The sequence below is a fragment of the Phaseolus vulgaris genome, chromosome 7, assembly GCF_000499845.2.
Source record: "Phaseolus vulgaris cultivar G19833 chromosome 7, P. vulgaris v2.0, whole genome shotgun sequence".
In the NCBI taxonomy this organism is placed as follows: domain Eukaryota; kingdom Viridiplantae; phylum Streptophyta; class Magnoliopsida; order Fabales; family Fabaceae; genus Phaseolus; species Phaseolus vulgaris.
This window is the reverse complement of record NC_023753.2, coordinates 28,553,170-28,671,636: the sequence shown is the minus strand read 5'-3', so window position 1 is coordinate 28,671,636 and position 118,467 is coordinate 28,553,170. Positions and strand designations below refer to the sequence as shown.

At 32.2% G+C, this 118,467-nt stretch overlaps 12 protein-coding genes across 22 annotated transcripts; 6 read left to right on the top strand and 6 right to left on the bottom strand.

Moving 5' to 3' along the window:
- The first annotated feature begins 8,209 nt into the window (after positions 1-8,209).
- Positions 8,210-10,721, top strand: LOC137829694 (uncharacterized). Its single transcript, XM_068636576.1, has 8 exons — positions 8,210-8,342; positions 8,548-8,982; positions 9,141-9,224; positions 9,342-9,482; positions 9,581-9,646; positions 9,942-10,007; positions 10,148-10,207; positions 10,350-10,721. Exons 2-8 carry the CDS (start codon positions 8,548-8,550, stop codon positions 10,539-10,541), a joined length of 1,044 nt encoding a protein of 347 aa, XP_068492677.1. The 5' UTR covers positions 8,210-8,342; the 3' UTR covers positions 10,542-10,721.
- A 6,512-nt stretch (positions 10,722-17,233) lies between these two features.
- LOC137829693 (adenylate isopentenyltransferase 3, chloroplastic) lies at positions 17,234-18,631 on the top strand. Its single transcript, XM_068636575.1, has one exon. It carries the CDS (start codon positions 17,543-17,545, stop codon positions 18,509-18,511), a length of 969 nt encoding a protein of 322 aa, XP_068492676.1. The 5' UTR covers positions 17,234-17,542; the 3' UTR covers positions 18,512-18,631.
- A 9,419-nt stretch (positions 18,632-28,050) lies between these two features.
- LOC137829366 (uncharacterized) lies at positions 28,051-28,461 on the bottom strand. Its single transcript, XM_068636172.1, has one exon. It carries the CDS (start codon positions 28,459-28,461, stop codon positions 28,051-28,053), a length of 411 nt encoding a protein of 136 aa, XP_068492273.1.
- Positions 28,462-28,821: 360 nt separating this feature from the next.
- On the bottom strand, positions 28,822-31,036 carry LOC137829692 (protein WHAT'S THIS FACTOR 1 homolog, chloroplastic). The gene is made up of 2 exons (XM_068636574.1): positions 29,642-31,036; positions 28,822-29,268 (listed from the first exon to the last, which is right to left on the bottom strand). The coding sequence occupies exon 1, from the start codon at positions 30,879-30,881 to the stop codon at positions 29,727-29,729; it is 1,155 nt and encodes a 384-aa protein (XP_068492675.1). The 5' UTR covers positions 30,882-31,036; the 3' UTR covers positions 28,822-29,268; positions 29,642-29,726.
- Positions 31,037-36,773: 5,737 nt separating this feature from the next.
- Positions 36,774-41,246, top strand: LOC137829690 (uncharacterized). Of its 7 annotated transcripts, none has more exons than XM_068636573.1 (9): positions 36,774-36,852; positions 37,367-37,430; positions 37,954-38,116; positions 38,217-39,001; positions 39,241-39,414; positions 39,500-39,616; positions 39,889-40,068; positions 40,318-40,364; positions 40,729-41,246. In XM_068636573.1, exons 2-9 carry the CDS (start codon positions 37,383-37,385, stop codon positions 41,057-41,059), a joined length of 1,845 nt encoding a protein of 614 aa, XP_068492674.1. In that variant the 5' UTR covers positions 36,774-36,852; positions 37,367-37,382; the 3' UTR covers positions 41,060-41,246. The 7 variants fall into 7 exon arrangements, with proteins under 7 accessions (XP_068492674.1, XP_068492669.1, XP_068492667.1 ...); XM_068636568.1 differs by having other exon boundaries at positions 36,803-37,041; positions 37,359-37,430; XM_068636566.1 differs by having other exon boundaries at positions 36,812-37,041.
- Positions 41,247-46,271: 5,025 nt separating this feature from the next.
- LOC137829365 (protein HUA2-LIKE 2-like) lies at positions 46,272-67,663 on the bottom strand. The gene is made up of 17 exons (XM_068636171.1): positions 67,151-67,663; positions 65,014-65,090; positions 58,767-60,767; positions 57,929-58,385; positions 57,263-57,371; positions 57,047-57,159; positions 56,754-56,938; positions 56,211-56,673; positions 55,685-56,123; positions 55,392-55,559; positions 55,039-55,124; positions 49,353-49,418; positions 49,101-49,177; positions 48,913-48,974; positions 48,717-48,835; positions 46,691-46,858; positions 46,272-46,546 (listed from the first exon to the last, which is right to left on the bottom strand). The coding sequence occupies exons 1-17, from the start codon at positions 67,643-67,645 to the stop codon at positions 46,514-46,516; spliced, it is 5,118 nt and encodes a 1,705-aa protein (XP_068492272.1). The 5' UTR covers positions 67,646-67,663; the 3' UTR covers positions 46,272-46,513.
- Positions 67,664-69,429: 1,766 nt separating this feature from the next.
- Positions 69,430-70,011, bottom strand: LOC137829364 (uncharacterized). Its single transcript, XM_068636170.1, has one exon. It carries the CDS (start codon positions 70,009-70,011, stop codon positions 69,430-69,432), a length of 582 nt encoding a protein of 193 aa, XP_068492271.1.
- A 1,637-nt stretch (positions 70,012-71,648) lies between these two features.
- LOC137829689 (protein PALE CRESS, chloroplastic) lies at positions 71,649-78,484 on the bottom strand. 2 transcript variants are annotated; one of them, XM_068636565.1, is made up of 8 exons: positions 78,332-78,472; positions 78,105-78,242; positions 77,938-78,008; positions 76,857-77,051; positions 76,005-76,091; positions 74,830-74,880; positions 72,659-72,847; positions 71,649-72,189 (listed from the first exon to the last, which is right to left on the bottom strand). In XM_068636565.1, exons 2-8 carry the CDS (start codon positions 78,211-78,213, stop codon positions 71,956-71,958), a joined length of 936 nt encoding a protein of 311 aa, XP_068492666.1. In that variant the 5' UTR covers positions 78,214-78,242; positions 78,332-78,472; the 3' UTR covers positions 71,649-71,955. The 2 variants fall into 2 exon arrangements, with proteins under 2 accessions (XP_068492666.1, XP_068492665.1); XM_068636564.1 differs by having other exon boundaries at positions 78,105-78,484.
- A 1,210-nt stretch (positions 78,485-79,694) lies between these two features.
- On the bottom strand, positions 79,695-85,045 carry LOC137829686 (BTB/POZ and MATH domain-containing protein 2-like). Of its 4 annotated transcripts, XM_068636560.1 has the most exons (6): positions 84,180-84,895; positions 83,967-84,052; positions 83,613-83,833; positions 83,092-83,440; positions 81,136-81,412; positions 79,695-80,130 (listed from the first exon to the last, which is right to left on the bottom strand). In XM_068636560.1, the coding sequence occupies exons 3-6, from the start codon at positions 83,711-83,713 to the stop codon at positions 79,952-79,954; spliced, it is 906 nt and encodes a 301-aa protein (XP_068492661.1). In that variant the 5' UTR covers positions 83,714-83,833; positions 83,967-84,052; positions 84,180-84,895; the 3' UTR covers positions 79,695-79,951. The 4 variants fall into 4 exon arrangements, with proteins under 4 accessions (XP_068492661.1, XP_068492662.1, XP_068492658.1 ...); XM_068636561.1 differs by lacking the exon at positions 83,967-84,052 and having other exon boundaries at positions 84,180-84,920; XM_068636557.1 differs by lacking the exons at positions 83,613-83,833; positions 83,967-84,052 and having other exon boundaries at positions 84,180-85,045.
- Positions 85,046-99,008: 13,963 nt separating this feature from the next.
- On the top strand, positions 99,009-103,890 carry LOC137829688 (uncharacterized). Its single transcript, XM_068636563.1, has 5 exons — positions 99,009-99,398; positions 99,677-99,842; positions 101,014-101,407; positions 102,529-102,609; positions 103,041-103,890. Exons 1-5 carry the CDS (start codon positions 99,303-99,305, stop codon positions 103,537-103,539), a joined length of 1,236 nt encoding a protein of 411 aa, XP_068492664.1. The 5' UTR covers positions 99,009-99,302; the 3' UTR covers positions 103,540-103,890.
- Positions 103,891-105,793: 1,903 nt separating this feature from the next.
- Positions 105,794-110,449, top strand: LOC137829687 (E3 ubiquitin-protein ligase SP1). Its single transcript, XM_068636562.1, has 11 exons — positions 105,794-106,363; positions 106,457-106,509; positions 107,500-107,618; positions 107,755-107,850; positions 108,128-108,265; positions 108,384-108,449; positions 108,913-109,025; positions 109,104-109,214; positions 109,403-109,449; positions 109,528-109,630; positions 109,988-110,449. The coding sequence occupies exons 1-11, from the start codon at positions 106,284-106,286 to the stop codon at positions 110,088-110,090; spliced, it is 1,029 nt and encodes a 342-aa protein (XP_068492663.1). The 5' UTR covers positions 105,794-106,283; the 3' UTR covers positions 110,091-110,449.
- Positions 110,450-112,435: 1,986 nt separating this feature from the next.
- Positions 112,436-113,377, top strand: LOC137829685 (uncharacterized). The gene has a single exon (XM_068636556.1). The coding sequence runs from the start codon at positions 112,531-112,533 to the stop codon at positions 113,179-113,181; it is 651 nt and encodes a 216-aa protein (XP_068492657.1). The 5' UTR covers positions 112,436-112,530; the 3' UTR covers positions 113,182-113,377.
- Positions 113,378-118,467: the final 5,090 nt, after the last annotated feature.

Here is a 118,467-nt window from a genome sequence, read left to right as displayed (position 1 = left end):
ATATTTACATAAAACTTTTAAATTAATTTGATATCAAAAATATTTTTTTAAATATAAACTAGAGTTAAAATAAATTTTAGTAAATGAAAAATTTATATTTCAAAATAAGAACATATTAAAAGAAATTAGTTTACAAAATATGAAATTTTAAATTAATTAATTAATTAATTTTGTTTTGTTTTTTATTTTAATTATATATTTTATTATAATATAAAACAAAACTATTAATAAAATATTAAATTTAATTATTTTATTTTATTTTTAATCTTTTTTTTATTTTTTTATTTATTTCCATAATATAAAATACATATATATTAATAAATTATTTTATTTTTTATTCTAATATTTATATTTTATTATACTATAAAATATTTATGGTATAATTGATGATATAAAAAAGTATACTTATAGTTATTTTTTGAATTTTTTTTATTTTTCAAATTTCTGCAATTTCGTGTAGTTACATATTTTTATTTTATTACAATATAAAATACATATTACTAAAAATTAATAACATAATTATTTCAAAATTATTAATGTTTATAATTTATATGTAATCAGCATAATTATTATTGTTTTACCAATTAAATTATGTTATAAGTATATCATTATTAAAAGTATCAGTTCAACAAATCAAAATTTTATATAATATAAATTACAAATTGAACCTATTTTAAAAAAAAAAATGAGAGAGATTGGAAAAATATTTTATAAAATCTTTACATGCTGCTAAACACATTTTTAGAGTTGGTTTTTAATAAGCATTGGAAGATCATTACAATATCGTTTTCTTGTATTGAATATTATCACCTTTTCTAATGCAGTATACAAAAATTTGAACTTTTGACTTTTTGTCAAACACAATTCTTAATAGAATGAAACATCTGGTAGAATAATTCTCATTGTAGAATGGCACAGAAGAATTATTGAATCTAAATTATATAAAATAAATATGTCAAACTCTACATTTTAAAAGAGACAAACTTTTGTGAAATAATGGTTGAGTATTTTAGAATAAACATTCAGAAAGTGTATAAAATAAACATCATTTGTATAATTTTAGATAAGATATTTAGGTAAAAGTTAATTCTAAAACTGATAATCTCAAGTAATATTTCTACCATTCCAGGTAACAAAATGGATCACTCATTTCCTTTAGGCCCCGTTTGGATCCAGGGGTAGTACTGTTGTCGACGACAGAAGTCACAACACCACCCCGTTTGGATCCATGCATTGTTGCGGGTGAGAGTGGAAGGAAAGAGAAAGGTGAGTGAATTCTGCTTCTCCTCAAAGATGAAGAGAAAGTTGCACTGTAGAGTGGAAGTGCCAAATCATCTACATGAACTTACAATGTTGCCCTTGCTTTTGTGCTGGAATCAAGAAGAACAGTGGCCCTGCATGCATGCCACATGAAACCATGAGATTCCTGACTTGGCTCAGGAATCGTTTGACCGTGTGTGAAACTGTGAAAGGTGAGTGAATGCAGTGGGTGAGGTAGGTGGGTGTGGAATGAAGCTGGCTATATAACACGAAGCATGAAGGTGGTTCCTCCATTCACAGAAAAGCAAAGAAAACGAGCCATCAGAGAGTGTAGTGTAGTGTGGTTGGAGAGATTCGTAAGCCATCATAGTTTGTGTTAGGGGCTTGAGTTACGTATAGCTTGTTCATCTCACGTCCTGGGTTCATCTCTGTGATTCATCTAGGTTCATCTGTGGGTTCGTCTGAGGTGAGAGCGTGTCTTCGAATGGTGCATAATCGATTATGGCTGAATTAGAACTGGTTAGATAATCGATTATGGTGAAGATAATCGATTAAGCAAAGTTAATAATCGATTATCTGTAAAAATTTCAAGTCAAATTCGATTATCTGAAGTGTGGAAAAAGGGTCATAATCGATTATTTATTGTCATAATCGATTATGCTTGATTTTTGCTTACTAACATAATCGATTATCCATGGATAATCGATTATCCTATGTATATAACTGAATGCATAATCGATTATGTTCTAAATTTTTTGAAATTCTGTGTTTCTTATTTTTTTTTATGTGGTTTTCTGGCACTGGTGTTCTTCATCCTATCAGTCATCCTATTGTGATGTTCTTGCTTATCTTTAGGTTTTTAAATTTTTTATGTAAAGTTATTTTTTTTATTTTTGTTTTATATTTATGTTTGGATGATTATGGTTTTGTAATATAATTTGTTTAGAATTTAGTTTAGTTAATTATGTTAAGGAGTTAGTAAATTAATGTTGGTTGTAATATAATTTGTTTAGACTTTAGTTTTTAGTTTAGTTAATTATGTTAAGGAGTTAGTAAATTAATTCCTTTATTTGATTTATTGTTTATTTTTTTTAGATAGTTATAATTTTTGTAAGATTTAAAAACAATATTTATTTGTATGAAATGAATGATTTCCAGAATGGAAACAAAAAATTTGTAAAGTTTAGGTTTTTTATTATAGTAAACATAAATTATTAATGTTATAATTAAATCAAATAAAAAAATGATGTAGTGATTAAAGAAAACTGAAAAAGTTTAGTTAAATATTATTTATAAGAGAATAAATTTATTTATTTAAAATGATTGGAAAAAATTATTAATATTATCATTAAAACTATTAAAAAAAATGTTTTAGTTATTTTTGTTATAAGATTTAATTGTTTATAAGAAAAAAATTAATGTTTTTAAAATGAATATTTTTACAATTGAAAATAGAAATATTTGTAATTTGTAGGTTTTTTAAAAAGTAATTGATATTTTAGAAGTTGTATTTTTAATTGATATTTTAATAATAAATGTACAAAGTAATTATTTATTTAAAAATGAATTGTTTACAAAAAAAATTTACAAAATTTAATTTAGACAGAATGAAATTCAAAATTTTAAAAATATTTTTATAGGGTTTTCATTTTTTAGATTTAACATAATTTATTAATGTTATAATTAAAAACATTATAAAAATGTTGTAGTAATTAAAAAAAACAGTCAAAGTTTTGAGTAAAAATATGATTTTGACTTAATTTTTTTTAATTTGTATTTCACATTAATTATTGGTGTTAGAATTAAATGTTATAAAAAAAGTTATAGTAATTTAAAAAGTCAGAAAAACTTTATAGAAGACATAATAATGTTAATTAGAAAAAGAAAAGACATTCCCAGTAATAACATTTGAATCCTTCTTGTGGAGACCTTCAAACGATTTTCTAGAAGACTTATCTTATTCTGTTGTATGATAATAATTTCATCTTTTTCATCGCACCATTTGAAAAAATTACAGCCTAGAACCATGCCACTTCTAATCTGTTTTGAAGAAAACAATAAAATTGAACAATGAATAAATTTAAAATAACATTCTTAAGTTTGTTTGAAACCTAATTGAATAAATTTTACCTTGTAGTTGGGACAACCCCAAAAATTTTTTCCAGCATTTTTTTGTGTTGTCGCTATTCTCAAAACAACAAATTGTCCACAATCACAAATAGGATCAACGAAGGCACTTGTGCTCCCAGTAGCATGGGTAAAAGTACCATGTTTTTGCACACTACAACCAGTACAACTAGATGACGACGTGTTGTGATACGCAGATATTAATGACACTTAATCAATGTTGTCGAAGTAATAAGATAGTAAAAAAGTTGCATTAAAAACAATATGATTATGTAAATAAGTAGCATAAAACCTTAACAATAACAATGTCAACGTAAAAAATAACAAACACAATTCATCAATGTTCAACATGAAACTTAGAAATAAAAATAACAATGACAATAACATAATAATAACACACTCAATGGCCTTGATGACATCGAATGTCAGCCAGAGTAACCTCCATTCTGTCCATTCGGGTATTCATCTTTTCTATGTCGGACAAAAATTGATTTAACAATTCCCTTTGAGTGGGGTTTTCCTCCTCAGGTTGACCACCTTCAACATCTTGTGCTGGCAATTCATCCTCTTCATCATCTTCTTCGTTTGCATGTTGGGGTCTACCAAGTTGCCATATGCCATTGACCTGGAATATATTTAATTTTGTCATACTTTTTTGCCAAAGTAATGATTCCAGCCTAGCATTATTGCTTGTTCATTGGACAAGTCAAAGTCATACACCTGCAAGATCCTCGTTATCAAATTTGCATATGGGAGAGACATCTTGTTATCCCGGCATTTGATGATCTGTTGCATTATGTAATGAGGCCAATTAATGCGTACATTATTCTTGATTAACCACATCATGAAAATATCTTCATTCAGCAGTTGTGCATAGTTGCTTCCTTGAGGGCACAAGATATGCATCCATGTGTAATGCAACAGTCGGTCATTCATTTTCAGACTACCGACATTTTTCAGTTTTTGACCTTCAACATCTTCACGAATCATGGACGATAATGCTAGACCTCGATCAAAATTCAGTTCCTCAGGTATCGTCCCAGGGGTTAACAAGACGTAGATGAGCAATGGTCATCCAATTTATTTCTTTAATGTGTATCATTTTTTCATAAATCTCAATGGAAAGGTGACCAGCAGGTGTGAATTTTGCATTTGTATAAAATACTCTTACCAAATCCTCATAATACGAAAGATTAATTCCAAGGAAAGGTTGTAAACCTTGCCCATTTAGAAGATTTTGGAATTCAAATCCTGGACCAGCAAAAAAGGAGTATGCATCACTTTTGGTGGTAATACTGCTCTTGCGTGAAAGTTCTTTTCAAAAACCACCATTTGACGCCTGGTACTGAAGTATCTTGAATAATCAAGAACTTCTGGAATCCTCGTTGGTGGAGGAGGAACGTCAACATCTTCTGCTGGAGATTTACCCTTACGGGTTCTGTTTGTGGGATGATGATGTCATCTATAATGCAATTACTACAATAAATAACTAAACAGAAGTTAACATAATATCATAAAGCAATAATGCAAGTTCAAAAACCAAAATATTACATTGCTAATGAAAGTAGAAGTTCACAAAGCAAAATATTACATGTCCAATAACTAACACAGACAGTCAAATATTACATGCCCATGCGAATAATGTGACGAGATTGTTCAGTGTGAACCAAGTACTCCATCAATTCTTGTCTGCGACGCTCTTTTTGTGGTTGGGACTGACTGATACAGTTGCTTGTAGTAGGTATTGTGCGTAACAATTTCAATCCTAAAATAAACTTTTTCTGACTTTTTAAATTACTATAACATTTTTTTTTAACATTTAATTCTAACACCAATAATTTATGTGAAATACAAATTAAAAAAAAAAAACTCAAAATGATATTTCTACTTTAAACTTTTACTGTTATTTTTAATTAATACAACATTTTTATAATGTTTTTTATTATAACATTAATAAATTATGTTTAATCTAAAAAATAAAACCCTATCAAAATATTTTTAAAATTTTTAATTCCATTCTGTCAAAATAATTTTTTTAAAATCTGTTTAATAAACAATTCATTTTGAAATAAATAATTACTTTCTACATTTATAATTAAAATATCAATTAAAAATAGCACTTCTAAAATATCAATTACTTTTTAAAAAATCTACAAATTAAAAATTTCTATTTGTAAAAATATTCATTTTAAATACATTTATTTTTATCTTTGTAATAATTTATGTACAATCTAAAATAATATTAACTACAGATTATTAATTTTTATTTGGATTCTGTAAACTTATTTATCTTTGTAATAATTTATTATCAATCCTAAAATAAACTTTTCCTGACTTTTTAAATTACTATAACATTTTTTTTTAACATTTAATTATAACACCAATAATTTATGTGAAATACAAATTAAAAAAAATAACTCAAAATGATATTTCTACTTTAAACTTTTACTGTTATTTCTAATTAATACAACATTTTTATAATGTTTTTTATTATAACATTAATAAATTATGTTTAATCTACAAAAATAAAACCCTATCAAAATATTTTTAAAATTTTGAATTCCATTCTGTCAAAATATTTTTTTTTAAATCTGTTTCATAAACAATTCATTTTGAAATAAATAATTACTTTCTACATTTATAATTAAAATATCAATTAAAAATAACACTTCTAAAATATCAATTACTTTTTAAAAAACCTACAAATTACAAATTTCTATTTCCACTTGTAAAAATATTCATTTTAAATACATTTATTTTTTTCTTATAACAATTAAATCTTATAACAAAAATTACAAAAATATTTTTAAAATTTTGAATTTTATTCTGTCTAAAATAAATTTTGTAAATCTTTTTTATAAACAATTCATTTTTAAATAAATAATAACTTTGTACATTTCATACAAAAATTTAAAAATTCACTTCTCTTTAATCACCTAAACTTTAAAAAATTTTGTTTCCATTCTGAAAATCATTCATTTCATACAAATAAATATTTTTTTAAAATCTTACAAAAATTATAACTATCTACAAAAATTAAAACAATAAATCAAATAATAACATTAATTTACTAACTCCTTAACATAATTAACTAAACTAAAGTCTAAACAAATTATATTACAACCAACATTAATTTACCAACTCCTTAACATAATTAACTAAAATAAATTCTAAACAAATTATATTACAAAACCATAATCATCCAATCATAAATATAAAACAGAAATAAAAAAAATAACTTTACATAAAAAAAATTAAAAACATGAAGATAAGCAACAACAGCAGCACAATAGGATGACTTAGGATGAAGAACACTGCCTGAAAATCACATAAAAAAAATTAAGAAACATAGAATTCCAAAAAAATATAGAACATAATCGATTATGCTCTCAGTTATACACAGAGGATAATCGATTATCCAGGGATAATCGATTATGTTGGTAGGCAAAAATACAGCATAATCGATTATGGCACACAATAATCGATTATGGCCCTTTTTCAACACTCCAGATAATCGATTATGCCTGTAAATTTTTACAGATAATCGATTATGTTCTTTGAAAAATCGATTATCTGCCCCATTATCGATTATCTGACTGGTTCTAATTGAGGCATAATCGATTATGCACCCTTCCAGAAAAAACTCTCACCTCAGACGAACCCAGATGAACCCAGATGAATCACAAGAACAACCCCAGGACGTGAGATGAACAAGATATCCTAACAGAAACGAAGATGGCTTATAGGAATCTCTCCAACCACACTACAATGCACTCTCTGATGGCTCGGTTTCTTTGGTTTTCTGTGAATGGAGGAAGGAACTTCATGCTGTTATATAGCCAGCTTCACGCCCACCTACCTCACCCACTCACCCACTGCATTCACTCTCCTTTCACAGATTCACACAGAGTCAAACGATTCCTGAGCCAAGTCAGGAATCTCATGGCTTCATGTGACATGCATGCAGGGGGCACTGTTTCTCTTGATTCCAGCAAAAGCAAGGGTAACTTTGTAACTTGCTTCAGATGACTTGGCACTCCCACTCTACAGTGCAACTTTCTCTTCATCTTTGCGCAGATAAACAATTCACTCAACTTTCTCCTTCCTTCCACACTCACCCACAACCATGCATGGATCCAAACGGGGTGCTGTTGTGACTTCCGTCGTCGCCAACAGTGGCACCCCTGGATCCAAACGAAGCCTAAGAGTTGATCTTCGTGTTCCTCTTATTTTTCCTCCATTTCTACTCTTACAACAACTTTAGAATTTGTCTTATCTTATTCTAAGTGATTGTTAAAATGTCCCAGTCAAGTGTAAGACTCCTTAAACTAGACCATTCAACACAATAGATATAGTTTTATATAAAGTTTTAGGGAGTTATTTTGTATTTCTTTAAATGAGTTTGTTCTAGTTATCTATGTTTGTTTGATTTTTCTATCTTTGAATTTTTCATAAAATAACAAAATTATTGAAGTATGAAGTGTTAGATTGATATAACTAATATGAGTATTTCTTATTATGTTTATAATCTATCAATTATCTCTTGCATTAGAAATATTCTAAATTATGTTATTGTACTAAATGACAACTATCTTCTAGTAATTAAAATAAAGTATCCTAATCTTATTTTTTATATTTTTTTTTCATAAAGCATTATTATCCTAAATGACAACTCTCTTCTAGAAATATAATAAAACAAAATGACAACCTTCGGGAGATGTGTTTTTTCTTAGGGTACATAAAAATATTAGAAATCCGTAATTTCAAGTCAACAAATATTTAGGGGTACTTTCGGTATTTCTGTAACAAACACGGTCACCAGCAGAATCACAGTACTATTGGCAGCACTGCACAATGCACATTGCGTGAGTACGTACCTAGCCGGCAATAACAGAGCATCAGCATGCAGTGCAGAAACAGAGCACGCTCACTTTCTTACTGAAAACCCTACCGCGGTTACCCTTTCTCCTCTTCATTTCTAAAATATCTTCTTTTTTTTGTTAACAAAATCGAAACCACTATTGCTTTAGCTGTGAAAACATTGCAATATCGACACGTTCCTTGCAACCCTTTTTATTTACTGTGATCCTCTTCAGTTGGTAGTGTGAAAGTTCTTTCCTTTACCATTTTTTTTTAGTTACAGAACATGTTTACTAGCAGATGATAAAATTCTATTTCCCCCCTCTTTTGTCTAACTTGCTAGTTATGGAAGAGCAAAGTAATGAAGAGAGCCCTGTGCAACTAACATCCTGTGACACTGGGGGAACAACCAATGATGTCTCTCATTCAGCTGAGGATCATCTCATTCCCAACCCAAAATTTTTCATTGCAGCATCATCTGGAAGAAATGAGAGCCACTGGACTTGCTTTCCAAAACCATCTCATAACTATGTTGAGTATCTTTCAGAATCCTCAACTTATCTGCCAAACACTTCCACTGATTACATGATGGGAGGTAGTTATCTACCGGTTGGCAACATCAATGATGGCGACGTGGTTAATGGACCAGACAGAAATTTCTTTTACAATGATCCAGGAAAAGTCTGTGCCTTTAAGCCTATTGGTTCTTCAAGTAATGACCTTGACATTAAGAAGGTAAGCTCTTTCAATAAATATATATATATATATATATATATATATATGTGTGTGTGTGTGTGTGTGTGTATCAATTTAAGTAAATTAGTAAAGACGAATATCATAGCATAGTGGGTTTTATTTTATGTGTCCCTTGATTCCTTTATGTGCGTTTTCAGCAGGTGGGGTTTTGGAGAGCTGATGAAGGAGAGGAAGTGATTAAAGTCGAAACTGAAAGTAGTCAAAATTTTCTTTATGCTGAGGTCGGTTAATGTCTTTCCAGCATGCATGTATCACATGAAATGTGCCTACGGCATTTGTTAAAATATTTGAAAGATTCTGAAGTTTATGAAATGATTTATACTCTAATTTTGTGACAGAGTCATGCTTTATGGACAGCAGATTCTCTTGGAGAGAAGCATAATGCTTTGCATGATCCAATGGTAATGGTTGGTGCACCTGCTTTACTTCCCAAATCAGGATGCAGCTCCTCAAAAGAGAAAGCACGTGTCACTGACCGTGTAAGTAGAACCTGCCATTTGTCTCAGTAATGGCTCTTCATCTTATTCCATTCCTTTAATACAATTGGGGTTCCTCACACATGTGATTTTCAATTTAGAAACGCAGGCAACGTATCGCTGATAACCTGAAAGCCTTACACGAATTGCTTCCAAATCCAGCAGAGGTAATCTGTTGTTTATGAATAAACATTAGTCAATCAAAAGGATGTTTCTAATAGAAACTTTCTATACTATGTTGTCAATTTATCATTAGTGTGACCGAATCACCAGAAATGGTAATAAACTGTTTCTTAGTGTTTTAATTATGAATATCCCGAGACATTGTCATCATGCTTAAGTGGAAATAAAACATTCTCAGAAAGTTTTACTTTCTGTACTGTTTGGAGTTACACACTTGCATAGCGCATTCATGTAGACTGAATCTTACATTTACTTACTGAACTAAATTTTAATTTGTAGGGAAGTCAAGCGTACATACTGGACGATATTATTGACTATGTCAAATATTTACAGCTTCAAATAAAGGTACCTTTTAACTCCTAATATTCTGATTATTATTGTTGTATTACACTGTAATGTCATAAAGGACATGCATAATAGACGTTCTCCAATAAGTTGGGACTAGATAGATGATCTGCTATAACTAAGGAAGTTGTTCCTTGCAGGAACAAAGTGGAAGTAGATTGCAAGAGGAATCAACTGCTATACCACTAGTTTTTCATGAGGTATACAATTTATAGTTCATATCAGTAAATACACAGAATCACTGTGAATTCATGTGTTTGCCCAAATAGTGATGCAATCAAATAGTTCCTCATATCAGTGTCAAATGATTGAGTGCATACCCTTCTATGTTCAACATTGCAGGGTTACGGTCATTATATTGACCAACAGATGCTGAATGAACCCCTCGAAGAGATAATGGGGAAACTACTTGAAGAACATTCTGCAGCAGCTGGTCAGCTACTGGAGAGTAAGGGTCTTTTCCTGCTGCCTATGGCTTTGGTTGATGATTTGAGTGAGGCTATGCAAATGTTTGGCGAGAGTGCCCTGGTCTGATAGAAGCTTTCTTGTATTTATTTTAGTTTTCATTATGGATAATTTCTACTAGACAGTGGCAGTAGTATGGTTTTTATCTTTGTGTTACAATAACATCTATGACTTCTTCCAACGTTCAAAACTTCTGCCAACTGAATTTAGCATAGTATGATTATTGTATGAAAACCCTACTATGTTTAATGATTAAGGTAACTGCTTTCATGTCCACACAGATATCTATTTTAAGACACTGACTATATGTGGTTGAATATGGTTAAGTTCATTTGACTGTTAATTTATTGTGAGTGTAATATTCAATTCAAGGGGTATTAGAAAATGTGTTTTATGTGAAACACACACTAACTTCAACATATTAAAGCTGTAAAGAAATGGCTCATTATCCTTGAATTCAGTGCAAAATTGACTGAGTGCTGGCTATGTTTGCAGATGAACTTGCAACAATGGAAAAATCCATAAATTAACAAGTGAATAGAAACAAAAATTTCGTATATTCTTGTTAATCAAGTAGATCGCTATGGGTGACTTTAAAAGTATTATCAAATATGATATTTCATCATTTATTATATGTGATAATCTATCATTAGATGAGAATGTAAAAATAAGATATTTTAATTAAATTATTAAAATTGGTCACCATTTTACAACATTCATCAAATTGGTTCCTAAAGGGCAATTACTGCCAGCAGTTTGGTCCATGATTCATCTAGTGGAACTTTAGAGATTATACCACGTGTAATACATTGTTTTGAGAGTTTATAACAGTACTCTGTAGTCATGGTAATTTGGGAGCAAATAATTAATTCCTGTGGATATTTGTATTTATAATAGTAAGGTTTATAATGACAACTCTTAAGCTTATTTAAGATTTTGTATTATTAAACATCCCATTAAAACTTTGAGCTTGTGCCACTCCTTGCCCAAAGAGGTTCATTATATACCTGTTAAAAGTAATCTAACTTTATAAATAAATTATTATAATAAGGATTCATATTTTTCTTCACATGACCTGCATATTTACTGAAAACTTCAACCATTTTATCTTTGTTTAATCTTTCATCAAATAATAATAATAATAATAATAATAGTAACAACACACCATAAAAGTAATAGTAATGAGAATGATACCTTCTTATTCTAAATTTTTTTTATTAAAATAAAAAATAATATAGAAATTAAATAATATTTTCAATATTCAAAAGTTTAATTCAATTTTTTGATTCGTTGTTGTCGGAATAACAATTATAATAACATAACCTAGTGGATTAGAAGAAACCCATTGCATAAAAAAAGACAACATACTCTAATTTTAAAATACATATTTACTTTCATCTTGGCTCAAAATCATTAAATTTGATGCATTCAACCATCTCATGTCAAATGATTATGATTTTATTTGGTTGTTTGGTGTTATGTTTAAAGTTATAATCTTGTGTTTGGACAATCATACATATACAATATTTAAAAAGGTAATATCTATAATATACCTTTTGTTTTTTTATCTCTCTTCTCTTATCATATTGCATAAATATTTGAAAAGTAATATCTATAATACACTCTCTTTTTTTATATCTCTTCTCTTATCATATTACATATCTTATAAATCTTTTTTCTTTCTCTAGGCGTAGATAACAATTTTAGGTGCTCACGAAACATTTTCCTTTATGTTAAATTTTGTGTAAATGGTTTTAAGTCTTTAATCATGCAAGGTTATACAGAGAAATAATTTTGGATTGATTTGTTAAAGGTTAAGAGGGAAATGTTTTTAATGGATTAAAAATAATTTTAACTTATTAAAATGTTATTCTAATTGGAGGAAAAGCAAGAAGAGTTTTTTAGTTGATTAAAATCACATTTTAAGAGATTAATTTCATTAAAGTACAATTAATATACTTTAACATTTAAATTATTAGAACAATTTGTAATGAATTAAAATAAATTAACAACAATTGTTTGAATAATTTTAATGAATTTAAAATCCCAATGGATCCAGTCAAAGGTGGAGGAACATTTTAAAAGATTAAATTAAATTTTAATGAATTAATTTTGTTAGTTATATAAAAGAGTTATCTCAAACTACTTTGATCCACAAACAAATAAATTAAACATTCAAATCATTCAAACATTATTGGATAACATTCTAGTATGTAAAAATGTCAAATTATCAATCTAAATGAGTCAAACAGTTAATTGATCATTATGTTTTTGGACATTTGTTAAAATTTAAGAACATTGACTTCAACTACGTACTACTTACATCATTAGTGGAAAGGTGGAGAACAGAGACCCATACCTTTCATTTTTCTCTCAGTGAAACAATTGTTACTTTGGAAGATGTGGAATTGGTATTGGGTTTACCTGTTGATGGAGAGGTTGTCACTGGGATTACTAGTGGTGATTTAGTATCCTTGTGTGAGCAGTTGCTCAGATTTATACCACCCTCTACAACGATAAAAGGAAATGCAATTAATTTGTATTGGCTTAACAAGACTTTTCAGGAACTGCCACATCATGCAATCAATGATGTTATTGCTCAACATGCTCGAGCCCACATATTAACACTTATTGGGAGCCTATTGATTAATGATTCTTCAGGTAGTAAGGTACATTTAATGTATCTATTATTGTTGGCTGACTTGAACAACGTCAGGAATTATAGTTGGGGGTCAGATGTATTGGTTTCTCCGTATCGTGCGCTCGATCACGGAATAGACTTAATCAAGATAATATTGGAGGTTGCACAGTGCTTTTACAGTGTTGGGCATCGGAACGCCTAACATGCATTTCTCCACAACTTCAACCATTGATCGATGAAGAAGTTCAACAAGGGGTTGGTTTCCCACTCGGGAAAATGTATGTTTGAGACAAGAAAACAAAGTTCTTAGTATTCCTTTGCTTACGTTAGGTGGACTTGGAGGGTGCATAGGACGCACACAAGAGGAAAAATTGTTCCACAAATACGAACAATGTTTGATGGCGTTAAAGCTAAAGAGGTTGTGACCAATATATAAACTAACATATCATTTTAACTTAAAATTTCATATTACTGATGTTTCAAACATTTATTTACAGTTTCTTTGGACTCCATATTGATTGGATTATGTTAAGTGTTTGATCACTATTGAGGTTTCCTCAATTGCACGGGTGGTAGTTCCTCCCACATGTTTAGCTACAGTTGAATTTCATCAGGTTGATAGAGTTATGCGTCAATTTGGATTTCGACAAAGTATTCCAAGTGACTCATTCAACCTTGATCAACTTCACAAAGAGGATATGAGAGGGTGAACTAATCGATATTGGCCACAATATCATGTCACATGGATAACTATGTGGAATCACCGTCATAATCGTCTAATTCACGGAAATCAGTTTAACGAAAATGGTCATTTGCATGACAAGTCAACATACATGCAATGGTACATCAATCATACTATCCGCTACATCTCGCCTATACAATTACAAAATTATATATTATTCTTCATTCACTCATCCAAAATTAAAACATATTTTCAAAACATATGATATGCGACAGGAGACTACACAACCTCACTATCAACATCATGTCGGGTCTTCTTCTCAAGTTGAATCGTTTCAACAACAATCTTTTCGTCCACCAGGTGTTCAACCGACCCAATTGTTCCGATATACAGATCAATCTCACATGTCATTCCCGTCGTCATTCCATCACCACCTTTTAACTACTCAACATTTCCATCTCAACAACAATTTTTTGTTGGTCCATCAAATCCCTTTGCAACATCTACCATGACCGCCCCCCCCCCCCCCCCCCCCCCCCTCCATCTACCTACAATTCAATGTCATTCATGCAGTATTATCGACCAACAATGTCTTCACAGGTGTTCGGAAATCTGAGTGATGACAATGAAGTTGAAGGTGATGACATTCCACCTCCGCCCCCTCCTACCCTTCCATCCGAACAATAGCCACAAGGACACGAAGACAACGAAGAAGACCACCATATGGCACAACTTATCATAGATGACAACTTTTCATATATTTCTATTTTCTAATAATGTATAAATTGTACTTATTTATCATTTTATAAATATTGTTTAAACGTTACCCTTTTATTTATAATTGTATCAATTATAAATGTTACATCATGAATATAATTTTAATTTTTTAGAAACAACAAAAATATTTTTAGTTTTAATAATATTTAAAAAGCACTAAATATTTTACATTTATTACACAATCTATTTTTAATCCAATTTAATTTTAGGCAGCGACCTGATGCTAGCAGCGGAGGACAACGAGAGTGTTTTTTGGAGGGAACGATTGTGCAGAGAAATGAAGGAATAAAAATAAATTCACACTATATTACATCGATTCTATAAGTAACCGATGTAAATTTCACTGATAATATAAAAATATATATAATTCAAAAGCACTGCATAATTTATCTCCAGAAATCAATGTTAAAGCATACATATTAAGTTATCCTCTCGCAACAGTTCCCTCTCAACAGACATATAGTATCCTGACGTTGAAAATGTTCATTTCCTACTAGTGATAACAATAATATTTTAAATATAACTATGTAATGTTGGTAAAATGAATTCTATTTGATTTTCTTAACCATTATACTTTTAAAAAAATATTAAAGTGAAATATTTAATCAATACATCTATAGTAATTCCAAAAAAAAAAACATTTATTTACTACGGTATTTGAAGACAATGTCAATGAATATATACTTACATTCAATATTGGGAATGGAATATATACTATGCCTAAATTATGTACCGCACTAATAGACAAAGAACATCAACAACGACACACACGAAGCCAAACAATTCTCACTGGAACTAACTCATTTCTTGGCATTACTTGAAAATTTTAGAGTTTTGGCTATTTTCAACTTTTAATTTGAGAATATATAACACTTGCTTCAAATATTATTTCTGTTATATATGAAGTGTTTTTGTTATTGTTGTATAATAAATACTCGTTTGGAGTATTAAAAATATTATTCTTATTCCCAAAAATATACTTTGTCCTCCTTATTGCTTGATTTATGTGAATATTGATATCTGGAGCCAAAATAAGGCGTGCATTTATATAATTCGACCCTAAATCACTTGGGTGTAAAGGAATAAGAATCTGTTTTAGGGTTTTTGGATAGGAAAAAGTAGTGTATGAGTGTGTTGGAGAAAATAATAGGTGGATTTATGTGATCATGGATTCAGAAATTATATAAGGATATTGAGATGGAATTTGGAGAATAAAAGAGTGTGTTTGGAGGGGAAAATGACGCTTCATACTAATTTGTATGGATCAATTCGAACACTGATCCATGCAACTATCGTGTGGGAATCTGAACCCATATATTGCCATGGCCAACCTTCGTTTTCATGCATCAAAATTAACAGCAGAGTTTGCTTAGGTCATGCTCCCATTTCACTTCACCATTTCTATGTTATATATGCATGCAAGATTGCAAGATGAATATGGGGCACTAAACCATTTGGTCACTATGTGTGCAAGAACAAGACATTATCAACTAAACAAGTTTTTATGGCTACTAATAGAGAATATACTTGAAGAAATACGTTATGTTACTACACTCTTCTTATCCAATAATCAAATTTTACGACGGCTAATTATTGGAGGAGCCAAACAAATATTCATTAAAGAAAAAAAAAAAGTTGAAGCCACTAATTCAATTGAATCTTGTAATCTTCAGTAAAATATTCTTACCCACAGTGACATTTTGAAATATTGGTTCCAACACAAATAATTAAAGGGAGGAAATGTTCTCCCGTCCAACATGAAGGAGTACGAAACTCATTTTTTTTTTGTGGTCGTGCTATTTGATTTACCAGTGTGATCATCGTGCTAAGTAAAGTTAAGCTAGTTATTTGTATAGTGCCGACTTCAAAGGAATATTCACTAAACCCTAACAAAAGTTGAAGCGAATAAATATATTTTTTTATTGAATTTTTTTATACATTTGAACCATGTAACCATGTCTTGGTTGAATTCTTACACACCTTAACGTTTTAAATAATGCATCTTTTTATCACACGAATGTTTGAATGAAGAAAGGTTGTCGCATCGATCCGACATGAATGAACTCGAACCTTTTTTTATATTTTATTTTCAAGTTAAAGAACACCCGTGTTAAGTCAAGTTAGTGGAGTCGATATTTGTATAACTTGTACATAAAATTTCATTTATATATACTAATCCAAATGCCCCCATTTAAAATATAGTGAACCAAGAGTTGTGTAGAAATTCATTTATTAAAAGAACTTTGTTTTAATGTTATGATGCATGAAATATGGTCGGAAATTAAAATATTTGATCTTGATTGGAATTGGAAAGTAAGAGAAGAATAGTTTAGGCTATGATGTGAGAGAAGATGAGTGGAAAAGCTGCTCTAACCACTAAACGGTAGCTAGCTATTAGCAGAAAAGAGGCAGATACATGTAGAGACAAAATTGAAAAAAAAACAAAAATTAGGGAATAATAAGAAAGACCTTATCATAGAGATATATATTCTTTATGCAATTTGGCGCTCCTTGCCATATAACCCACTAAGAATAGAACCTACCGTGCCCATTGGTTTAGCAGAAACAAGATGACTTTGAAGAGCTTGGTTGAGCCTTCAGTGGACCATTAACATTTGTATATAAATATTAGCAGAATATTTGACGACACCAAGTTGACAATCAATAATTCCTGTACTACTTTATATTCACCAACACAACAGAAACACAGAAACATAGAAACAAACAGAGAAAAACAGAGAGAGAGTTTTGACATCTTCCCATTTTGTCTACGCTATAAATACTCCACACACACACTCTTTCATCCTCAACTCACTACTACTTGAGTTGTTGTGTAGGCTTAATTCGGAAAAACCCTTGTGTCATTCACCTTGTATAATCAATCCCATCTTGTCTTGTCTTAGCTGCCTCAGCTTTTTGTCTAAAGAAATATTCTTTCTTCATAAATCGAGTTGATCTTGTTAAGTCACGATGACCATCTCAATGCTCATGTGCAGATTAAGACAACCCATAATAAACATTCCTTGCAGTGGGAAAAGACTGAATGTGAGACAAATTGAGAAAGAGAAAGTAGTGGTGGTAATGGGAGCCACAGGGGCAGGGAAGTCAAGGCTGTCGATTGACCTAGCCAAATGTTTTCCATCAGAAATCATAAACTCCGACAAAATTCAAGTCTACCAAGGTCTCGACATAGTCACAAACAAAATCCCAAAGGAGGACCAACGTGGGGTGCACCACCACTTACTAGGAACAATAAACCCCGACACAGACTTCACACCCACTGATTTCATTGACACGTCATCATCGGCCATTGAGACCATCACCAGAGCCCAGAAGCTTCCAATAATCGTTGGCGGCTCCAACTCGTATCTCGAGGCCTTGATCGACGACGACGATTACAACTTCCGGTCACGCTACGATTTTATCTGCCTCTGGGTTGACGTCGCAATGCCCGTGCTTCAGTCCTACGTGGCGGAACGGGTTGACGACATGTTCCGTAACGGAATGGTTGATGAGCTGAGACCCTTTTACAGTCCCAACGGGGATTACTCTAGAGGGATTAGAAGAGCCATTGGGGTTCCTGAATTTGACGAGTACTTTCGGAGGGAGGAGTTTGTTGACGAGGAAACGAAGCAGAGGTTGTTGGAAGATGCGATTAAGGAAATCAAATTGAACACGTGGAAACTTGCGATGAAACAGTTGAGGAAAATTCACAGGCTGAGGAACGTTAAGAGATGGGAGATTCATCGGTTGGACGCCACGCCCGTGTTTCGAAGGCGTGGGGAAGAAGCCAACGAGGCGTGGAAGAAGGTGGTGGCGGAACCTAGTGCTATGGTCGTTGCTCGCTTTCTCTATGACTCCAAAAATAACCACAACGTTGTTTCTGGACTTAGACTGTTGCCACCTTCAGAGAATGTTATGGCTGCGGCAACGTGCTAGTTTTTTAGCTCTGCTTTTCTTCACCCAAGATTTTGTTCTTTTCTTCAGTTTTGGGGGAAAGCACCTGTAATCACTGTGCGGATAAAGAGTTTTATGAAACTAAATTCATACACAAACTAATCATTTTTCTTTCCTTTCATTTATCACACTCTCTGCTCACACTTCTTTTACTTAACGTCCCAACATAATTAATACTAAAAATTCATATAATAAAAATACAAAAGTCGAAATCATTTTTCATATAAAATAACTTGTCATTTATTAATTATACAAACGCATGTTTTAACTAAGAAACCTAAAATAAATATATTCCAAATTTTATTCATTAGGCTCGTGTGAGATAGGAAAATGAAGTAACAGAAAACAGATAATTGTAAAAAGTGTTATAATAATAATAATAATAAATACCGTTCAAAACTAATAAAAAACTATTACTTATTTTTTTGAAAGTAATTGTATAATTTGGAAGAAAAAAAATAATATCATTATTACTTTTAAGGGTGAATGTTGCCTTTTGTAAGTAAATGTTTTAAACATTATTTTTATGAACGAATGGATGGTAAACTCATCACACTTGTCATATTTTGATTAAATTTATTATTACTTGCTTCTTTTTATTTATAAATACAACTTATTCAACCTAGAAAATATAACAAGAAGCACAGCAATTCTCATAAAAAAATATTTAACTCTTTCTATTAAACTCTTATAGAGATATTTTACAGTGTTCTATTTTATGTTATTTTTCAAAGGCTGTTCATAAGTTTGATAAACTTGTTGAATTCCATTAATTCATGGTCTTTTTTGCTAACACTCTTTCTCTCTATATGTAGTTAATGGGAGTGGGAGAGGTGCAATCATCGAGTATGAGAATTAGTTAATATAGGGTGCTATAATTTATTTTATTAATTTAAAAATACCATAAATCACATATTTAAAAAAAGAAAAACTCCTTATACATATATTCTCCAAAAATTTTAATCCAAAATATACGTTTTCAATCTAAATATTTATATTTATAATTTTTTTAAAAATCTAAATAGTTTGTAAGGCTACTTCGATAATTAGAGACTAAATAAATTTTTGGTTTCTAAATTAGTTTTTATTATTGTTAAATGGTTTCTAAATTGGTATTTGATTAGCAACTAAGTTTTTTGCTACCAAATTTAGAATCTAAATAATTGGTAGTTAAAACCTTGGTTGCTAATTAGATACCAATTTAGAAACTATTTCACAATAATATAAACTAATTTAGAAACCAAAAATTTATTTAGTTTCTAAAATGGTCTCTAATTTAGTTACTATTGCAACTAATTATTTTGGTCTCTAAAAATTGGTTTCTATTTGATGATTTTCTTGTAGTGTTAGTGGTAAATTTGTTTAAAGCTTCAATGAAGAATGATATGTTAGATTTCAACGTGATTAAGTTTTTTGCTATTAATACTCGTAGTGGTAAAGTTCTCCGTCCTCTTCCTGTTAGATGGGAGTTTCCTTTACCATGTTGGGTTAAAATTAATACTGATGGGGCTGTTAGGAGTATCCTAGTCTTGTACTTGTATTTCGTTGGAGTATGAGGGAGTTTATTGATGTTTTCTCTGCGTTTCTTGAAGTTTAGACTGCTATTGTTGTTGAGTTATATGAAGTTATATATGCTATAGAGGAAGCTCAAAAGATGAGGCTTACTTACTAATGTTTAACTTGAATGTGATTTTGGTTTGTTTTGCGTTTATTGTTAGGACTAATGTTCTGTGGATGCTTCGTAATCGATGGAATACTTTTCTTAATTACTGTGCAAAAATCAGGTTTAGGGTTACTCATATTTTTTGTGAAAGAAATGTGTGTGTTGATAAGTTGGCTAATTTAGGATTTATTCATAGAGAATCATTTCATTGGTATAATAGGCTTCCATTTAGTCTGTTATTAAAATTCTTTATGAATAGGTATATACTTAAGTAGGAACTAATTGAAGGAACTAAGAGAAGGCAGAAGGTTGTAGAAAACTGATTGAAGGTAATTGCACAAGATTGTAAAACTGTTGATCTTATTCATTTTGATTTACTTCAATAATATATATAATAAAATTACTGGAAGCTATAAAATAGGAATACTAACAGGCCTGTAAACTGACCATTAATGCAATAATAACGGTAAAATAGTTTAAGAGTAATAAAATCAGAATTAATAACCAACATCCTCCCTTAATTCTGATTTGGAACAACCTTTCTGTCCCAACAGATCTCTTAACTTGATGAAAGCATGGATCTTCACTGGCTTAGTGAAAATATCTGCAATCTAATCTTCTGATCTGCAGTATTCCAATTTGATCATGTTCTTCCCAACTTGGTCTCGTAGGAAGTGATATCAAATATCAATGTGTTTACTTCTTTGATGAAAAACTGGAGTCTTTGCAAGATTATTTGCAGAGACATTGTCAACATAAATCTTAATTGGAACATCTAGATTAAAACCAATTTGAGTCATGATATTGTTTTTCTCAATTGCCATCAATTCTTCATTCATAGCCTCTTGCCATTTAGGGTGTTGAATGGCATCTGCAAGTCTCACGGGTTCTGATTCTGCAAAAAAAGCAAAGTGAACTAAATCTCCATTGTCATCAACTTCATCATCAAGATGAAGGTGTACAGGTTGTCGTTGCTGCCTTCTTGGTCGCTCCATCATAGTTGCAATTGGAGTTGCAACTTCAGGTTGAACTGCAGGTGCTTCAAGAGTGACTCCATCTTCCACATCATCGTTCAAAACGTAAATATATCATTTTTTTGAATCCATTTCAACTGTTGCATTCCATTGTCATTCCTCATCTTCGGCAAATGTAACATCACGACTAACAATCACCTTCTTTGTCATTGGATTGTACAACTTGTATCCCCCATGCTTATATCCAATGAAAATGGTCTTCACTACCTTATCATCCAACTTCGATCTTGCTGCCTTGGGGAATAACATAAGTAATTAACTCAAATACCTTCAAGTGTTGCACATTGGGTTTGAATCCACTCCATGCCTCAATCGGAGTTGTGTTAACAACATTCCGAGTGGGTGATCTGTTTATCAAATATACCACACATATTACGACCTCAGCCCAAAAATAATTTGGCATACCTTTCGCTTTAAGTATGCTCCTCGCCATGTCCATGATTGTTCTATTCTTTCTCTCGGCAACTCCGATGTGTTGAGGTGTGTAGGGACATGTTATGTTATGTTGCAACCCAAGTTCTTCACAGTTCCTCTTGAACTCATTAGACTTGTACTCACCTCCTCCATCACTACACACCATCTTAATTTGTCTATCACTCTGTCTTTCAACAAATGCTTTAAATATTTTAAAGCAGTGGAATACCTCGTCCTTGCTTTTCAATAGATAAATCCAGGTTTTCCTAGAAAAATCATCAATAAAGGTTAAAAAATACTTATTACCCCCAACTGATGATATGTTCATCGGGCCACGAACATCTGTATGAACAAGCTCCAAAGGAAATTTCGCACGCCAAGGCTCCTTAACAAAAGGTATCCTGTGATTTTTTCCAAAAATGCAAGCCTCACACAATTGATCAGGGTTATGAATATGGGGTAAACCATTTACTAAATTTCGTTTGGAGAGATTTTCCAAACTCTGAAAATTTAAGTGCCCAAAGCGTAAATGCCACAACCACGATTCATTATTCATTATTGCATTCAAGCACTTGAAATCACCCATATGAATATCTACTGGAAACATACGGTTTTTTGATAAAAAGGTTTTAAGAATCAAACTACCTTTTTTTATCAAAAATTGAGAATTTATTTTCAACTATGTGCATCACGTAACTCTTTTCGGCCAGTTGTCCCATACTCAATAGATTACTTTTCATATCAGGTACATAGAAAACATCATAGATGTACCTGTGATCATCGTTCTTCAATGTGATAAGAATTCGCCCTTTTCCAGTCACTGGAATGAACCTGCCATCACCAAATTTCACTTGTGTGCGAAATGAGTCATCCAAATCTGCAAACAGCTCCTTCTGACCACACATATGATTCGTGCAACCTGTATCCAAATACCAAGTCTGATTGTTTGGAGTTTCATTTGATGTGGCTGCCATTAGTACTGCATGATCCTCTTCATTTTGTTCGTGATTACTATCTTCTTGAGCACAATTGGCAGCATGATTATCACCTTTTGGTCTGCACTCATTTGCATGGTCGTGTTTATGGCAATTATAACACTCAACATTTGATTTATTATAAATTTCTTCTAGTCCTAATGGCAGAGTTCCCTGCGCCAAGTTCCCTGCGCCAAGAGTTATTTAAACTTGGATTGTGATTGGAACCAGTGTTGTTTTGCTCAACGCCCCATGATTCTGGCCACCACGACCTTTACTACAATAAGTACCATGTTTATGATAGGAGCTACCAATTGAGGCTTGTGTTTGTAAAGCCTGTTCAATTGGTTTTTCAATCTTATTGTCATTCATGCGCTCGTAGGGAACCAGACAATAACCTTACTGTCATTTTTGAAATGTCGTTGGCCTCTTCAATTGCGGCAACAACATGTTCAAATTTGGGAGTTAAAGATCTCAAAATCTTCTCCACCTTTGCCTGCTCCAAATGTGTTTCACCATTGATCTTAATGTGATTTGTTAAGACAAGAACTTTATTGATATAGACATCAACAGTCTTTGTGGTTTCATCTGCAGCAGTTCATATTGGCGTCTTAGGGTTTGAAGACGCACCCTCTTGATCTTGTCATCACCTTTATAATTGGTTGACAAAATTGTCCAAGCCTCACTGGCAGTTGTTGCTCTTTCTATTTGCTCAAACGTCTCGTCATTCATCCCTTGATGGATGAGATACAAAGTCTTATTGTCCTTCTTCTTCTGATCACGATGTGCTACTCGTTGCGTCTCAATTGCATTAGCCGCTAATGCAGACACTCCACTCTTGACGACATCCCATAACTCATGATAATCATACAAAACTCTCATTTGCACACACCATCGATTGTAATTTTTTCCATCAAGCATAAGGACTGATAATTGGGTAGAGTTCATGATAACATACTAGCTCTTGATACCAGTTGTAGGAACTAATTGAAGGAACTAAGAGAAGACAAAAGGTTGTAGAAAGCTGATTGAAGGTAATTGCACAAGATTGCAAAATTGTTGAGCTGATCTTATTCAATAATATATATAATGAAATTACAATTAATGGAAGCTATAAAATAGTAATACTAACAAGCTTTTAAACTAACCATTAATGATGCAATAATAACGGTAAAATAGTTTAAGGATAATAAAATCAGAATTAATAATAATAAAATCTGAATTAATAACCAACCACCTATGTATTTTTTTAACATATGAATTTTGATTTAGTCCTCCATATATTTTGTATTTTTGTTGAATAATACTTTTTTTTTTCTTGTGACGATAGATGATTGTTGTTACTTGATGAGTTAGCCTAAGTGATATGTCAAGTTGTATAATGATGTCTAACATTAAAGCTTGTATATATAAAATAAAATTAAAAATTATATCAATTATAGATAAAATCAAATTATAATATATAATTGGATACTAATTTCATTTTACACTCTAAGTACTAATATTGTATTTTCGTGTCCTTTGTTAAGAATTTTTCAAGTGGTTAATTGAAAATAATAAGAAAAATTGGTGTCATACCATAAAGTTCTGTGTGATGGCATAAGTTCATTTTTTGAGCAATCACACTTGAATTTTCCTGAATGATAAAAAACTATGCATGTGATCAAAGTAACGCACTAAAAACTATTTCATTAAATTTATTTTCAGTGAATTATCTTCCAAGTTTTAGGACTTGATGAAGTAAAATTTGAATGAAACAAACACAGTCTTAATATTTGATTTGTTGGTATTGGGATCCCTTATAGAAAAAGAACGAGAAAAAATGATTCGACCGTCTCTGACTTTGATAAGCACGACGCAAAGGAATAATTTGAGATATGAAACGCGATTGCATCTTCTTCTGGTTGTGGAGACTATGCACTGTTAAAAATGAAGAATAGTGTGCACTGCTCACACCCTTTGAATAGATTCCATCAAATAAAAAAGTGCTTTATCTCCAATCCAAACGCATCCTTACACTTTCTTAGCATCTTCCATTTCAGTGTCCTTCAAATCACACCAATCGCCGCTCTTTCCGTACCATTTTTATTTACATATATAAATTTTATGCATCATTATTAAATATTTCTTTTTTCAATTAAATTACTAAAATTAGAGCATCATTTTCAATCGTTGAAAACTCACGCTAATTTTTAAGATGCCACTTCAATAATGATTGCAAAGTGCACCCTTTTATAGTTACAAACAAACAAAAATAATAAAAAAAGTTAAAATAAAAACAAACAAAATGAAGCCTCAGTTTTTGGTTCAATCAAAACTTATTCTAATTGAATAAAAGGACCATGATATAATTTTCTTTTTCCAAATGGTCCAGAGATAGTTTATCCTTTGAAACAATATTGAATGAACATTTGGCTTTATGTTGTTCCTCCAAAATATTGGCTTTTGTTTCACTGTTGGGTTGGATTCTTAAATAGCTCAGCTTTTGGTCAAAACAGTGTCCCACTGTCATTCCAAACGTTTGTTAAACAAATAAAATTGAACGACACAGTGTCCCTACCTCAATCCTTAACTATGTTATTGCTCCTATACACCTACAAAATCACCTTATATGCCTCATCGATGGACATTTTTATTCCTTAAATATGTAATTAGACTTATGTGTGTGTGTGAATAAGAATATTTGTTCTGAAATATTAACTCTTTTAACAAATTTTAGTATCACAGAAAATTATTTGCAATCAAGATATATCTTCAATTAAAAGAATTGTCTATAGAATAAAAAAGAGAGGCTAAAGTCAAAATTCTTATACTCAAAAAATCTAGCATCTATTTCTCTCTCTTTCTCTCTCAATCATCATATACTCTGCATTCATACCATTCCTTTTTCTTTAATTTATCTGTTCTAAACAAAGTATGTAACTCATTTTTAATCATAAAATTTAAAAATGAAAAATAAAAAAAAGTTATTAGTAAATAAGAGTTAAATGCAATTTCTAAAAAATTATTATTATATGCAATTACTATGTTGAAATAAAGGTATACGAATGAAAATGAATAACCATGGTTTGGTATCCGTTATAAAAGAGACATTGAAATTTCTATCGAACGAGACAATACTAAGTATATAAGATATGAAAAAAAGAGTGATAAATAACTAACAAGATTGGTGATGCAAGATGATTAAAACAAAAAGTATATAAGCATTACGTTGAAAAAAAATATAAATAATAACTTAGATTATAAAGATATAGTTAGAATATATAGTAGAGATAAAAATGAAGAAAAAAAAATTAAAAAAATGGGGTTAAGGCAGAAAAGAACCTATTCTTAGAGCAAAAGTGTTTCCACTACATGATTATGCGTTCTTTTCCCATTATATATATATATATATATATATATATATATATATATATATATATATATATATAACAGATCAATGAAATGCAACCAAAATCAAAATTTTCGAAAGAGTATAAAAACAAGAAGATAATGTTTTTACAAAAAAAATATATTTTCTTTAAAACCTTATATTTATTTATAACAATAAAACTCAAATCCACTCCCTCCTTTTTCTACACTTCACCCATTCACATTCCTAAAAGAAAATTACCATCAAACATTTACCAACATTCCTCCACATAATTTAAAAATTAAAATATTAAATTTTAAAATATAATTTTATGTAAAAAGGTCTTATTCAAAAATAATAGTGTGATGTAGCATATAATAAAATACTCAGAATTTTTAAATTATAATGAATAATATAAAAAACAAATACTTTAAATTTTAAAATTATAATAAAATATTTAGCAACATATTATTGCATTCATTTTGTGGCTTAAAAACTATGCAACCTTAAATTTTCTTGCATGATATATAAGAGATTAGATGCTTATAATGTATATTATGGATTAGATGGTGGTGATAGGTTAAATAGTTATTATCTAGTTATGGATTATACCATTATTATATACTTTATATTAGACGATTATCGTCTATTATGTGAAATCTACTCTATATCTTCTAGCTTACATTCATGTTAATGAAATGATACAATTATTTTTTCTTATATGGTATCAAGAGCCTCTAATGGCTTCTTCTTTATCTGTCATGCTCAATTATGAAGTTTTTTCATCTTTTAAGTTTGTTGGATTGGTGGATCATGATTTTCTCATTCGCAAAAGTAAACACTTTTATATCCTTGACTTTAGTGATATTGATTGGGGTTCTAATGTTGATCATCGCAAGTCAACTACTAGGTATTGTAGTTACTTAGGTTCAACCTTGTCTTTTAGTCTTCCAACAAGTAGAAAGTGGTATCCCACAATAACACTGAGATATGAGTATTATTGTGACTCTTACTGAAATTAAATGGTTATCTTTTCTTCTCACATAAATTCGTGTTTCATCCTCTGTTCTAAAGATATACTTTGATAATTTGAGTCTTGTTTTGCTTACAACTAATCTCATTTTACACTCTAGGTTGAAATATTTTGAACTTGATTGAAACATTTTAAACTTGTCATTTACTTTGTTCGGGATAATGTTCAACAAAAACAAGTTTAGTCATCTTTTGTTATCAGGTTGCTAATTTACTTATTAAACCTATTTATGAGACCTCTTTCCTTATAATCATGATAAACTTATTGTTGCCATACTTTTTATTTTACTTTTCATGGATCAAAGTGAACATCGAATTTAGGATGTAACTGCCCAGCTAGGAACACTGTCATCGTAGAGTAAACACCATGTCATATAAGTATAATTTTGTAAGCACTTCACATTGTCTCTTTCACTCTCTGGCTAGACCTGCTACAAAGTTGTCTAAACAATGATTTATCCAATAGCCTCAAACTTTGGTTTAAAGCACTATCTAAATTTATACTAACCGTTTGGTTTATAGTGTGCCACGCTTAGGAAGATGGATCAGAGATTTCAAAAGGGTCGTGGCTTCTTCTGTTTTATTCTGTCCTTTCCAGTGTGAGGAAGGGTTAATATTGTTGTTCGGAATGTAAAAGTCTCTTTACAGATTTGTTTACAATAAGCAATACCTCCCTACAGTAAAGAAAAAGAGAAAGAACGATTCCTTTCTTCTACAGTTGCGTTTGATTTTGTCTGGGGAGGGAACTTTTCACGAGTTTAAATTTAAGACATGATCAGTAGTAATCAAACAATAGATCTACGTTTTTGTGAGCTGTTGGCAAATGTCCAATAGCCTTGTATCTTAGTAATATCTATCTTTATTAGAAAGGCAAATAGCAGTTCTTTTTGTGGCTCTTTATGAGAGTATTACAGTACACTTTGTTTCTAACACACGATGCACAGGGAACGAATCAGAGGCCATAACCATAAGTTCAACCCTTAAAACCGAAGACAAGATTTGATTCTTTTCCACTACTTAAATTTTCTGGCATCAAAACGTGAGTTTGTCAATTATATTGGCCCACCGCACGAGTAAGTGACGTTACACGATTCTCCAATCATGATTGAGTACTGATGCAAAGGTTTAGTAAGGAAGGGTGGCAGTCGAACTAGGACTTCACATACACATTGGGTGTCTATTTCCTTAGCCCACCGGCAACAGTTTTCTTGAAGAGTGTAGTGCTGATTACCCCTATGACCATGATTATCAGGGGATGGAGAGGGTGGAGGTGGTGGTGTTGCGGTGAGAGGCAACCTTGCACAAGCATAGCTTACTAATGCTAGTTGGGATAAACAAAGTGGATGAAGAGATGGTGATGTCAAAGGATGAATTGGTGGCGAAATTTGACTCTCCATCTTTGGCACAATTGCCAGAAATGTCATAGCAAGAGCTATTAAATTGAAAACCTTGACCCTCTTCATTTTGTATCTCTTCTCTCTATCTTCAGTTCAGTTAATAGGAACCCTTAAGTGTCTTAAGAATTAGAACTGCTTAAATACTTGCAGATTCATGAACTTGTTCCAAGTAGGTTGTTAATCAGATGAATCATGATTTTATAAAATGAAATTACCAAGAAGATGAGTGAAGATCCTGCTTGCTTAGTTACTATTTCTGTATTTCTCATCCATTTAGTGTGACGACTCTGTAGGTGACAACAAACTATTCTAAATGAGGGTTAGAATCACCAACCTTGTTCCTGAACAATGTTTAGAATAACTCATATCACAAAGGATGAGAAACGTGGGCAAAGGATGTATTAGATAATTCGCAAATTACTAACATGCAGAAGTGGTGGACCTTTCTAGCTGAAGGTCATATAAATTAGAATTTTTTTAATGTGAGAAATATATCTAATCCAGTGCATGAGTGAAACTATTCCTTGGACTTGAACCCGTAACCTACAAGCCACAAGGCAACAACTTTACCATTGCGTAACATGCATGATTGCTTAACAAATTTCATTTCTGTACGCTTTCCTCATGTGTTCCTTGAAACATGAAAAGATACTTCATTGCCGCTCTAAGCTAATTTGGTAACAGAATTTGATCATCATCCAACAATGCAACTTATTCTTTCCATCCTTAGCACATATATAATGTATTTTTTTCTCTTTGAAGGAACCTCCATAGGAAATACTGTGTTTTCCACATCTTGTTGCATCCAACTGATGTACTGCAGGTTTGATCTGATGCCAGAAGCACTATTTGGAGCACTGTGTTGGTAAATTCCTAAATTTTAAAGCACACTGAATTTAGATTAATTCACAACCTCCATCTACCAAGTCTAACATAGATATCATGCATCTCAAAGATTGATAAAGTTGATTGTTAAATAGGCCAAACACTCATCTTCCAACATTTTTAAGTTGAAATCAAAATATTTCAAGGAATATAATGTACACTCTGATTTCTGATATTATGTTAACTGAGAACCAACATCACAAGTAAAAGGGACATTATTTAAAGGGAAAAATGATCTATAGACATATTACTAAGCCAAAAACTGGTAACCGAAGCATCTTTCAATAAAAGAGTCATAAGAGGTAGCCATTAAATTTTTCTACAACAATTCATGCACCTTAAGACTAACTAACAATCATACCAAGTGAGAAGGCTTGTACCAGCCAGCAACGGTCCTCACAAAAATCTTCAAAAATTGAAAGCTCTTCATATCAACACATATACTTTCAATCACCAACTTTCGAGGCCAATAACTGCATACCTTCCTTAATCTTTTCTTGCTTCAACCTCAATTGCTCCTCTCTCTGCCGCCACCCTTCCTGCAACAACTCAACAAATTTGTCTTTTATCCGAAGCAACGGATCACGGTCAACCAACTCCTCACCTCTGTATGCTTCTCTCAACAATGCCGTTTCAATCCCACCTTTCAAGGACAAATAGAATATCCCCGAATGCCGGGTAAAAGTGCTGGAAAAAGCATTGGAAAACCTATACTCATCGCAAAACTTTCCAAGGATCGGGATAGGAATCCTCTTATACAAGGAAAGAGAAAGCAGTTCATGGAACACTCCAACGGATCTCTTCTCCATCTCTCTGGAAGCCTGGTCCAAATGGGACACATCCTCATAAGGGGATACATAATCAAGCTCCATCCAATCCCTAACCCACTCCCTCATCTCCTTCTTCATCACAAACCCTGGCGGAAGCTGCACATTGAAACTTGGCCTGACCCTAATCCCCATACGCTCACTCTCCTCCTCAGCCCTTTTCTCAATAACAGATTTTGCAAACTCGGGGTTCCAATCAACCAATTCAAGAAACGATTTCCCCTCCCCAGGAGACCCAGTTAACCTGAAATATTGCGGATACCGAGGAACCAAATCAACCAAAAAATCATTAGGGAACCCGAACTCCCTCTTCACGTGAAGCAACTTATCAGCACTAAGAAACTTGCTCTTGGACATCATTAACAGTTTACACAACTTGGAGACAATGAAGGGTTCGTTCTCGGAGAAAATCCGTTGCTCTTCCTGGAGAAAACGATGAAGGCGGTCGGTGGGGCGGATGAAGCGGACCGGTTCGGTTTTGGGTTTGATGCGGTCATAGTAGACATCGAACAAGCCGGGGTTTTGGTTGATAAAGGTTTCGGCTTTGACCTTTAGGCGCATCCTTTCGCGGCGCTTCTCGAGGTAGCGTAGAGAAATTACTTGGCCTGGTTCGTTGAGGACTTCTTTGACGACGCGGGCACATTGCTTGTAACGCTTGTCGTGCTCTATGGCTCGGTCCAGTGCTGGGTCCTTGCGCCACACTACTTTGAGACTTGATATACATCTTGTGTTGTTATGGTAGATAACAGTGCGGGTTTTGGTTTTGCAGAACATACCTTGAACTTCAACCAGCCGCACAGGCACAGTCAGAAGCACCACACTGCTATGTGATGAGAGCAATGCTGGAACTTGCGACTGTTGCAAATTGACACACCAAACTAGGGCCTGTTTACAGTAATGGTGTTTATGCCACTATTCACACCACTTTTTGCTTCTTCTCACTCCTATAAATTTTATTAAAGGCTTTTGATATATTGTTTTACCACCTCTACACTACAATTACAATAAATATTAATATTTATAATAATAATAAAAAATTAATAAAAGTATAAGCAAAATGTAAAATGTCAAAAAATAATTAAAATTAAAATTAAAAAAAATTAAAATTTCTATAAATAATTACATATTAATATTTATTGAATTGTAGATAAAGCACGACTCTCAAATAAACATTTTTGTTTTATTAAATAAGAAAATGTTTACAAGAAAATTGTACTATTTAATCACCACATAATTTTTTATAACAATTTTTTGCTATAAATTTTTTTAAAGCAGTTTTATATTGTTATAAATTGTTGACTGTTGTTAGTGTCAGTGGCTAAAGATTAATTATGCATGTGTAAGAACTAAAGCTTAAAATTTGTTCAAAAGAAAGATTATATAAGACCAAATGAATACTATAACCTTTTTTTTACTATTTACTATAAATCTAGTCCAATAGGGGTTTTATTATTTTTTATATATAAATTCCATATATCAGCCATAATAATGATGATTGGTTTTTACAATTTGCTATAAATCTAGTCCAGGGGTTTTATTATTTTTTATATATAAAATCCATATATCAGCCATAATAATGATGATTGGTCTTGACTTAATCATTCTTTTAAATGCATTTAAATGAGGATCATAATGAGAATATGAATCCTATGCATTTGTTATGGTTTATAACTAGGCATATTTTATGATTAAACTTTCCATATTGCCCAGAAAATGGGTGCAACTAGGTTTTTCTTTTGATTTTCTTCATTTTACATTATTTTTTTTTCTATGAATATATATACTTATTAAGTTGTTAAATGAAATGTGGTTCTTTAAAGAATGAAATCTTGAGATAGTTCAGTGATGTGAAACATGGTAGAAAATGTGTGGTAATCTATACTTCTTCACAATAGAACTTGATACAGGACCCAATTAGTCCATAAATTATAAATTTGGGCTTGGTTACAAATTTTAGTTTTTTGAAACCTTGTGAGCAACTCCATTTATAAATAGGATTTTCATTGTGTTGATTCCTGCGATAAAAAATGTACTTCAAATTTGATTTTAATGACATAGATTTGAGTTTTGGAGCATGTATTATTCCAGAACACCTTATACTATGTATTCAAGAAAAAAACGTAAGCATACTTAGTTTCAAAGGTGAAGTTTGTATGTTAGAATATATGACCTTAAACAAGAGGGGAGGGGAGGGTGAATTGTTTAAAAGGGATTTTTTAAAACTTTTTCAGGTTTAATGAAATTCTTTGTATAAATCCATAACAGGAATCAAGTTAGCCAATAACTCAAGCAGTTATACAACAATACACAGAAAAACAATTGGTTGTTTATATCAGTTAAGCTTAAAACATAATTTAAATGAGTTCAGGGTAAGAGAGAATAACACAAATAGTTTGTACTGGTTCACTCTTAAGTCAAGAGCTACATCCAGTCCCCAGAAAACCATTGGGTAATCCACTAAGCAATCAAACCAGATTACAAAACACAAATCACCAAAGTAGTGACATTGAAGCCTTCAAGAAACACACTACCTTTGGCAAACCACACCAAGAGTATTGATCTTGAACACCTCAAGAACACACAACACTCCTTGACAACACAACACCAGAAATACAGTAGGTTTAGAAAGGATTACACCTGATCACAGTACAATCTGAATTGAATACAATTGCAATCTTATTCCACTCTCACTTGAAAATCCAAAGCTTGAAGTGAATCTTGAAATCATAGAATCAAATCTGTCAAACTGAATTTCTCAAAAATGTTTCTTACTCGTTTGAAAACATAAACAAACCATTTATATTTTCCAAATATTGGTCAAAGTATTTAATGAAGGAGCGTATTCAATTAGAAAACATTTAAAACAGATTCACCATTCAAAACTGAATTCTGTTAGGATTTTCAAAGAAACAATCGGTTGAAACCACGAAACAACCGATTGTTTTGGTTTGACAGTTAAGTCAACCAAACCAAAACAGTTTCAACCTTTTTCAAAACTCCTAGGAGTAAAACAACCGGTTGATTTGACAAAACAACAGGTTGTTTTTCACTTAGTTGGAAAAACGCTTGATTTCGAAAAGGTTTTAATTCACATTAGTTTTAGATTCAACAAATGAGTGAATCACACTTTAATCTACCCAGATCCCACCCAAACATAGCAACAACACTAGTCTTTCATCAAACACCTTAGATTTGGATTTTTCAAAGCACTTGATCACACTTGATCAACATTGTATTCTATTACATGCTTAGTAATATCTATATTGTATTTTGAACAGTAATACATATAGTTTTTTTCATGATGAAAAACAGGTAGCCACTTTATGATTTGTTACAAGAGAAATATGGTAACTGATATTTGAAGTGTGTTTTTGTGTAAATTGTGTACTTTATTCTTTTGTTTTGAAATTTAAAGAACCACATTTACTATGGTGTCTGATTTTTGTTTTCATTGTGCAGGGTGCATGGTATGATGTCCATGATGTAATCTTATTTTGTTTTTTTTTTATACTTGTATAACAAATTTAATATAGATGTAGTTCTTTTTAGACTAAGAGGAAATGAATACTTGACAAGTGTAAGTTGAAAAAAAAAAGAATAGAAGACTAACATCATATTGTAATTACAAAATTTGGGGAACATTTTATTCATACTTAAGCATTTGTTAAGTTTATTTTTGGAATGTATTTGCTTTTTGGTGTTGTAAATCGATAATGATATTTGTTTACTTCACTATTGTTCGTGTTCAAATTTTATTCATATAACAATGTTTAAGCAATGATTCATCATTTTTCATATTTTTTTTATTTATGACATGTTTTTAATTATATTGCACATAATCCACCACCAATGAGATGAAAATTGTAAATAAACACCACTCGAAGGCAGATCATCTCTTTCTTTGTCGTGCTTGATCCTGAGGGTCACCTAGGTGGAGCGTATGAATGTGAGTTGGGGGAAACCATGTAGTGGTGGTGATAGGAGACCTTGTAGTTTAAGTGGTGACCTAAGTGTGTACAAATGGTGACCCATGACAAGGTTTTTGCATGGTCATGTGTTTCATGTTGGTTATTGGGATTCAATAATTGGCAGTGTATGATGTGTGTCAAGGCACCTAGGTGGAGCGTATGAATGTGAATTGGGTGAGGGAAACCATGTAGTGGTGGTGATAGGAGACCTTGTAGTGTAAGTGGTGATCTAAGTGTGTATAAGTGGTGACCCGTGACAAGGTTTCTACATGGTCATGTGTTTCATGTTGGTTATTGGGATTCAATAATTGGCAATGCATGATGTGATTCAAGGACCAACTGGTAATGTGCAAGTCGTTATTCTAACACCACTTACCTCGACTCACCACATTTCAACCCTCACAACACCAAAACACCACATCTAAACATTCACTTGGATGGTTCATGACAGTGAACAAAGTTGTTCATAAGTCACCACCAAAAAACGAATGGGTCACCACTTAGCTTGACATACCACATTTTAAGTTACCCTTAGAATATTCAATTGTCAAACCTCCAATGAGCTTACTAGGCTCCCATCTCAACCCTCACAACACAAAAAACACAAGATGCAAACATTCACTTTAATGATTACATGACAGTGCATAAAGTTATTCATAGGTCACCACATAACAAAGAATGGGTCACCACTTACCTCCACACACCACATTTTAGGTACCCTTACAATATCCAATTGCCTAACCTCTAATGAGCTCACTGGACTCCCATCTCAACCCTCACAACACCAAAAAATGACATGCAAACATTCACTTAGATGGTTACATCATAGTGCACAAAGTGCTTTATAGGTCACCACATAAAAAGAAAGGGGTCACTACTTAGCTAGACATACCACATTTCAAGCTACCCTTAGAATAATCAATTGTCTAACCTTCAATGAGCTCATTGGACTCCCTTTTGAACCCTCACAACACCAAAAAAAGACATGCAAACATTCATTTGTAAGACAACATGATAGTGCACAAAGTGCTTCATAGGTCACCTTATAAAAATGAATGGGTCACCACTTGCCCATGTTAGTGTGACTAATTGAGTACATTAACATTCACATTAAAATCTATCACCAGTAACTCAGAAGACACACAAAAAGTTCAAAACCAGTCCCAAAATCGTAGAGCACAAAACCCTAAACAATAAAATCCAAACTAATTCAAACTCCAAAACTCAAAAAGCACAACACCAAACAAACAAATGAAATAACACTACACTGAAAGCTAAAAAATGGAAATCAAACCAAAAGCAAAACAATAAAACAAATAACCCCAAAGCAAACAAACCAAGAAAACATACCTCAATCCAAATCGCACTCCCAATCCAAAACCCTAAACCCCTCAAAATGGCAACACACCTCTCCTATACTTCCTTCTCCCTTCAAAATGGTAACGCACCTCGCCTAAAATTGTAATAAGGAATGTACTGGAATTTGAATCCTCTCTCCAACTCACACTCCAACACTGCTCCAAATGTAGAGGAACCCCCAATTTAAATTCTCTCCAATTCACGTTGCAACAATGTTCCAAATGTATAAGAAGCCTCAATATTACGGTCATATTGAATTCTAAATTTTAAATTTGTCCACAATAAAATATGAGTACCACACTATAATAAAAAAATATTTGTTACGCCATATCAACAGTTGTATCCTGATGCAACAATATTGTGGTTGTCTAAATATCAGTACTCTATTAAATACCTGTTAAAAAGTACTCCACCAACAATTTATAAACAATAGATTTATTGGTATTTTTATATGACATTTAACTTTGATATTTTTATTGAATATGGAATTTAAACTCTAGGAAGGTAGGTATTAAGCTTTTTGGTATTTATCAAAGTCTCAATTTAGTTAGGTTATGGAAAAAATTAAACTCACAAAGACTTTTTTATTTTCCAAAAGGGGTAATCATAATCTATGTAGGACTACAATAGAAAAGATCTCGCAATAATCATGGGAATGTTAATTTCCAAGAAACTTCCATAGAAGGAAAGTACACAACTAATAGTTTAAAAATAAAATATTCAAGGTCTATCATCATCTTTGAGAATTCTCTTATTAATATTTATTATATTTTACTTGCAGTTTTAATTGATGGTATTTCTATTACTTCTTTAGATCCTCGCCATGTTAAACTTTTACTTATCTTAATGTATAGAAAATATTAATTATTAAAAGTCAAGTATATAAATAAATACAAATAAAATGAAAATTTGAAAGAATGGATATAATATTGAATGTTAAATATATAATATTAGGATACCATATTCGGTATAATAGTTTTTGTAAATAAATAAAAGAAATACTAAATCTTTAATAAGTATGAGATGATAATGGACAAGATAGAGAGGAGATAAATTAAACTTGGATAATTTGATGGAAAAAAATACAAAAAGTTTGGATTGTGTTGTATAAGAGGAAGGGTATAATGAGTATTATACTATTCAAATATTTTATTTCTTGTTAATTTATTTAAGTTGTATAATTTTAAAATTTTATTATTATTCATCTGCTTTTGTTACATCAAACAATAAAATATTTATTTGTTTCATGTTATAATATTTTTATTTTTATTCTCTTTATTTCTATTTTCAGACTAAATAAATATATAAATAATGAAATTTGGGTGTTTGGATTTGGATTTGGCCCTATTCTTTTGCATTTGATCTGAAAAACCCTTCATTTGGATGAAATTGACAATAATATCCAATAACTTAGCTTGGTGAGTTTTCATATTTCCAGAAAATAGGAAATTGCGTAATTTAGGTATGCTCCCCAATTCAATTCTACTTTCACACTGGACTGGTCAAGATCACTCATCTCTTCTCCCTCTTCTTCTCTTCCATCCTCAATTCTTCTCTCTCTTTCTATTTTTTCTCTTCCCAATTATCTTAACCCTATTCAAAATAAGGTATCTTGATGAAGCTTTTATTTTTATTTTTCGTATCGTGAGTGACAGGGTTTTTTCACTTTTAGCATTAGCAAGCCATTTTTGCTTGCCAAAGGGTTTAGCAAAAATAATGAAAAGCGGTGTGGGGGAGACGGAAGAAAGAGCCTTTAATTTTGCATATTCAAACAGCTGGCTTGGGGTTATTTGATGTCGTTTTTAGCACGAAATCTATTCATAATTTATGAACCCTAATTTCATTGCTTTGAGGTTTTAACCGTTTACGTGTTTTTTACTTTTACATAATTAAAATATTAATATTAAAAAAATCTCTTTTTTAGTTTTGCAGATTGTCCATCTTGATCATGGGTTTCAATTCTGTTTATAGAAGCTTGCAGGAGTTATTTCCGCAGGTACAATTATTTACTTTTTTCCCCAAAAGTGTTATTGCACATTAATACATTGTTATTTTGTTTGAAGTATAACTATTAGTTGCTTTGTGATCTAGTAGTGTTTTTTGGATTATAGTTCTGATTTGTGAAGTTGATTTGGAATTCCAATATTATACTAATAAAATAAAAATAAAGATTATTGGACTCTGTAGTTGAGCATTAAGTGCATGAACATGTATAATTTGAATGAATAGATATTGTTTCGATTGTTGCTATTAGTTTCTCTGTTTTTGGTATGGGAGACTGGATAGTGGTTGTATTTCGTACCAGTATTAAAAGTACAAATTATATTCAACTGTTAAGAAATTCCTTGTGGTAGTTGACATATGCTTGAGAATGAACTTACTGGTGCCAAGAATTATATAAATCATCAAACATTCTGTAATCTCAAGTATTTATATAGATGTACTAATCTGGGAATGTGTCTAACTTGTTATCCATACTAAGTCCCGACTGAAGTTGTTTATCAATTTTCTCCGAACAGGTTGATGGCAGGTTACTGAGAGCTGTGGCTATTGAACACCCAAAGGATGCTGATCTCGCTGCTGGAATTGTTCTTTCGGAAGTCATCCCGTTCATGTCCAAAAAATTACCCCATGCAACTCTTCCCCAGGACAATGCCCATTGGGCTACACTAAATGTTGAAGGTGGAGTTGCTTCTTTTGTACATTCATTTCTATATCACTGCACCTTGTTTGCATTGATCCGGTTTACTAATATATCTCTTCCGACATGTTTAAAATGTAGCTGAAAGTGAGGAGGAAGGCAGTAGTTTGAGGCACCGTCAGCTTGTTCAAGACATAGATGTGGGGCCTTCTTCTGCTCCACATTCTATATATACCAAAACAGCTGATTATTCTTTGGTACCAGATTTGAATGAAGCTCTGGACAAGTCTACATTGTTGAATGTCAGTAATTCAAATGATGTTACTGAAAAGTTTCTTGGAATGGATGATATGAAGGAGCTAGATGTTTTTCAGAATTTTGAAGATAACTTCACTGAAGAGATCTCAAACAAGATTGCTTTGGAGACATCAAATGGATTTAGTCAGGAAGATAATGAAATTTTTTATCAGAGACGACGTCATGTTGATGTTGAGTCTGAAAACTTTATTTCTTCTGGTATATGTCAAGAGATGGAACCTGAGCATAATTACCATATCAAGGAGGCTACTTCCACTAAAAACAATGGAAATGGGACTGGAAACCATTTAAATGAGGAGTGGGTAGATTTTGTAGGTGCTTCAGCTGATGATTATAATGCCACTACAAGTCACATACTGGAGGATTCTGAAGCGAACTTGATTGAGTTAAAAAGTTCTGAGGCTCAAGCAGTTTCCCTTGCCCAAGGGAATACACAAAATTCTATAGATAGTCTTCAATTAGAATTGGATGCTGGGTTTTCTAGTGTTGGTGACAAAACTAGTTATGTTGAAGATGATATTGGTGGGAAGAAGGAAGTTAGCCAATATAGTCAAGTATGCAGAATTGATCTGCTTGAGGAAATCATTGATGACGCCAAAAGTAACAAGGTATTAGTAGTCCTAGATTTCATTTTTGGATGTTAGGAATACTAGCTTTATAACAATATATCATATGTGACAGAGGTTATGGAGGCGACGTTAAAATCATTGTTGTTGTACTGAATGATTAAACAATAGAGTAGATATCATAGTGATGTATAAGCCTTGTTAATATAGAATGATATGCTTATAGTTTGGTGGTAACTTTAATACTTGTGACATCTTAAGATAATTTGACATTGATGCAGAAAACCTTGTTTTCATCAATGGAATCTCTTATCAACTTGATGAGGGATGTGGAACTTCAGGAGAAAGCTGCAGAGCAGGCCAGTATGGAAGCTGCTACTGGAGGGTCTAATATTCTAGCCATGGTAGAAGGATATAAAACAGTGCTGGAACAAGCTAAAGAAGCAAATGACATGGTTGTATCAAAGTCACAAAATCTTTTGCATTTATTGTTTTGTATGAGATGAGCAAAAAATATTTATTGTCAACTTGTTCTTGCAGCATGCAGGAGAAGTTTATGGAGAAAAAGCAATTCTGGCAACTGAACTGAAGGAACTTCAATCACGGTTACTCAGCTTGTCTGATGAACGGGATAAGTCTCTTGCAATTCTCGATGAGGTACTTTGCACTTTAGCTTTTTCTTAGAAATTTAATCATCATACCTTTGCTGCACATATTTCTGCATTTCAGAATACCTTGAACACCTTCCTAACTAGTGTAATAATCAGAGTCTTCTCTATTATAGCATAATAGCTAAGGAAGGCATGTGATTTAAAAAATTGGTTATGATGCAAAAATATTCCTCTGTGCAATTGGATTGCTTAACTAGACGATTAAGAAGTAAAATTGCTAGCATCTTATTTGGTTAATTTCTTTGTTCTGGCTTCCAGATGCGCCAAATTCTTGAAGCACGACTAGCTGCAGCAGAAGAATTGAGGAAAGCAGCTGAGAATGAAAAACTGGAAAAGGAGGAATCTGCACGAAAGGCTCTTGCTGAAGAGGAAAAATTGGTGGAGAAGGTACTACATGAATCAGGAAGACTACAGCAGGAGGCAGAAGAGAATTCGAAGGTTACTTGTCTTTCTCATCCTTCTGAACCAGTCCATTTATTCTACATGTAATATTTGGGACAAAGCTCCTATAAATGAGCTTGTTTTTAAAGTGAACCAGGGTTAATCTGCACTTAAATCTTGTGGTTTAAGATCATAATCCATCTTAAATTAAATTAAGGAATGGTACACCCTTATTTATTTTGGAGGCAAACTCAAGTTTTTCGTTGATATTTTATGATGTTTATTTCGACCTTTTAATCTCTGCAGTTACGGGAGTTCCTTATGGATCGAGGGCAGGTTGTTGATATGTTGCAGTAAGTTGTTTTTCAGTTTAAACATTGTTGCATTTTTCTGCCTGTTTCCGGTATTAATATTTTTTAATCCAATTCTCTTAGATGTTAATTATTAATTCCTTTTGAAAATTACTGTCGGTTCCAGATTATTAGATTATGACCAATACGTTATACTTTTAAATGGTCATTGTCGTACTAGAAGGCATTTTGTTTAACATCATTTCCCTGAAATTGTTGTTTCGATCTTTTACTAGGACTTGGAATATTTTTTCCTTTCTTCCCTCAACATGCATATCTGTGTATTATGTTATCAATTGACCGTTTGTAGTTGTAGTATTTTTGTACTTTCTAATCTAATATATTTACTTTTGATTTAACTTTGCAGAGGAGAAATTTCTGTTATTTGTCAGGATATTAGGCTCCTAAAAGAGAAATTTGATGCAAATCTTCCATTGAGTAGATCCTTCACCTCAAGCCAGACCACTTGCAAGTTAGCTTCATCAGGTACGTCCCACAAAACCATGGCATCTGACGTAGGTTCTGTGCATAGTGATTCATCTGAAAGAAGAAAGACAAGCCGGGTAACTTCAAGTGAAAGCCTTTCTTCCAAAAGTGGGCACGACGAGGAAAAATCCAAAGCTGATCACAATGCTCTTCTTGATGATGGATGGGATATTTTTGAGAAAGATGCAGAGCTGAATTCTGAAGTTTACTGACTGTTTGGTCTGCTGAGGGGGAAAAACACAGTAGTTCGTGCTATTGTTTATACAACAAAATAAACGTTAGAATCCATGGATGTCACTGATTAGTTGTGATCTGAATATTTTTGCTATATATATATATATATATATATATATTGTTATGCAATTTTTGTATATAAAAACGTCCTTGAGAATTACTTGATTTCTTCTGTCACCTGTAATGGTTATTGCTATATCTTTATGTTCATTTAATTACAGAGAGGGCTGTGCAGGCAAACTACATGAGCCCTGTGTTTGGATGTGTGGAAGAAAAAAAAGATATAGAAATTATGCAAGTTGATAAAAGAGAATAAAATTATATAAATTGAGTATTGAATTGTTTGATTGAAGAGAAATATTAAAGAAATTTGATTAATTGTTTTCTAGTAATTTGGTTTGATTATTTGAAAGGAAATAAATTAGTAAATTTATACTTTGGTAGAAGTTACAGAAGCCCAGGGGAGGAAATTGGACTCCCAAGGTGAAGCATTATTATCAAGTCTCATCAAGCTAAACATTTGAAGGATAAAAGGTAATTTGAAAACGAAGTTATGTGATTTTCACCATTTACTCAGCAAACAGATGAAACTCATAACTAACATTTTATTTCAATGTTTTTTTTCTTCTCCAAACCAATCACAGTATCAGAGTGTACATGAGTCAAATTCATCTAGAACGGTCAGTTTGGGTATATACACACGCAAGGGCTTCATTCAATAGACCAAAATTTTATAATTAAAACAGTGAAATTTAGGAGAAAAAAAATATAGATATCAAATTTATGAAATGATAAATAGTAAAGAATTTAAAAATTGCAATGAATCCAGTTTTTAACAAACTCCAACATTTGAAGCTAACAATTCATTGATTATATTATACATGTCCATTTGATTGTGCGGTGAAATGAAAAACAGAAAAAGACAGGAGGGAAGTAAATAATGTTCTCTTATTTTGCGCGTTAGGTTTTTCCACTACCAGTTCACGTGTCTCACCATAGAAAAGGTTTTCTTTTAAGAAACATTCTTGTTTTTCCAGCCTTTCTACTATTTGGCTCTTTACTACTTATGTCTTGTGTGCCATCATCTTCCATTCCATGACCAATTAATTTTGTATATATTTTATTGCAAACTAAAGTTATGGTTGCTACTGATATATGACAAAATCACTATGCTGCCCTTATCAACTGTTCTAGATTTTTAAATCACTAAGCTCAGTAACAACTAACACTTTACAAACAAATATTTAATATAAAAACCAAATAGTCTTACTAACTATACATTCTATAAGAATAAATAAGATTTAACTAGTATTTTAATATGGACATTATGCATAATAAATGTTTGTTTTTATGTAACTAAAATTTATAATAAGTTGATGCTTCTAAATATATAAATTATAATTAGAAATGTTATAATTTTAAACTGATAGTTTGCAAATAGAATTGGACAGAACTGTTTAATTATGTTGAGTTGAACATTTACCAGTATATAAATAGTTTTAATTAATTAATTAATAGTGTCAATGGTCTGTTAGAATGAAACACATTTTGGAATAAGAACCAACAAATTTGATTTCAAATTAGGGAGTAGTGATCCTTATTGAAAGAACTAGAAATTGGCACTAAACAAGTTAAATGTCCATCAAATCCATCTGGAATTGGAGTCCCATTTCAATTTAAAGAGAACACAACATTTCAGATTTATTCAATCCAGGAAAGATTAGTCAACATGAGGTTGTTTTCAGAAGTAACAGAACAGAAGAAATTACTATATCAATCAAGTTATTCTTGTGAGTAGAATTTTTTGTTGCAGACAAAGAGAGAAGTAATTTAGGATGAGATTTTCTACAACAGCAGGATCGTGAAGTGTGTCATCATGAATTGACAAAATGTAGTTATGGCCTCTTAAATAGGCCATATTATGAAGAAACTTCTGTAAATAAGTGTTGGTGAACTCTCTGAATAAGTCAACTAATCATTAATAATGGATTGGAACCTTTTACTCCAGAAAATTTAGCCTGGTTTGTATATGTTATTGTGTGTGTGATATCAAAAACACTTAAACATGAGACTGAGTTGTATCTTCATTTTGAATTATAAACAGGCTGGTTTGTAATTTACATGTTGAGAAGGAACTCCTGCTTCATATAGCCCCTTTAGTTACCTACTCTATCCCCTAAACTCTCCCCTTTTAACAATACAAGTCTCACTTCATCTCTTCACACTCAGTATGGTGTTCAGCAAAAATGGAAACCTAACTTCTACTTAAACATAGCTCTAGCTCTGCCATTTCTTCAACTTGTAGTGCCACCAAGATCAAACTTTGATGATATTTAATTTCACTCGTGCCAGCACAAGAGTAACACAGTGCATCTCCAGATTATGTAAAGTCGTGTCCTCTGCTGCCGAACTTGTTTGGAACACCTCTCCCATGATCGAATCTTTGAACCCCTAACTGAGAATACACTGGCTGCCATTTTTTCTCTACTTCAAATTTGATGCCAAGTTTTTCAGGACTTGATGAAAACCTGTGCTTGCTGTCTGAATACTGAAGGGGAAGACTGGACCAAATATATAGGGGAAGAATTTGAAGATATGAAGGAAGCAAATTTGCGGTGGATGATTTATGTTCTTCTGGCCTTTGATTGCAGCTTTGGGACATGTCCCACTATCCACCTAAGATGACAAAGTTACACCCATGAGCCTGTCTCCTTTGCCAAACACGCTTGAGAGGGACTACTCATCCACTATTACTGACCAAGGGTTAACCTTGTCGCCCCATTGTTAATGCCTATCTCTTTTGTAGGATGTGTCTGCATCTAATTTGCTACAATGTTTGTTATCTTCTGTTTTGTTTTATTTTCTTTTGCATATTTAAATAAGACATCAATGGAAACCCCTTGTATCTATAAAAAACAAATGGTGATAATGTAAAATAATGAAATACATTGGTTGTTGCAACTTGTCAGCAAATAAAGACATTCTTAATGACAGTTATAAATAGTAGGTCATAGGCCTAACCATTGTTAACCTGACTATTTATAGGTCAAATAAAATACTAAACCAGTCGGTGGATGAAGCATTGTAGTTCTAATCATGACTCAATAATAACGATGCTACAGTGTTTAAGTCCAAGTCATGGTTGACATGATTCATTGATCATCATGACAAAACCACTATTAATTATTCTGCTTCAACAAGCTGACTCATCTACACGATGCTTATACAATACGGACGACACTGTCTCTTGTCCCTTCTTTCTATGTTAGAATATTCCTTCTTCCCCTCAGAAGAGTTAAAATAACCTCAAATTCCATACCATGTTTTATGTACAGAAAATAACACTGTCATCACTCAGACTCTATAACCCGCAGTGAAAGACTAAAAGACACAAAAAAACTCTACCTTTTATTAGCATACCATCCACATTACCCTTCCCCCTGAAAAAAAAAGGTATAAAAAGGGAGATTTCACATAAATTTGTGGGGTGATAAGTAAATAGAATACACCTGGATACTACTAGTAATGCAGTTAATGTATTCCTCCTGGGTTTGATGTTGAATGCTCCTAAAATAGAACATGCCTTTCCGCACGAGGCCATAACACAATCATGTGTTCTGATTTTTCAAAGGGTTGTTGAAGGCAAAGTTGTGCCCTCTAGTAGTGGCCATGATCACGTGTACTGTGTTGCCTCAAAGCAAAACCAAGTCGTTGTCGTTGTCGACCTGACATGCCTTCCTCTTATCATTGCCGGCACCAGTAAACCACGTCAAATTCCTTCACATTCACTTCATGTTGAGGACCTTCCTTTCCTGCTGAATTTCATCTTCACAAATCGTGCTCTCACCCTCACATTTAAAAGATTAGTCCCACATCGCTATGTCCGCTATTCTAGAAGTGGACAGCGTCAACATAATTGGGCCACCCTCCATAATGTTATGCATTGGTTCAAGTACATTCACTCTTACACGTGTGTCTGCCTATCAATTCTCTGTCACTGGACCCGACCAACAACAAATTGAAATCTGAAGTTTGAAATTTTCATTGCCAAAAAGATAAGAAGATTCATTCTAGATAGAAGTGTAAAGCAAAATTATGAACTGTTGTCAAGATGTTTGAACAAATTACCAACAAACACTTCTTAGTTACTTTTACTATAAATTTTAAGCTTAAAAGGGTGAATTGTTTTTTCAAAACAAGAATACACTCTTTTATAAGAAAAACTGTGACAAACGAGTCCTTAGTTAATTTAGTTAGTGTAGTGAGATTAAGAATGCCAATAATTAGTATAATTTTACCATAAATGTCCTAAAAACTATTGAAATTTCATTCTTATGTCCCTATCTACTATTAGGAGGGGTTTTTTTATTGGAAGATTAGAAAGGAAGAGCCAAAAGTCTTAACTTGAAAAAATTGAAAGAGAATTTGTGTAAACATGGTTTGCTGTCCTTTTCCCAAAGACAAGGATGAGTAAAACAAACTGAAAGGATAAGATATTTGTGGTGCAGTGTGATAGTGTACCCCATTTGCTGCTCAAAACTATAACACAATAAAGTTTTAAATTTGAAAACTCATCTCTCTCTTACAATAAAGCTTCTCTTCATACAAGAATAAAGATTGTCTCAAGACTCAAGAAAAAAAAAACATAATAATAATTGAGGACACTAACTACAGAAATAAAACAAAATAAAGATGAGGGAGAAGGAATTTATCTGAAATAAAGATAACGATATATTGCATGTATGCTTAGACCATTACTTGCAATAGTATATGTTATACATGTTTCTCACAATTGATGACAAGGAAATCCTACCTACATCTTATAAACAATTCAATCATTTTCACAATCATCCCTTTCACTCCATTTCTCCATTTAAATAACATTATATTATAAATACTTTATGTATTCGAAGTTATTTATGCCTTCTTTAAACTTAATTAATCCACCATACTTCATAACAGTATAATTAAAAATATATATATTTACATCTTCAAATTGTAAAATAATCAAAGTTTTGAAAAAAAAAAAAAAGTTAAAATAACTAAGCTTCAAATGGGAATATAAAATTCATTGTAAATACTATAAAGGTTAAGTCAACGTTTGACCGGTATTAAATTTCCATATAAAGTGGAAATGAGGTGTTGTTTTTTAACCTTAAGTTTTTGTTGGACATAATGACATAGGTGTACTTGCCAAAAACAAATTGAATATATTTTCCTTGGAATAAAATTTAACAGAATAATATATATCGAAAGGCTGAAAATAAATTTCATACAATGATACAACATGAGAAATGAGAAGTAAAACCATGAACATAAATATAAGCTAAATAATCAATAGAATAAACATCAATCACATCATCTTTCTTTTCCTTTTTTTATCAGATATCTTGAACATGAGCACTAGTTTGAAATAATTGAAGAGGGGTCTTTCAATCCAAACGCAAGGCTTTCTTGATGTCATTCTGTCAAAGAAGAAGAAGAAAACACAAAAAAAAAACATGATTATGAGTAATTAAGTAAAAACTAACAAACATTTGTGTAAGACTATTTATTTGAAAAGAATATTAAAAGTTCTGGAAAAGTATGAGAAAGAAAAAGGTTATTACTTCAATGGCTAATGGCTGAGTGGTTGGGCTATAACGGTTAATGACATGGCCTTCTTCATCAACTAGAAACTTAGTGAAATTCCATTTGATTCTAGAACTCACAAACCCAGATTTATTTGCTTTCAGGTATTTGTACACTGGTGTACTATCTGATCCATTCACACGCACCTACATCTCATCATAAAACATCAATTTCTCATATAAACTATATTTCCATACACAACTTTTTATTAAGATTTATATAAATTATAACTAAAGTAATAAATATTAATTAATGATAAATAATATGTTTGAAAAAGTGTTTCAACATGCATGAGTGAAATTATTGACTTGCAAAATTTGTTCATTATTTGGATTATGCAAATGCAATTTAAGTGAGTCAAGAGTAGTCTATACCCATAGCAGCAAGCTCTATAAAACTTCACCAAAAATTACATAATTCATAAGAGTGATCAGCACCAAAACATAACAACTATTTGTTTACCTTCTCTTTAGTTTTAGGGAAAGATAGGACTATAGTTGGAAAGCTTTCCATGATAAGATTTTTTTTTTCTGTTTTACTCTAATAATATATTGTACTAAATAATTACTTAAATAATATTATTTATTGATATAATTTAAAATTTAATTTTTGAAAAATCAAATTTTGAACATAATCAAGTGAAATTTGAGCGAAATATCAATTGGAATTTGATTTTTGGAGAATTAAATTGTGATTTTTTTATTATTTTATTTAAAAGTAAAGAGAAGATAATTTTAAAATGAATATTATTTTAAAATAAACAGTTAAAATTTATTTTTAATAATATTATAGAATTTATATATATATATAAAAATTTAGAAAGATAATTATATTGAGGGGAAAATATGTTAATAAGAAAATTTAGTAGTAAAAATTAACATTTATAAATTTTGTAATAATTTTTTTTAATTTTGGTTTGAAAAATGTTATAGATAAAAGACGAAAGAAAGAATTTTTTAAAAAAGTGGGAAATCTTTATTGATCTCTGAATAATAAATATAATAATTAAAATATTTTCGTAAAATTATTCGAGATTTTTTTTTTTATAAAAGACAGTAGTTCCCGTCTCCTGTTGTTATTGTCACAATAATTTTAATAATTACGTGTATGATTAAAAATAAACTTAACATTTTATAAAGTAAAAGATTGAAACTTGGTTTGAAATATTTTTTAGCATAGGATTTAGTTTTACATTTACATCTATATTTTATTTATAAATAAATATTTATTAATATTACATTTTTTTTAATTTAATACAAAACTAAATCACTTTTAAATATTTAATTTTATAAAAAATTAAATTTTCACATTTTCAATTTTCAGTAATTAGTAAATGCTTACATTTTCTAAATATATAACATTTTTTAAATAATTATTTCTGAATATAATTAATTTTCACTTTTTATTATATTTATCTTTCTAAAATTTATTCTTCAATATAATCTTTCCAAACTTTTACTTTTTAAAAAATATATTTTTCTACAATTTTATTCAAAAGATTTAATTTTAAGGATAATACCTTTTATTTTCCTTCAGTTTTAAATAAGAAAACAAAAACATCCAGAATACAGTACACTGGAAATAAAATATTCTGATTCTACCTTATTTCACCTAATCACGATTTAGAATGCAGTTGACATCAGGTTAAAATAAATTAGCCTCTAATATTCAGGAAAATATTTCACTATAGTTACTTCACAGACAATATCATCTAATCTTCCGACAAAGACCCAACATTTTAGGCTCATTTTCCAATGTGTGTGTCGGTTTGCTCCATTTCAAATGCAAAATAAAAGAAAGAAGTGCCTTAGAACATGCAAAAGAAGTTCTTAGAATAAGAAAGCTCTCTAATTATCCTTTGCCAATGTAACATCCTCAACAATATCTGGATCAAATTGCATTTGGATTAGAAAAATAAAAAACCAACAAATATCTCTTATGTTTCATTCATGTTTCTCCAAATACCAAGTAATGTCAGTTCCACAGAAAGAAGAAGCAAAGTACCTTTCCAAAAATGGGATATTCAGCTTTATATCTTGTACATGCAAAGTCATGTGCCTCTTGGCTAGTTCCAGGCTCTTTCTTCAAAAATTGGTTGCAAGGAAATGCCAATATCTCAAGACCTAAACATCAGTAGAACAGTGATCACTTTCCTTTTAGGCCAACCAAAATCTGAATAACTTCAAAATGAATACCATACCTCTGCTTTTGTATGTGGAATAAAGCTGAGTTAACTGGGTGTAATTGGCATCAGCAAATCCACTGTTTGTTAAATGTGCATCACTTCAGTTAGCCACCAAAGGAGTAGAAAAAACTATTTTGTGCTTTCTTTTGCTCATTAAGAAAGAAAACAAAAGAATGTTGTGCTAAAAAGTAAGACCAACCAACCATTTTGAAGCAACATTAACCACAAGAAGAACTTTGCCCCTGTAGGCGTTCAGGTTCACATCTTTGCCTCTGGCATCCTGTACCAATCACAGTCAATAAACTTGTGTGAACATCTTCTATAACCCTCTTCTTTCTAAATTGATTTTTTTTCAGTATTGGTCAAAACTTACAAGATTTTGTACATTTTACTTTTTTTGACACATGATTTTAGACTTTTGTTTTGGCTGAGACATGGTAAGAAAAAAAGTGTACCTTGACAGTGAATTCATGAATAGAATTTTCTGAGATTGATTGAGAAGCACCCATTTTGTCTGTGTTCTAAGATGTGAATACTCTTGGTACCACTTCTTCTCTTTTCTTTTCTGATCTATAAGTAAGTCTGTTATATGTTCATGTCTTGCAGAATCAGAGTTCAAGCATTTATAGCAATCTGATTCAATAACTTGTTGGCACGAAAGCTCTTTCCCTTTCTCTTGATTCTAAATCTACTCTTACAAATATTATATTTTACTAGTATTTTCTTCTCATACGATTACAAAAGATTTGTTCTTCATGTGAATGAATTGGTGTTGCGCACCTCAATGTTTTTTAAAGTATTGAGTGGTCACCTTACACCCTGGAAACATAACATGGTTTGCATGACCTAAGAATGAGATTCAGTTCAAAAATAGTTCCTCTTATTGATTTGCACAGGATTTTATATACACTACAAAATTCAAAGCTAAAAAAGCACTACATATGATAGAATATTACACCAACTTATCTACTTGTTCACAGATGAAAAATGATAAAATCATGAAAGATGTATACACAATTTAAGTATGACCTAGATTAAAAGAGAAAAATATATTTCAAATGATAAAATGATGTATGTGAAATATCTTATCATCAAAATGTTCTAATTTATGATGGTTTGTTAGCTAAATGTGATATGAACTATTTTATTGATGTCAGTGAACCAATAATTTAATTGTTTTGTGACATGGTATATATATATATATATATATATATATATATATATATATATATATATATAATATGAACAAACTTTGAAGTAAAAAATTTAAACATATATATTACCATTTAAAGTATTGAATTAAAATAAAATCTTTTTGCGTAGTAACATACTATTTTATTTCTTAATTATAATTAAAAACATCATATTAAGATTTTTTTATATTATAATATCGTTTTAAATGCAATACATTTAAAATAAATTATATAAATCTTTATCACTATGATCTAAATATATTTTAATTTTATATTCGCATTAATTATTTCCATCCCTTGTTACATTTAAAAAAAATATACACTAAATTTAATTAATATAATATTAACTATATTTTTTATTTTATTATATATTATTTTTAGTAAATAAAATATTTAAAAATTTATGAATAGTAAAATTAATTTTTTTAAATATGTGGAATGTTTGGCTATATATTATATTTAATGAATATAATATTTGATGTTAGGGCGGTTAAATATAATATAAGATTAATAAATTGATAAGTATATCTGGGAAGGTCACTTCTACTTATAATAATTAATTATGATAATTATTAAATGTAATATATATTTATAAATAAATAATGCAAGTATTAAAAGCGTAAAACCATTTTACTTGTCATTTACTCATCATCAGATTTTCATGATAATTGTTTTTATTATAATCACGTACTTATTCTTTACTTCTTAAATTTTGAAAAATGCCATGTTTCCGTAGATTATTTTTTCTTTACTTTCATACCTAATATTTTTACTGTATTTTAATGTGTTTGAGTCTTTGATAAGTAATAATTTGAATGTTAATATATAAATACAAAATAATTTATCTCACATTTTATTCCTAAATAATCACTACAAATAATAATTAAACCTAAAAATAAAAAATAATTAATTATTATATTAATTAAATTAGATATTATTAACTAAAAAATTATTTGTAAATGATATCGTACACTGATACTTTCGATGTTCTTTTCAAATCTGTTAATATGCATTTGGTGACTGCGTCTCCTAGTGTTAGTAAAGCTACTAAGCTTTGGTGTTTGTCGATTCCTAATCTTGTCCAAAATTTCTTTGTCAATGATCAGTTTATTTCTGTAAATTGCCTTCTGCATGATAAATGTTTTAGCTTTACAGGTGTTTATGTTGTTAATACATACTTGGCTAGATGGTTTTTGTGGAGGGATATTAGGTTCTTCACAGGGCCTTGGTGTATTCTGGGAGATTTTAATGTTATGCTCTCGGCGGATGACTGTAAAGGGGGTTGCTCCTAATCAAGTTTCTTGTAATGAATTCCTTAATTGGATTAATATTAATGATCTTTCTTGTATGCCTTTTACTGTATCTTGTTATACTTGGTGTAATGGAAGGAGAGGATTGCATAGAATTCATAGAAGACTGGATAGAACTTTATGTAATGGAGTGTGTCTGGATGAATGAGATTCTTGTACTTATCAAGTTCTTGTTAAAAATTGTTCTGATCATTCCTCTATTTTTTCTATTCTTGCTAGTAATTTTTTGAGGAAGGTTAACAATTTTCGTTTCTTTTCTATGTGGCTTCAGGACACTTCATGTCTGAAGCTTATTCATGATTTCTTCAACCTTTGGCTGATAAAGTCAAATTGAAGCTAGCATCTTGAAAAGGTAATATCTTAGCATGATGGGTCAGATTCAGTTGGTTTTCATCTATTCCGCCTTCTAAAACTCTAGTACTCTTTCATGGACAACTTCCTAGAAATCAACATATTTAGGATAAAGGTTTGCATATATGTTCTATGTGTACGCTTTGTGAAAAACATGAGGAATCTATTCAACATTTGTTTTTTTTAATGTTCTAATGCTTTGCATATTTGGAGTTGGATTCGACAGATTTTTCTTATTTCTCATTTCTCTAATAAGGATGATCTTCTTTCTTTTTTATTAAGAGTGGTGGTAGTCCTTTGGTTAAATTGATTAAGCTTGTTGTGATAACTTTTTCAATTTGGATGATATGGCGTGTGAGGAATTATGTTAGATTTCAAGATAAGATTGAGGTTTTTAGGGCTATTTCGGTAATTAAATATTTAACTTGTTTAGTGGAAAATTCTTCTAAAGCTTCAATATAGAATGATATGTTGGAATTTAATGTGATTAAGTTTTTTAGTATTAATACTTATAGTGACAAAGTTCTTCGTCTTTTTCTGTTAGTTGGGAGTTTCCTTCACTAGATTGGGTTAAAATTAACATTGATGGGGCTAGCTATGGAGGAAGTTCAAAAGATGGGACTTACTAATGTCTGTGTGAATCGATCTTGGTTTGTGTTGTATTTACTACTAGGACTAAAACTCCATGGATGCTTCGTAATCGATGGAATATTGTCTTAATTACGGTGAGAAAATCAGGTTTAGGGTTACTCATATTTTTCGTGAAAGGAATGCGTGTGCTAAGTTTACTAATTTAGGATTTATTCATAGAGAATCATTTCATTGGTATAATAAGTTTCCATCCAGTTTGTTCTTAGAATTCTTTATGAATAAGTATAGTCTACTTATGTATCGTTTTTGTTAACATATGAATTTTGATCTAGTTTCTTATAATTTTGTATTATTTTTTTTTTGTTTTTTTTAATAATAATCTTTTTATATGATTATTATTACTCGAGGTGTAAACCTAGTCATAGGGATGTCTAACATGAAAGCTTTTATAAAAAAAATTATTAATAAATAATTTTTAAATTGGTAATTAATCTATCAACATTAAATTTTAGAGTAATTGATAACTAATTAGATATTAATTTAAAAATTATTTATTAATAATAAAAACTATTTTAAATATCAATAATTTTTTTAATCTCTAATTCAATATAGTAATTAATTATTTGTTATTTATAAAATTAATTTTTATTTAATATTTTTTTATAATTAATTGAATGGATATTATTAATGTCATTTTATAGCAAAAAATAAGTTTTAATATACTAATTATGATATTTCTTAGAAATTTAAAAAAAAAAAATTCTAATTCAACCTAAAATTTAAAATTTTCGTCTAATTATATAATATAATTTATTTTATTATAATATTCATTCAATTCAATATTCTTGAAATGTGGGATCCATTTAACTTTACAAAATTAATTTACAAATATATAAAGTTTGTACATACTTATAATATAATTTAATCATATTGAAGAATATTTTCCAACAACTGTGATATATTATTTTGATTATTGTTTATAAGAAATAGATTATTAACATTTTTAAGTAGAAGAAAAAATTTAAATATATGATAGTAATAATAACACTAATAATTTTTACAGCAAATAATTAATTACATATTATACTTAATGAAATAATATTTAATATTGTATGACAGTCAACACAATGAGAAATACGTAAACATATGAGTTATAATTTATTTTATTCTAATTTTTTATATTTATATTAAAATAATTTTATATATAATTATTATGTTTATGAATTATAATTTATTTTATTCTAATTTTTTATGAAATTTTTTTTTATTATTAATTATGTTATATTTTTGTTGTTATAGTATTTTTTTTATTTTTCATTTTTAGAGGATTTTTAATATAAAAAAATAATATCTCTTTATTTATATAAGATTTGATTTATTTTTTAATTTTATTACTTGAAGTTTTGTTTTTATTTAATTTGTTGAATACATATTTTTTTTCTATTATATTATACATATTTATATTTAACATATATTTTTTTAATTATAATTTTTAAATCTACGAAATATGTGAAAGTTTTTCATTTTTAAATAAAAACAACTCATTTTATTATTAATTTTTTTAATAGGCAAGGGTTAATCTGTAAAGTAACATTTCACACCCTTTTAAAAAGTTAAAATTCTTTCATAACCATCACATTACTCACAAACTCTCATAAACTTTCTTCACGCATCCACTCTAACATATCCCAATCCAAACACCTTCACTTTCTTCACACTTTCCTCACACATCTATTCCCTCAAATCCTCACACATCCCCTTCCTGATCCAAACAGAGCCTTAATTACAAAATTAAAGGAATATCACATATTTTTATAAAATGAGAATATAAACATTTAATTAAAAATATAGTAAAAAATAAAATATTCAATAAATACTTCTAGTGACTGTTGTGCTTTTTATATTTCATTTTTCAATTATAGTGCAACTAATAAAAGTTAGAAACGTGTTATTAATCTTAAAAAAATACACGTTCTTCTCGCTCACTTATTTTAACAAAATCATATAGATTAGGGTATTTACACATTCTCAAAGATTTCACATTCTCACGTTTACGTTTATTAGGGTATTTTCATTTTCTTTTGTTTGTTTTACTTTCCTAGTATGATCTTTCATTTCATTTTCACCAAACTAATTCAGCACTAGTTATAATTAAAATATTTACTATATCTTAATGTCTTATATTTACCTTAAAATAATTAAAAATTGATAGTATCTTCTTGAAAAACAATGGGAGTGGAGAATAGAAAGTAATCCAAACAAAGAGAAATTGCACGTTTAATTGGAAATTTAGAAATCAGAAGTTGATGATTCTCAACGGTGGCACTATTGCTGAATAAGCCAACTGTCCCTATACGACAGCACGTTTATGAAAGGGGGCCCAAACAACCCATTTTAAGTTGGCGGCCACTAAGAATAAGACCATATACATATGGCAGGGGAAGAATTTCAATATACTAAGAAGAACAATTTCAAGAAACATCCCTGAAATTTGTGTGTATATGTTATATATATATTGATCTAACTTCTGTAAGGGCTTCCCCATAAAATAAGTTATAAAATTTGGAGCAAAAAATTTGACACATGAGAAACCTAAATAGGCTACCCCTCTCCAACAACTCTACAATTTTACTCATCCTGCCCTGCATTCTGCAGAAGAGGCTAAAATACATATGTACAAAACCTAGCAGACACACGTCCTGTGCAGATTCCGCCGAACCCCCTCCAAGATTCATGCATGTACAGAATGGTAAATCACCTTTTCCTGAACAAGGCCTGATACCTAGCAATCAACAAGGGAAACATGAGTACCCACAAGAATACTAATGGTTGAAGGACAAGCACTACGGTACAGATGATAAATAGAAATATACCAGCCATGGTTTCTAGATATTTTCTAATCACCTAGGCTGCCAAAAGCTCGGACCTGAAACATAAATACTAAGCGTTTACTATTTTCTATCCCAGAATTCAATAGGAGCAAAAGACATTATGAAATAAAAAATTTGTAACTACAAAAGTAAAAATGTTTGGTAAAAAGGGAAAGCACCTCTGTTTGAAACTGGAATTGCATCTTCAAAGGGTGGTCTAAAGGGCATGGAGTTTCTCTGATTCATAGAGCGAGGAGGAAATCTCCACCCATGATCTGGTATTCTGGTTGATTCACAAGGATGACAACCATAAGGAGCGGGCACACCTTTTTCCTGATATCGAGCACCTACCAAAGAAAGACACTTGATTTCATTTCATATGAATACAGCAAACCATGGCATGATTTATTAAGGACTAAATATGACTATACATGACAAATATCACAAGAATCATCAGTTATCCTAATCTTACCGGGAAAAGGTGCAGGAACATTCCATCTCTCATGGTAATCATAAGGAGGTGGCCTTATTCTCTCATGATTATTATAGAAGTTCTCTCTCTCCATGTTCTGCACAAAGTGCTGCCTACTGGAGTAAGGAGGGGGTGGTGGAATCTCCCTTCGATGCTTCTCATGCCGCTCCCCATTAACAAAAGAAAACTGATTGGACGGCACATGTTGAGGTGGCCGAATAGAATACCCCTTATTACGCATAGCAACACCATCAGTATGTCCAAAATTGTCTGGAGGAGGAGGTACAGGAAAACTGTTGAAAGAACAAGTAGATTCTGGCATGTGCATGTCTCTATATTCAGGGACTTGATGGTGCACTGCATCACTGATAGGTTGGCTATGCCTACTAGGGGCGGTCATGGGCTGAACCATAGAGGGAAGTGGGTTGTCTTTCAAAGTCTGCAAACAAGCTCGATTAGTAACGACAAAGTAAGCTATGAGTTATTTATTGGTGGCCAAATCATATGCAGAAGTTGTGAAGCTTACCTGTGAGACAGTATAACCTTTTGAATTAACTACTGTGTTATATGGATCAGAGGTAGATGACATGTGGTGTAGCACAGGGGGTGGGGGTGGAGGAGGTGGTGGGGGAAGGAACGATGGTGGTGGTGGTGGTGGCGGGGAAGATGAAGACACATCCCAGCATAGAGGAGCAGAGGGCAGTGGCACATTCTTATCAAACTGCTTGGCGTTTTCTCCACCAACATCAGAAATTGAATTGATTTCAACTTCATTTGAGGGAGCTACATCTTCCATTTCAAGTTCACCATCAACATCTTCTAAGATATGCCTGTGTTTTTCAATTGCAGAAGTCATTTCATGTACTTCAGAAGTATGCTCCGGCGTGACAGCCTCAAAGTTCCCACCATCAGAATCACTCCATTCATCATCATCTTCATCTTTAAGCATTCGGGGCATGCAGAATCCAGGCAACTGAAAAGTCGAGTTGCTACAAGATCGAATGAACAATAAGTGAACAGTTCCAGCAGTATCCAAAATAAATGATAATCAATACTAGCAAACTCAAACCTTCCATATTCATCAAGCATGCCCTCCATTTCTCTAACCGGGTCATCCATTGCCCTCTCTGTTCTCATCGATCGCCGCAAAAAGACACCAGCTGCAGCTGAACTGCTATATAAATCCAGTTCCCGGATATGACGGCGAATTATGTGCTCTGGTAGGATTTTTCTCTCCAACCACAGCCTTAAAACCTATTGAAGTTCAAAGCAAAGGTTAACAAAATATGATGATGCAAAACAGATATGTAAGGAAAGAGCATTTTGTTTGACTTCATTAAACATGAAACTTAATTTACTTGCCTTGAGACACTGTCTCCGGTTTTCTTGTGCAGTATTTCCAGGAGGAGCAGCAGCAGATAATAGTCGTGGAAGGACTGCATGGATTGCAGACGAATATACTCCACAAAAATCACCTGCAAAGTCAGACATTTTATATTAGAATTAATTATTATTTGGCAGACATTTTCTTTCTTTTCTTTGCTAGAATCAAGATTAGCAAAGCATCAAACACGTCACCTTTTAAGCCACGAGAAAACTGTGCAATAGAGTCAACAAGAAAAAACAAATCCACCCTCCGATGCATGCTAGACTCCATTTCCAGACAATGAGCAAGAATTTCCATGACCTTGAACAATAGATATGTAAGCAATTTGTAACTAAAGTTCAACAATTTTAAATAGGAAATAACTGCAGAGTCTATTGAAGGAATTTAAGTCTCATCAGAAGAATGACAATACTAAATACATGTGTACACTTATTAGTTAGATTCATACAAACAAATTTAATTAAACCTGATATTTAAAGAGGTGTCACCATAGCTTGTTACAAAATAAAAAAAACTACATATGTAATGAAATTAAACTGCAATTCATAAATATTTAAGAAAAAAAGTTTCAACTAAAAAATTGCAAATGTGTAATTGGATATGCATAAATTTTACCCTCTCCTGCTAATAGTAATAAAATTTAGGGGAGGTACCGAAAGACACTATTAAGATCCAATTGCAAGGCTTTGAGTCATTGGAAGTATGGGATTCTAGTGAGGTTTACAAGGCTTTCAACCTTCCCACCACAATAACACCACCTTTCTGGTGTGATTCTTCCCAGGTTATTATCATATTCACAACTAACATTTCATAATCGAAGATAGGGGGGATTTCTTAATTTTAAAGAATCATATTACCTTATCTGCAATACCAAACTTTGCACAGTCAATAGCTATTCGTGTTGCTCGACCAATACTTTCCTTTGTCCTTGTCAAGGTCCCAAGCATGGCTTCAAAGTACAACAAAGCAGCTCGTCCTGCTTCAGTTGACTTCCCTATACATCTTGACTGTTGAGTTGCAACATAGCCATCTTTAGATCCATCCAGAGGACCAGATAAAGTTTGCTTCTGGTGTAAATGTACATCAGGGCTACAACTTCCATTGTGAAGAATATTACTACTGTCTGATGTAGAAACATTGCAAACAGAAGTAGTTGGAGGAGATCCTTGTGGAATGCAATCTCCTCCATCTGTCAAGGATGGACTTGACCGAATGTCTGAAATACCCTTTTCACCCAGACAGTCATCAGATGTTGAGACGGAATTCATATCCTCCTCTGGACCTTTACATTTTACCTCTTTCACAACCTCATGCCTGAAATTAAAGAACAGACAGAAACATTCTTAAATTGAAAGAAATAAAACGAAAACAACTTTTGTTTGACAATTGATCTCTTTCATATTCACCATCATTAAAACATGAATTAAGAACATCAATTTACCCTGAAGAACTCCACCAAACTGAACCCCACAATTAGTTTGCGGTAGAAAAAAAACACTTGCATGATGAATGATCTAAATGAGAAAAGTGGTTCATCCAACCAAATTAGCAAACTCTAAAACAAGATGTTATAACAGAAAAATAAGCTTATAACAATAAAAATGTTTTTCTTAATTTTGTTTTCCTTTACTTTTTAGGATTTGAATAGGAGAGTTAAAAGGCTAAGAAATATAACATGCCATAACTAAAGCTTACATATCATTTGCTCTGCCAATATCATCAACTGCTGGCTTCAAGCACTCAGTATCCTCATGTACCGCAACCTCATTCCGAGGCATATCAACATTATGAGGTAAAAAAACATCATTTTCATCCACACCCATCGCATGATCAAGGCTTATTCCATTTTTCTCTGATGCATCCGATGCTGAATTTGAATGACTTGAAGTTCTAACGTCGTCTTCATTGTTTGGCGGTAATGATGGATCAGGTGAATCTTGAATGCTTCCTTCATCACAACATTTTGAATCAACAATAGGAGAATTTTCTCCATTTGACTGAATTTTTAAATCAGCTTTTAGACAAACCATATGATCACTAAGCTCTTCAACAACTTGAGCGGTGACACCTGGGAGAACATCCTTGCCAGTTTCATGCTGTTGCTTACCCACTTGAATAGGTGATTTATTCTCAGAAAAAACCATTGGATTTGAACTGGTTGAATTCACATTAATATAAGACGAATCAGAGTTGAAAGTATCCAACTTTTGCAGCCCAAAATCATTACATTCTTGATTAATGGCAATACTCGGACATCTTCTCACAGCAGATATACAGCACATACCACTTGCTGTCATTATGGTGGAAGATGAAGCTTCCATATGAGCTTGGCCATGTTCAGCAGCATTAGCAGACATGGCTTCTAAGGCTCGATGTAGGCGTTTAGATGGAGGTAAAGCAGCTTCACCATCCACAGAGCTGAAGGTTTGATCTTTCTTAGTATTACATATCTGAATATTGGAACATGGAACTAAAACTTTTGGAGAAACATTATCCAAAGCTCCATTCAGTACAGATGAATCTCCATCAGCAGGGCTACTATTCTCAAAATTTGAGGATGTGATTATCTGATGCGCTGAGTTAGTATCTTCCTTACAGTTATTTTCTTGAGATTGGAGAATGCTATGAAGTTCTGCTTCCACGGATGATTTACCCATCCTGACTCTTGCTCGTTTCACAAGGGGTAAGTGCTCATCCCCATCTTGTTCAAAGCATCTTTCTTTTGAATTTGCACAAATATTCTGTGAACTTTGACTGGCATTCTGCAAACGAGCCTCCTCCTCTATCCTACTGGTTGGCTTAGAAGCATCATTAGTTGCCCTTTTTCTATTGGGTTTTCTTTTTTTCTTATTGAATACAGGTTTTATTTTGAGATCAAGCCCTTTATTCAACTCAACTTCTGGACATTCAATAGCTTCCGAGAGTTCAAGTTTAAAATTTGAATCTATTGTACTTCCCTCATTCAAGCTAAATGTATCAGAATCAGTTGTTATAATTTCAGAACTGTTGTCCTCCATGCTACCATTTGACACAAAAGCAGATGACTCAAAATCATCACAGCCAGAAAGATCTGGTGATTTCCTAACACGTTTACTCCTTCGCGTACATGCACTCTGGGCTGCAGTAGTTGATGGGTCACCAGAACCCTTTGCACTGTCATTATAAGGGAACACAAAGTTTTGGGCACGTGATGGATTTCTTGACCTTCGTACTGAGGTATGTCTCTGTGTTACACAACCCTGCATGCACAAGTCAGCCACAGACCTTTTTCGAGAAGAATAAGTAACTGGCTTAGGAGATTTTACTGCAGCAACCTTGTCAGTAGGCTCCCCCAACATTGCCTCCTTATTATCAGATTCATCTTTAAATACAGCAGCTGACTCATCCACAGCTGCACATACTACCTCTTCATGTTTAATAGAATCTGAAAAATTCATTGGTAATGTGTGAATCAACTCGAGGGTATCTGTCCGATCCGTGGCAGATGAGTTAACAAGATTTGACACATCTGCATTATCAACATCACCAACAAGGCCAGTTTCATCAAGCTGAGAATCCTTTTTTGATTTCTCAAAACTATCAATTATCTCCTGAACAGCACGACCAAAGTCAGCACCCTTTCCATGACGTTTGCCAAGAAGAGACTGTTTTTTCTCCTCAGTAAATGCTTCCACATCAGAAGGATTGCAGAATGCTCTACAAAAAAACATCATTTCAAAACTAAATGGAAATAAGATGTAATGTGCAAGGGAACAAACTAAATGATAGGGAGCACAAAAGCTTCAATGTAAGACCATAAAACATATTTACCCATAATAATTATAATTACTAGCAAAAACACATGTATTGTCATGCCTTTGTCCACATTTTCTATTACACTGTCTTATCATTTTTGTAAATAAAATATATATGTATTATAATTTTGATGCATTTTATTTATTTATATGAAAATAAGATAACTAAATATATTATTTATTATACATTGACCAGAATTATAAGAAAAAAGTTTGATTATATAGAATCAAACATTTTAAACACTTACAGCTTAATTCTACAAAAAACATGTATAGTTCGGTAGTTTATTTCTGTTTTCTATTTATTTACTCCACCATGTATTATTTATTTATTTATTTTCATCTTTTTACGTAGGTGTCATTCATTATGAATTGTATTGTGACTTTAAACTATTACTAAGGATGAAATAGGAAAACAATTTGTGTACACCAAATGGGGAATCCCCATTATAGAATGTTTGATATCAAAAGTAGTCAAACTACCCAACATTCCACATTGCAACACAATGCAATAAATAAGCCTTACATAGAGATTCCAACTCCAAAGTAGGTTAAGTTTAGAGCGTTTCTATTTGAATCAAGCCTGGATGCATCTTTACTTTCTCACTTAAGAGGAACTAAATCCTTGGCCAACAATGGAGTCAGAACAAAACATCTAACAAAAACCACGTGATAGAATACAGATACCAAAACATCAGGGGTCATGAAAATGTTCATACTCTTGGCATGGGATTCAATACCTAAAACATTTCTAACCAATAAAATCACCAGTCACAAAAACTAGTATTTATATTTTCTTCAAAATTAATGCAGAAAAGTCACAATTACCTTTTTCAATAATTCATTTTCAAAAAAGTGTCATGTTTGGAACTGTCACTGCAAAATGGTGAGGACATGTATATATTTATATATATATATGTGTGTGTGTGTGTGTGTGTGTGTAAATTACTCCAAAAGTAATTCTAAGAGTCATTATTTATCCTAACCCAACATTTTCTTTTAATCCAACAGTTAAAGGTGTGATACATTTTAGAGTCATTAGATTAAAAGAAAAAAATAGAGTTAAAATGAAAAAGAAACTGTTGCTTCATTTATAAGAAGAGAGAGATGCTTAAATAGGCCATTTTACAAGACAGCCATGATTACAGAAAAAGATAAGATTGTTCACAACTTTTAGACAGTCCAGGTTGAAAGGTTTATGTAATTAAAATCTGGTTTGCCTATCTTTCACCGGTTTGCCTATCTTTGTGCCCATGTGGTAGCAGTTTCTCCCCATTCTCCAAGAGTATTCTCAAACGACAAGATGAATTTGTCCCCTCTCTTCTTTATTTATAGGCAATATGCTTTATTTCTTTTATAATATCAATCTACCCAACTAACCTAATGAACTCCATCACTACCAGACACCTAAACTAACAGATACCATCAATCACACAGCCAATACATGGAGAGAGGTTCCTGGTTTAGGGTTTAGACAACTAGTGTGTTTTCAAAACTATGATTCTGAAACACCACTATTATCATTCAAAAAGTAAAAGGGACCTTTCTTCAATTAAACTTCAAATAATTTCCTTTCCAATCTTCTTCAGAAATCATGCTATCAATTGCCAAAGGCCGAGGTCTTTAGCACAGGAATCGTGAATGTCGGATTCAAAATGCTAGACCTTATGTAATCAAATCAGATAGCTAGGAGAAACCTACCACAGTGGTATAACATATTGCAGCAGTCACTATACCAAAGATGCAATATACAGGGTAAATAATTAAAACATACAACATATTTGCAGTACAAAATACCCGATGCCCAAAAATAAAATAGAATACTCAAAAGTCACAGCTTGAATAAAACAATAATCTTTGATTTAAATCTGTAAAACTCTTTTAACATATTTCAATGGGTTAACTTGTTCGAACATGGGACATCATCCAATAAAGCGACATGAATCTAACAACTATTTTGGCATCAACTCTTCCATGTTTTATTATCTCCCCATGTCCTAAACTTTTGCATGATCACTTGGGTCATCAACATTTATAAAAATTGAAAAAAAAAAAAAAAAAAAAACTATTCTTGACCTTAGCAAACTTCAAGTCCTAGAGCGTCACTGACTAGCATATGGCCACAGCACAATATTCGCCACCCAGTTATGGTGCCACTAGTTGGCTTGATCTACAACTGTTGCTAAATCACATCAGATTTGGTATGGAAAACATATGCAGTCCCAAAAAATTATCATAAGTTAAACCCATAAACTATTATTGTGATTTAATCATACGAACCTCAACTATTTAGGCATAGTACACGTTATATTACCAGATGACAATGGGTTAGACCAAGGCAGGTAATGGCAGAAAGCAGTGCAGCACAGTGCACCCACCCAAAACATGCTACTGTGACTTAGGTGTATACCGGAAGGCAAAGTTGCATCAAAGATAAAATATCCTATACAAACTTAATGAATTTGTATCACACCCAACTGATACTTAAAATTTAAATTACTGAAGACTCGTGACATGCTCGTCATTCAAATAACTAGAGGAAACAGAGAATGAAACTATCTTAATCTTGCATATCAAATTCTGGCTGGGCTTGAGGGACAGTGAATCTTAAAAGAAAATAACAGAATACACACCTAAGAGTGTGAAGAATAACTAAGATCGAAACTTCCTTTACCATCATATTTTATCCCTTTAATATGTATGGATACACCAACAAGAAATAAGGTTAAGGGAGATTAATAAATCACAATGTATTTAAATACCATGTCGTAGTAAGTTGCAACTCCACGCTGATTCTCATAACCAACACACATTGTAGTTGATAAATACTACTATTATTAACTTCAATTACAGAAAATATTTATCACAGTTAATAATATTCTAAAGTAGGGTTTTGACCAAAATATACAGATGCCATATAACATCAAGCAAGCTAAAACTAAACATCTCAACAGCATTATCCTCATAAGTGGCATTTGATGACTTTAAATCATTTGCCTGCACCTTCCTAAAACAATATTGAAATAGGCAATGCACTCTCAAATAATCCAATAGCAGATACAAGAGAAATTAATGATAAACATAAAAGAAATAATAAAAATAACATATAAGGCCTGCCTAGTTCTGGGGAACAATGTTGGTAAAAAAGAAGGGAAATTATTCACTAATAATAATTAGAAAATATCACTCATTGAGATACCGACAAGACAACCATAATTGAACCTTACTACTTAGCATGATATCCATAACTTATCATGATATTGTGGATATCTTACATCTGAAAACAAATTAGTGGTTACAAGAAATGTGATAGGATGGGATAAACTATAGTAAATTTTAATCAACTATGTGGTGAGCTGATAGGATACAGTTAAGAAAATAGAATGACTTAAGATAAAATGCTAAAGTGTTAAACTGCACTCAGCAACTGAACACATTTATATATAAAAAAGGAGTACAATTTATGAAGAGGGGACAAGTTCAAACAAGGAGAACCTGCTCTTACACAGGCTTTTGATAATACAATAACAAAACATATTTTTCTGTAACCTATAAAAGACTATGCTGGCAATACATAAATATTGCTTTTCTAACGGATAGAATAAGTTTATCCTGTTTGATTCTCACATCCTGTTAATCAGTTCAAAAGTTGAGCCAACCGGAGATGGGTTAAGAACAAATAGGATAGGAGAAAGAAACCCCCTTCCCTCACACTTATGAACTTTTTTATTCCATTCCACCACTACTATAATCGTGGACGCTGCTGCACCATCACCACTGTTGGCACTACTCCCCTCTACCACCATTACAGCAACAATGCCATTGTAACCAGTGACCCACTACTATCACCACCTCCATTATCACAATCCCAATCACAAACACCACTTTTCATAAGAATAACTTCGTCAGTTGCATACAATTTATATTATTATCTATCAGACTACTTGGCGGGCACAAAAACATACAATATTATTCGTCATCTTACTTTTTCCATCCTATCCTATTCACATTACCAAACAAGCTCTACGCTTCACAATTACCTTGATTATGGAATTTGAACAAAGTATATATGATTCCAAAAGTTAAGCTATGCTAGACATACTGTTGTCATTCAAGCAATCAAATGAAACATTAGTTTGAATACTTACATTTGTTGGGTTCCAAAGAAGTAAACAAGCACCTTCTTCCAATCAGTAGAGTAACCCCACTTCTCCGGCTCACTTACCTGCCACCAGCAAAGAACTGCACAAGTTAAATGAAATAGCTACTACAAAAAAAGAAGGAGAACAAAAATAAAGAAATAAGTTTGATAACCTAAGGCCCCTTTTTTTCCACCATGATTAAAGGTGAGTTTGGTCAGAGTGTAAAGGGGTTTGGGTAGGGACAGTGTGAAAAAAAAATCCATGGCAACCCATCACAGCCTCTTTGGGTGTCACGCAATAGCATCGCAAAACCTACATGCAGAAGTTGCAGAATGGCAGCAGGGTGCCTGTGAGACACGAATGAGTAGTGCAGCACTTAGCGAAAAGGAGGAGTAGCAGCAGCAGCCGTGCAAAACAAAGTACTGGTGGTGGTTGTGCAAAACAAAGGTCTAGCGGCAGCAGTAGTGCGAAACAAAGGACTAGGAGCGGTGATCGTGCAAAACAAAGGGGAAGAAGCTCAGGTCCGCATGATCCAACCCGACCCAAGATAGAGAAAACCCTGATATTCTTTCTTTACTTCTTACTTTTCCAACAGAGTCGGCCCAAGTGTTTTTTTCTTTTAGAAGGATGGGTTGGGCCATAAAACCTGGCCAAAATTACAACAGAATATTCACCTGGGCCACCCTAGCCACATTGAACCAACGGTCACCTTTATTATTGTGCAGTCTCACCACTGCTTCCATTGATGTCGCATTGCTACTGTTGGAGCTGCTACAGCAGACTGCAAGTCTACCCTACCGACATTGAACCAGCAGCTCCATCGTTATTTTATTTTTTTGTATTTTAAGTTTTGAACTTGAAATTTGGGGTGTTTTAATTTGATTTTATTGTTATTTGAATTTCTTAGACATGATATATTATTAATTAGTTATTGTCTTTCGATAATTTTTAATTACAGTTATATTTTTGGATTTTTTAAATTATTTATATCTATATGTTGTATTTCTTTTATTGTCTAGATGGATTTATTTTATATTATTTTTATCCGCAATGCTTCCGGCATAACCCATCATGGCTTCCAATATATTTTTAAAAAAGATTTTGGGTCTCCGATATTTTTGGTTATCCGATATCAGTAACACTGGGTAGGGGTGAAATTCAAGAGAATAAATTTCAATATGTAAAAAGCAAGTTCAATTAGAGTGAAAAAAATAAAAGAAATGTTACAGAAGTAACTTCTTTTCTAAATTTAATGAAGTGTAAAACTTACACTAAGCCTAACAGGTGGATAACATTTCCAAATCTCGCACGCTAACCTCCCTCACACTCTTGGTTACATCTCTCTCACACTATTGCCTTACAATCTCACTTTAAATCCTTCACTTCTACATTGTAAGGATCTCTTCCTCAGCCAAGTTCTCCCAACAACTAAACGGGGGGCATCAAAATCCCTCTGTTATCCTCACATTGTTGGGAAACTGGGTTTACAGACAGGAGACTTTTGGTTCTCAGGTACGGTGTCAACACTCGGATTCTATATAAACATGCCTAATGAAAAAAAGTAAAAACAAGATGAAAATGGCCTAAAAATCATCTTATTTATAAGCATACCAAACCCAATGCAATAAAAGCAGTAATTATTCAAAATTTATTCCTTTCAGCGAGGAGGAGAAACAGGAAAGTCAAAGATCCAGATGGTTTCAGCCTATGTTTACTATTTTCCATCTTCTCCCCCTTGTTACCGAAGAAATCAAAAGTCGCCTTCTCCGTCAGAAGCAATAAAAACTTCAGAATTCACAATTAAAATCTGAAAACCTGCTGAGCACATTCCAGTTATGCACAACATATTCAACTAAGCAAACCAGAACGCGTATAATACACATATATGACAAAGAAAGTTTCTTTGAGGTGAAGAAGCCGGGAATATCCATCTTCCATAACCATAATCTAAGAAAAACATAAAAATACATGGAATTCAATCATGGATCCACAATCATCGCGGAAATTGTCACAATAAACCAAAACTCTAACCCTACTCAACATGCAAACCCCGATGCAACCTCAAAAACAAATTTTAAACAGCACAGTTAAAAGGAAAACACAAACTTCCACTTCAATTCATAAAGTAAAAAGAGGAACTAACCGTTGCAGGCCATGCAGGGAAGCCCTTGACTTTGGCAAGCACAAGATCGCCCACTTTCCACTGGCGGCAGGCGGCCGCCGCCGCCGCCGCCTTACTGACGCCCTTTCTGCGGCTAGGCGCCATGGGAGGAAGGGTACAGTTAAATGAGGGGAAGAAGTGATATGAAGTTAATCGAGCGCCGAATTCGGTCGATAATGCAGCGGTTGGGCAGTGTTTGGTGTTTACTGACGGATTTGGCAGGCATTGAAACGCAAGGGATCGGGGGGAAGCAGAGGGAGAGGGACGGTGTGGGAGAGAGTGTGAAAACGCAAACCCTAATTGAGAGAGAGGTAGAAGGGATTTTGGGGACGCAAGTAGAGTTTTTTTCAGAGATATGAGTTGGTTAGGTGGAAGCAAGACACGGAGGATGGGCTTCTGGAATGGGTGAAGTGGGCTAACGTGCGCTCCGTGCTGACTATAGAAAATTGATAAAGATGAGATATGTTTTGTGATCATTCATTTTGTTTTTGGTATATTTCCCTGCACGTGACTACACCATTTCCAATATACTCCATCCCACGGGCCCTTCTCCCAATTTCAAACTTGAAATTACTTTCTGCACCCATTTTATATGAAATGATAAGAATATTCTTAAATAAAAGTTCAGATAAAAATACGTTTTGAAATAATTTTTTAGATTTGAATTTTCAGAAAAATTTTCTGAATTTTAATTTCTTAAGAATATGTTTATAGATTTATTTTTTGAAATTTATTTTCTAAAATAAAATTTTGATTTTCGGAGTTTTATTCTGAAATTTCATTTTCTGAAACACAATAGTTTATTATAAATTTATTTTTTCGAAATTTATTTTTTAATTTCAGATTTTCATTGCGGAATGAAGGGCATTTTTTCAAATTTAAAATATATAGGGTGCATGTTGAAAAAAGTTGGGTGTAGGAAAAATGTGGCTTCAAACTTTAGACTTTGAGCCTTCTTGGGCTTTATGAAATTTCAATAACAATGACAGTAATTACTTCTTATAACCAAATTTTCTACCTGCACTCCCTTGTATTCAAGTGAAAGACTAAAATCCCCTAGTCCCATGCTCTCACTATCAATCTGACTTCTTCAGCTCTTTTTTTTTTAAATGAAACTCAACCCCTTAACCACCAATTCCACCACAAGAGGTATTTTTTATGTTTTCCGAATGGACATTCTATAAATATATTTTAGAGTAACTTATTTGAAAATGTATTCTAAGTGGCATATCTTAAAATTACTTTGATCTTTGATTCTCATTCTTGTGACAATTAGTGCAAATTCAAACATCATTGTTCCCAAAATAGCTTCAAAGGGCGCCGCAATATTAGATAATGTGTTAAATTATTTGTTTGATATGTTACATGCCTATATTCAAATAATTAATTAGTTTTTAATCTTTATGGCACCCACTCTCTCAACTGTATCATACTTATGGTGCATTGGGAGACCATGAGAACCCATAATTTGTTTATCAATCCTTCAACTTGAGTTTGGAACTCCTTTGTTTCTTTAGGTTTGTTTCTTGAGGGTTGTTTCTATAAGATGACTTATTAGGCAAATAAGCTCCCGGAAGAAGGTCAATGTGGTGTTCAATTTCCCTGTGGGAATCCTTTAGGAATTTCATTTGAAAACACATCCTTGATCTACTGCAAAGGAGAATCAACACTAAAGAAAAATAATTATGTTAGAATGATCAACAACCAAAGTGTAACCAAAATAATTATGTTAGAATGATCTTGGGTGGGTTTTGTCTTCAAATTCAATTTGGTAACTAGTCTTAAGCTAGCTACATCGGTGTAACCTCTTCCATTAACTATGAGTGAACATATTTTTTCTTGAATAAAACATCTAGTATTTTCCCTTTGGGTTTGGTCCAAAGTTTGCATTTTGCTTCCCATAAGACTTCAAATCATCAACAAATCACCCTCCAATGCATCCAACTCCACATGTATCTCTTCCTTCTCTTCTTCAATTGAAGGTTCACTATCTATTTGTCCATTTGATAAAATGATCATATTCTTTTTTTATGGACATTCTAAAGCATAATGTCCTCTTTCCAAACATTTGAAACATTTACCTCACTTGTCTTCCTTTTAGGTGGTGAATTATTATACTTATTAGGTGACTTCACACTTGAAGATGTGGTTGAACTTGAGGGAACTCCTTTATCCTTCATAACCTTATCCTTCCAACTGAAATTATTATTATTGTTAGAACTCCTCCTCATGATTCCCTTACTCTTGAGTTGTTGTTCTACTTAGTTAGTCTTGTGCAACAAATCCTCCATGTCATCATACTCTTGCAACTCCACAACATCCCTAATATCATGGTTCAATTCATTCAAAAACCTAGTCATGGTTGTTTCGTTTTCTTCATTCATTCCAACTCTAATCATGGTCACCTCCATCTCTTTAAAGTACTCTTCCACACTTCTATTCTCTTGAGTCATTCTTTGATGTTTGAGTTGCAACTCCCTATGGTAGTTTGCTGGAATATATCTTTCTTTCATAATCTTTTTCATTTCAGTCCAAAAGTCCATCATGGGTTCCTTATATCTAATTCTCTCCCTTTGGTATTTATTCCACCAAATTAAGGCATAAAATGAAAATTCAACTGTTGTCAACTTCATCTTTTGCTCCTCACTATACTCATTACAAGAAAATACATGTTCTATTTTAATCTCCCAGTTCAAGTAAGCTTCAGGATCACTCTTCCCTTTGAATGTGGGAATATTTAATCTTATCCCATCAAATTCCATTTCTCTTTGTTCTACTTCATTCTCTTTTCTCCTCCTATCTTCCTCTCTATTTTCATGATTTTCTTGTTGTGTCTGCTCCATTTAATCCAACCTCTCACGGAGTTCATCACTTTGTTGTTTCATTAGTCTCTCCAAATGTTGTTTCAAGGCTTGTATTTGTATTTGTATTTGTGAAAGTCCACTATTTGGCTTTTCCTGCCATGCTCAAGTAAACAAATTAAAAATAACAATAAGCTAGCCTTACACCACTTTCTCACGTGTTTATACTCAACACTTGTGTTTCACACAATAAGATTTTTTTAAAACCTTTTACCACTTGTTCTCTAACTTAAAGTTCTTACAAGAAGAATCAATCAATCAATAATCAAGAATCGCTTTTAATGGTAGCAATCACAAACTTAAAATAATTTTTTTAACATCGATGAAGAAAAAGTAGTGAAAAACAATTTCACTACCAACAAAACAAGCAAGACAATTACAATATATAGAGAAAAAAATATATGTAGATAAGACACTTAAAACTTAAAACTTTTAACAAACAAAAAATATAAACTAGATGATTGTTATTTTTTTTCTTTATTTTTTTTGTTTCCTTTTTTTTCTGTTTTCCCTTCTTTTTTTGTTTTTCTCTTTTTTTATTTCTTTTTTTTTAAAATAAACAATGTCATGAATCCCATGAACGTGAACAATGATATGAACAATCACGTGAACAGTACCATAAACAGTGATTAGGGGACAAAAATCAGGATGCACAATTATATTATCACTCAAATGATATGATTCTAAATAAACTAATAGTAGAATTAGGAATTTAAGGTTACGGAATTGAATCAATTAAAAATAATAACAATAAAAACTGGATCGAGGAAGACGTTACAAACAACGTTTGATAAGTCTAAGGATGTAGGAAAGAAAGCAAGCATAGATATATTCTCTATATTAAATTGTCAAAACATTCATCCTCATTCTGAATTCCAAAAGTACATAAATACAAATTTAGTTATAGATCTTATCTTATTTATAAGTATATAAAATAAAAATAAATCCCTATACTTGTACTTATGATCATTTGTCCTTGTTAATATTAATAGTTTAAATAAAACAAATGTAACTACTTTGACAAGTTTGATAAAAGAAAGTCCGTTTCCAAGTTGTTGGACTTGATCAAGTTTAATTGCTAAAATCAAGAAACAAAAGAACTTTTTATAATCTTTCAAACCATATGAAACAATATTATGCCTTGGTTTTTTCTTATTTGATATGGGAAGTGATTTCCTATTTAATAGGAAAAAATGGTTTTCTAGTTGATAAGCATGATTTTTCTATCATCAATAAAAAAAATCATTGGGATAATCTTTTAAAACAGTACACAAAAACCAGTTTCTCTCTTTCCTTCACAAGCATAAAAAATTTAAAACTTATTTATGATATTTTAGTTCCACTTTTCAAAGAGTTGCTAACCCAAATTAATTTCGGTATAGATACACTTAAAATCTGCACAAAATTGAACACAAAATTAATTTTCAAGAAGTGATTCCAGGTACTAAATGCAAATGTTGTGAACATCCTATTTTTCCTTCACCCCTTCACTTCTTCACTTTGACGTAGAATAGAATTTACAAATATATAATGTAGCAATTCTGTCTCAGTATGACACTACTCATGTTTATCATCAAACCATATGTTTTACTACAACTAGAATGCCACAACAGAGGTGGTTTAATAAAACTCTAAGCTTATTTCAAAATTTAACTTCAAAGTCTTTGATTTAGAAGTACTAGATCAACAAACGTACATTAAGGTACATATGTACATATATTGCCTTGGCTACCTTTATTGTATGTCCTGGTTTTTCCTTTTTTGGTTGGTACTATATTCATACGTACATCAAAAGGTAAAAAAGAAAACCATGAAAGGAAGCTAAGTTGGGTTGCAAATTGCAGTGCACGCCAATTCCTATTCACAACTATGGACTGTGGGATGACTCTAGCAATATGAATCAAAATGCAAGCTAGGACAAAACAGTTACCATTTCAAACCAATGGCTAAATCTAGAAGAGCTTCAACTTGGCGTATTGTTTGTTGCTTCTCCTGTTGTTTCAGTCTATTTGCAACAGATTCAAGATCAAACCCTGATTCATTTTGTACTTTATTCTGTTCAGAACGAACCTCTCGCAGCAATTCATCCACCTCCCTTACGAAGTCCACCCTCAAAAGGGTCTCATCAACTTCAAGGGATGGTCGTAATGGCCCGTGATGCTAATTCCACACAATTTAAAACAGAAAATTGTCAGGAGATTCAAAAAGGTGATTTTCAACTTATTTTTAGACATAATCTGGACTTTCTCATTTCTAGTTTTAACCAAACTTTTGCATAAACAAATAAACTGGAATCAATCAAACAATTATCAATGTTTAAACAAATAAGCTTGAATTTAACCAATATATTTCAATTTTTATTTGTGTTAATAATTTATCAATCAAATAAACTACCTAATTTAATATGGTGAAGTGGACTAACATTCCGTTATTTAATTACAGAGTCAATAAAGCACTGAGTGGTATTGACCCTTCCAACTTCATCTTACAACCCACTTAATAATATAGTTATATTGGAATTGCTGCTTCAGTTATTTTCACGAGAGGGAATGGAAAACCTCAAATTAAAGGAGCAACAAGGTATCACTTGACTAAGGTCTAAGGCATGTAATCTAAAGGTGCATCTCACCTTATCTATGTCGAATGACTCGAATCCTGGTGGAACAAGAATACTAAATGGATCCTCCTGAGGAAATGCATCAATCATTATCTTTTTACATTTCTTTAGCCACACTTCAAAATCATAGCCGTCATACATAACCAAAAGATCATTGAGCAATCTCATCGCGGGGGTAGCCTCTCGTTTCAAGATCTCAGTCTACAATTAAGAACAAAAAAATAAAAGAGTAAATACACTGAAAAGAGTAATAAGGTAAAGTTAAAACTGTGCTGACCACTAAAATTGTTCTAAAGAAAATGCCAGGACAGTATCAAACACTTTCTTTTTGGTTGAAAATTATTAAAAATCAGAAATTTCGTGTGTTCTACATCTTGCTTAGTTAACTTCTAATAATTTTATAGTTTTCTATTTAACATTTTAGAAAGAACGTGTTCCCAATGCTCCTCTTGTTTTAAATAGAAGAGAATATAACAGTTTACTTGAATCTAATACAGGAAGGAAAAAGGTCTAAAATATCAATGGTATTTTTAAAAAAAGGAATACAAAACCATAATTATATATACTTTAGCACTAAATTCAGCAAAGATTCAAATGCATAGATGGAAAAACTGTGGATGGGAAGGTAGACCCTCCTACTAAAGGTAGTCAGCTATGTTCCATAACAGAAATTAGTTGTCAGCAAAAGTGGCGAATATTCTGCACCAATAACATAATTAGGAGTGTCAAATAGGATTCAAACCGTGAGCCAACCTAGCTCACCACAGGTTTGACCTGGATTGGGTTGAAAAAATAACTTTTTAAATATAGACCAAAATGAACGCAGCTCACTTAACCCATGACTTAAAAGAGTTCAAGTCAGGTTGGAGGTGGGTTGACCTGAAACTTGTTTCTATATGAATTATGAATCTGCTCGCTCAACTCAACAACACTTTTGAACTCAAATAAATACGAGGGTCTCAACTCAACAACATTTTTAAACTCAAAGAAATACGAGGGTCGAGCCAACCCATGACAAATTACTCTTGATTGTACAACAATGAATAGGTTAGTCAAGCCAACCCATTGTGATTCTACTGCAATAAATATATAAAATAAACTGGGGAACAAAGCATACTTAGGTGAGCCAACCCACCTAACCCACTAAACTGTTGTGGTCGAGCTAGGTTGCAAAAAGTTTGGTTCATTATATGACTTGTTTTTAACTGAACGTGTGGTGAGTCAACCTGTGTGAGTCAGGTTGACTCACTTTGACACCCCTAAACATAATTGTAATTCAACAAAAAAATGTTGAAGTATAAAGCACTAATATAACATTAAATTCAACAATGATTGTTCAAGAATGAATTACCGATACTTTAATTTGCCTCACATATCAGTATTCAATAAATATCTAATATATACTCTTGAGTATTTCACCCATATGTATTTGTGAAGTATCTCAGACTTTAAAACAAGTACTGAAACAAATGAGAATAGAAGTATGTAAAGTATAAAAAAGAAGCACTGTTCCTTGATCCAAAAGTGGAATTTGTCTTCTTTATGGATGATTTGAGGAATGGGATGAGGTTTATATTGTTCTTATTTGTAGACAATAGAAAGCTATGTATGATAACAGTGATTTACAATTTTTATTTTATTTTAAGTAAGCTTACTAAGTATGTTCTTAATTTGGATTTGCAAAATTACAACTGTATATTTATTATGTTTTATGAATTTCGATACATATCTAGACATGAATCTTACAAGTATAGTATCCCATATTCCTTTTGAAAAATTGTATCATTGTATTGGATATGTATTGTGTCGGATACTCAGATCATATTTCTGCATCATAGACAACTGCAGTAGTTATTAAAACTAAAATACCTTACATCCCAGGTCTGAGAAAAGCTAGGAAAACTTTCTAAGTGGTGGTGCACGTGACAGTAGAATGACCGTAGCAAAATAATTAAAGAAAGGATATTTTGGGCAAATCATCCAATTCTAACATCTATCATGACCACAGGGAAATGAAACCACCAAAGTACCGGGGGGCCTTTTCAGTAAAGTAAGCTTTTGCCCTTACTGTGAATTAACTATTATTATTTATTAATTGAGCTCTCCAAAACTGAAATGATTCACACAAGAGCTGGTACTCCTAACTAAAAAGGAGCTATATAAGGGCAGTTGTTAATTGTTACCTCAACCCTTCTGTATAACAGATCCAGACTTCTAATGGCATCCTTTTCTTCCTGCAAAGAAGAATAAAATAATGTATAATAAAACCAGTTCATGATAGCCAGAGGATGAAAAAAAGTATACCACATACTTACAGAAGTAGACACTACTAAATCGAACATTCACTCATGATAATCTCTTTCAAATTATCATGACAATATCCAACACAGAACTAAATCTAAGATTTACTTACAATAATCTCCTTCAAATTATCATATGATAATATCCAATACACAACAATACATCTTAAAGCTGCTGTAAAACAATAATATACAGCTTAAATCTTTGCTTAATATGTATAATTTATTAGGCTTAATAATGTCTTAAACACAATATTGGTAAGGAATCTGCCAAATGATAAAGGCTGCGATCAGTTTACAGCTAAAATGAAATAGCAAATTTAAAGTTGGAGAAATCCTCTGGGCAAAAACACCAATTAGATTATATTTATCCACTCTTTCACCGACCAAATTCAAGGATTACATGACACACTTAACCATTTTATTCCTTCTTCTTTTCTGACAGTTAGCTACTAAATTGGTCAGTTACATTTATAAAGCAATATTGAAATTTGGTAAGAAAATTTGTCAAGTTTCATTCCAAAAAATTGTGGCATGATATAAGTTCCCTATTCAAGAACAATGCAGTGGCCATCAGTTGCTGGCCAGCTGCAACCTCCTGTATTACAAACTTCCAGTTTTCAAAAGAATACCTCACTCTTTGCATTTAATCAACTTTCTTTTGTGATGTGGGAGAAGTAAATATTATTCAATCTTAATTAAAAAGAATTAGTAATTTTTAGTTATAACTTTAATTCTAACAAAATTTGATAGTATTTACAAAATGTTAGTGTATTATGTATAAATATGGTGCCCCTGAACTTTAGCCTGTAATAAAATATAATTGTGGTTCTAATTCTCAAAGCACCAATTTATTGATCATAAGCTCTCACAAAATTTGATAATTTGAGACTTAAAATCTTCCTCAATGCAAATGATTACCTAAATAACTCTGATGAAAAAAAATTATAATTTAATTGTTAGGTCATTGAATGCCTACTTCTTTTTCTTCACAAAATGAAATTCTTTGCACAAGTTAATTGGCCTAGAATATTTAAGATGCTACAATAGTAACTTACATCACGCCGAGCAAGATCAAGCCGATTCCATATGACCATTAAAACAAGTTCCGTAAGCTCTCCTTTCTCAGCAGCTTCCACAATTCTCTATCAGAAAAAGGACAGTCAGATCTCTGAATACACACACATACATGAGAAAAAATGTACAAACCAATCAATGGAAGAAATTAAAAGGCCCATGCCATCTAGTGTTAAATTATCTTCTTTATATAATATTACTATTTTCTTATTTATATGCATAAATGATTCGCAGACTATCAATAGATAAAAAATGCAGACACACTATACACAGAATATTATTGACCGAGAGGGAATTATGCAAAAACACACTTAAAAAGGCTATCGTGATGAATTTCATTACATTCCTTTCTTTTTCATCTTGCTTGTTCTTAGAGTTTTAATTTTTCAGTGTGAACTATATCACGGTTTCCTTCATTTAAAAATGAAGATTTTCTATTTTTAATACGGGTCAGATTTCCCAGCCCAGATGTCAAATTTATAAAGTTAAGAACAACCTGTGTTCTTCAATTTCAAGTTTACAATGTCACTTCTCCCTTAAATGTCATATTATAGTTAGTTAGTGTCAATCAAGTACGTTGATTGCAGTGCAATTGGTTTCTTGATGCTTACCAGAAGAGAAAGAAGATCCTTAGACCAAGTAAAAAGCTAGCTTGGTTACCCAACATTTTATCAAGATGAGCCCTAAACATCCATCCATTGGGCAACATGCAAAACCATTTTTATGAGGAATGGAGATGTAATTGTGACTTGGTAGTTGAAAATACACATTAACTCATGAGGGAATATTTTTATCTGCACGCCATTCAGTATATTACTGCACCAAGAAGTTACCTCTTCCACTTCTTCAGGAACCTGGAGAAAGCTTGAAACTAGTTTCCTTGCTTTAATGAGTTCTTCTTCTGGGTATTCCTTCAACCGTAAGCCAATTTCACGATACTCTCCCATCTTTCTTTCTTCTTCCTCTTCTTCCTGTCTGCGTTTCCGTTGCAACTCCTTGGTCTTCTTTCGCTGCTGGGCTTGCCATTCCTATCCTAGAGAAGGTTAATGAAACTGCCCAAATAAAAACATTCCAAGTCCAGCTATAACATACATACAATGATAGACACACATTCATTTCACGGCTCAACCCTTTTTATAGTCCATATTCATCAGCCAAGACATGAACGCGTCCACCCATCATTTTAATATGATAGTTATCAAACAGAACACAAACATGAAATCAGAATTGCATCAGGCATTAAAGATGTGATGATATGTTTGAAACGCAGCCTAATTGACAGACAAAACAAAGCAGCAGCATTTTCTATTTTTCCTAAAAAGATATACTCAATCAGGGCCATGCAAGCAAAATAGAACGAGAAATAGTAACAATTTCAATATAAAAAACGAAGGTTAAGTTATTTGTTTGATTCTTCTATTCATTTAATTGGTTCAATTTAGATGAAAGTTCAATTTAATCCAATAGTTTTAAATTGATGTAATGCTGTCCTTTACGTCTAATCACGAGAATCAACACCATTTTCTATATGTGAAACAAAATTTACTAGTAGTGGCCACATAAGACAGACTAGTAATGTAAACAACGCTGAAAGAATGGACAACGCAGCATCCATTTCGAAAATTAAGCTACCAAATTTAATAAGGAAACAAATTAGTAATTTAGGGTCTAGAGTAAACTTTCCTTTCCGATAACAAATTTTAAAAGAGAAAAATAAAAAAATAAAATTAATTTTTCACAAGCTTATGCAAAATTAAAAATATGATTTTTAAGAAGCTAATAAAAAAAGGTTTGAAAGAGCTGATTTGAAATTTCGTTTTGTCTCAGTTGGAAATGTTTAAGGAGAATTAGTCCAAACATACTCTTAACCAGAAATGAATAGTATTAAAATTACAAGGTGTTTAGAATGCATACATCGTCATAGTACTCCTTCGGCATCCCTTCTAGAAGCTCTTCCCCCTTTACCCCTTTGCCACATCTTAAAACTGGAGAGAAGCCAGAAACACAAGAAATAAAATAATCAATTTTGAGAGCTAAGAAGGGAGCGGTAGGATGCAAAATAGGTGGTGACAGTGACTAACCTGCGCCGGATGTGCATTTGTATAAAGAAGAAAAGGTGGGAAGTGTGGTTACAGCAGGAAATGAACAATAATAAAGCGAAAGTGGCGATGTTAGAGAGAGAAGGTTCATCCCAAAGAGAGCGAAGAGGGATTCTTTCTCTGATGAAACGAAAGAGAAGAATGTGTAACTAAACTAAGCTAAACTGAAGTGTTATATTAGGGCTCAATTAGTAGCAGTTACGAACTACCAGCAAGAGAATGAGGGATTCAGAGGAGAGGGGGAAGTGAAGAAGATGACCCAAGGTTTCGCTATTGCTATCTGTCGAATGCAGGGTTTTGGGCGAGAGGGTTTTGGAAAGGACCTTTTACCCAATATTATCTCTATTCACAATTTATAACATAATGTCCAAATGTCAAAATATCAAAATAGAAATTCAACCATCATTTAGATTACTTCCTAATTTCAATTTCAATTTTCGAAAAAAATAATAATTATGAAAGCCAAATCAAGATTAGGCAAAATTAACAAATTGTGTAATTTTAAAAGAGTGAATACAAATTTAGTTTTTGAAGTTACATTATTATGATAAAATTGTAGATCTATCCGTGCAAGAACCAAAATGTTAAGTATGTAAATCAAATTTAATATCATTTTAACCTCCACAAATGACTGACTAATTTGTAAGTGTTTCTCGGTACTAAGATTAAAACTGAAAGTTTTTCGGACAAAATAAAAAAATGGTGTCACGAAAAAATACTAAATTTTTAACTTTCGTCTTAATTAACATGTACCAATTAACAAATAATCAATCATTATTATAATTAATAATTAATAATAAAAAATTGCTTATGTAAATTTACTGGAAAATAGTTTTAGGTAAAAAAAGTATAGCATCGCTCAATTATAATAAAAGAAAACAAGTTTTACGTAAAAAAAAAGAGTAAAAACTTAATTAGGAGAGTTTACTTTATGAAGTTTTACACTATGATACTCGGACATTCCTTTTATAAATGACGTGTCGAATACTCGTTTGAATCCCGACATTCATATGACACTCGTTTGAACCCCGACACTCGTATGACACTTGTAGAACAAGCATCCGTGATTCTAGTAAACTTCTAACACAATTTAAAAAAAAAAATCATTAATTATATAAATTTTTATTATGATTATAAAAATAAAAAACAAATCATTTTAAAACTGTCATAAGCTCAAAAAAAATAATCAAGAACATACTTATGCACATAAATCTTTATTATCAATTTATATAATTCATAATTATATAATATATAGATCCGTTAACGTATTCTACATTTTATATATTATACGTATTTTCGTGTCGTATCAGTTTCTGTGCTACATAGGTTTTCCCTCTAAATTGATGAAATTAATCCTAGAAATTGGTCAGTTTGTCACTGGTATATCATTAATTTTATCAAACTAGAATTCTCATTAAACGCGTTCTCTTCATATTTATCATAAATTTATCATATTTATCCATTTCCACATAATATTCATATCCAAGCAAATACCTCCGTTCAGTTCTCACAGGAATATGTGGGATGCCAAAACACAATCTAAGTAAAGAAAGCAAGAGAGAGAAAAAGACATGACAGTGATCAATAATTTCTTTTAAGACAGGTTTTACGAGCAGTGTTATCACAGAACCCTACGCGTGACAGACCTGCAACAGCACCAAAACAAACTACATTTACATCTTCTAGAAACGAAGAGTAAGCTATGAAAATTAAAAATAGTCACTAATCCTATAAGTGCTTATAATCTCCCTCCATCTGTGGCTCTCACTGGAATTTTTAAATGCGAGGGGTTGAGAGTTATACAGAATATTTGTCAGTGTTCGTACCCACTATAGCCTTTGCTTCACCCTCCTTCCATTTATGTCGCTGCCATCAAGTATTGCTTCATTCCTATGCTTGCACAAGTAGTCTGAATGCTCGGTAAATCTAGCCACATACTCTAAAAGCTCGGTCAAAACAGATGGGCAACTTTCTTTCAAGTACTCAAAACCATCGGTTTGCATCACAGCTGAAGAAACAAAAGGGAAGAGAATACTTCAGCCTGTAGATACATAATTATAGTTCTGGATGAAGAATAAGATACAAACAAATTTTGATATCGCTGCTGTCAAAGATCCACTCTAAATTTTTCACAACAAAAGATTTGGGTACAAGCCATCTTCTCATCTTATAAACCACCAATCATGATAGGTTAAGAATTAAGACCGTATATAAAGAATTCTTGAGATCACTAAAATTAAATTGGCTGACTATTTTTTAAAAGAAATCATTAAAAGCAACAACAAATGAAATCCTTCACAGCCTAGGATATTTTTCTTTAACATTCAAACTGGAAGGTACGAGTGATAAGCCTAAACCAAACTATTTTCAACACCAAACGGATTAAAAAACAAGAACCAATCCAACAATTTTTTTCTTTTTTTATACTTGGGTCATTTACAGGTTCCTATTGTTAATCATACCTTTACTCGTATATAGTTATACTGATTTTAGAATTATGTAGTAATATATTGAACTTTTAATAATATTAGTATGTGATTCCACGTATTGGATACTTTGGTTATGTTAAAGTATGAGTTTAGGACATCAAAAGTACATGTTATGCATGTTCTGTAATGCACTTTTTAATAAAAAAGTTTACAGTGTAGTTATTATTATGTGTAGTTTTTTATGACGTTATTGCTTTTGTTTATTTAAATGTCACTTTCAAGGACTAATAGTGACTCCATTGAATGTTAGTTTGTATGCTAAGCAATATTGAAAGTCATAATTTTAAATAAATAATTAAACCAAACTGAACACAAAAGACTCATCTGGTTTGATTCATACTAGACATGACATTCAAACCATACAGGGAACGCACCTAAAGGTCAGCAACAAATTTAACTTTCAATGATAGTTAGATGCTCTTTAAGAGACCTTCAATCTCCCACAATTAACCCCTAAATTTGCACCCTTTTTAGCTGTGTGTGTGTTCAAGAAAAAAAAACAAGTTCAAAGAACAAAAATATACCTCTGAGATTTTCAGGCTGTGCAACGAATTTAAGACAGACTGCTTTCAGTTGGAAACAATGGTGCTGCTCTGCCAAGGCCAGAGTCGTAGCAACAGTGTTTATTGCAACATCTTCACAGAGACTTGTTTCACACATCAGCCTAACTCTCTCTAAGCCATACCGATCAGCAGCTGCTAGCAGATGCTGAGCCATCAAGGTAGTGGCCCCTTTTGAGCTCAACCCAGTAAGCTCTAGCATGTCAGGTAGTGAGTCCCAATATATAACATGAAGCAATGCCTACAAAATATTGAAATATGGTATATGGTAAAGCAGAAATGTAGCAGTTCTTTTGTGATAGAATAATATTGAGCTTCATATGTCAAGGCAAACAACAACACAATCTCATCACACACAAAGTTCTGCTTGTAATAATAGCATGTAAATATGAAGCCAATAGGACTTTAAGAATCCAAATACAAAACTATACAAAAGGCACGAGTGTGTGTGTGTACATATAAATGAACAGTTACTGCTATTCGGACATATTTGAATATGCATTAATAAATAGCATAACTAGGACAGTTCTTCTTAAGGTAATAAATATAAGAAAGTAGAAAAAATAGAAAAGATTTAATTACACATTTGGTTTCTATAGTTGCACAATTTAAACGTTATAGTCACTAACTATACCTAGAAGCTAGATATTGTAGTCCTTACATTGCTCTTTAATTCCGTTTTCCTCTGTAGTTTTTAGTATGTCTTAACTCTGTCAGGCAAAATCGCCAGAAAATAGAACTAGCACTGTAAAAGCAACACAAATCTTCTGATGGTTGTTAAACTGTCCCAAAAATGCCCAAGTGACAGATTTTGGTGGTTTAACAACGGCCAAACTGAGTTTAGACACATTAATAGGAACCAAGACGAAATAAAAGTGCTTGTGTAGGGACTAAAACCTTTAGTTTCTAGATATATGGACTAAAATGTAAAAATTGTACACAAGTGTATACAAACCAAATGAGGAATTAAACCAATAAAAAAAGTAAACAACATACAGCAATCACCCACTATTGTTATTTCTTATCAATTTTCTATGCACAATTAGGAAAAGAAATGAATCATATCATATCAACGTTTCTAAACCTCAAGATCAAAATCAAGTAGACAAGATCTAGGCATCTAAAAAAATGGAAATGTTTATAGATTTTGCAAGAATAAGTTCCCAATTCAAAGCATAAATTATAGAAAGCATTTAACTAAACCAAACAACAGCCATGTGAATCTATCATTCTAAGTGCAAAAAAACACATTATAAAGAGGAACCAAACACTAAGGAACCACATGGCAGTGATCAATACACAAAGAAACCAGAACCAGCTGGAACAACTTGCCAAAGAGGAACCAAACACTAAGGAACCAGAACCAGAAAAGAACTCACAACTGAGTCAATTTATAAAGAACTAGTCTATGTTTTTTAAAAAAAAATTACGGGTTCTTTCAAAAAAGGTTATAGGATTTCAGTCAAAACTCAGAACTGAATCAAATTAAAAAGAACTAGTATATGTTCAGCTATTCCCGAATGAGAGGACCACATAGAATTTTTAAACATGTGTTCTTTTGATCTTGTTTATAATAATAACAAAAATTACAAAACTGTTACAGTGAAATGTGATTATTTCTCGTTAAAGAAATATACAACATAAGTTATGTGGATCATAACAATCATTTGAACCTTTTTTTGCGGACACATTTCAATATAAAAGACCTAATGCAAGAAATGTACCATTGAGTATTAAGTCAGTTGCAATAATATGCATAACAAAGGTAATGAGGGGAAAAGCAAGGAAATAACTTAAAAAATCATGAAGTACATTGTATATACCAGGCCATAGACAGAAAGAATAACCAAAACATACTTTCCAACCACATCACAGGCATAAATCAAAGAAAGAAAGCACATAAAAAACATTCATTCCAACCTTGAAAACTGGAGCCTCCATGTCTTCAACTTTTATACAACGAGTATTGTGATCTTTCATAGGACCAAAAAGTTGGGCCCTGAAAACTGGTGAGCGAGCAGCTAGTACCAATTTATGGGCAGCAAAAATTTCTCCATTCACTTCAAAACTTACATCACTGTCTTTCCCACTTTCTAATAGCTTCCCAAATTGTTGACCAATGTTAGAAGGCATAATTGGAATTTTATATATTTTAGGGCCCTCTGTGTGTGATTTCACAACACCAACACTACAATTAACACTAAGGCAATCGTCTTTAAGATAATCTGATGTCTCTAGTGCTGTTCTCTTAAAAAACCGCTTGTAACCCCTGAAACACCCAATTTCAAACAATTAGCATCTTGACCAAACTATTCAGCTTTCTTGTCACAAAAAGTTATCAATGAGTATTTGACCAAAGCAAAACCATACATTAACATCTTCTATATATTAAAAAATACATTTAGAGGTGGAGGGAGCACAGTTAAATTCACTTTACTTACACATACTCCCGAAGCGAATAAAACGAGTGAAAAGAGCTAATTTGGATTTTTGACCATCTAATCTTACACAAATGATCGAGATTAGTTTCGAGTTTTACCATCCATGTATGGTTGTGTGGTCAAGATTAGCTCTTATCACCTTTCATGCTCTGATTCGAAGGTATGATCACATTGTGTTGTTTAAGTAAAGAGTCATAAACAAATCCCCACCCACATGCAATCTGAAGAATTAATAACTAAGCTTCAGTTTAGCAAGACAGAAAATTATGAAAAGATACTTCTTGAACAACATGAACCCTCCCCCTGCCGAAATAACAAAACCCAAACCGTTTGACTTCAAAAAAACAAAATTACCATTCATTCCTTCAATCCCTCCTCCAACAACATTTAAACCCGCAACATATTCCTTCAACGTTTAAGCAAATCCCACCAGCCACTCTCTAATTTCCCTCATACAAACACAATACCCAGCAACATATTACAACCAGAACCAATCCAAGTAAATAAATAAAAAATTGAATTATGGACAATTAAAAATAATACAAGTCGCATATCCAACGTGCTCACCACATGCTACCACGGTATTTTAACGTGTAGGGTCCACTCTCGAGGGTCCTCTCGAAATGGCTATGCACCTTATGCCTCTCCTTCCCACTCTGATCCAAAAGGGTTAACTCAAAAAGCGCCCTAACATCTGCCCCTTCGCTAGCAAGCGCGATGAAGAGAGAAACGTACGTAGCATTGTCCTCCATGCTCTTCCCATCAGGGTAAAAATAGATCGCCCAATCGTACCCTCCCACCGAAAATATATCCGACGGTATGCACTTCCCAATCCCAATCCCCTTCGACAGAGCATACCCCGTGATCTTGAACCGGTGCGATCCCCTCACCGTGTCAGTCACCGACGTCGACGACGTTGTCGCCGGCGGCGCTGACGATGGTGACGCCGATGAACAATTGAAGGACGGCCTTGCGGTTTCTCTCAGAATCTTACCCATGCGCAAGCCAGGACAGCGGCAATGCCTCGGAATTTTGCGTAATTGAATTTTCTTCTTCAGAATCCAAACCCGATCGGGGACGGAAAAAGAATTAACGGGATCTGCGATCTGGGCGCGGAATCCCAAGAATGGGGAGAAGCTTTGAAAAAATTTCAGAGAGGAAATCTAGGGTTTCGTGGGAGGGTCTAATTTTCTAGGGTTTGGATTCTGAGTGCGATGGAAGAGGAAATTATAATGGTTGGTAATGAAGAAGATGACTTTAAATGGCTTTGTGATTAATGTCCCACGATTGAATTCCGAATGAAGTAGTAATGAATAGTGCGGTATGACAAGCTTGCGCGTGGTTTTCAACAATGCCTTAGCCGACTCGCTTTCCTTCTGAGACACGTGTGCATTACAACGGTACGCAAAATCTCGGAAACTTACGGCACCAACAGCACCGTGAGTGACACAGTAAATTTTAGTCACATTTGGCGGCGCCTCAATTTCCTCTTCGCTGTTAAAACAATAAATAAAAGAAGCACCAGCACTTTAGCTTTGAGTTTTTTTTATTTAACACTTTAGAAGATAAATAGGGTAAACGAAATTAATATTTGGTTTGGATTTGGAGGTGGTGAGGGGAGGAGAAGAAAATAAGGTTGTCTATCAAGGTAATGTAAAGGATTTTATTTTTTTTAATCAATAAAAAGATTAAATTATAATTTTTATTTGTTTAAAAATAATAAAATAATATATAATTTATTTATTTATATATTTTAGTCGTTTGTAATTAAAACATTAATTTTTGTATTGACTTTGAAAAAACATATGATCACTTCTATTCATGGACTATAATTGATTCACATCCGCCTACCAAATTCATAATCAATTATTCATGGACTATACTCAATTAACATATGGAAACATATCAATGTATACATTATCGATTATCACACACAATACTTATGTATAATCGATCACTCCTCCTCCATAATTAATTATGTTTATCTTTACATATTCTTCATCTACTGACTCACACCACCTCGACGACGACTAAAGTCACAAATCCAAGTACCACGAAACCATTTTCAACCACTTACACATATCACTATCTTTCTTCAACAAAGACCTCATACAAATAACCGACACACAGATACCCCATATAACAAAGAAGATTGTATCACCAACAAAAATAAGAATGAGAACTCAATACACTCCGAAGATTATTTAATTCTATTTTTAAACTTCATCTACCCCCATCTACCTATGGTTAAGGAATCACAAATTATTTCGTTTACTTCATAAATCATATTGTACATGCATCCAACCGTGGAAAGCAAGTTGTCATGCATAGATAAAATAAGATTAATTTTGTATTTTTATATGCAAATACGTATTTTTTCTCTTGTTTCTCACCATGTGAATAAGACTATGATATTTCACAAACCACGTTTTTTTCGGTCACATTTTCATTTGTATATAGGTTGAAGAAAACATAATTAAGATATGGTGATGCTTTAATCTGATGGGAAATTCAACACAATAAAATAATAACTCAACCAGAGCAATAAGCAGCGAATAATAATTTCCCCAACTAGCAAGAATTTCTGAGGAGCAATAACAAATAATGGCAGCAACAAAAAACACACTAAAGGAAGACATAGAAATTTTAACATGGAAAACTTTCTCAATGTGAGAAGTAAAAGCCACAGACACAAACCATTCAATCAAACTCCATTGTGATCAAAATTAATATTACAAGAGAGTCTCGAATCACAACACAAATTGTGCTCAATAATCAGTCAAGTAGCAAGACAACAAAGATGAAATAGAGAATAAGAAACTAGAAAATTCACAAAAACCGCAGCTACTGTACACAGCCTATAGGTAACTATTCCGGTGAATTTTCAACAATCCAAATGGTCAAATTGAAGCACCACGGGTTATGAATCTACTAACAAAATCTCAGCTCGATCCAATATGGACAAAGCAACAACAACGATCAGAAAATTTCTGTCCTAAAAAACGTTGTTGCAGTGTGAGACAAATTTCTCACTGCTCAAACAACTTATCAAAGATCCAAAAGGTCAGATTGAATTACCACAATTTATGAATCTGCTGACAAAATCTCAGCTCGATCCAACGGTGGACGAAGCGTCGGCAACAGCCTGAAGTTGTTGGATGGAACTTCCTCTCGTCATTCTTTTCTCCTTTTCTTTTTCTCTCTCTCAGCTAACTGCTCTCTCTACTCAAGAAAAAAAAACTAAAGGTGATTAATATTAGGCTGAGCCTCCACATAGGAAGTGATCTCAACCCAACAAATCTCCCCCTCACAACTATGTGGAGATGATCGACAAACCGACAATCTTACAACAAGTTTCAAACTTGCTTATCAGTAATGTCTTAGTCATCCTATCAGCACAATTATCATATGTATGAACTTTTACCAACTCCAGTAACATAGCCTCCAAAGCATCACATATTCAATGATACGTCACATCAATATGCTTGGACCTAGAATGGAAAGTTGAATTCTTACCAAGATGAATTGCACTTTGACTATCACAAAATAGCAAGTACTTGTCTTGAACAAAACTAAGCTCTTGTAGGAGTTTCTTCACCCATAGCAACTCCTTGCATGCTTCTATAATGGCAATGAACTATACCTCAGTAGTGGATAACGCAACACACTTCTGCAATCTAGATTGTCATGCCACAACTGCCCCTGCAAATTTAATCACGTAGCCTGAGGTAGACCTTTTAGAATCTATGTCTACACCCATATCAAAATTAGTATAACCCACAAGGGTAGGCATATCACCTCCAAAACAAAGCTTCAAACAAGTAGTACCACGAAGATACCTTAATATCCATTTCACAGCATTCCAATGCTCTCTACCTATTCCAATGCTCTCTACCTGGATTAGACAAAAATCTACTAACTATACCAACATGTGTAATATTTGGTCTTGTACACACCATTGCATACATCAAACTACCCACAACAGATGCATAAGGAACCCATTGCATATGTGATTTTTCAGTTTCATTATAAGGACTTTATTTTGCACTCAATTTAAAATGAGTAGTAAGAGGAGTGCTTACCGCCTTAGCATATTCCATATGGAACCTCTGTAGCACTCTTTTAACATAATGCTCCTATGACAACCAAAGCTTCTTCTCTTGCTTATTACGCATGATTCTTAGACCAAGAATTTGTTTAGCATCTCTCATGTCTTTCATAGCAAATGACTCACTCAATTGCTTCTTCAACCTGTTGATCATGGAAATATCTTTTCCAACAATAAGCATCTCATCAACATACAACAACAAGATAATAAAATCATTATTAGCAAACTTTTTAACAAAGACACAATGATCAAAAGTAGTCTTCTTGTAGCCTGGTTCACACAAAACAAACTCAAACTTCTTGTACCATTGACGCAAAGCCTGTTTCAAGCCATATAGACTTTTTCTCATCCTACACACATGATATTCCTTGCCTTCAACAAGAAAAGCATTAGGTTGCTTCATGTAAATCTCTTCCTCCAAATCATCATGAAGGAAAGCAGTTTTAACATCCACTTGCTCTACCTCTAAATCAAGAGTAGCAGCCCAACTTAGCATAATTCTAATGGATGACATCTTCACCACATGGGAAAAAATCTCATTGAAATCAATGCATTTTCTTTGTCTAAAACCTTTCACCACCAATCTGGCTTTATACATTGGAGATGTAGAATTTCTTTCTTGCTTTACCTTGTAAATCCACCTGTTTTTCAAAGCCTTCTTGCCTTTTGGCAATTTCACCAAGTCAAAAGTGTGATTATCATGCAAAGACTTCATTTCATCTTGCATTTCATCCAACCACTTTTTCTTTTCTTCACTCGACCTCAAGATAACACTCAGGTTCTCCTTCGTTTGTCAAGGTAACATAGTCATCAGAAGGATACTTGGTAGATGGTTCCATCTGCCTATTAGACCTATGAATTTGAACTTGAGGTGGTTCAGGAGCATCACCAAGATCCTCATCTTGTGACATTTCATGTTCCTTTTCAACGTCATCAATAAGAACATCAAAATCATCTCCAAGTTGTTGATCATCAACATCATCATGTTGCTCATCATTCTGAAGATTATTCTCAATAGTATCCATATCATGTAGAGGCATTCAAACTAGATCAACATAAGACAAACTATTATCTATCTCAGATGTCGTCTTCTCTATCTTATCAATATCTTCAATGGTTTGATCTTCCATGGACTTCACATGACGACTTCTAACTACCTTCTTCTCAACATGATCAAAGAACTTGTAGCCAAATTCATCCTAACCATAACCAGAAAAGATGCATTGCCTTGTCTTTGCATCCAACTTGGATCTCTCATCCTTTGGGACATGCACATATGCTTTACAATCGAAGACACACAAATGATCATATCTGACATTCTTGCCAAATCAAATTTTGTCTAGCACCTCACCATTCAAAGCAAGTGCATGACTCAAATTAATAACATGCACCGCAGTGTAACACCCCAAAAATGCTTAGGCAACTTTACTTCAGAAAGCATACACTTAACTCTTTCGATCAATGTCTTGTTCGTCCTTTCTGCTAAAGCTTTAAGTTGAGGAGTTTTAGGAGGAGTCTTTTCATGTTTAATATTGTGTTGCTTGCAATAAACATCGAGCAGTCCACAATACTCACCACCATTGTCAGTACGAATGCATTTCAGCTTCTTGCCTGACTGTCTCTCAACCAAAACATCAGAATGCACCAATTCAAGCAACTCTGACTTCTTTGAGGGAGGATGCTTCTTGAAGGATACTCTGGTTTGCTTACCAGCTATGCAATGAGAACAGTTCTCCAACTCTGCACTCTTCAATCCTGGAAGTACATCCTTTTTAGTTAAACAATTCAACCCTTTATCACTGATATGACTAAGCCTTAGGTGCCATAAAGAAGTATCCATATCCATGGCGTTCACACTGTCTTTAGCAACCAATGTTTTTGTCCAATAGAGTTTACTAGTTTTCTTCCCTTTGGACACAATTAGATTACCTCTGGAGAATTTCCACTTTCCTGAACCAAAGTGATTTTCATAACCACTATCATCAAACATTTGCACAAAGATCAAACTAAAGTGGATATTTGGAGCATGTTTGACTCCTCTAAGCAACAACTGCATTACCATATTGGTCTGCTAGCAAACATCACCAATACCAACTACCTTAGACACACCATCATTACCCATCTTCAACACTCCAAAATCACTAAAAGTGTAAGATGTGAAAAACTTATTCCTTGGTGTAACATGCAGTGTAACACCATTATAAATTATCCACATGCTCTCATCTGATACAGGATTCATTGAATTATGGTCATGGAGAATAATAAGATCATCATTACAGGTAGCAGTAGTGACACGATCATCATTGTCATGATGTTTCTCCTTCTGCTTCCCTTTCTTATCCTTGTTCTCCATTTTCCATAGAAAATAGTTTCTCTGAATGTGCCCTGTTTTGTGACAATAATGACACTCCACATTTTCCTATTTAGACTTTGACTTACTTCTATTCTTTTGTCTACACCCTTTCAATTTCTTTCTCCGACTTCTCCCCCTATTTTTAGTGACAAGTACCTAAGAATGAGATCAAGTACCATGGGTCTTCCTTCTCATCCCCTCGTTAAGACAATTTCCAAGGAGACAACACCATCAAGGGATGAGTTTGTAATTGAAACCCAAAATGTTTCCCAACAATCTGGTAGAGTATTCAGTAGTCATAATCTCAACACTTCATCATCAAACTTGATGCCCATTTCTGACAATTGATCTCGAAGCCCCTAAAAATCATTTAAGTAATATGAAATAGAAGTCCCCTCCTTGTACCTCAAATTCATCAAAGAATTCAACAAATATAATTTATTGTTTCCTGTACTAGAAGCATACAAAATCTCAATCTTCTTCTACAAGGATTTTGCATCTTCCTCATTAGCAATGTGATTATAAACATTGTCTTCAACATACTAACAAATAAAACCACAAACCTGCTGATACTCAAACTTCCATTCCTCATCAGTCTTGTCTTTTGGCTTTTCAGTAGCAAACATATGAAGATGCAATTTCTTCACAAATAACATATTCTTCATTTTTCCCTTCCACAAGTGATAGTTAGTGTCGTTCAAACAAACCATCTTATTTGTATTTGCCTCCATCATTCAAGCAGTCAAATAGCTCCAACCAAGGAGCTCTGATACCACTCTGATGGGATATTCAAAACAGTAAAATAATAACTCAACCAGAGCAATAAGCAACGAATAATAATTTTCCCAACTTGCAAGAATTTGTGAGGAGAAATAACAAATAATGATAACAACAAAAAACACACTAAAAGAAGACACATAAATTTTAGCGTGAAAATTCTTCTCAATGTGAAAAGTAAAAACCACAAACACAAGCCAGTTAATCAAGCTCCACTATGATCAAAATTAATATTACAAAAGAGTCTCAAATCACAACACAAATTGTGCTTAACAATCAGTCAAATAACAAGATAACATAGATGAAATAGAGAACAAGAAACCAGAAAATTCACAAAAATCGCAGCTACTGTACGCGACTTATAGGTAAATTTTCAGGTGACTTTTCAACAATCCGGATAGTCAAATTAATGCAGCACGAGTTATGAACATCCTGACAAAATCTCAGCGGTGGACGAAGCAGCAGCGGCGATCAAAATTTTTTCGTCCTTAAAAACATTATTGTAGTGTGAGATGAATTTCTCACTGCTCAAACAACTTCTCAAAGATCCGAACGGTCAGATTGAAGTACCACAATTTATGAACCTGATGATAAAATCTTAGCTCAATCCAATAGTGGACGAAGTGTCGGCAACAACGTGAAATTGTTGGACGGAACTTCCTCTTTTCACTCTTTTCTCCTTTTCTTTTTCTCTCTCTCAGTTAACTGCTCTCACTGCAAAAGAAAAAAAAAACTAAAGGTGATTAATATTGGGTTGAGCCTCCACATAGGAAATGAGCCCAACTCAACATAATCCTCTACACTTAAATATAACTACAAAATTAATTAAAAAGTCAAGTTAATATAATTTTATTTTATTAATGTCAATTAAACATATATTTATTTAAATATCTATTATCTTATCTTAGTATTAAATTATCTCTATTATAAGAGTAATTATAAATGATTTTATTTTTTTAATTATGTCACACTATTTTTAATTTTAATTTTTTATTTTAATATAAAATTCAAATATTTAATTTATTTATTTATGTTTGTGATATAAATATTTTTAATTCAAAATTTTAAATTTTGTATCATTTAGCGTACTTTTTATAAAGCAAGTTATGCCAATCAATTCTTTTTGTCACCTAAAGTTTTAGCTTAATTTTCTTAATTTATTTTATATAAACTAAATATCAGTTAACTTGTTTAGTCTACCTTTAAAGCTAACCTAGTCTTTTGAAAGCCTAGACTGTGATTGTCTTTTCATGTTTTTTTGTTTGAATGATTAAACAACGTTCATCTAAAATTTGTGTGACTGTTTTTATATTTTTTACCAGTTATTTAGCTTATTAAAAAAACAGTAAAATAATACTTATTTACCAAATAAATATAAATTCAAAAGCAACTTCATAAGGTAATAGAATAATTGCTTAGAAGATTAATTATCTTTGCATGTTTGTCTAATAATAAATTGCGATATAATTAATTTTGAAAACTTTTTATAAATATGTCTCACTATATCTAGGTTATGATGATTTAGTTTGTAAAACAATTACACTAACTCTGCATCATTTATCTGTTATAATTTTTCATTTATTCTAATTATTGATGAGGCTTGTAATTCTTGCAATAGACTATATCTAATGCAAGTTTGACCACAATTACTTTAAACTTTTGACGCATTTTCATTAAAAAAAATCCGGCAGGTTTCATGCGATGAAACATAAAGTGATGAGTTTCATCGTATCTTATAACAAATATAACCAAACAAACATATTTGAAGACTTATTTCATTTTGAGTCTTTCCAATCTACACATCAAACATAAATTTCACAAGTCGTCAACTGATAGATCATAGTTCTTATGTTGACCAACATCTCCAAATGCATATAATTATGTTTTAGAAAATACTCTCACAATAATTATCTTTCTTGGATTAGTACAAATGATAATAACATTTAATGTAAAAGAAATAAGGAGGAAAAAACACATACACAATAATTTATGTTGGTTCATCTATCACACAAACTACATCCATTTATTGGCCAACAAGTCAAGTTCAATTAGGTAGATTAATGTTGTGAAGTACATCAGAGTATTCATTGGTCTTGCAAACACTCGTGACTAACCCCTTAAATATTATTTTCTCAAACCACTTTATTATAAAATAGAACAAAGATGAACAAAAGAGAAAAAGGAAGACAAATGATATGAGAATGAATATATCTTTTTATTCTTCTATTGAAATCAAAACAAATTGTCTGAATATATACAAATAGTACACTCATTATAAGTCTAGCTAACAAGAGAGAATGAAAAACAAAAAGTCAATCAATAAATAATAGAATCATAACAGACAAAATAAAGGTTATACACCTCTATAAAGGGAAACAATTAAGAAGAAAAGACACAATTAATATTAGCATCTTCCTATAACTCTTGTATCCATGTTCTAAGCAAATAGATGAGACTTTTCTTTAATTTTTCCCTAACAACGTGACAACCTATTTCAATATGTTCATACGCTCGTGAAAAAACTGGATTTGCTGCAATGTATCTTGGTGAGTCATTGTCACAGTATAAAAGAGATGGTTGCTCAAATGGAACTTTGAAATCTTGAAAAAGATAAGTTAGTAATTGAATTTTACATGTAACAGTCGCCATTGCTCTATATTCAGTTTCACGAGAACTCTTTGATATTGTCCCTTGCTTTTTTGATTTATAGGATACGAGAGAATTCCAAAGATACACACTAAAACTAGTCACTAATTGTCTTGAATTACTGTAGGTGTCCCAATCACAAAAGGCTTTTAGATGAACAAAAGTGTTGGAAGGGAAAAATAAACCAAGACTTAGAGCTCCTTTAATATACCTGAGAATTCTAATTGTTGCATTATAGTGAGCAATTGTAGACTTAGCAAGAAACTGAGAAAGTTGTTGCACAAAAAATGTTATATATGGTCGGGCATCAGTGAGATACATAAGTCTTCCAATTAATCTTCTACAAGTTTGAATATCTGTGAAAGGAACGAATACTTCCAGTAGAAGATAATTTTTCATGATTATCAATAAGATTGAGTGCAGGTTTGCAGGTTAAAAGACCTACATCTGTTAACAATCCCAATACATATTTCATTTGATTCACCATTATTCCTTTCTTACTTCTTGCTACTTCTAGACCAAGAAAATATCTTAAATTACCAAGATATTTAATCTTGAATGTCTGATTCAAGGCTTGTTTAATTTGAGCAATCTCTTCTTTATCACTTTCTGCCAATATTTATATCATCCACATACACCAATAATGTTGTAAAAAATCCTTCAAAAGAATTAATGAACATGGAATGATCATTCATAGATTGAGTATCCTGAAGAAAGCAAAAAGGATGACAGTTTGGAAAACAACTATTTGTTAGCTTGCTTAAGGCCATATAAAGCCTTTTTTTTAATTTACAAACTTGTCATTGTTGAATAGAAGTCAATCCAGGAGGAGCAACCATGTATGCATCTTCTTTCAATTGTCTATGTAAAAAGGCATTGTTTATGTCTAATTATTTCAATTCCCAATTATAGATAGAAGCTATAGAAAGAAGCAACCTTATGGTGGTCATCTTTGCTACTGGAGAGAAAATATCAAGGTAGTCAATGCCTTTTGTTTGTATGTATCTTTTTGCCACTAGTCTTACTTTATACCTTTCAGCTGTCCCATCAGCCTTATATCTTTTTTAATACCCATTTGCAACCTATGGCAACTTTGTCCTTAGGCAAAAGAGCAATCTCCCAAGTTTGATTTTACTCTAAAGCAAATATCTCACATTGTATAACTTTTCTCCAACAATCATGTTTCACATCTTCAAAATAAGTGTTTGGCTCAACATGTGGAGAAAGAGATATAACAAAAAATGTGTAAGAAGGTGAGAAATTGTTATAAGAAAAAACAAAATTCAAAGGATATTTAAATCTTGAAGATGTATTGGAAACATTAAGATTACAATGATATTCCTTTAGATACTCAAGTGATTTTTTTATTCTTTGTACTCATTCGGACAAATTGATCTGATTCAGAATTTTGTTCTATGTCATGATCTTCATTGAGGTTTTGATCTATACAGGGACAAACTTCTTTTGGAATCTCAATGTTTAATTCCCAATTATCATCATTACTATTACTTTTCAGCATTATCATAGGTGCAAGAACGACTTGTGGTGGCTGACTCAAAACAGGTTGATCTTCAGTAAAAAAAAAACTTTGATCGTGAATGTTAGGACTGTTAGTTTCATTGCTAGTATCTTGAACCCTTTGATATGGAAAAACATGTTCATAAAAGACAACATCCTCAGACACAAAAATTTCTCTTAATTGAATATTCACTAAAATATATTTTTTTGTCCTCCTTTTAAAACCAATAAAAACATATTTTGACGCCCTTGGATCAAACTTTCTTCTATTTGTTGACAAAGTTATAGCATAAATAAAGATTCATCCACCTTTAATCCATTACAATATGTTCCGGTTTTGTAAAGCATTTCATGAGAAGAAAAATAGTTTAACATAGGTGTGGGAAACATGTTTATAATATGCGCAATATGTATCACATAATATGACAAATAAATTTTGGGTAAGTGAGATTATATCATGAAAGTTTTTGCTACATTTAATAAATGACCATGTTTCCTTTCAACTATACTATTTTGTTATGGACTATTGACACATGATGTTTTATGTACTATTCCTTTATTGACAAAGAAATTAGTCATGAAAAATTCAGTCTCATTATCACTTCTTATTATTTTTATTGTCGTCTCAAATGTGTTTGAACAAAAACAACAAAATTTTCCAAAATCTTTACAACTTTAAATTTTTGTTTTAAAAGAAAAAATTTATGGGTACCTTTTATAGTCATCAACTATGGTCAAGAAATATTTATGACCATGAATTGATGGTATTGAGTATGGTCCCCAAATATCTACATGAATCAAATCAAAACATTTTTTGACTTATATGTACTAATAGGAAATGAAAGTCTTTTTTTTGCTTTGCAAAATGACAAACATCACAAACAAAAGATTTGTTATATTTAACAAAATGAAATTTATTTTTGAAAACATCAATACATTTATTTTAAATATGACCTAATCGAAAATGTCAAAGTGTTTATGGATCATTGACATTAATAGTATTGATGGTGTGTGTAGATTTGATGTGTTTGATTTGAAATTTCTGATATGATGAGATTCTGAGTATATAAAGTCTATCTTGCATCTTAGCAGAACCAATCATCTTCAAGGAGTTTTTGTCCTGAATGTGACAGTCATTAGAGTCAAAGGTAAGAACACAAGATAATTTATCAATCAATTTTGCCACTGAAAGAAGATTAAAATGAAGCTAGGAATATACAAAACATTGTTTATAACATGATTTTCATTGAGAACACTTCCAGAATAATTAGCAATGACTTGATTTCCATTTGGTAATTTGACATAAATAGGATTAATTTGATGATATGAAGTGAAATAAGTTACGAATGAACAAATGTGATCAGTAGCATCACTATTAATAATCCAAGAACTGGAGGAAGAAATAAAGTTATTATCAGTTTGTGTTGTCATGTTGGTAGTAATAACAAAGACTTGATTAGAAACATTGTCATTGAATTTGGATTATTGTAAAAGAGCTAACAATGTTTGATACTGCTTAGGAGTAAAACCAATTTGTTGAGACTACACTTCTGACTTTGAACCTTCATGATTCTGCTCATCATTATTAAAATTTGTAGTCTGAAAAACTGCATTAGTATGACTTTAATCATGGTTTTGATTTTTAAACTTAAAATGAGGTGGAAAGTCATGTTTTCTATAACATGTATCAATGGTATGCCATGTCTTTCCATAATAACTGCAAAATTTGGAAGTATATCCTCTTCCATAGGTTGTAGCATTATTTTTATAACCTCCCTTGCTAGTAGCAATCATTGCCTTGGGTTGATCACCAAAATATTTGTCTCTCTTGTTGTGTAATGAGAGAGAAAACTTTATTCAAGGATGACAAAGGGTCCATTAGTAGGATTTGAGTTCTCACAGTCAAATAATTATCATTTAACTCCCCTAGAAATTTAATAATCTAGTATTGTGTTTTATATTTAGAAACATTCACAAGAGCATTGTAGGTGCATTTAGAGGCACACGAACAAGTAGGTAGTGGACGAAAAAGATCAAGTTCATCCCAAAGAATTTTTAGTTGAGTGAATTAGGTTGTAATAGTCAACTCACCTGGTTTAAAAGAAGAAATCATCTCTTGATCATCAGAAATACGAATCATGTCTCCTTGTGAGAACCTTTCCTTTAAATCATTCCATATGTCAAAGGCATTGTCCATACAGATGATGCTCTGTGTGATGGATTGAGAAACAACCTTGAGAATCTAGGAAACAACCAACATATTGGCTCTCTGCCATGTTGAAAACAATGAGTTGGTATGATTGGGAGGTTCTATGGTTCCATCAATGAAACCTATTTTATTCTTTGAAATTAGGCTCATTTGAAACAAACAAGATCAATGATAATAGTTTGGTCCCTCGAGAATAATAGGGACAATGAGAAATGAAGATTATCTGATGAATTAACATGGTAAGGTGAACAAAGATCTTGTGATGGATCAACAACTTCACCCATGGATAAATGTAGCAATCAAAGCTCTACAGAGATGAACAAAAAAGAAAAAGGAAGACAAATGATATGAGAATGAATACCTCTTTTTAATTTTCTATTGAAATCAAAATAAATGGTCTGGATATACAAACAATACACTCATTATAGGTATAGTTAAATAGAGAGAATGAAAAACAAAGAGTCAATCAATAAGTACTAGAATTAGAACAAACAAAATAAAGGTTATACATCTCTATAAAAAAACAACTAAGAATTAGAAAAGGACAACACTAATATTAACATCTTTTTCCGTAACTCTTGATTCGATATCTTTAAAACCCTTCTAATTAATACCAAGTATTATGGACTCACATTGAAATTTTGATTGAATCTCCCATTCAACAATCACTCGACTCGTGATACTATATCGTTCAACACAATGTCAATAATACACATGTTAGTATTAGTTCAAAAATTCTCAATTTGTACAAATACGTCTTTCAAATTCTTCAACTCAAGTCAATACCATTTTGAATATTGTAAAGCAACACATATATTAAGAGTTTGTGTATATCATATTTATCCATCAAAAGAAATTATCTAAAGACAATCATCACGAGACTAATTCATTGATAAGTATCTAATATAAGATTTTGGAATTTTACATCAATTCTTATAATAAACTTAACCTAATTTCATTTACCTTGAAATTCTAAATTATTTTTTAAAAAAACTAAGAAATCCAGACTTAGTTATACGGAACCTAATTCAATGATCACATATATTATTACAAACTTATACTAATATACTATTTGTGATATATCTATTTAGATGAAGCACATGCAATTACTATTCTCAACTCATGAACTAAAGACGAAGATAAAATATTTGAGAAAAAAAAACTTATTTAAATGAAAGATTTGTTCGATTAATGTTGACTTAATATTGCCAGTGTTCAAGATAATATAAAAAAATTGCATAATTTTCATTTTTTTTATAGAGAATACAATTTAGAGAAATAAATATTTTATTAGAATTTTAGGTTTTTTATTTACGATCTTTATAACATAATATATTCATTTATTTTAAACCCATATCTCTAAACTTACAAAATGTAGTCTTTGAAAAATTAAAAACTATTGACAACCTATTACCTTAATTTACTCAATCTAGATATTTTATTTTTTAATATTTATTGGTGCTGTTAATTTATTTTATATACTAGTTACCTATAAGAAAAAAAATAAAAATTCTGTGGCATAACATCAACTTGCAGAATTTACACAAAAAACATCCAAAAAAGAAAGAGGAAACGTGCAAAAGCCGGGCCCATCGAGCAGAGATTTTTTGAGAAACTTATGGTGTATGATGTGCCGTTAGGAGCTTGTAGGGCATGAAAATTATGACACGTGGACCATGGGAAGTCACAACTCAAATCGTATGTTTCTAACGGCCCAGATAAAAAGTGGAAAAATGAACGGTCAAGATGAATATGAAGTGGCAGCGTAGGTGAGACTGAAGACACACTAAAATATTACCCAACATATGTTGAAGAAGAGACAACATGTATGTTTTCTCATCCCGCAGAATGATGATTCCTTCAATTTCGGTAGTTTTCGGTTCAAACAAATGGATCACGTAAAACCACTTTTATTTATTTTTTATTTTAAATTTCTGGTACCACTCAATTATTCAATTGGGGAAAATCTTTGGAATTTCTGGCTCTGGTGGGGATAAGTCGATGGGGGCGTAAGTGAAACAGAGCCAGGAAAGGAGAGAGTTTTGGTTTCCAAAACCTCGTTTCTCTCAACACAGAAAAATGTTGCAGAAACTGTGTTTAATGGCTTCTCATGGATGCCCTCCGGGACTTGCTTTGCAGCAAGAACTGCCCATGGTTGGCTGCACCATTACCAAGGTAAGAATCTGGTTTATGATTTGGTGGTAGCAACTTTTTATGTACTTATGCCCTAATCCTTTAGGTGGATCTTTGAATGAAAAAGGTTTTTTTTTTTTACTTTATCATCCATATTTTAACAATTTGTTAGTATTTATGAATTGCTTCTTAAAATTTCTTAGTTTATGAATCAATGAATAATTTTGTGTATTGAAAATCCTGCTGGAGTTTTTTAGTGATGGTCCTGCTAATCAGTGCATTCTCTTCATTTTTCTTCCTTGAATTTTTGTGTAAGACAGGGTTGTCTACCATTATTGCCTTCTGTACTGAAACCAGAAATCATCAGATATGGATCCCCGCTAAATCCATTTCAGTCAACCATACCCCAAAAGGAGTGGTTCGGTTCTGATCAGCTTGTCGACGTGAACTCGACGACTCAAAGGCCCATGCTTATTGGTGTTCAAGGTGTGCAGGCAGCTCACTGAGTTGTATTTGATCCAACTATTTGATTGCTGACTAGTTCTTCAATGTTACATGATTGATTGCTCTTCCAACTTTTCTAGCTCGTAGCCGCATAAATACTATTTGTTGGTGATGTAATAACTAATAGTCCTGTAAATACTCTTTCAGTTTTGTTAAAAAAGGTTGTATGTAAGTGTGGATGTCTTGGGCCTGCAGTTGAACCCCCTGGCAAACAATCACGAGGTACAACCAGACAGAACTTTTGAGGCACTCCCTGTAGCATGGACAAATAAATATGTTGTAATCAGTAGTTAGATTAGATCATAGACTGCACTAAATCTTCGCAACTATGAAGGTTCGGGTGTATTGGGAACAGGGTTTGAGAGTTGAGAGATTACTCCTTGTAATTTTCATTGATCATTCATATCAGTGAATTTTCACTGTTTTGTTGGAGGATGTAAACCTATTGTGTGCTGTAGGTTGAACATTATTGATTTGTTCTTTTAGTGCTATGGTGGGTAAGCACAAGGTATTCCAAGAATGGAAATCAAGGTGCCAGTAACAAGCTTGATGTCTAAGAGTGGCAAGCAGAGGCTCAGTGGCCAACATAGAAAATTTACCTCCAAGGACTTTTTTCACCCTACCTAAAAGGGATACTGCTCAACTAGCCTCTAAGGGGAAATGTATTTCCTTGGAAAGAGATGGCTGCCAAGCAAGGCTACTAGTCAAGGGAGATTGGAACCCATCCACATGGATCATTGAATGTGTACCCGATTCGAATAGTTTCTTCATTATGTGTTATTTCTCTCAACTTACACTGTTATGAACAGCTTGTGTTTGTCTCTTTTGTATTGGTTACGTTTCATTCTTTCACATGTTAATTTAGTAGTCAAAATGTTAAATCTGGTGATCATTTTTCATGTTAATTTAGTGGTGAAATGTTAAACCCGATGACCAAAAAGACTACAGTAATACCTAATCACTGAAGGTTGGTTTTCTTTCTCAGATATGATGCATTCTAGTTGCTAGAATGATGTAAGTAATTGGTGAGAAGATGGTGGATTTGATTATGGAGCCTACATTTACTTCTGTGATGAATGTTTATTGTCTTATGCGATTAAATTTGTGTTTTATGCCACGTCATACTAAGTAATTTCCTTAATTTCGGTGGCAGGAACTTATCCAAGCCCAGTACATTTTGGCTTTGGCATCGTTGAACAATGCACTCAGCAGGATAAAATTTTTCAGTGCATCAGTGCTGAAGCTGGGATAGGTGGAGTACATATATCTTTGTTGTCTGACTTGGTGGATTTGCAATTATCAGGCATTGATGAACCTCAAAAACCATTGACACCTATTATCCCAAAAAGCAAATTTTTCATCCCAAAGCTTTTGCTAGATATTTTTCAAGATTCGGCCTTTAGTTCAAAGGTTAGAGTTCATCCAGATGGTCAAGTCACTTTTATGGGTACTGCAATTGAGATGAAAGATCTTCTTTCTGTAGTTTCCGACTCGTACTTATTACGGAAGGGTGAAAAACAATTTATGCTTGTCCCACATTTCAGCAGGTATACATATTATTTGGAGCAGTTTAATCGTCAAATATTGATCACATGAAATTCTAAATCTTCTGGTTAATTAGAATTACATTTTCATAGTAAAACAGAATTATCAACATTTTGTGTGTAAATAAAGACTCTTGTTCTATGGATTAAGTAATATTTAATTAGATTTTCGATGTCAAAATTAAAAGTTTGGAAAATATATGTTTTTAAATGTGTGTTCTTCTTTGATGTATTGGAAGATACTGGAATTTTTGCAATTTGCATGATTTAGCCTTGACATTGTTGACTCTGTTGTTTTGCATTCATGAAAACTACTTCAAGAATTTTATCCATAAATGTGCTAAATTGACAATTTAATCACCTTACGTATCAGGCATGGTTAATGTATGGTCGAGACCAAGTTGTAGGCCTCTCGGTATATTCTCTAATTAAAATTAGTTTCACTTTGTTAATTCATGTAGTAATGGTTGACATTGGTTACGAAGGTGATATTCAAATTTTGATTGGAAACCAAAAACAAAAGCCCATAAATTTTGTTCTTAATGAAGTACATATTTCTGGCTCTATGAAGAATTACTTACCATAACTTTTTTTTCTTCAATTTCATTGGAGAAACTGCTATAAGTTTGGGAACTTTTATATAAGTTAGCTGAAATTTGGTCAATGTGAAGACAAACTTCCTTCTTCACTTGTTCCCTCCACTTGTGTGTGAGCGCATGTGCATGTATGTTTGAAATTGTTTATTTATACTAATTTAATTAATGCACTTATAGTAACTGTTAATTTTTGCGGAATAGTTCTTTTTAGTTTAGATGACATTTTCAGAAACTAATAAAAGAAAAACAAATTATTTCTCTAAGATATGCTCTTCTAAAATAAACACTAATACTTTTGTCTTCTAATTCTGCAACAAATGTAAAATCAATAAATACATATATGGTAATTAATATTAGTTACTGAAGTTAAATTATTTGCTTTACTAGTTTGTGAATAGTGATTCCTTGAATCAACTGATTTTCAAACTTTTGATGTTGCAATTAAATTACTTTTGTAATGAACTTTTAAAATCTCCATATTTAACAATCTATTTTTGTTTGTCTTTTACTGTTAATTTCTATGTGCAGGATGAGTATCAAAGAAGTAGAAGTAAGAAGTCTTTCATCCTCGTTGGATATTCATTCTACATTGACTGTTCCTTTGAGGAGGTATGCAAATATGTTTCCCTGAAAACTTGCCTCTTTCCTCCTGACTTTGAGATATGCAAGATATACTTGTCTAGGAGTTACTTTTATTAAAATAATAGTTCATAATCATTCTGTTCTCTATAAAACAAATGCAACTTTGGTCTCAGGGCTTTTCATTTCATCCCTGTTATGCATTAGGTTTCTCCCATGCTATGACCTATGTGGATAATCCAGTCCACAAACTGATTTTTCGAATAGGAGTCTGATAAGGGAGAATTATCTTCTCGTAAAACTTCTTTAAATGCATATAGACTCATGTAATTTTTCAATATCATGAAAGAGGAATTATGTTCTATAGTTGAGCTGCATTATTGCTTTCATTGATGCTGACTGTTTCTCTCTCTGGTTGTGGATACTCATAAACGTATTATGTTGTTGTTTTTCTTTTGCAGTCCTGAGAAAGTCAAAGTCAAGCCTTCACAAAAGAAGAACAAGAAAGTAGCCAAAGAGAGGGATCTCTTCAAGAAGAACTACTTGCATGCATGTGAAAGCCTTCTGTCCTTAATGGTTGACAAGAGGCAACACCGCAAAACAGCAATTCTCTCCCTCAAGAAATCTGGCCCTGAACTTCCTGAGCTCCTTTCACAGTTTTCTGTTGGCATTGCTGGTACTGGTCTTGCTGTCCTGCTATCTGTGATCTGTATGCTTGCCTGTGGAAGGGGGATTCCCTTTTGTGCTTCTAAGCTCCTCAACACAGGGTTTGGATTTGGGCTGGTTTGGCTATCTTGGGCAGTTAATAAGCTAAGGGATACCATTGTTGGCATTAATAAGAATGGTGGAAAGCCAAGACCGAAAGATGAGGAAATAATTCGAAAGGTCGACAAGAGTCTAAGAGAAATATACTTCAGATCCGCTGCTTTGCTGGCAGTGGCAGTGCTAAGGCTTGCTTGAGTACTATCACTGTAGAAATGATCACATCGAAATTGAAGTGCCGCAAGTGTCACATGCCCACACATTGGAACAATCATTATACCTGATCAATTGGACGTCCATGGCCAAGGCTTTTGGGGACGTGATAGCAAAACGCCATCTTGGTTTCAAACCAAATGAACCTTTGCTTGATCTTGGAAGCACATGATTGTGGATGACTTGAGCAGCACTTGGATGCTGTACTTTAGGTAAGGATAGTATATTGTTTCATGAACCAAAGCAAGCAACATACTTGTTTGCTTGGTATTTGGGCGGTAAGACAATTGTAAAGTGTAATGTGAAATTTTGCAATGAAATACTGTTTTGGTGAAATTGTTCAGGTTGTATATCACTGCGACCAAATGATGCATATCTCTTTGCATGAAATATCTCTGCAAAAGTATTCCAGCTCCCACTATCTCATTCTGCAAAAGTCATTATGTGCACCTTTAAATGGGAGTATAATTCCACAAACTGGGATCCATATCATATGGACCAATATACTGAATGACCAATGTCTAGAAATTTCCTCAACAAAAATGTTTTATTAACACCTTATGTCACTAACACAGACTTGACACCACTTACGTGGCACTAATTGACGCAAAACGCAAACGCAAAACTGGTTCCTCCACATATATTGGTAAATGCAAAACTGGTTACCTGTGTGTCTATAAGTGGTTACCTATGTTACGTTTATGGTCACCTACTCTTCATGAAAAAAATCAAATTTTTTTAATAAAAACCATATATTACATCGGTTAGATGATTTAACCGATGTAAAAATAATATATTATATTGGTTAGATGACTTAATCGATGTAGGTTTCTCCACATATACTGGCACACACAAAACTGATTACCCATGTGTCTGTAAGTGGTTACCTATGTAACGTTTATGGTCATCCACTCTTTATGAAAAAAAATCAATTTTTTTTAATAAAAACCATATATTACATCGGTTAGATGGCTTAACCGATGTAAAAATCATATATCACATCGGTTAGATGACTTAACCGATGTAGGTTTCTCCACATATACTGGTTACCTATGTGACGTTTATGACCCACCACTCTTTATGAAAAAAAATTCAATATTTTTTAATATGAGTCATATATTACATCAGTTAGATGACTTAACCGATGTAATATGGGTCATTCTGAGTAAAAAAAAAAACATTACACTGATTGTTTCTAAGAACCAATGTAATATATATTTTTTATTCTATTTTGAAGCTCGCGCTGCTCATTCGCGCGCAATCTCACTCTGTCACATCATTGTCACGTCTGCAGCGTCAAATGTGTGTCATGGGCAGAGGGTGTCAATATATCAAGACTCTTTATTGAAAGAAGACATCAGAATGCATCTCCATTTAGCTCATGCTATAATGCTGGTGCCACTAACGTTCATCACATATAGGAGTAGTCTTCGATAAGATGTCTGAACTAAAACACAGAAAATTTTTGGTGTTTTTACTTGCTAAAATCTAGTATTTAAGAGAGTAACATTGATTGTTTAAGATTCTGGTAGCATTGATGTTAAAGAGAAATTAATTTCTATGTTCAAAGCATATCTCATATCACATTTTGTTTGGATACCGAAAAATTTGTCTCATTTTTTATGTATTGTTATTTTATACTCTCAATTAAATAACATTTATCTTAATTAGTTATTTAAAATAATTATTATAAATTCAACACATTAAGCGCCACAATTTATTCTTAAAAGACATTTTCATTTCATTGTCTTCATAAATACGTTTTTTCTTTTTCTTTAAAATTTAACAGATTAATTTTAATATTAACATAATGTCAGTGTAAAGATGCTTATATGACAATTAATGAGTACGTCATAGTGAAGTTTCTTCTAATCTAGTGGATTCTAATTAAAGTCTATCGACTATAAAGTAAGTTTTCGCAATCAACTAATGTATAAAAAATAATTTGTTTAATTTTTTTTTTTACAAACTAGTTGTATCTATATCCATAACTTTTTTATGCAACATCTATAACTTCATTTTTTTTTATGATCTTGTGAAAATTTTAAAAATAAAGTAATAGTTAATGTTATGTTAAAGTTTTGATAAAGCGAAAAATGAATAATAATAAGAATGTTGTTTTGAAATGGCAAATAAAAAAAAAAGAGAAAGGTATACAGCTGTATATGTTGACGTGTATGGATAAATACATATTTTGTGAAATATTATATTTAAGTCAGTAACAGTGTTCACTCATGCTGTTGTAGCACTATATTTCTCCATATTTTTTTCTACAAGTTTATAAAAAAAAATATATGCCCCTTTTACAGTATATTTTATTTATCAATTGTGTTAACTTTTTTATATTATTAACAAATAATTAATTCATATACCAAATAATTATCAATTTTATTAATAATTAGCTTTATAAGGGATTAATTGATTAAATTTAATAGTTTTTTTTTACGATAATTTGACGCAAGGGAATGTTTTTGATTTTGAGGTAGGAAAGGAAGGAGCCCATAGCACGCAGGAGCAACACTGTCCTCATCTTTCTTTTGCCCTTTCCTTCACTTTACTCCTTGCATCCAATTCCAATTCTCTCACTTTTCTCCAATTCATTTTTCCCTACAACAAATTAAAAAAGCAAACTTTTGAAGCCCAACACACAATCAAATCACATATTCATTTCCCAATCCCAATTTCCTTTTCAATTGAAGCAATGGGTTTGGACGTTTAGTGTTGGAAGGATGAAGATGATTCCTTGGGGTGGCCTCAGTTGCTGTTTGAGTGCTGCTGCTCTTTATCTTCTCGGCAGAAGCAGTGGCAGGTATACATCCATTGCTTCCACTTTGAATTGAATCACGTTTGCGTTCTGCCGTTCTCGAACAATACGTATAAAGCTTCATTTTTTATCTGACAGGGATGCTGAAATTCTTAAATCCGTTACGAGGGTCAATCAGTTGAAGGAACTGGGTTTGTGTTTTTTTTCGGGAACTGAATCCTCTATTGTCCGCATATTTGGTTTATTCTATACCTGTGCAAGTTTAAATTTTGTTGTTGTGGCTTTGAATAACATGATCTGAGTCACTAATCGTTAAATGCATTGTGGTTTCATAAATGACTGGTGGAACAGTATCTAGTTTTAATGTTTTTTTGCCAATGACCATTGGGGTTTGTCACTTTTGCAAGTGGCATGACCAAAACAGTGTATACAAATGCCGGATAACCCTCATTCCATGAATTAGGTCTTGGGGTTGAGTTTGATTCAAACTCAAATTTTGAGATGATTTCATAGCCGATCTTAGTGTTTATTATTTGGCCTATCTTAGTGTTTATTGTTATGCTTATCGGGATATCCATTATGGGGTTATTATTGAATCATACACAGCTGTCCATATTTGCAAACCTTTTGCTATATTAATTAGTAATATGGCCAAAATAGCGTATGCTTTGGAAGTTTAGTTAGGACTAAACCTAAATTTTAAGAGGGTTGTTTCAAATGCCTTGTGCTGCTATTTGTAAATTGGTAGTTAAACTGGTTGAAGAAAGCTATAGATGATTCTGTACAAGTGTTAGGTAATTCCATGCAAGTTGATGGTATTGTAGCATAGGCAAGTGTTAGTTGCTTTAGATTGGCCTTATTTGGCTAGCTGATAATCATTGTCATGATATGTTCATCCTTCTTGTTTTGCTGTTTGTTGCAAGCGAGATACTTTTTTAGTTATCATTTTGGAAACAATGAGTTTCTGATTTCACATTCATTTTATGCTTGAGACACTATCAATATGATATTGTCCTCCTTGATATGTATTCCAATTAGTACTTGGTATTAAAAGCAAAATAAATTTACATTTCTATGGTGCAGAATAGATGAGGCTAGATGTTCTTTCATTGCAGTAGAGTTTACTAGATAATTTGTGATGTTATGGTTTCTGATCATGCGTGGAACTCCTCACTTTTCAGCTCAACTGTTAGATGCCGAAATATTACCCTTGATCGTTACAATTTCGGGAAGAGTTGGCTCTGAAACCCCAATTAGCTGCGACTTCAGTGGTTTAAGAGGTGTAATAGTTGAAGAAACAGTACGTATAAGTTAACCATGAATATCTCCATTTTATAAGGGCATTGCTTTTTTTTTTTTATCAGCAATAAGGGCATTGCTTATGCCATCTTATTCCTGTGTTTAATATTGAAAATGTTTTACATTTTTTCTTTTAGGCAGAACAACATTTTCTTAAACACAATGATGCTGGTTCCTGGATACAAGATTCTGCTTTGATGCTATCAATGAGTAAAGAGGTTCCTTGGTATCTGGTGAGCATTTTGCCTCTGTTGAGTCTGTTCCTATAATAAAATGTTTTTTTAACTTTAAATTATTGTTATTATTTCTATCAGACTCATAGGATATTTATTTGTTAGAGTAATCTTTAACCTTATTAAGTGAACATTCCTCTCCTGCTGCCAATTATTAGAACTGATATATATATATATATATATATATATATATATATATATATATATGAATGAATGAAAATCAAATTCACTTGAAGTAAATATTTAGGATTACAGTTCCTTTGTGTTTATATATTAGGATGATGGGAGTGATCGTGTGCATGTGGTTGGAGCTCGGGGTGCCACTGGTTTTGCATTACCTGTTGGAAGTGAGGCATTTGAAGAGTCAGGTCGGTCACTTGTACGTGGAACATTGGATTATCTCCAAGGTCTCAAGGTGGGAGTCTTTTCATCTATCCAATCCTTTTTGCTCCTCTCCCTCAAAAAATAAAAGATAAATTGAAGCATTGAGCTGCTTATTTTGTAAACTGACATACTTGATATCATGCTTTTAGATGCTCGGAGTCAAGAGAATTGAACGGGTACTTCCTGTTGGAACTTCCTTGACTGTTGTTGGTGAGGTAATGTAATTAATTTCAAGAACATGGCTACTTACTTTCTCAATAGTCAAGAGTGTCATTTCATTACAATTGGTATTAGAATGGTTGCATATTATATAGGTAATGCTAAAAGATATAGCAGGAGTAATACTTGCCCTTCTACTTGCTGGAACAATCATTTCACTAAACACATGCTTAAGTGATTCCTGAATCCTTGTGACTTGAATGCACAAATTTTAGATTGGAAAAACTTCTAGTAGATTATTTGATACATTTGAAGCGCAATGAACTCTCCTTAGTTTTCTAATTCATTTCATAGGCATTGCTGTCTCTCATAAAATCAAACACATTACAGCATATGTTAGAGTAAAAAACTATCCCTTTCTATTTTCAATTTGTCAAGTCTAGTTCATTTTTGTGCCTATAAGATATTAATCCTTTACTGTTTCATTTTTTTGAATTTAATTTTTATCTTTATTGTCAGGCTGCTAAAGATGATGTTGGGACCATTCGAATTCAGCGACCCCACAAAGGACCATTTTATGTCTCTCCCAAAACAATTGATCAACTAATTGCAAATCTAGGGAAATGGGCAAGGTTGCTTTACAAATGTCTGGATGCCTGTTGAGAGTTTTGGTGTATCATATTTTTTTATTGACTAAATTTTCTTATTAGGTGGTATAAGTATGCCTCTATGGGCTTGACAGTGTTTGGTGCTTATCTGATAGCTAAGCATGCTATTCGGTTCATATTGGAGAGACGGCGCCGCAGCGAACTACAAAGAAGGTACTCATTACTAGTGATTCTTCTCGTTAGTGGTAAATAACCAAAGGCCATTGAAAGCTTTTAATTAGGAAAAGAGTGATACGACGTTGTTTTAATTATTAAGAGTTCACCTCTCAACTTTAGTGGAATTATTGCCACTGTTCTATGCACCTGTCTTATTTTTAATTGGTCTTAACAATTTTATCCAGGGTTCTTGCTGCTGCTGCTGCGAAGAAGTCAGGACCAAATAATGATGGTAAATTTATAGCTCAATTATATTTATGTTTGCATCGCCTATTTCAATATTTACTATAAATTTGTGGTTCTTTCTCAGTTGAAAAGGCCGACAGCTTATCAGATGTTGCTAAAAGGGATCACTTAATGCCGGATTTGTGCGTAATATGCCTTGAACAGGAATATAATGCTGTTTTTGTTCCGTAAGCTATCAATCTCATCCTCGCTTATTCATTCTAAATTATACAAAACAATGTTTGGTAGCCAAAAATATTATTGTTAGCCTATATTTGAAATTTAGTTCAAGTTTTACAGGCAAAATTAAAAAAATGCAACATTGCAGAAAACGTTTCCCTTGAGTTAACCTCCTACCAGTGTTCTGTGTGGAAGCTTTGATATTATTTGTATCATATTAATTATATTTGATTATTATATACTATATACACACTATTTGTATATGGATGCTACAATCATTCAAACTGAGATGTTCAAAAGCAGAGTTATCTATTTAATTCCATACTCTATTGAAAAGCCCTCTAAGTTTTATGTTATGTTATCAGGTGTGGACATATGTGTTGCTGTACAGCTTGTTCTTCACACTTGACCAATTGTCCTCTTTGCCGGCGGCAGATAGAGAAGGTTGTCAAGACTTTCCGTCATTGAGTATGAGCATACATAGAAGCCCAACTAAAACAAAGTCACTTTAGAATGAGGAATTGTGCCTTAAGAATCCAAGTGCAACAAATTTGGTCACTGTTCATTATATGATTTAGCACTTTTTCATCGTCTATATTTTTTACAGGCTTTGTCTGCGAGCAATTATGAAACCAACGGCCTTTACAGAAATATCTACACGGTTTTGGCATCGAAACTTGTAAATAGTTATCAGAACAAGTTATGTTACTTCAGTCTGTATTATACTTTTCTATGTATTATTTACTATGTATTATACTTTTTGTTGAATGATTCCCTTCAGATGTGGTGTGAAAACAATTTATTAATCATACCAGGAGCTTACTGTATCGAGTTCTTAACTTGCGTATGCAGATGGTACTGGATTGTTGTCTTTGTAATCACTAGTTTATCAATGATAGTGACATAAATTCTCATTAATGAACATCATTTAAGCTTTTGTAATTTTGAATAAATTTTAATCAGTAAAAACTGTGTTAGTGTTCCAGACGGAAACTAATTTTAACTTCTACATATTTTTCATAACCATTGTTTAATGTAATGTGACGTGTGCCTACATTTGATCACTACGTCACTTTAGTTTGTGTTCTTTGTTATCTTCTGGGGTGGGTACAAAAAAGTGAAAAAAGGGTTCTTTAGCGTGTTTATTTGAACTAAATTGATGGCCATACTGTGAACAAGGTTCGGAAGTTAGGAATATATCCTCGGCTTTCTAAAGGATGGTAAGCAATGTTCATCAGTGATTAAAAGAATAAACGGTAAATTAGGGAATATTTTTTTGTGAGTGGAGAACTAGAAAGCTTTTAGCGTTGAGAATAAAGGAGTAAAACTACATTTTAGGTCAATAATTTGTGATTCTTTGATTCACAAAACTCTAATAATGAGTGACTTTCTTTGTTCCTTGAAGGGCTTGAGAAGTCGAAATTCTTTTCTACCTGAGCCCGACAAACCGTGAGATTGTTATCAGAGCTACCACCCCGTGGTACAGAATCTGGCTAGAGGCCACAAATCCTGTAAAAAACATCAGAATCACAAATTATTTTTCCTTTTTTCTACAATCATCACAACAAAATTTTAACCTAAAATGTTTTCTACCTAAACCCTTTATCTCAAGTTTGACTCTAGTGAGTTTACAAAATTCACTGTCTGATTTTTTTATTTATCCATCTTATATATAAAATTATAAATAATTTATTCTGTTCATATACTGATATATTAACACATTTATATGATTATGAGATTGCACTACTGGAAATGTTATAGTTATCAATGACATGACTAAAATAATGTCTATTAGTAAATTATAATCCAAACATGAACTAACTTTAAATGTTGAGTCAGCAAATTTCAAAGTCTTATGAGGCAAGGGTGTTAAAAAATTTAGACTAACAATGATACAACTAAAATAATGTAGACAAGTGTAAGATAATTCTCTTTTATAAACCAGCTTTTGAAATTTAAGTTAAATATTGTAAGGTTCAGCATTACCTTCAAGCAATGCAATCCAATTATTAGACTTCATAGGTAGTAACTTTGGCAAGAGTAGAGTCTCCCTTTTTGTATAACCAATACAAAGTTAATTTAGCAAACATTAAATAACATATAAAAAAGCTGTTGAAGTTATTTCATTTCCATGTTAAACTTCATTTTTATTAGTTGGTTTGGATGGACTCGTGTTCATGCAAAGAATTGATCCATTACAGTATGAATGCAAAGTTGTAGGCGCAGCCTAATCTTCAAGCACGACATTCAGAAAACTTAAAATGATGAACAAGCACCTGAGAGACAAACTATTAAAGAATTTCCACCTGCTCTCTTCAGATTCTTTTTATAAATCGGAATAGGATTCTGGTTGTTCAAGAAACAATAATATATATTGTAATAGTACCATATTACATATCACATGAACCAGTAGAATCACGTTTGCTGTGAGGGAAGCTTATGATTCTTTGTTGCAACTAGGCTTTGATTATTTCTCCATTCTACTACTTGGGAGACAACTGAATCCTATACCATTCACCAGGTGCAAGCTCCCTTATTTGTTATCTATACTAAGATATCAAATGTGCGTTAGTTTTACTAGTTTATTTCAGCTCTAGGTGGATGTATAATAATTATTAGGGTGAGAAGAAAGTGGTGGGAATTGATCCCTGCCATGGAAACTAAGAAAAGCAACCTCATTAGTAGCTTGTCTAGCTGTTACGAATCTTATCCTAATGGTTCCTTCAATGACAATTGGTTCTCTCAAAGGATCACATTTCAAAAGATATTTGTCTTTATTTTTCAAATATCCTTGCCTTTTCATTTTTCCTTTCCACACTCAAGATAAACGGTATAAAACATTAACACAAATATCATCACCATCAACACCCCACAATATTCTGAGCTTAACCCCATTGAGTATCACACCATGGACAAAAACAATGGCTCAAACTCCTCTGTGTGCAACAAAATCCGTCAAGCACTTGCAAGCAACCTGGCTGTTCGAGCCGTTCAACGCATCACAAGCTTCAATCAAGAACCTAAACCACTCACCAAACATCCAAAAACACCTTCTTCCATCACTAATATTCCTATCCAAAACAAACCACATCCACATCATAAGGCTCACGAAGAAGGATCAAAATCAGGAGCAATTCCCATGAAGTTTGACCACTCAACCCCTAAGGTGAGAAACGGAAACTCAGCAGTGTCAATTGCAGCAAAAGGTGCAGAAAGAGCTAACAAAGGGGCTATTAAAGGTGAACCTCATCCACAGCATGTTCCCATGCAAGGGTATAAACAACATGGTCATGGGGTGCTCACAGAATCACCACAAGGTAAGAAAATGGATGTCAATGACCATTTCAAAGATTTCATTCAACAAACCAGGGAGAAAATGATGAGAAGCATGACGAACATTGGTTGGGGTCAGAACAAGCATGCGGCTGCACCAGATCATGAGCCTCAGCATGGTAGCAACAAAAACGAAAACCATTTTTCAGACTTTATTCAGCGTGCTAGGAAGAAGCTCAGAACTACAACAAACGTTCGAAAGAATAATTACACGAAGAAAGAGTGAGAGTCTGAATATTAAAGAAGCTTAATCAGTAGTATTGCTGGTGTGGTGTGGTAAAGTATGAGTGGATGCAAGCATCATATTTCTTTCCTATATACATACATATATATACCATATATTATATGTTGATGTCTTAATACATTGATCTATATTTTGAATTCAGTTGAATATTCTCTATAAAAAGATGTTCTTGTGTGAATTTTCTTCCCCAGTAAACCCATTTTTTAAAAAAATTACGAAGAATTACAAGTGTTGTATATCAGATCATATAAAATCCACAGAAGAATCTACGCACTACATACTAATGCAGCTATAATTTACACGAGACATTTTGCAAATCAGAACTTATACGAAATATAGAAAAACAGAACAAGATTCCCATCTAGTATACGACAATAGTCTTAAGTGTTTCAGTGATTTGATTATGCTGAAAGATAAAAAGTTTAACTAAAATTATTTCTTGCAAGGATCATACTCCAAAAATATATTTAACAAGTATTTGATTTCATATAGTTCTTCTTTATTTTGTTTCTGTAAATGCAAGTTGTTGATGAAACATTGGTTAAGCTCCGAAATTGAAAAAAAACGTATTATGTATTATAAAAATTAAAAAAGCTTAATTTTGAAAAAGAAAACTAAAACATGTCATATAATATTTTCACAATTCACTTGTACCTGACAGCTAACGATCCTATCAATGACAACAATCTTATATGTTGTAAGCTTCTTATGTATTAAAAATTGTCACCTTTTTCATCTCAGGAGAGTGACTTAAATAATTTCAGCTTACTGAAGCAGAGTTATATTATTGATAACTAAAACAAGTTAATGTTGTTTAATTAGACTATATTGTTCTGTATTGATCACATAGTCTTGGATCCATATTATATATTTTTAGGGAAAAACCTTTTCTAAAGCGAAATTATTTTCAAAGTAAATCAATAAAATTGTACTTGTTCTTAAGTTACTTAGTGAATGCTTTAGGTGAGAAGTTTTCCAGGACCTTTATTAGAGCATTCCGGTTACTGGACACTCAAAATTTTCCTTTATTTATAGAATTCATTCCCCCGCTTTGGGTCTTAATAGATTAATGAAAAACCAACTCCAAAACAACCCTCAAACCCAGATGTAATGTGGCAAAAGGTAGTTGTGAAAACAGGCTAAAATACAAAGGGTTAAATTATGTTTTAAGATATTTTAAAAAAGATTGGCAAAGCTTATTGTGATAAACGAAGTTTTCATAGACGATTTATCAATATAAAACGACAATCACATTTCTAACTTTCACTTTTACTAAAGTCTATTTTACATCCCTATGTATTTATATTTTCTCTCACAACTTCATGATAATACTTATGTCTTTATTTCTTGTTTATTCGATTTATCTGGTTTAAATATAATAGTAACAAAGTCAAAATCAAATATAACATTTCTTGCCTACTTCAAGATATTATCACGAGTAGTAAATATCATTACAAGAAAATCATTAAATAGAAACCAAATTTTATTGACGAAAATAACTAGTTGTTTTAGTGACTAAATTAGAGACCATTTTAGAAACTAAAAAAAAATGATTTCTAAATTAGTTTCTATTGTTGTTAAATAGTTTATAAATTGGTATCTAATTAGCTATCAATGTTTTAACTACCAATTATTTAGATTCTAAATTTGGTAGCAAATCCTTGGTTGCTAATTAGATACCAATTTAGAAACCATTTAACAATAATAGAAACTAATTTAGAAACCAAAAATTTATTTAATTCCTAAAATGATCTCTAATTTAGTCACTATAACAACTCATTATTTTTTGTCTCTAAAATTAATTTCTATTTCTTGATTTTTTTGTAGTGTATCTTAAAAAACTTATGACAATTTCATAATTTATTCACCAAATATGCTTTATATATGTAAATAGTTTTTGAGTAAATACCTCATCTATATAACATAACTACATTTATGTACATTCATTATCTAATACATTATCTAGCTCTAGACAACCTCATCTAATATTCTCATACCATAATACTTTTGCACTTTTGCAAAAAATTCAATACATGTTAAAAAGAAAATCACACTTAGTACATTCCGAAAATTCAGTTAACTTTGCTTATTCTCTGATTAGGAGGGATTGTGAGGTGGATCCTTCTCCGATTTTTAGTAAGTTACGGAGTTGTAAAGCGGTACCTTCAGCTTTATTTACGGCTTGGAAGGTGATGCAGAATAAGATCGCTACTAGGGTCAATTTGGATAGAAGAGGGGTGATGGTTGAAAGTTCATTGTGTTGTTTGTGTGGAAAGGAGGAAGAGTCCTACCGTCACTTGTTTTTCGACTGCAGTTTTGCTTTGCGGGTATGGTGTTTCTGTTATAAGTGACTGGGAGTGTCGTTCGTGTCTCACAATGACCCTATGTCAAATTTTGCCCAGTTCAGGATGAACACGTCCTCTGCTTCGATTAATGAAATGTGGAATACAATTTGGGTTGGGGTTGTGGGGGAAATCTGGATTCACAGAAACTCTATTATTTTTAATAGGGAAGTGGCTGACGCGTCTGAAGTCTGTACTTTGATGCAAGTAAATGTTTGATCTTGGATTTCTGCAAAATCTAACACTAATTCGATCTCTTTTTCCAGCTGGTGTTTGGAACCTTTGGAATGTATGTGTTTGGTTATTTAATGATATTTAAGTTCTAGTGTGGTTGGTGCTTTTGCTTGATGGGTTTGGAGGATCCTTGTAGTTGTTGGATTATGTTTTTCCTTGTATAAGGGTTCGTTTTTTTTTTTTTATATATATATATTTGTTATTAAACATTCCAGAAATTCAATTCCATAATTGGGAAAAATGAACTCTAGATCCAAAGTCTAGAATAATTAAGATAACTTTTGGAAAATGCAATTCTGTCTGAATTAGATTCTAGAAAGTCATGTTAAGTGTTCTCGATTTTGGATTCCGAAATTCATTTCTCAATTCCAGAATTTTGTGGTGTTTGGTGTTTGCCAATTTTGGAAAGATGACTCTCGAATACAATGCTAAAAACAAAAAACTATTACAGATTGTCTATTCTAGAATGTACCACTCTATTTTAGAAACTCAATTTTGGAGTGAAACTGGTGTGTCCCAGAAACACGTTATAAAATGGCTATTCGATAAGTGTTTTTGGGACTTCGATTTTTAGAAATGCCATTTTCTCCATTTGACCCAAAACTATTAAAAAAATCACCACTTCATACCTAAAACCAATTGCCCGTGCTTCTACATAACATAACATCACATCCACCACCCCTCGTTGAGGTATCCCTTGCCTCCACCACCACCTTCAGCCAGCAAAGCCCAAGCTCTTCCATGGAGGTTTCATCTTTGAAATAAAACTTGCAAGAATAAATTTGGTATTTCAGAATTTCTAGGGGTGCAGGTTAAATTGAGGGGTGCAGTAAGTTATTAACTTTTTCTTATTGGATGTTCTTCTTCAATTAACATCAACAAGGCCCATAACTCAAAATAATTTTAAATCTGAGTCGGATCAACTTTATAATGTTGTTTTCTTTTTTTTCATGTTTCAGTTACGATATCATAAATAATTGAAAACACAGATTACGTACTACTAAAAATATTTTTTAATTACTTAATAATGTAATATATTCTATGTGATGATGCACAACCATTGATAGTAGATAATTTTGACTTGGAGAAAAATAAATAACACAAACTCACTCGACAAACTTAAGAATAATTTTTTAAAATTTTAAAAAATAAATAATACAAAGGAGTGGTATACATATATATAGATTGATTGAGTCAACTTAATTTTTTTTTATTTCATTACTTTATAATACTATGTTGGCATGCAAGTTGTTTTTACATATATATATATATATATATATATATATATATATATATATATATATGGAAGAACAAAGTTTTTTTTTTCATTGGAACTAGTTGCTTAAAGTTATAAAGTGTAGATATTGAATTCTTATTCTACATAAAGTACAAGTCATGAAAGGGACGTTAATATATTTTGAAGAAGAGAAAGAAAGAAATTTACTATAAGATATTTAATGTGGTTGAAAAGGAATAATATTATGAAAATAATGTTACTAAAATAAATAATGTTCAGTATAAATTTATTTTCAAAAGTGGAAACTGTATGCAAAATAAGCAATGTTTCTCTTTTCTTTATAATTTTTATCCAAGATGTGGCGTATTACCCCATGCCTGGTGATATTTTAAAATAAAATATTATCATTCAACCAATAAATAATATAGTGATATGCATGCTCTAAGAAACTAACAATTTTTTGTTGCATTATTTATCACAACTGTTAGTTAAGTCAACGATTATAATGAAATTTTATAATAAAACTCAATTTTTAATTAATTAAATGTTATATTAAAGTTTAAGACTTTAAGTGATATTCTAATACAGTAATACCGATTAAATTATCACACCAGAGTTTGACGTCTTATTTTAAATACTAATTTAATTATATATTTGTTGACATCTCTTCATTTCTTTAATGGTAATGTAAATAATTTCAAAGTATTCAGAAGTTAAAATTAAATTCAAGAATAATTATATTTATTGATAATACCATCATTTAAAAATGTAATGTATTATGGATTTTAACTGCTTTATATATTTCTATTTGCACCAACAAATATTATAATAAAAAAATATGATTTTTATCCATAATTATATATCGCTTGTTTGATTCAATAATGTTATAAAAAAAATTTAATTGAAAATGTTTTTATAAGAAAACAATACCAAACGATTATTACAAACAAGTTTAGAAATGGATATCTTTAAATTGTACCTTGTCTACGGATGGAGTGATTATTAATTTTAACTACATCTTAATATGTAATTATTCACAGATCAATTAACGATATTAGTGACTTTATTTCAACATTTTGTCTTTATCAAAACTCAACATCTAATTAATTTATAAATTTCTTTTACAGGAGTTATATCATGAAGTTTATAACAATTCACACGCATTGAAATAGGTCTCCTAGCAATTAACTTATGAGTTAAAACCTTTTTTTAACTATTTTTTTCACATTTCATATGAACTCTCAAAAAATAAAAATATTATCTACAATTATAATGAGGACTTATTTTGTTATTTAAAATTATAATTAGCTAATGTACTTTACTCTAAAAACTATATTTCATCTAATCTGTTGACCTCTATTGACACACGTTTATTATTTCATCTAAGAGTATGATTGGAGAAATTTATCTAGAATCACTTCTATGAAAAAATTAAAAAATAATATAAACTTCTTC

Coding starts and splice junctions, on each gene's coding strand:
- LOC137829694 (XM_068636576.1), top strand. CDS start 8,548: ATGATAAAATTCTATTTCCCCCCTCTTTTGTCTAACTTGCTAGTTATG. Junction 9,225..9,341: donor AAAATTTTCTTTATGCTGAG/GTCGGTTAATGT, acceptor ATTTTGTGACAG/AGTCATGCTTTATGGACAGC. Junction 10,208..10,349: donor TACCACTAGTTTTTCATGAG/GTATACAATTTA, acceptor TCAACATTGCAG/GGTTACGGTCATTATATTGA.
- LOC137829693 (XM_068636575.1), top strand. CDS start 17,543: ATGACCATCTCAATGCTCATGTGCAGATTAAGACAACCCATAATAAAC.
- LOC137829366 (XM_068636172.1), bottom strand. CDS start 28,461: ATGAAGAGGGTCAAGGTTTTCAATTTAATAGCTCTTGCTATGACATTT.
- LOC137829692 (XM_068636574.1), bottom strand. CDS start 30,881: ATGTTCTGCAAAACCAAAACCCGCACTGTTATCTACCATAACAACACA.
- LOC137829690 (XM_068636566.1), top strand. CDS start 36,899: ATGCTCCCCAATTCAATTCTACTTTCACACTGGACTGGTCAAGATCAC. Junction 38,117..38,216: donor GGCTACACTAAATGTTGAAG/GTGGAGTTGCTT, acceptor TTTAAAATGTAG/CTGAAAGTGAGGAGGAAGGC. Junction 40,365..40,728: donor CAGGTTGTTGATATGTTGCA/GTAAGTTGTTTT, acceptor TTAACTTTGCAG/AGGAGAAATTTCTGTTATTT.
- LOC137829365 (XM_068636171.1), bottom strand. CDS start 67,645: ATGATCACAAAACATATCTCATCTTTATCAATTTTCTATAGTCAGCAC. Junction 58,386..58,766: donor ATTGGCAGAGCAAATGATAT/GTAAGCTTTAGT, acceptor CTTTAATTTCAG/GCATGAGGTTGTGAAAGAGG. Junction 55,560..55,684: donor TGTTCCTGCACCTTTTCCCG/GTAAGATTAGGA, acceptor TTTCTTTGGTAG/GTGCTCGATATCAGGAAAAA.
- LOC137829364 (XM_068636170.1), bottom strand. CDS start 70,011: ATGGAGCAGACACAACAAGAAAATCATGAAAATAGAGAGGAAGATAGG.
- LOC137829689 (XM_068636564.1), bottom strand. CDS start 78,213: ATGAACCTTCTCTCTCTAACATCGCCACTTTCGCTTTATTATTGTTCA. Junction 77,052..77,937: donor CGAAGGAGTACTATGACGAT/GTATGCATTCTA, acceptor TCTCTAGGATAG/GAATGGCAAGCCCAGCAGCG. Junction 72,190..72,658: donor AGTCATTCGACATAGATAAG/GTGAGATGCACC, acceptor GTGTGGAATTAG/CATCACGGGCCATTACGACC.
- LOC137829686 (XM_068636557.1), bottom strand. CDS start 84,610: ATGGGTAAGATTCTGAGAGAAACCGCAAGGCCGTCCTTCAATTGTTCA. Junction 83,441..84,179: donor AAATACCGTGGTAGCATGTG/GTGAGCACGTTG, acceptor TGGGTGTTTCAG/GGGTTACAAGCGGTTTTTTA. Junction 80,131..81,135: donor ACAGCCTGAAAATCTCAGAG/GTATATTTTTGT, acceptor TTGTTTCTTCAG/CTGTGATGCAAACCGATGGT.
- LOC137829688 (XM_068636563.1), top strand. CDS start 99,303: ATGTTGCAGAAACTGTGTTTAATGGCTTCTCATGGATGCCCTCCGGGA. Junction 99,843..101,013: donor CATGCTTATTGGTGTTCAAG/GTGTGCAGGCAG, acceptor TTTCGGTGGCAG/GAACTTATCCAAGCCCAGTA. Junction 102,610..103,040: donor TTGACTGTTCCTTTGAGGAG/GTATGCAAATAT, acceptor TTTCTTTTGCAG/TCCTGAGAAAGTCAAAGTCA.
- LOC137829687 (XM_068636562.1), top strand. CDS start 106,284: ATGAAGATGATTCCTTGGGGTGGCCTCAGTTGCTGTTTGAGTGCTGCT. Junction 108,266..108,383: donor ATTATCTCCAAGGTCTCAAG/GTGGGAGTCTTT, acceptor TCATGCTTTTAG/ATGCTCGGAGTCAAGAGAAT. Junction 109,215..109,402: donor CGCAGCGAACTACAAAGAAG/GTACTCATTACT, acceptor AATTTTATCCAG/GGTTCTTGCTGCTGCTGCTG.
- LOC137829685 (XM_068636556.1), top strand. CDS start 112,531: ATGGACAAAAACAATGGCTCAAACTCCTCTGTGTGCAACAAAATCCGT.